This window comes from Neopelma chrysocephalum, unplaced genomic scaffold (genome assembly GCF_003984885.1).
Source record: "Neopelma chrysocephalum unplaced genomic scaffold, ASM398488v2 Primary Assembly neopelma1_80b, whole genome shotgun sequence".
In the NCBI taxonomy this organism is placed as follows: Eukaryota; Metazoa; Chordata; class Aves; order Passeriformes; family Pipridae; genus Neopelma; species Neopelma chrysocephalum.
The window spans coordinates 7893615-8037793 of NW_020897742.1; the positions used below are offsets into that span (position 1 = coordinate 7893615).

Sequence of the window (144179 nt, forward strand, 5' to 3'; positions counted from 1 at the left end):
AACTCATAAAAGGAAATATAATGAGCTTTCACTAAGCTCTGTGGATGTAAGTTACCACAGAAATGTAAAGTGCTGTTATTAAAAAGAAAAACAGTGATTACAGGTCGTGAGCCAAAACGAGACAGGATATGGAAAGAGCCTGATCCAAAGCCCTCTGGAGTCAATCACAGTCTTTCCATTGCTTACTGTGGAACTTTATTCAAATTGCAAATTTCTCATAGTGACAGCTGTGCGTCCTTCATTGATGGATGTGGTGAAACTGCTGGAGACGATCACAGATAGATGCCATTGCTGCAAAATGACAATTTCCTGGCTTTGTGTAGCATTTCTTCAGTTTTGTCATGCCATTCTTTGGATGTCATCATTCATCTGTTTCCCATGGCTCTTTTCTGTTTCCTACTTTGATTTTTCTCATTTTTTTTCTTTTTTTCTTTCACAAGATATAGTAATAATATACACAATCAGACACAGAAAATTATTCTGGAATATGACCAGTCAGACAATATATCTTCTGGTTTACTCTATAGCATTTTTTTCTCTGCAAGTATTGAGATTGCTTTTTTCCTTTCATACAATACAATATAATACAATACAATGCAGGTAAGGAGGATGGAAATGAAGTACAGTATTGCATTTGTGACAACCTGAGGAATCACACCGTCACTTCTTTCCCCTGTGAGATGAAATTACGATTCACATGTTTTCATGTCCCTTTTCCATATGTAATTTCTGATGTTATCTTATATTAGAAATATGCAGGAAAAAAGAAATACAGTTGTTTCCTTGCTTTTCACCTTATAGGAAAATATATTGATATGATTTCATTCCACTGCTTTGAGAGCAGAGGAGAGTTTAGGGCCAGCTGGGGTCTACCAAACCTGGACAATGTTGTTTGAGTTCAACCTGTGCAAGGCTTGCGTGAGCACTAATGAGCCAGACTACTACAGTGCATGTATTTTTCTTCAGTATAATTGTCCACCTCATAGCTAGCCCAAAGGGACTAAGGAAGTGCATAATACACACCTGGAAAACAGTAAGTTGCCGGTATGTGGGAATGTTATCTCCATTTTGATCTACACAAAATGGGAAAAGGAACAACTTGTTTTCATGCACTGGGGATGTGTAGGTTTAGAAAAGATCTCTAGATTCCAGAAACACCATGACATGGCAGGCTTTTAAAGGTGATTTCACTCCACTAAAACTATAAGAAGAAAAAGAGAGTAGAGATTTAGTCTATTGTCTTCCCAAGTAAGTCTGACTTGGTAAACATCACTGCCTGCTGTTTCTTTCCCTTCATAGAAAGATTTCTTTATGCACTGCAGCTGATATCTGCAAAGACAGCAAGTCCTGTCTCCAACCAGAGAAGTATTCCATTCTATTTTAAATCTAGTCAACCTGTCAGAGCTGGTGTGCCAAACTGTCCCATTGTTTGGTTACCAAAAAGAAAATAAGGTTATTGAATGTGTCTACATCAGATCTAAGCATTGGTACCTCATTGATTATGTCTTGGTGCGACGGAGAGATGTCCGCAATGTCCACCATACCCGCGTGATGCCCAGCGCAGAATGCCAAACAGACCATCGGCTTGTGCGCTGTAAACTCAACTTCAATCTCAAATTCAAACCTAAAAGGGGCAGTATCCCAAAGAGAAGACCCCAAGTTAACAATCTTCAATCAGTCACAGTAAGAGACAGATTCCAAGCAAACCTTCAAACTAAGCTAGAAAACCATTCCACAGATTCTGCAGATTCTTCTCCTGAAACAATTTGGCACCATATTAAAACCAGCATCCTGCAATCCTCTTTAGAATCCTTAGAGTTCTCTCTCAAGAAGAACAAGGACTGGTTTGATGAAAACAATCAAGAAATCCAGGATTTGTTGAGGAAGAACAGAACCACCCACCAAGCACACCTTGCACTGCCATCATGTCATGCAAGAAAAACAGCCTTTCGTCTTGCATGCAGCAAGCTCCAACAGAAACTCCGTGACATCCAGAACAAGTGGTGGATCGATCTAGCTGAAAAAACTCAATTGTGCGCAGATACAGGTGATCACAAAGAATTCTATGAGGCCCTGAAAACAGGATACAGGCCTACATACCAGACCTTTGTGATCATCACTTTGTATAAGAAAAAAGGTACTAAATCAGACTGCTCAAATTACCGTGGTATTACTCTGCTCTCCATTGCTGGCAAAATCCTGGCAAGAATACTCTTGAACAGACTGATACCTGCCATAGCAGAAGGAATTCTACCTGAAAGTCAGTGTGGTTTCAGAGCCAACAGGAGCACCACAGACACAGTATTTGTTCTCAGACAACTGCAAGAGAAGTGTAGGGAACAGAACAAAGGTCTCTATGTAATCTTTGTCGACCTCACCGAGGCTTTCGATACTGTGAGCAGAAAAGGTCTGTGGCAGATTTTGGAACGTTTAGGTTGTCCCCCCAAGTTCCTTAAAATGATCATCTCACTCCATGAGGACCAGCATGGCCAAGTCAGATATGGCAATGCACTTTCTGAGCCCTTTCTAATAACTAATGGTGTGCAACAAGGCTGCGTTCTCGCACCAACCCTATTCACAATCTTTTTCAGCATGATGCTTCAAAGGGCCATGGCAGACCTCGATGATCAAGATGGTATCTACATCCGATATCGTACTGACAGAAGCCTATTCAACCTAAGGCGACTGAAGGCCCACACCAAGACCTTAAACCATCTCGTCCGGGAGCTGCTTTTTGCTGATGATGCCGCCCTTGTTGCACACACAGAAGCAGCTCTGCAGCGTTTAACATCCTGCTTTGCAGATGCTGCTGAGCTCTTTGGGTTGGAAGTCAGCTTAAAGAAGACAGAAGTTCTCCATCAACCTGCACCTCAGGAAGTCTTCCTTCGTCCCCACATCACCATTGGCAAATCAGAGCTCAAATCAGTTCAGCCGTTTAATTACCTAGGTAGCCTCATCTCCTCAGATGGTAAGATTGATGGAGAGATAGACAACAGGTTAGCAAAGGCATATAGTGCTTTCAGAAAGCTTCATAAAAGAGTTTGGCGAAACAAACACCTGAAGAAAAGTACAAAGATCAGTGTTTACAGAGCCATTGTGCTGTCTACTCTCTTATATGAATCTGAATCGTGGGTCATCTACCACCACCACCTGCGTCTCCTAGAACGCTTCCATCAACGCTGCCTCTGTACAATCCTAAACATCCACTGGTCAGATTATGTGACCAATACCTCTGTCCTAGAACAAGCAGCAGTCACAAGTATTGAGGCCATGTTGCTGAGAACGCAGCTGCGTTGGGCAGGGCACGTCTCTAGGATGAAGGACCACCGTTTCCCTAAGATCCTGCTTTATGGTGAACTTGCCACCGGCTGCCGCAAGAGAGGAGCCCCGAAGAAAAGATACAAGGACTCCCTGAAACAATATCTCAGCCTTGGGCATATTGATCATCATAACTGGTCTACTCTGGCCTCCAATCGGGAGGCCTGGAGGCACACCATCTATAACGCTGCTGATGCTTTTGAGAAAGCATGCAGGATCACTCTTGAGGAGAAAAGACAATGCAGAAAGAATCATGCCTTGCAGAATACACCATCTAAGGAGTCTTTCTGCTGTGCCTTTTGCAACTGGACATGCCTATCTCATATTGGCCTTTTTAGCCACCAACATGCTTGCAACAAACGTGGGTAGAGCCCTTCCCAAATCTTCGTTCACGAAGCCTAGCCATGATGAATCAGACCATACTTTCTGGACAAGTAAACTTTTCTTCCGCTGCAGGTTTGGCATGGGCTTTTGAAACAAGGCTTTCCCTTACCAAAGTTTTTTCCTAAATACCCTTTTCTCTGTGTCCTTTTGTTTCTTAAGCTCTCTTTACTCCCAAGCTTATGTTGAAACTATTTCAAAGTCAGATATTTTGCCCTCTTACTGTCTTTTCTCAAAGTCTCTGTAAAACTGAACCTATTGCACAGGGTGGTCTCTCCCTTCATTTTCACTGCCTTTATTGTAGGCTGCTGGAAGGGCAAGGAAAAGCCTCTTCCATTTGTTAAGGAAAACTCCACCTCTTTCATTCACAAATGGCCACTAAATAGTGATATGGATACCTACATCCTGGTAATCATGTGAAGCAGCAGCTGGGAGAAACTCAGGCTGCTTCCTCCATATGCTCTCTTGAGTATCTGTGGCCAGGGAGTGAGATTTTAGTAGCCTTCCTATGTTATAAAATACCATAGTGGCCATAATGACTTGCCCAAATGTCTGAACACAGGTCTGAACTTTCCTGAAGTTTTGGAGTAGGTTCTACTTGAATTGTTATTGATAACACAAGGTCTCATCATGGATTTAAATTCATTGGACAGCAGAGTTCAGAGGTGTTTCAGGAGGTCCCAATCTACCACCAGAACAACCCTCCTATGAAATATTTGTCCAATCTGTTATTAAAACCTCTAACATGAAGAAACCTCAAAATCATTAGCCTGTTCTGGGGCTTCACTGACTTAGTCATTAGTAAACCTTTCACTTCATTGCCTTTTTTTTTTGCAGGCTAAAGCCACTGTTTACCCTTCCACTACAGACAGAATTATTCATTAAATAATATTGTTGGTCACAGCCTTCAAATTTAGGAGATTATGCTTTCAAACAAGAGTGAATCTAAGATGCAAGTGTGAGACGTGAATTTAACCAAAATACAGTGGAGAGGTAAGATTTGGCAAATATATGATAATGGCAACAGTAGGAGAATTTAGTTTAATCTGCATTTTTTGAACTTCACTTTCATTATAAAATATCATTTTGGAATATCAAACTGCTCAAAAACACATAAATACTTGTGTTAAGCAAGTCTTCATACACCATATGAAGAATTATTATTTAGTACATTTTTGAATAAGAAAAGATCAAAGCATGCATTCTTCATGGGGATTTTTGAATGTAACACACCCATCTATTTTTAAACTGATGAATTGCTCTAAAAACAAAGATCAGTCAGAAACAATAAACCAGACGGGACTATAGACTACATATAAATATTCAAAGTGAAGACATATGGCTTCTGGCACCAGTGTTCTGCAGTTATGCTGGAATAGTGAAGAGAATGGAAAGAAGGAATATTACCTCAAATTACATTGATTTAAACTGTGAATGTCCTGATATGGACCTTTTTATATACGGGCTACATCTGGATATATGAAATTGTGAACTGTTAGCTGGAAAAAGCATACCTGCATACCTGATGAGTATAAACAACTATAAACAGAAGAGTCACAAAGATGGTCCCATGTGTTTCAGGTGAATTTAGGCAAGTCTGCTGCACAAAAAGCTCAGCTGACTGTTTCTAATCAGAGTTCAGAACAGGGGACACAAAAGTTTAACTATTTGCCGTTTTTACTCAATCAAATTCACTTTGAGTTTCCCATGTATGGCTGTATCAAGTTCATTGTCTTAATTTCTCCAGTGTCAGGCACATCCCTCAAGAATTCAACTGCTGAAATACAGAGCATGTGCAACACTCTGCTTGCATTTCCCAAAAGAATTTTTAGACTTTCTTTCCTGCACTCCCCCAATCCCACAGAAATAACACTTGAAAACAGCAAGTCTAGCCTGTCTGCTCAGAAATCAAAATGAGAACCGACCTCTGTAGTAGGCATCAGGAACATAATCCTTTTCCACAAAAGCAAACACACAAAATCCCTCAGAAATAATTTTACCTCAGGAAATTTAAGCAACCAAAATTTATTAATCTCAGACTGTAATTTTACTGTGACTATGGTGATACTTCTGATGGGCTGCTAAATAAACATGTGGAAAAGTATCCCACAAGCTCCAGTGTTGGTTTTGGGAAGAGAATCTTCTGTCAGCCTTGCTTGGGTTATGGCAAACCAACTCCATGCTTCTTCAACATCTGTGGTCTGAAAGAGGGAGCAGTTAATCTCATCTCACCCCTCTCAGACACCAAACCTGGAGATGATGCCAGCAGCTGATGCTAAAGAAAAAACTCAGGAGCAGTTAACTGAGGGTGAGATAAGGAAAGGGTTTAATTTGTGCCAAGGCATAGATGTTACAGGACGCGCGTGCCAGCTGTGCCTGAGATGTTACATTTTATAATATTATCTGTCCAATCCCAAGTGTTTCCACCGTGTTACTTTTGCCCTGATCCACCCCCTGGCCCACCCCCTGGGAATTGGGTCTGGGGGCCTTTGGGACCACTTCTTCATCATCTTCACCATCTTCAGAGCACAAAGGGTACACGGTCACCCAGTTCTTGACTGTGTTCTGTTGTTCAGGCCAAGATATGAGTGTTCTCTAAACAGCATAGGCCTTGCCAAGAGACTAAACATTTCTACTGAATTCAGGGGTAGAATTGATATGGGCAGCATGGAATGGGGTAAGAGGGTTGAGGAATGTGTAAACCACTATGTTACAGGGTAAGGGAATAAGGGCTGTTTCTAAAATCTACTTCTACTACTTAATTACTTATAAAATTAGAAAAATCAAAAAACCTAGATGGACCTTATGGCATCAGAGACAAGTCTAAATTTTGTATAACCTGCGAGATAAGCCTCCTCCGGAAGTTACTTTCTTTCTGTTGAATGTAATGGGAGGCTTTGCTGTCTAGATATCTAATTTGTAGACATACAGTTTGGGTGAGATAAAAACCCATGAGAATCAGTGTGAGAAACTCAGTTTTGGGCTCCTCATTACAGCTCTGTGAAAGGAAAGAATGAAAAATTTTGTAGAGCAATAGAAATTAAGCACATCAAATGTAAATACTGGAAATCTGCATGTATGCATGTCAGAAGAAGAGAAAGATTTTGAAAAAATAAGACTGCATTGAAAATCTCTTTTTCTTTTAGGTACATTTTCACCATTGCTATTTATATCCCAGTTCCCACACTGAAGTGGGATGAAAACTTGCTGTTTTACTGCAAGGTTTTGTGGCATGTTGTGTGACCACTACTAGAGCCAACACTGCTGTTTGGTGCAGCTTCCTTTATTGTTTTTTAAAATCAGGAGTTTCTCCAAGATATTTAAAGATTTGCTTGTTTGACAAAACAAAAGTAAGAGCTAGAGACGATGCTGAATAATATAAAACAAGTGACTTCTGTGGTTGGTTTTTTGGTTCCTCTCTGGACTGGTCTTAGCATTTGCTTCTAACAATACAACAAGATGTTCTTAAAGGATGGGAAAATTAGCGTCAGAAACTTTGCAAAGGTGGTATACAGCTATATTTCTTTGGAAAGATATCAGGTTCCATGAGTAAGGCCAGCATAGACTGCCATCTAAAAGTCTAGTGTCCTGCAAAGGAAGCAGTTCCCAGCTCTGTCTCCTAAGGGGTTTGGACCTTTCATCAATGGCACATTGTCTGGCTGAGAATGGAGTCTCTGGCTCCAGTCAACTTCCTACCAGTATGCTTAACCTCTAACCTGGGCAGGGAAAATACTGACTGGAACAACAACTTTGAAAGGGTGCCAGTCCATGATTTCAGTCTACCTTCTGCCAAGCTCAAAGTCTTCTCAATTTCCAAACTCTTTTCATTCAGTATTATTTCTTGTGGCTGAGAAGACTTTCCCATGCACACCTTCGCAACTGCTTTATCATCCTTTATACTGGTCTAAGTCTTATTAAATGTTAAGCTATGAGATGCTAAAATTACAGTATTACGAGATTTGGCTCTTGAACTTGCCCAGTATGAAGATGCAAAGTGCCCCTCTTTGGTGACCCTGGCTGGAGTTCTGAATGAAGGCAAGTCTGTTTGTGCTCAGTCGGGTGGCAGTGCTGCTGTCATGGAGGGAAGTGTGCTGCCAGCAGTCCTGGCTTGAGTAGATTTGCATAGCATATGCAAAGTAACCCTGATATGCACTTTTCTACACAGACAGTTTATTAAACACAGTAGAAATAGTATTTTATCCAGGTATTCTATGAAATAGTATGTATATTTTTTCACATAAACATTTTACACCTGATCGATTTGCATTTGGTGGTTTTTCTCCTTTCACTTGTATTTGTATGGTGGGTTTATGTGGTGGTTTGATTTGGTTTACTTTAGAATTACACTGCTGTGTGTTTCCATCTTTTTATTAAGTACAGTGTTCTCTTGTACTCTACTGGACAACTCTCCTCTAACTCTTTAGGTTTTGTCCTTGGCCCCACTATGAATCTGCTCTGCCAGGTTTTCAGCCGACATAACATTTTCATATCCAGGAAGTTACTTAGCTCCTTCTGCTTTCCCGCTTCTGTTTAACTATGGATTAAACATACAGATTCTCTTCAGCTGCCTGCAAGGTCTCACCGTTTTGCTAACTGGGAACACAGTTTTCAGAAGTGACAAGTTGGGAGCACATTCCTGGGAGAAAGGGGTTACCGGTACATATCAGTGCCCTTGATCGCTGCTCGCTTGCCAGTTTATATGGAGAAAACCCGGGTCTCACTATCTCCATGCATAAAAGAAACAGAGTAATTTAAAGCAATATAAGAAATAAATGGCAATAACAATTTATGGAACTATCTAAAAACATGCTAGAGCAATTCAGGTGATATAAATCCTCCAGTATAATCTGTGACTATAAACACTGCTGGCTGCAGGCTGTACAGATTCAAAGCACTGAAAGAGAGCCACAGTTAGAGAGCCACAGTGAAAATACTACTAGTCAGAATAACTGCAAACTACTAAATCTGGCTGTTTCCTTGTCTCTTATCCATTCTCCTTTAGCCTCACATGTTTTTTCAGAAAGCTGATGCTAAAGTGGTATCACATTCCAGAATATCTTCATCCGCCATGTTGGGGAAGTATCTACAACCCCAAATATTTCTGTTGAACTGAGTAACTTACTGTCTTCAAAAAATACAGCTAGCAGAATTCATGTCTTTGATACTCCATATGTGGAGACAAGAGGAATCAGGAAAGGTGCTTCTCTCATACATCTGTAAGTGGATCAATACACCAACACTCTGCACGAAGGACTTATCAACGTGTTGTTTGGTTGCTATTTTTTCCACGTGTTCTTCCTCAGTTGTTGCAATGAGTAGAAGTTTTATTCTGACATAGAAATTAGTCACAATATTCAGAGGTTATTTATGCAGTACCACTGATCCCTGATGCCAAAGTCTGGGAGGGCATTAGCTTCTGGAACTTCCTCTATCATCAGCACTTATTGTGCAATAACTCCTAGAAATTGTTTTGAGACCACAGAGGTAAATAAATTTGGAGAGACTTAGGTTCAAAGTGCCCTCCAAGTTGCTCTCAGTACATGTAAAGGTTTGGACAACAGTGATATTCAAAAGCTTCAGGACTGCCTAGTGCCTGACTTCTGGGGAATTATCAGCTTCGTAAGAGATCTCTTCAATTCTTCACTTAGTCAAGAACTAAATGCACAGTAATATCTGAATATAGGTTGTAGGTTGTTGTTTTTTTCCAGACGGATATAGCTTTCCATTCCAATAAAAAAATAGCATTTCTCCTATTTAAAACAAGAAAGAGAATATCCTGTTTAGTCAACAGTAGGCTGTTTGTGACTACCTGATACCTGGAACATGCAATTCAAGGCTAACTTGGCATAAAGGAAATAAGATGTATGCAAGATATCTTGTAAAAAACAAGCAATAAAATGCAATGCCTTGTATTTATTATTTATTCAGAAATCCGATTTTTGGAGCTTGTGCTGTAGCTTGGTTTTGGCTTGTTTGTTCTGGGATTTTCATAATGAGTGAAAACTTGCATGCTTATTGTTCAAAAGCCAATGGGTGGACATAGAGAATCCAGAACTTCCTTTTTCTTTATGATGAATGCCTTTACACCTCTCATGATTTTCCAGGAGCTGCCTCATAAATGGGTCACTCACACATCACACGGGGGTTATTTCTGTGTAACGCAGAACAGGTTGCAGTAATCTGCTGCAGGGCAATCTCAGACTGCACTGTGGTCCCTTCACAGGATGCACAGTATGTCTGCAGGTGGAACTGCAAAACAGACTTGCTGGTACAGATCTGCAGAGCTGGCTTTCCAGGTATAAGAATGCTATCTAATAGTTAAAAACTTGAATTTGGTCCTGTCTATATGAAAATACATACAATATATTACTCTTTAGCAATGCAGAGCAGAAGAGAAAAATGAAGAATCTGGGACTTTGTATTTGAATGAACAAGTGAAACATGTTAGGCTGGAAAGCCTAATTGAATTTTCATTGAGTTCCCTTTGTGTACCATCAAGGTGTCTTTAAGGTTAAGGCATCATCATATCGAGGCAGGTACTGAACATTTCTCAGATGAAGTACATTCTCATATCTGATTACTAAGTCATAAATCAAATCTTTTTAGGCAACTTGTTAACAGCAATTTTCATTGAGCTGTTCCCACTAAAAGGAACATTTTTTACTTTGTTTTACTCACAGGATTTACTCAGGTTAAACAAGATCTGTTTCTCTTAATCACTTACCACCTTTTTCTGCTTTTCCCTTTGAATCTTCTATTGTCTCATATCTTTGTATTAATTCAAAGTAATAATTTTCATTGGCAGCTTGCTACATGGTCAAATTAGTGACCAAAAGATTTCTTTACCAGGGAAAGAAAAATCCCTAGTAGCAAGGAGCACCTTTGTTATTGCTTTGTCAAAAATAAAATCAGGAGGCCAGGCTAAACCCAGCATAATATAAGTAGAGGCCATCTTGCCTGGATTATAATTAATTTTGAATTCCTCCTGTTGCCATGACACCATGCGTGAAAAGAAATAAGCCAGGCATTGTGCAGCACTCAAGAGCTTGTTGGAATTTTGGGGTTTGATTCTTATGTTTAAAATAGCAAGAAAATTCCAATTCAGCGAAACAAAAGCCAGCACTAATACCACAGAGGTTTTCCTCTCTGTAGACTGGTAGAGGGGTACATGCAAGATATCTTTTGAAATTTTGCTTGTTGAAGGAAATAATAATGAATTGGAGCTGTTTGCTTAAATTGCCTAATTCCACTCCTGACAAATCAAGTGATTATCACCTTTTCTAATCTTTGTGGAATACTCTCATTTAATATTCCTCTGTGACCACCCCCTCCCAGCTGCTTCAGGGGCAGCAATTAGCCAGAGCACAGCACACAACCCACACACCCATCACACAAACCTTATGTTGAGTCTTCAGTACCTCTTCAGAGAGCTAAGAGAGAATGATTTCTTCAGGGTGGAAAAACCTATCTCACACATACAGGACACTACAGAGAGGAAAGAAAATTTTTCTGAACCTCATGTTCTGACTGCTTTTATGGCCTTTGAAGTGGTTATAATACTTTCCTATAAACAGAAAATGTTTTCTTCTCCTACTGACATATTGAGTGCTCCTTGTATCCAGGGGCTTTGTTTGTAGTGTTTCACATGTGGTTGTTGAATACTCCGAAACATAAAGGTCTATAAAATCCTTCCACTGGGGTATCCTTAGGTGTTTTATTGGCAAATCCCACCCAACACAGACTTCTGACTGAGACCAATAACTGTCAATTGAAGAAACACTGCAGTCTCTGTGGGGCTACTGTCCACACCTGTTTGGAGAGGGTCATCTCTGAGCCCAGACAATCATAAGCACTGCTACTGAATGCTCCAGAGTGCTGTGAGCTGTAGGAAAAGGGCAGGAAGGCAGCTCTCAGCTGCTTTACTGGTACTGGATAGCAGCTAGAGCTCCTCTACAATCCCCATATTTTAACTGGAGTAAGGAAAGTCATAGTCCATCCAGCCAAGAGTGGTGTTATAACCCTACTGACCTGTGCTGACAGGCTGCACATTTGAGGTTGCCATCAAAAACTTTAAAGACTTTAAGTATTCAGTGTCCTGAAGAGTCATTAAGGTATCTTGTGATTTAAAGCAGATGTTGCTGAAACATCAGGCATTTCTCAGTTTCCTTTTCCTCACAGGCACAGCTTTTCCCCACAGCTTCTGGCCAGACCCTGTGGCTCAGAAGGCATTTTCTCAGGCTTAATGTTAAAAGCTATCAAAGGGAGATGGTTGCACCCCCCCTACAGAACTCTTTAGGTTTCAAAGGAGCCCTGGGATGTCTCTAGAAGGACCAAGGATGTTGCTAGCAGCTACTGTATCTTATCGCATTTAGTTTATTCCCATAGACAAACAGCAGAGAAAATATCTGGGCCTCATTTTTAGGGCAAGGGAGAAGCTGAGTCAGGGGGCCAGTTCTCATGTAAGGCACTCACATTTTAACTCAGTCACAACCCCCCTCTGCCTTCCCTGAGTCTTAGTTGTAAGGAAACGCCAGTAATTGACTGCAGAACCTGCAATGCAGCACATCCTGAGATCACAAGTGAAAGGATAAAAATTGCTGGTAAGGATGATGGCACTGAGCACCAACGTACATTTCAGTCACAGCATAGGTAGAGGTGACAGAGAGAAGGGTGTTATTCTCAGTGCCTCTGCCTTCTGCTGTTCTGGATATCTCTGCTTTCTGCCTCAAGTTGTGGGAAGCAGTGAGATGGCCCCTCTAGATTTGCATCTTCCAAGGGCCATTCTTCAATACTCTGCACTTAGAAACACTACCCTGCTGTGGGGAAGCCAGGAAATGCTGCGAGGAACACTGAAAGGCTGGAGGTATCCTGAACTGTGAACGTTCTTAGTCTGTAACCCCTGATCGATGCTGAAGGCTGGGAAAATCTGCTGAACAAAATGAACAAAATGCAGGGATATGGTGGGAGTAAAGTGTTAATGGTCTGGCAAGATACACTGTGCTACCCCAATCCTCTAATTGCACCATTTTGTGTAAGAAAATTTCAAGGTTCTTAAAAGGAAAAATGGATCCAGCTCAAAAAACATGCTCCAAACACATCCCTAATAGGCTGTAATTGTCATGAACTAGAAGTTTCCTGGGAGTCCCTGGAAGTTTATCAGGGAGATGGTGGCAGCCAGGACTGTGCATTATATTTTTTTTTTTAAAGTTCAAGCTTGTGTTAGTGTTGGCAGGATCCTCTAGGCCACAAAAAATACAAGAAACCAACTTTTCACTTTGCTTTACTCAGATATACTTGGGGGCTGGGCAGGGGAAGGAAGACACATTGACTTTGGAACATATATAAATAGAGTGAGGTAAAGGCAGAAGAACTCACAGCAACCCTCCGTTGCAGCTTGTCTCCCCTGCCAAACATGTTGACTGCTGAATGGGTGGTTAGAGTTATTGTTTGGACAGTTGCATTGTTTCTGCTGAACATCTGTATTAAGGAACACAGATACAACAGCAGGCATGGGTAGAAAGGGAGAAAAGAATAATTTGGCTCAGCTACAACATCCGTCAATTATAAAACATAGAGAAGATGTAATGTTATTAGTCAATAGTTACTGTTTGTAACTGATTTAGTGTTCCCCCTTCTCCCAGTGTGATTACTCAGTGCTCTTTGAACGTGGCATTTTGAAAGAGACCTCTGGTATGCACCTCTCATTTACATTTGTATACTGGAACATCAGCTTTTGAAAGTTCAAACACTTCAGCTTTTCCTTTTCAGAAAAGGTTTATACACTCTCGGAGAACAGGAGCAACAACATGTTAATATCAGAGACTAGAACACCCCCAGTAGAGTGTGCAGGCCCATCATAACATTGTTATTTTTAGCTGTATCTTTACAATTAGTTCTGTGGAGGCTTTGAAACGCAGACTTTACAAGCTCGAGGTAGAAATCTGGTTCACAGGGATTTCTCTGGGAAGCCTACCCGTGCTGAGCCGTGGCGATCGGCGGCTGCTCCCTGCTGGCTCATGGCAGCACCGCTCGCACGGCTGCCTGAAACACCCTTTCAGGGGGGCTTTGCTAAGGCAGTGGGAAAAGTTTATCCCTATTCCATCTCAGGAATCCCTCACTCCACCTGTACCCCCTCATTACATGAGACTTCAACAAAATAAGTCCACTAATAATTACTAAGGCATGAAAACAAAGAAACACTGCACTTTGCTCAGCTGCTGAGGCAGTTTTAAATACAATTTTACACAAGCTCATGCATTTCTCCCATCCCAAAAAATGACAGTGGTGTTCTCAAAATACAGTAAGACCTCAGGATTTTGAGGCAGCCCGAGCATTTCTTCCACCCACCAAAACACCATCTTGAGGGAGCATAGAGAAAAAATTGTTTGTAATTGTTCTTAATAACACACAGCAGTGGGATCTGAGGAATGGCTGAGCCTGCATCTTTAATTTAGACTCGTATGAGCAGGTCAGGCCTACAGAACCTTCTAAATTATTAATGATATATAACTTTTTTCTCTTACAGTCCACAGTGAAATCAGTCTCATACTGTGTCACACAAAAAAGATCATGACAATTGAAGAAACTCACTGGCAGAGAAAATCCTATCAGAAAAACACAGTTCTGTTGCTGGTGCTCTCTTACACAGCAAGATGAGCTCTCTGCTCACCTAAAATGAAAATCCAAACTCACTAAAAGATAACGGAAAGGCTAATCTGTTTTAATGGGCTCTCAGCATCCAATTCACAGCAAGGATGGACAGAGTCCACCTCACCCAAGCTTACAGGCAGTTGGCTTTACTCTTCCAGCTACTTGGTGAAAAAAGGCAGTGTTTGGAAGAAGGAAGTGATTCAATTCTATTCCTAATACACTTTCTTCCACGTAAGCTACAAAAAAATATCGCAGAACCTTCACCAGTCTATTTAATATGGACAATCTGCATTGCACCAGGATCAGATTTCTTGCTCTAAAAAATTACACAAGAATTTCTTCTTCCTGTAATCGTATATATAATAAGTACACTGACTAGAAGCCACATTTGACATTTAAGGAGATGCTGCACATAAAATACATATGAGATAGACACATACGTAGATCCAGATTTTAGAAAATTGCACTGAGTGAGAACACCTAGAATTTATTCCCAGGAGCTCTCTTCATTGGGATCTAGGTTCAAGTTTAGCATTTATATACCGATTATAGTGTTAATTTCATTTTTGGCTTTAAAAACCAAGAGAACAAGGAATATTGGACTAAATTCCCAGTTATCACATACAACTTGACAATGTTCTCTCCTGTCACACATCACAAAAGAACTGGACTCTACAGTCCTTTAAGTGCACTTCCATTGCTTGCATGTCTGAGTTGGTTTGCATGATATACAGCTTCTAAACGTTTTGTATATGTGCCACATGTGTTAAGTTATAGTCACCACACATATACTCTCATCTGGAAACACTGTATGGGAGCAGAGTAACCTGGTTCTAATCTGCACCACCAAGTTCTGCCCTGGTATCTGAAAGCAGTCCTTGCCATGAGGCACTCTATGAATGTTTCCCTCTGTTTTAGTCATGTAAAAGTTATATGCCTGGATAAAGACAGTTGTCTGGACTTCCTCTGCCAAAGTGTGTGGGGAAAAACCCACACCTAAGTAGCAGCTTGTAAGGCTAAAAAAAGAGGTTAAAGTTTGTTTATACAACTACTTTAGTAAGAACCATAGAACACGAAGCGAAATCTCTCAGGAGATGTGTCTTTGCACTGACTACCATAAGTTAAAGCCAGACACATGAATGCCAAGACAAATCTCATACTCAAGTGGTGTCAGATACTAGGCTGAATCGTAAATTCCAGAGTGCAGAATCTGGGTAGCAAAGGCTTCCTTGTATCAAACAGCCTTACCTATAATTATCAAAATCAACAAAAGTTTTCATCAGTTTCACTATATCCTGCATAAAATAACTCTTGGTATAGATGCAGGGCTAACAGGCAAGTTAGCACAAAACAGCACAAAAATCTCTTATCAGAAGCTGAAGTTGATTTCCAATTAAAAAAGAAAAAGAAGAAAGGTGCTTTGAAGATGTGGATGCACTGTGCTTGTAGGTTGATAGTGTCAATTCCTAGCACTACCCCATACATGTGTGCGTACACAATACAAATGTGGGTAGGGCCCTTCCCAAATCTTTGTTCGCGAAGCCTAGCCATGATGACCTGACACAATACAATTTCTACAGTCACATCTCCATTAGTACCACTATGACTAGCAGAATGCTAGAACTATCACAAAGTTTTTGTGTTGTGCAATTCTATTGCCTAAATCTTTCAGATTTTACAGGACAGTTACTGCCATGATTTTGACCTGAACTCTCCCATTCAACGCCTCGGTACACTTCAGGAGTTATTCTGGGCCTTGGGCCCCTCCTAGCAGAACTTACTACTACAGATGTGGGTCACATACAGCAACTGAATGATCCTGGACACTATTAACTAGAACATACATGGGCTATAAGCTTGCCACTTAAGAATTCAACTTAAATGTTCTAATTTTAGACAATCGACTGTTACTTAAGAGTTTCTGCAGTGCTTGATTTTCGGATGACAGACAGTTGTGCGGAAACCCAGTCACACAGCTAAAGGTATGGGTGAGAAAATCCTTCTACACCAAGATAAGTTGAACCTGTCAGAGAGACTGAGAAAGTGCCCAGGAGCTAAATGTTACTAAACTACATGATTACTGCATGTGACTAAGAAATAATCCTACTCTCTAAGAGAAAACTACAATGCAAAAACATGGTCTAACTGGAAGCAACAGACTGGGGGAGAAGCAAGCAGAAAGATGACTTTGTTACCAATACCTGCTCCTAGAATACATCAAAACACCTTGTAGCTTTTATAGACTATTTTCTGCCCAATTAATTGAACAAAACATCTAAATTGATCTTACCCTTATGGAGAAAGATCATTATGCTCCAAGAAAATGAAAGAAGGAATGACTGAGTAGCAGCTATTATGTGACCCTAATTTCTCTAAAATTGTCAAGTATAAAGCACATAGATGCATATTATTTATGCACTGCATTTTCTTGAAGAAATTGTGCTTGTGCTTATTCATGGGTAGAGACAAATTGTGAGAAGAACAAAGGCAAAAAGTGAGAAAGAAACTATGGGGACTGAAGGAAAGCCTGCATCCTCAACTGCAATTTAGGCAAAATACAAAGTGCCTGTTGGTGGAGTCAAGAACACTGGAGCCCATTACCACTGTCAGAGTTAACTATGCTCTGTTGTTCAGGAGATTGAGCTTTGCTTTTAACAGTTTCACTTCCTCATGACCAAACTGAGGGGAATACAAGCTTTTCACAGCCACCTCCACCAGATCTAAACCTGTGGTGCAAGAATATACACACTCCTCAGAGCGATCCTTGGGGTAGCACATTCACCTGCCTAGAGCGTCCATCAGTGGATTGCAACAGGAGCTGGACCAAAAACCCAGCTGTGGGTAAAATTAGTTCTAGAGATACGCAGGTTTCCTCTTTAGCTAAACTGGGAGACGGTGAGTCAGAAACCACAATTATGCCCAGAAGTGCCGCAGGAGGTCTCCAGGCTGTGTTTGCTCCAAAAGACTGAGAGGCAGAGAAGCCCAGAGAATCCTATAAAAGTACTTTTCTTTAGCGGATGTACAGAGCTGAAAAGTCACTATGAAGAATCACAGGAGACACACTCATTTAAAATATCTATTGAAATTACAAATTAAACTCTTCGGTATGATTCAAAGTACAAAACACCACATTAAAAGGCATTCAACAGCTCTTTTATACATCACAGTGTTAGTGGCACAAAATGTACTTACATTTCAAATACATCAACAGAACTATTTTTACACTCATCAAATACATTATTTATACATATGCATGACTCCTTCATGCTTATCCCTATACAAGTTTAAAATACATCATGATAAAATGATCAAGAAAGGTTCAGTTATGGACCACGTACCTGTACCTAATGTTCCTGAAATTCTTATAAGAGATACACAAATCAAAGCAATAATGAAGACCACAGGGCTCTAAACACAAACAGCATGCCTTACTTAGTATAAGTGCATTAGCAATTAAGCGCTGATACAGGCTTTTCTTATGTCCTTAATATCACTCTTATTAACAACCGCATTCTACTTGTTTTCCTCAGGCTTTCAGATTATGTATGTGAAATGTACAAACTTTGGTTTTTGAAAAAAGCAAACCTGCACAAAGCTTTATGCATGCTGCACCTCACTGGGATAACGGCCTGCATTAAATACATTTATTCTTATACAGTAAAAGGCCTACAGATGAAATGCACAGAACTTCATTTTTATCTTCCTGCCCATAATATTTAAAAAAAAAAAAAAGCACTTCATACTTTTCTGACCTATGAATGTTTTATCCTGTCAGCTCCATAAATGAGGGCTTTTCACTGATTTTGATTGTTTCCTGCATGTCAGGAGATCAGATGTAAGCTGAGATTTGATCCAGTCAGCTGTTATTTGGGATTCTGCCTAATTCATAAACCAGAGTATTTGAGGAAAGACCATGCTATTTGGTATGTGAGGGAAAGCATCCCAAATTCTTGACATGCTAAAGTCAGTAGGAGGAGGCTTCAGGATGACTGCCAACGTGAATAAAACTGAAATAATAACATAAAACAACAGTAAGCTTTTATATATAATCGTTCATCACAAACTCTTGAAGAGCTTCAAAACCAATTAATTTGCCCTCACAGCCATCTTATGAAGTAGACAAACATTGGTTCATCCATTAAAAGGACGGTTAAATTGAGATAAAAGGAGATAAGTGACTTGTCCAATGTGGGGGAAAACCCAAAGCTACCATCATTGAAGTTAATGTGAGCTGTGCTCCTGATCTCTCTCAGGACTGACTTCAGCCTAACTAACGAATAGCAAGCCTAGGGAAATCCAAAGCCTCTGGAGTTGGGACTCAACACTCACTAGACATGACATCACTTCACCCAGGACATGCAAATGAAGTACTGTTACAAACTCCATTAAAAACAGTATTTAGGAATGGGCCATTCACTTAAGAGTTGGACTCGATGATTGTTGTGGGTCCCTTCCACCCCAGAATATTCTGTGATTCTGTGTGAATGCAAAACCCCTAAATGATAGCATAACCATAAAAATGCAACAGAAATCATATTGTGATACCTATTTTTCTGGTGAAAAATCTGAAAAGCCATAGCTGTTGTAATTTCATTTGAAAAGCAGCAGAAACAAACATTAACTTTTCCATGGCAGGGCATTTAAATGTCAGAGTTTAAAATAATGTATTTACAATTCAATTTCAGGGTATTTAATGTCACAGTATCAACATAAGCCATAACATTAAAACACTCTGAATAATAATACCTTACCACCAAAAGTTGCTACTTTGGAACCAAATTAGCATTACAAAAGATAAAACAATGGCAACAAACAAAAAAATACAGATGGAATGACATTTAGCAAACCTGAAAAGACTAGGTATTTGTTAAATATATGTAGGCATATAGTTTATCCCAACAGCCAGGATGTGAAACAAGAGCTGTGTCATAAAATTCTCCAGTAGCAATTCAAGTGCGTTGAGATCAGAGATATACTAACATAGTTTTCCCATTATATATAATGTTACCTGTGAGCATCAATTATAAATTCTTATTTAAAAAATATCTGTATTTGGAAAGGACATTTTTCTTTCCTTTTTGTTTTAAATTTGGAAATGCATTAATTTTGACATTGATTATTAACTGGCCACACAATACTCTGGGAAACTCAAGTTTTGCTGTATTGACACATAAAGGCTAAGAAAGGCAGAGAAAACAAACCTTATCATACCAGGACACTCTAATACTGTTCACAGGGCACTGAACCTCTGCTGTTTACTATGACCCCAGTAGTATACATATGTGGTCATCAGAGTCACAGCCACAATACAGCAGCATCTCTTAGTGCCCCCAATTAGAAAATTAATAACCCATGAAGTCTTTACATGCTGTTGTCCAGGTTTTTCCTCTTCTCCAGTTAAAGAGAATTACAGGGCCATGGAGGAAAGGCTACAGTTCAAGCTTACCTGCTGGAAGCTGTCCTTCTCAGAATCCTTCACAGAAGGTTTTCTGCACAGTGAAGCTATGACTCAGGACAACTCAGGTGCTTGGCTTGGGATACCTCTGGGAGATGGACTGCGCTGATGCCAGAGCCAGAGGGAGATAAGCACTTCACTGCCTGCTGAACTCAGCAGTGCTTCAGACACCCTTAGGGGCTGGCAAACAGTGATCAAATGCACTACCCAGTCTTCACTACAGATATTTTTTAAGAACAAGGCAATTTTTAATAACAAATTCTAGACTACTAAAAATACTCAGGTAACAAAAGAACTGTGCATTGCCATAAACAATCTGAAGATATCACAAGGAGTTCATATTTGCTGGAAACCAGCTATCCTTTGTCTTCACATTTTAGTGGCTGAACTCATTAAAATCAAGCCAAATAAGTGAACTACAGATAACCTACAGCTCCTAGAGCTAAAATCTGTGGTTAGACCCAGTTTGAATTTGAATAGTATTAAACCTGGAAGATGGGGGAGGAGAATAGTTTATAAAAAGACAGTGGCCCTTTTCAAAACTGTGCCCTACAGTATCTTTATTAACAGATAGACTGTAAAACAAAAGCTAAAGAGTAATTTTTTATGCTTGAGCTATGAAAACACATTCCTAGTCTGTGACAGCAGACAGAAGTAGTTGCATTTAAGGGTCTTAAGACATTTTCAGTGTAAAGTTATTCTGGCTTCAAGATATCCATTCGCCTCAGTACATTGCTGATGCACAGAACTAAATGATGATGACAAAAATGCAGTCAGACTTCAGTCCACAAGCCAGTCAAAACAATGTTTTCCTTCATTCTTTCCTTCATACACATTGTTTCAGGTGCTTCATATTTCATAGCAAGAAGTTATCAGTCAAATTCTTGCAGGCTTTAAAATCAAAGCAAAATGGTTTTCAACAAAATATTTCTAAAGAGAAACCACAATGATGTAGCATGTTGGCTAGCACACTTTACTACCCTGAAAACACAGCACTGAATACTGCAAAACTATCAAGTGATTATTTTCCAAATAAAACCTTATTTTGTTACAGTGTTGTTATTAACACAATACACCACATCTCATACAATACGAACTCTGAAATGGGCTAAGTAGTTTAAATGTAAAGTAGAACTTTTAAATATATCCCAGGCATTTTATTATTAACTACAGGGATAATCATGATGTATTTTTATATTTAAAAGGGAAGATTCATTGATAACCCAAGAGTCTGCTAAATATTAAAGTTAGTCCTGTATTTTTTAATAATTGCCCTAAAGACAGAAGCAATATATCCTGAACTTCCAAAATATTTCAATAGCACAGCTATTTACACATTTGGTTTAAATAGGATTATATATATATATATCTATCTCTCTATGTATCTATAAAAAGATTAAGATACCTGGATTAGAAGTTATGTAGCCCTATTAAGTGTAGCAGAACCCTAAACAACAGCAAAAAATAACAATTCAGAAAAACACTAGTGGTCCAGTGGTAATCAATACCATCAACGCATTTTTAAAAGAACCTTGATTAGATAGCAGGTTTGTGTCACCACTCAACTTACAGCTTCATCAATTAATTTTAAAATATAGCTTTTAATCAAACAAATTTCTTATAAGACTTGACAAAATTTGTGGAAGGCAGCAGGATGAACTTTGTCCCTCTAACCCTCCCCAAATTTCAAGAAAGGCATAGGATGGCCTATATGCACCTTACTAATTTTGTTATACTTGGAAGAATAGGTACTAGAAAGGACATTTTGATGGCTTTAACAAAAACAATGTGTAATAAACATAATAAAGTCACACTAAGTTGACTATCTGATTTAAATGATAGGCAACTTAAATATATACAGGAATAAGACACCAAATCTGGAAGGGAACAGATATGCAGAAGTTTATATTTGTATGCTTTTTCAGCTTGTTTTGCTGATGTCGTTCAGTACAGTTCCCAGTCCACTAGCAGGGCAGCACCAACTTTTTGCATTATTTTTAGCAGTATTACCTCTTGATTTCAGATAGCTACCCAGGTCCGTGGTCTCCCTTTAGCACCAAACTTGCCTTCTGTTATCCTCCTTGTCTATTATCAAGTGATCTATATAACAGTAGTAACAACAGTTTCTGGAACCAAGACAGTGTGTCAACAAAAAGCAGAATGGGGCAAGTAAGGCTACAGCAATGTAAGTGCAAGAGGGAAACATAACAGCACAATAAAATAAAAACACATGTGATGAGTCCAATCTTTTCCCAGTCTAGGTAGGTAGAGGGTCATCATCTCCTTTATTACATTTGCACTTGCAGCACAAAACAAATGGTGTAGCAAGTAGAAGGAAAGGGGAGGCCACCAAAAGCAGAAGACCAAATCCTGCAAAAATTCCTACCACCTGCAAGAAAAAGGGATAACATTGTGTCAGGGATAGCATTACCTAGATTCTCTGCCTGCTGACACCAGTGCATCATCAGTGTCAAAAAGACCTCAGCAAATGCCATTGACCTTACCAGAGCCAGGACTCGCTCTAGGTGTACACTGCAGTCAGCTCCTGTGACCAGTAAATGTGAGGGAAAGCGGAATGTTCGTGTTTCATGGCTCCAGTCAGAACCATGCCACACAACTCGGTTCCATCGCAAAACGTGATGCAGATGGCTATTTGCCTTTTTGAGTTTTCCTATATCTCAAACAAACTAATGAAGCAAATGACTACTCAAAAGCTTAGGAATTTCAGTCACAGATTAAAACCACTACAGATTATAGGAGGACTTTGCATATGCAATGGCTTTTGCAGTCAGACCTAAGATCATCCTGCTGCTTCAGGGGACAAGATCTAACTCTTTCTAAAAGCATTTTTTCATTGACATTTATTAATTGCCCTCCTCCCAGCATGGGAAGAGGACCACAGACTTACCCATCCTGTCATTGTGCCAAACTAATAATTTCTACAAAGTTGAAATTTGGAAAATTACTTAAAAAAACATTCAAGTTGAGGTTCATTGCCTGAGAAAGTTCCTCATTTGCCATAGGCAGCTGTAAGAGTGATGCTGCAACAATATGCCCACAAATTATTTGAGGAAATAATTTAGATTTATTCACATAAGAGTGCCTGTGAATAATTTTGAATAATGAAGGCAGGAGTGGAATGCTAATTTGCTAGCAAAACCTCACTACAGAAGGCAAAATGAAATTAAGAGTGTAGCATTCATTAAGAATTCTTCTAAGTCAGGGATAGATACACCACTCCAATTAGCTGGCAAATATTTAATTGGCCACGGTATAGATGTGACGATCCACTAGCACTTTTGCTGGCCACGGGCAATTTCGCATTTTGATTACCTTGCACATCGTTTTGCCATCACTCCACTCCGGGAATTCCGGCAGGGTGAGAGGGCCGGGTGGCTGCGGGAGATGGCGCTGTGGGACAGCGCTCACCATCCCTGGCTCCGGCACTCTTGGATTCTGGCTGTCCAGGGATATGCAGCTCAAACCTCATTGCCCTAACAATTTTATTTCTTCCCAAGAGCAATTTCTTTTTCAGCTTCAGAGGTGGGCACGTTTCATAACGCTTTTTTTTTTTTTGGTGGCGCTGATAATTGGCTGCAACTTCCATTTACTAATCTTTGCATTATTTCTCACAGATATAAACCAAAGCTAAATTCTCATCTTTAAAAAAACACGAGCTGCAACTATTACTATGTTGCTTTTTGGAGTCAGCAGGCCCTTGTTTAGCTCTTTGCAGTGCAGGCTGAGTGCAGTGGTCAGACAGAGTCAAGCTAGATGTTATCAATTCAATGGACCAGACTGACTACTGGTAATTAAAATTAAAATATCTATTTACACCTTCTTCTCGGCCTCAATATGCCATCAAAAAAATCATCAAGTTTCATTTTGTTTGTTGTATTGGTTTTCTTTTTGTTTGGTTGGGGTTTTGTGGGGTTTTTTTTTGGGGGGGGGGGTGGTTTTCATTTGTTTATTTTTAAATAAAACTGACTGCTGAGTATTACTTATTTATTTTCTACTTGGTTGTTCGCCTTCTGAAGAAATTGCTGCCTTATTCAGCATTAAGCCATTTCCTCTGGCCAAAACCAATATTTTTTTAAACCCACAAAAAACAAATCAAAGGCTCACCTCAATTTACTTTGGGTAAATCTAAGAATAAACAACTTAGTCAAAGAAACTTAACATAAGGAAACAATTGCAGTGTTGATTTGGCTTTAGTGGGTTCAGCAGAATTATATCCTGATTGCTAGAGAATGATCACTTCCTTTCTCAACAATGACTTGATCAAACATACCATGTATTAAATATATTTGCACAAACTGCGGTGGCTTAGAACAGATTCCAACTATCAGATTAATTGCCTCATATTACAGGTGTATCAAGTAAGCTTAATGTACCCATACACTTCCTAAGATACCAATGGCTAAGCCAAGCAAAACCCACTCCATAGCTCAGGTACTCAGTGGTGCATGTGAAAGGAGAGGGGTGAGACCCTTCTCCTTTTATTTCAGTTTAGCTGTTTGTCCAGACTTGAGGGTTATTCTGTAGACTTGGGGCTTATGCTCAAATGGAAAGAAATCTGTACTTCAAGAAAAGTACTTCATCTCAAGCTACAGTAGCTTTTTACAGGCACACAGTTTAGGAAGAGATGACTCAGATACACAGATGTCCCCGTATCTCTGAAGTGACTGTAAAGGCAGTAGATTGGACCAAATCACACATTAGCATTTATACTGCATTCATCCTGGGTCCAGCCACACTGAATCTAGACTACAAGAGCTATTCTCACACTCTTTGCAACTGTCAATTTGAATCTCTATTTGAAACTACTGATAAGCTTTCAGGGTTACTTTCTATTCAACCTACACGAATGAGTCAAATGGAGTCCATAGCAAGATATGGACTGTATTCAAGCTAATTCCTTTCCAGTTCTGGATCTGGACCTAAAGATCCCTTGCAAGAAGAGTTTTTCTGTTAATAATATGGATGGTGGCAACCTAGTTTGTCCTCCAGGTTCGGTGAGGACATATCGGGGCTGGCACTAAAGTGGTTCTGCAAACGTACCTTTTCTTGTTCTCAGTGACTTTTTGTCAAGGAGTGTCCTCTCTTGAAGAACTAATTGTTCCTCTCCAAGCTACTGCCCTCTTTAAATCTGCCATGAAAATCAGTTACCATGTAGCACAGAATTTTACCCTAAGGTGTAAAATGAGTAAAGCAAACAAAGAGACTATGACAGCAGTAGACCTATACAGAGCTTTTAAAGATCTGAGCTTTACCTGTGTCCTGTGCCAGATAACAGATGCCCTGGAGTGACCCAGCTTGTTTCGACAAGGTCCTTTGTCATAATGTATAAGGAGAAAATCATCCTACAAAATATTAAATGAGAAGGTAGGCAATAAACAGAAATTCTTCAAGTTACAAAATACCATATCCTAGGAACCTAAAACCAGGAATTGTATAGGAAGATAAAAGCAGATGGATATGGTCAGGTCTAACCTTTCCAAAGTACTTTTTTTAGTTATAGATATATAGTGAATTCTCCCAAAGGCTCTCAAGCTGCATATTTAAGTGCTAGCATGGAGTTTAGCAAGAAGATCCAAGAAGATAACCTGACTATTGCATATATTTTACACACACAGAGAAAGAACAAGGGAAAATAAATACTTCTACTGCAAAATTCCCAAAGTTGATTCCTTTCACTAGTTGAAGAATAGAAGAAAGACAATACAGACTTTTGAGATATTATGTCCCTATCAGTCCTGCCATCCTCACACAAACCAGCCAAGACAGCAGGCCTAGTACCAAGGGAATGCTGCTTTTTATTTGAGAATGTGAGAAGCCTGTAACTTGAAGACTGTTATTAAAGTATTCAAATGGGACAACCACAGGATTTGAGTCGTCAGAGTAGCTTTCAGGAACCTAACTTCCTTTGCTATTGTTAACAATGCTGTAAAGTAAAACTGATAACATGGAAACAGATGTTGTATATACTCTGATCCTTGGGCATGATAACAGGCTGATTTAAAAAAAATATAAACAAATGACAGCAACAGCTTATAGACTGATAAATTCCTGGTGTTGGGAGAGTATTGTATTATTTTTCCTATGTCAGATCTATTTCTTGCCCCATAGAATACAATGAATGGTAAACAAATCTGACTGTTAGTGACACACCAAATCTAGTTTATCTGTTAAAACTTCCTCAGACTAATAGCATTGCGACATTCATCCCTGTATCTCCTTCAAGAAGGGCACCATTGAAAAATAAGTACTGAAAAAAAAGCAACGCCCCTCCTCTATGTTAGTTGCCATATAAAGATTGTAAACAGATTATTCTTATAAAATTTTACTTTTTAATAATTATTTACTGACACACACAGAGCAAATGCTAAGATCACACACGTCAGACAAGTAAAACAGAGCATATAAATCCTATCAAATTTTCAGCAATGGCTCTGGTGGGTTGTGGCCAAAAGCTAGTGAGCTATTATTTAATTCACTGTAGAGACAGCCGCATGGCAAAGCAATGAACTTCTAGGCTTCTGAGAGCCAGAGTGCATGGCATATACTCACATCAAGAGATTCCAGACAGTACCAGCAAAAGGCATGTTTGCAATTCTTACACATCATTTGGGCACAGCCTTCATCTCTTTCAATGTAAACTTTACACTTTGGACAGCGTTTGATTGGAGCGTTGTCATCTTCCACTTTAAAAACTGAACTGTGGGAGAGAGTGAGAAATCAGTAAGATGTGTGGCCATGTCAGTTTAGAGAAGACCGTCTAAGAACTGTGCTACAAAAGCAGGCCTGCTTTCTTGTTAAAAAAACAACAACTGAGAACTTACTAGAGATTCAGGTATTAAACTGAATTTTATTATTCAGATATTTTGGCTATACACTATTTTTCAAACATATCTCTGGAAAAGATGTTTAATGACTGCAGTGTCTACATAAAAGTTAGGATATTTTCTTTACCACATATTTTACCAACTGTTTTTGTTATCTAGTGATACTAATTGATATGAAACTGTTTTCTCCTGGAATGTAGCAGATGAGCAGCTAGTTCACACCTAAATGTTTTGCACCTCTAGGTCATTTTCCTTTTTTCTCCCTTCTTTCTGAGAAAAGGGAACAATCCCTTGATTGCACAATAAGCCCAGACCATATTCCTTTGGATTGGGCACCAGGGAGAGATTACTTATCTCTTCCCTCCTTGAGGATCCTCCCTAGGAATTTCCCTCCAAATAAAGAACCATAAGGTTTTGGGGGCATGTCATCCTTCCAGAGTTGATCTCTGTCCCTGTTGACACAGTCCTAACAAGTCACTGTTCATGAGTTAGGATCAGCACAGACTCTTCTTGTCTTGCACAACTGTGCAAAACCACTATATGAGGTGTCCCCTCATATAGTGAGCACAACACAGAGGAATGTTGAAACACTGGAAGAACATTTATTTCCCTTGGGGAGCTTTCTACTGTATGCAGGTTTTATGCACACTAATAACTAAAATGTACCTTAAGAAATGAAAATTCCTGCACCAACTGCCAGTGGAGATACAAGAATAACTGATGGGGAATCAACAGTTTGCTGGAAAACAAGACTGACACTTGATTGATTGGTTTACCCAATAGCAGGATAAAAGGACACACACTAATTACTTAGGAGCAACTGTATTACAGAAAACTGCTTTGTATCCATAAAATGCACATGAAACTCCAAATGCATTGTAGGACAAGTTGCTACTGGCCCATTATGCTCCAAAATAATGAAAAAAATCAACTTTTACTCAGTGGAGTGAAAAATAAAGCATGAAATAATTAACTAAGAGCAACAAAAAGACTAAGCAAAAATAGATGACATTTTTTACCTTGCCATGAAATTTAGGAAGCTTCAGTTCTTGTCAAGCACACACAAAAGCATGTGCAAAAGTTATATTTGATCAGGAACTCGTCATGACAGCATCCTAGCTAGTCATCTGTTACAGTAAAGCTTGTAAGAAGACAAGTTAGGAGTAACTATGTCCAAGGCTGGGCAGGGCTTTATTGATGCCTTGACCTGCGATACAAACTTTGAAAAAGCCCAAACATGAAGTGGAACACATGCACAACAGCCTTTCTTATTCAGTGGCTGCAGTATGCCATGGGAAACTGCTTGAAACAAAACTTAAGATCATGGGCCAAATGTGGAGCAGTGAGGATGATTGACAGGGCATCCTAAAAATCACTGTCTGGCATGATGTTACTAACCCACACATGGTCCAGGAGAGTAGCAGTAACAAGATCTTCTTTCAAGGAAGCTCATGAGCTGCCTGGATGTCATATTTTCCCACTGGGGCAAAAGGTCAAAGGCCCAAGCAGCTCCTTTGTGCTTTGCTGGGAATGGCGGTAAAGAGCAAGGCTGCCAAGAGCTATTCAGTTTTGGAATATGGCATTAAAAGAACAGGAACGACTAAGAAAAGGAAACAGCTTTAAAACAAAACATCAGGAAAATGCCTCTTTACTATTCATAATCCGATTTGTTCAATAATTGAGTGTTTAGTTTCTAAATACTTGATCTTTTGCAATACTTTACCTTGTTTCTCCTGGAAGAAAAGAGATTGGCATGTTCTCTTGACAGCCTTGACCTGGATGCCAATTAGATTTGCAAGCAGAGCAGAACTCAATGTCGCACGCTTTGCACTGGACCAGCTGGGGGTCCTGTGGGCTTGATTCCTGGAGCTGGCAAACTGCCTGGCAAGTAGAGGATGGACACCAAGTCCGGCATGGATCCAAAAGCACTTCTGCAAAGGGACATAAAAGAACAAAATTCAAAGGCGGATACAAGACTGGCCTTCCATAACAATGCATTCCAGCTGATGTTGGCTGGCAGGGCTTTTGAAGACACAAGTTTTCAAAAGGAGCCTTTTAATTTATGCTACCCTCTTAGACATAAACCTGGCCTGTTTTCCAAACTAAAGACACCAAACTAAAGTGAGCTTCACAAGTCCGAATTAATTGCCCACTTCCATTCACTGAAGTAAACTTGTTCTGAGAATAAGATTTTTTTCTTTTCAGCTGTACTTCAAATTAAGCACAGCATATACTAAGCAGGTAAAACCCATTAGAAAGTGTTTTTACAGTGCCTTGCCCATTAGGACTCTTATTTCAAGTTGGCCTCTGTCCTAATGTGACCACAGGATTAACAATGGCATAAGACTCTTATAAGAGTTTCATCCCTTTCTTAGAGGTTCCTTACAGGTAAGTTATTTCAAGTTTCAAAGCCCACTGAAAACAAAATAACTAACGAACTACATAAAAAATTAAATTACTTCAGTGGTTTCTAGGCTGGATCCTGCCCTCAGCAAAACCTTAAGTTCTCTATGACCACACCATTCCACATCCCAATAGGCATGCAGTCAGCTTAACACAAACCTTGTTAATGCTTATATTGTTACACACTACACATAGAACTGCTTGGTAATTCTGCACCAGATGCAATTCCAGGAGATAATGCTGACTCTGTGAAAGAGGTCAGTCTACCTCTCCAGCCCCTACAGTACCAGTAGTCAACTTAAACAGCAAAGCTCAAAATAGAAGTCACTCCTTCCCTTAGTTATATAGCAATATAATACATAGCAATTTTCTTTCCTTCATTTATTGCCAGAGTGCTGTAGTTCTGGGAATCACACAGGCAAGAACAGAAACAACTACTTTTTGGGTGTTGGTTTTGATTTTTTCTTTTTTTGTGATGACCAAACAATTAATGCACAATGTTACTGCATGAACATGTGCAGAGACAGATTCTGATTTATAGGATTTTTCTGGAATGATACCATTCTCACAGCATTCAATGGGTAATGTTACATGTGTTACCTCTTTCAAACTGTAGCTTCTTATATCTTTGCATGATTTCTGATGCAACCATGCACTCAATCTGTTGAAGGAAGTAAAACAAAGACAAATTTCCAATTAGGAGCAGCAATAATCTAACTAATTTTAAACAAACAGAGATAAAATATTTGACCTTTGATAATTATTAAAACAATGTCTTGTCAACAATGGAAGTTATAACATGAAGAGCAAGACACATTTAAACATCCTGTAAAGAAAAGAAAACACCCTGTTTGCAGTAACACTGTACCTACCTCATTTTCTTGCAGATGACCTCGCTTTGGGCAGGCAGCATCAGGGCAGCTGATTGCTGTTTCTAGACCTTCTTTGATCAACAGTTCCACATACTGTTTTAGGCACTGTAAGAGAGCCAAAGACTGAGTTCACTATCCCACCAAGAAAAAATCACTCAGTATTTTAACAGCTTTCCTCTGAAAATTGGAAGAACTCAAACTTTGCATGCAAAAACAGGTACTACGGTGTCCCTTTTACAGCCATGGGCCATACTCACAGCTTTTGCCAGTTATACCTTTAAGCAGAAAACAGTAAAGTTCATTTCCTCATCAAATCATAGAATCACTTAAGTTGGAAAAGACCCCTAAGATCACTGAGTCCAACTGTTAACCAAATAAATCTTCATCAAACTTAAATATGCCAAAAACTAAAAAAAATAACAATAATGGGGAAAAGGACAAATCAAACAGGGAGCAAAGAGGAAGAGAAAAAAATAATAAAACATCATCATGATAAAATTAGACACTCCAAAAATCCTTGTGACTGGAAGCCACAACACAGCTTAGTAAGCAGTAACTCCCAGTAACTACCCAAAGACAAACATCTGTCATCTTGCCTTCTTTTTTCTAGAAAATAATCATTTGAACTTCACGGTTAAAGAGATATCTTTTCTATAGGAAGGAAAAATGTGAGAATTAGGACTCCCCAAAGAACTACAGTTTCCATGGGGACTGAATAATAAATATTGGTAATACTAATACTTTTCTCCCCTAGCAACCACAGTGTTTTACCTAAGTCATAACTGAAAATGTAGCCTCTTAACACAGCAGTGCACAGTGCGGCTGTCAACAAAACAGTTAAGAAAAGAGGGTATTTTTGACCAAGGGCAAATTAAGACCAAACCTTGCTATTCTTGAAGAGCAACAATCCCCTTCCACCTCCACCCTTCCCACATGAAGACAAGAGCTAATGCACAGGTGTCTGCTGGGAAGGCAAGGGAATGATAGAGACAGAGACCCTTCTCTCTACAACTTTCACTAGTCCAACATTACACAGAAAGAGCAAATCAGGGTCTACTTCCTAGTGGATGGGTCACCCTGTGGTGCTCTCACCCTGCTTGTGAGCTCAGTTGGCAGTGGCAAACCAGAGACAACTACAGAAGGAGTCCCCTAACTCCCTGTTACCAGATGTTTGAATAAAGAGTGAGGCTAGACCAACAGCAGAGTGAAATGAAGATATGCAACAAGCTCAGCATCCAGCTGTGTGGGAGGCAAGAACAATTACACACTCTGCAGCAAACTGACAAAACAAGGACTTCAGTTACCATTTCCACATAACACTTGCAAAAGGTATGCAGCTGCTGACTCACCACCAGCCTAGGAAGGAAAAGGGCTGCACTAACCTTGCCAAGGCTGGCGTGCCTAACTGCACATCAGAGCACAAAACTGTTTCTTCCTTCCAACCATGCCATCAATGAGCACCTTTTAGCCTAACTCTCAAGCATGTTGCTTGTAGCTGTTAAGGTCCAGACTTTGAGTCTGTTTTTCTCTTCTGCCTCTTGATTTGACTATTCAGCTCCTTTCAGAGACCTGTATTAACACAATATTTTAGGTTTTAGACCTCACAGCTTGATTGCAGCAAAAACTTCACTTTCTGCCCATGCAGTCTTTGCTGCTCTGGTCCACAGCTTTTCTGATAGCAACATGCCACCACTTTGATAGCACAACAAATAATTTCTGTTAGAGTCCCCTTTCCCTGTGTCTCCCACTCAGTAGAGAAAACAGGTCTATTTTTTGAAAAAGAAAGGAGATAAAAATTTTTAAGGTGTCAGTTTTCTAATTGTGCAGAGAAATCCATATGTGACAGACTATAGTTTATGTCTTTCTCTTCATCAATAGGGACTTAACAAGGACAACTGTTCACTTAGTAAATGTTTGATTTGCAGGTTTCCAAGCCTTCACTTTAAGCTCTTCAAGGCAGCTGGTGGAGCAGTTGAAGAGAACCACGAGCAGCAACCACCACAGGCTGAGCTCTGCAAGACCCAGATCCTAGGTTGTGTGCCTTGACAAACTGTAATTTCAGCTGTAGTGAGGTATTAGTGCTGCTATAATGGCACTGCTGGCTCTTTCCTCTCCATTTGCAGATACAAAGTGTGGATTAAAATGAAAATGCATACATTTTTAATGCCAGTACTTAGCACTTAAAGAAAGTACTTTTCAAGCTGAATGAGCTTTGCAATCTTTAATAATTAATGTGGCTAATTCTCCTCCTCAACCTGTTTGGGATCATTGCCAAAGCCTATTCAATTTGCTTCCCTTTCCTCACTTACATCTTCCAAGAAATGACAGTTCATCCCTGCCATGAGCAGTGTCCATGGCCTTCCCCTTCCCCTGATGTGTCACCGGCCCCTGCCTCCTCAACATCAGCACAGCCAAGTGCACTTCTCATGCTTCACCCTCTGGGAACTGTGTTAAGGCTGCAAAATCTTGCTGTAAAATAGGCAGAGGATAAAACACCCTGTCCACTCAAGACTTCCTCGCTCCAGAGATTTCTTAAGTGTAGAAAGAGTAGCCCACAGCAGTTGAAAGAGAAGCAGATGCAACACGTGCCACTTTACCAGAAATGCTGAAACAACACTACGATTAGTACTCGATTATATACTATGAAAAGTTAATTGCAAAACAATTACAAAAGGATGACAAGTAAATTGTTGCTCATTTTCCTTGTAACTTGTAGTTGATTCCATGCTGGAAGAAAGTATCTTTGTAGCCTTTCCAGTAATAAAGTAATGTACAGCATGAAGAAAAATGTGGGAGTGTAAGTCACCCCAAACAATGTTCAAAATGAACTGTATTACATAATTTTTCTCAGGGAAAACAGGAGATGAAATTAGATACCTAAGGGCTGACATTGGACTAAAGTCACAAGATACTTCTTGTTGTACACCAACCCCTACAAAACAAATATGCTGAGGAGCATCTTTATTCTTTACTTAGTAGACATGCATCAATTGAAACTTGCTTTTATTTGAAGAAGTACTTTTACCAAATTCCACTTATTTTTTTCTTTTAAAAAAACCCCATCTCATTTCAGTAATTAATTAACTAAATATTATTTAAGTAAATCACACTTGAAGGTACTCTAAACCTTTCAAAAACTGTTTTTTTTTTTTTATTCGCATTTCTGCTTTATGCATAACAATCTCTAGCCAGGTTATTCTGGTTTATGCTGCAGTTGTAACAAGCAAAGAGGTAATTGGAGTAGCTTAGATTTCTATCCAGCATGCATTCTCTCAGCATATCAAACAACTCAGGAGAGGAAAACAGTCATTATATGGTGGCACCCCAGGACACTTCTAATGTTGTTTGGGTTCCTTAAGGATACAGATCTATTTCTATCTATTTATTATCTATATTTTTTATTTATTATCTTATTATCTATTTATTATCTATAACATTTCATTTTACAATGTCATGAACATTAGACAGGCAATGAAAACTGTCATTTAACTCTGGTAATTTCCCATAGAAAAAGGAAAGCAAAGCACTGCACAACATGTGTTACATATAAACTATATACAAGCTACATACACCATATATATATATAATATATATATAAACTATAAATAAAACTTTATATAAAAATTATGTAAAGTACAGGTCAAGATGCATCCAGATGCTGCTAAGATGAGTCAGAAGAGACTGGTTAGCTCCCCTGAGCATCACCCCTGTGATTTTTCCCTGTGCATCCCTGCTCTGCCCTCCATCCATCACTGTTGCCCTTTCTGGTGTGTGGATAACTTTCACTTGATAATTCAAGAATTCTACTGTCACTTGCTGTTCCCACGCCAAAGGGCAGGAGCATAACCACTTTGAGGAGTTTTGGCCCAGATCCATTCTTACCTCAAAGGCAAACTGAGAGCTCAACTCAGCAGCAGTTTTACTATAAGCTGCCTATATAAGTTGGGAATACTTTTGCTTTTGCCTCAGAGACAGATGGCTAGTAAAGGAATGATTTCCTTTCTGAAGCTGCCAAACACAGCTTAGTATTTAAAGCTCTGCAAGATGTGCTGTACTTCTAACCTTTATAGATCAAGGATTGCATCACACAGAAAGGTATGTTCAGTGACCACTACATGCTGCTGCTTTAGAGCTGCATATCTTTTTGTCTAATGCTATGAAGATTAAAATACCCTATGAGAATCAAAATGGTTATTTTTTGCCTAATTTCCAAACCATAACACAATCTTGCTCTGTTGCACTTAGCTCTAACAAACCTGCACAGGCTACAGCAAAATTTATATACATAAAGAATTAAAATTTCTGGCTTTTAATTTTTTTTCAGAAGAATTCCAGGAACAATCATGCTTACTTCTGATGATGGTGCTTTGACTTATTTCTCCTGACATCAAAATTCAAATAAACCCCATCCTAATTCCTAAGAAGGAATCTGGCTTTCATTGTTTCCATGTGGGGCAACACTTATCGATCATCTACTTTGACACACAAAAAAAAAACCCAACATATTCACTTGGTGCCTAAAGGTCATTTTACAATACAAAATGAGCATAATTAAAAACACTTGAAGATGTTTTTGGAAAGTCATAACAAATTTACTTTTAAGAACACGTTATTGCTACTATTGCAGCAAATGAGAAATGGTTTTTCAAGATGTCATCTTTAATTTGCAAGTTAGGTGGGCAAAAATATTATCCTGTATTATTTTCTTAACAGCTGCTAGGTGGATTTGGTCAGAATGTAGACTTCTGACTACATTAATGCTGTAGATTCAAGTGCCAAGTCATATGGGAAATTTTATAAATAAGTCAATGGATTTGGAAAAGCCAAAAAAGCATGACAGGATTGCAGAGCCAAGTATATCATCATATCATTTGATTTATTTCTTAAAACTTCAAATGTATTTTAGTGCTGGCACTAGGCCACAGTCATCCCCAAATAAAATGTGCACTACATGCGGAATCATCACATGCTGGTGTTGATAAAACATTTTTAAAAAGCCACACACACAGAGATAAAATTGAAAGGAGAAAAAATGAAGAAATAAAAAGAAGAAATGTGGCTTTTACCAAGTTCTAAAAAGAAAAGGAAAATAGTTTTTTTACAATGCATTTGGTAATGGTAAATATTGAAGATAAGCAAAGGGAGTTGCTACTGTACACAAAGATTAACCAGGTAAACAACCCTGCACTTTGGGTAGACAATCACTAAGAGTTTGCACTGCACTTCAGGAACACAAGGAAGGGCTGACATGCATTTTTAACATGGGAGATTTCTTTAAAGTTCAAACTGATCAAGAAAACATTTTCAAATAGGATGATTATTAGTATTAGACTAAGTTGCTTGTCTAAAATTCTGTATCAAACCAGTATGAAGCAAACTTCTAAAAATATACATACATATATACACACATATATGTGTGTATATATTCAACCACGTGAAGAATCAGAAAACGCCAGTTGGTATTTTTATGATTTATATTACAAGTGACACCAGACTAGGTGAATGTAAAGATTCCTAGAATGTGAGGCCCAAAGGTAAGAATATGAAGAATATGAAAGGATATTGAGTGAGTAGCACTTACTTAGTAGTGTCTTCTAGCTACAAATCTACAGTTTGGTTCTATGGGTCATTTTTGAGCTAATAGGACACTAAGCCAAAGCTCAAAAATTCATGTGATAAGGGTACATAGATGAACAAAATTACTGCAACAACTACTTTTGATAGTATTTTGTAATATTTTTATGCTCTGCATACGGGGAGTTTTTCTTTACATTACTTTAAAATGACTACCCAGAAGGTGATATCTTCTCTTGCCATAAGGCAATGCAATACCAGTTATTCCACTGCTCTGAGCTAATTCCACTAAGCCAATTCTGCAGTCTGGTGAATAGGTGTTTATACTGGCAGATATATTGCCTGTAAAGGTTTCAGATCATGAGATGTAATGTCCTATTTTAGCTTCAGATTAGGATAGTACATAGTGATGCAGTCTGTAATACTCAATGGGGCTGGGGGTGAGAGCGTGTAAGAGTGAGTGAATTTCTGTAACTACACAAAAAAAAAAAAAATCAGATCAATTTGGGTGTCCCTGTCTCAGGTGAAGACTAATACTCTTGGAATAATAGCTTCCCTCCCTTTTGTCCAAACAGCAAACTCACTCTGATAGAGAGCTTTTACTTGAATAAAACATCATCTTCTAGAAATATTTTCCATTTTGACAAAGCTGAACAATTCCAAGAAGAAAAACTCCCCTAAATTAAGCAGCCTACATCTGGTGTGTTCTCTGAAGAGAGAAGTAAGGCTTGACCTTCCCTATTCCTGAAAAAGAGATTCTTGTAGCCACATATAACTTTCAAATGCTTCTTAAAGCAACAGCTCATCTGGCAACAGGACAAATCATAGAATGGCTCAGGATGGGACAGACCTTAGAGATCACCTAGCTCCAAAACCCCTGTCATAGGCAGGGACACTTTCTACTAGACCAGGTTGCTCAGAGCTCCATCCAAACTGGCCTTGAACACTTCCAGGGATGGGACATCCACAACTTCTCTGGGTAACCTGTTCCAGTGCCTCACCACCCTCACAGAATTCTTTACTGTCTTAGTATCTAAACCTACCCTCTTACAGTCTGAAGCTATTTCCCCTTGTCCAATCACTACATGCCCTTGTAAAAAGTCCCTCCAACTTTCTTGTAAGGCCTCCTGGTCAGGCTCCCTGTAGCAGGACCCCATTATAAAGTTACCTGTCCCAGCTCTCCCTGTAATTCTGACCCATAAGCTCTGGGTTGGCTCCTCGTTCATCCTCAAGCAGAACTCCATAGCTGGTTACTGACATACAGGGTAACTGACACCCCCACCTCATCTCCTCTGCCTGTCCTTCCTAAAGAGCCTGTATGCTTCCATTCCAGCACTCCAGTCATAGGAATCATCTTATTTTAAGCTTAATGTTTCATAGAAAAAGAAAACTACTTTCTGACAGATTTCCATGGAAGAAAACATGTGAAAGAAAAGAAAAGGCAGATCTCTTTGAAAGAAGCTTAAAAGCTCTCCAACTTACTACATGGCCTCTTTGTGTTAAGTACTTACAATCCTGCCTCAAATCTATTGTTGTTTAATAACAGGCTCAACTTGGAATCACTCCTGCGTTTCTGCTCCAGTGTGCGCAATTCCCTACATCAGATCTCCAATCTAGCTTTTTAATATTACCCTAATCCCACTTAGTTGACAAGTGATTTACCAGAAAATATCTACACACACAATCAGTGATCTGTTGGAGGCATATGCATGACTGTGGGAGTGATTTTTTTTCCTCTATTAGATAATCTGTCAACTATACTGACCAAATCCACATGCACAAGCTTTATCCAACTCCACAAACCACCTAGACCAGAGACAGATGTACATTAGAGATGTTTAATGTTTGCAGTAATACTTTGAACTTAAAGAATTTCCTTTTCTACAGACATCTTCTCAGAGACAATACTCTACTATCAAAGAAATCTTCACTATTAAAATTCCAATTTTTATTAACCCTGCAGCTGATTCATCACCCTTAAGAATAAATCACAGGAAGAAACAGTCACTTATCTTGACATGCAGTACTTCAAATCTACCAATCTGAAAGCAGTAACAGAGAACAGTGTAACATGTTTATTCTTTATATCCTTTGTTTTCTTACAGAGACAAAAGTTCTGCTACACAAGCATACCAAACCTTGACTCCCAGAAAAGCACCTGCAAGGTGATCCAGAGCTCTGCAACAGGAAAATATTTAGTGCCCTGTGCTTCGAACAAGAATGTACACACCGAGAGACCTTGGCCAGGACCAGATATAGGTAACATCACAGCTGATAAATGTTTTACCTCAAGTGGCAAACAATTTGAAAAACCTGTTTGACAGGCTTCTTGCCTCTGCCTGCCCAATACTTAACCTTTTTTTAAAAGATACCTTTTTGTTCAAAACTGCCAAGGGTAAATGCCTCTTTCTCCCATCACGGTGTCAATTTTTAAAGACTGCACCAGCTGTTCTGTAGCTCTGTTACAGACTATATTGTTAGTCTAAATGCAATCACATCATCTTCCCTGTGGATGATGGCCAAACAGGATGATGGCTGGGAAAGATAAACAACCTATGTGCTTCCATGTCTGAGGACAAACCATCTGAACATCCTTTCCTGAGCTGTAAAAATTTTCTTGTTCAGAAGTCCCTGTGCTCCCATCAGCGGTGCAATCTCAGGATGGGAACTGGCCAGCATCCTGGCAGGAGCAGGGACTCAGCCACTGTACGTGTCACTATGGTTAGCGCAACGATGGCTGTTGATTCATCCCATAGACAGCAGAGCAATTTTGTTGCTTTGGTTCTATCTCTGTCCAAAGGTTTTGAAAGTACACCCAAATACCACAGCAGTCCCTGGTACACACTGCTTAACTGATGCAAACAATAACTCAGACAAAATATTTATAATAGGGATGAGGTGCATCACCCCTCTGACTGAATCCAGCCTCCAACCCCTCCGGGTAAGACTAATTGCCAGTTTGAGCACAGGGAAGTGGCAGCATCAGTCTATGGAGTCAACAAATTATGAAAGGAAGGTAAGAAGAAATGTATGTTTCAAGAAAGCAGCAAGAAGAGCCCTGATGACTACTTCAGCTCGAGAAATATTAGGATATGACAAACATCCTGTGAGACACAGCAATCAATGGCTGCACAAATCACAAGCAGGACCAAGTATCCAGAAACAAATGCACTGGAAAACAAGTGCCTTTTCCCAGTTGAATATCTTAAAGGCAAGGCAACCCAGACTTACAGCAGCCTAGTCTTTGAAGTGGTGGGGCTGTTTTTATATACATTTATATACATTTATTTATGACTGTGTACTGTAAAATATACAGAAGATGAACAGTTTTTCTTCAGAGAAATCAATCATAGTAGACAGCGGAAAACGGTCAAGTGAGACGAGGATAATGTCTTGTAATTTGTGCATATCTTCATCTTAGAATAGGTAGTTCAAGTGGATGTACATGTAAACTTCTTTCATGTTGGATTTTTACCCCTCCATTTCCCTGCATAAGCTGCTTGTTCTCACCTATTCAGGGCTGAAATTCATAAAATCACAGAGTAAACTTTACAAAAATAAACTTGTTTTCAAAATGCCAACATATGTTGGATGAAACTTAAATATTCAGGAGGCAAAAACATCGACAAACAATTCAGTCTTTCCTTATGTTTGAGAAAAGTTTATTCTATTTCAGAACAAAATTATTAGTTCTAGCGGGAGGACAATACACCTGCAGCAAACAAAGGACCTCCCCTTTTCACATGCAAAACAATATGCAAACAGAAGTGAACTAGTTTCCCCAACACGCTTATGAAGGACAGATAACGGTAATCTCATTTAGTAGTCACACAGGAGAGGAAAGCTGAAGGCTCTGGATCAAGTTTAGTTTTCACTCAGGGTTCTGCAGTTCACAACTGCACATTATTCTGTAAACAGGTAAGTTTATTATTTAAGCAGGAAGTTCTGTCATCACAGCACCTAAAGACAAGTCAGAACTCAGCCAGCCATGTGAATTGCTATGCAAACACAAAGTAACCTCTAACCACAAAGCCTCTACTGACACATCACACGTCAAGATTAGTATCAGTTCTCTGCTAAGGCTGGGGTAAGCGAGAAAAAGCAGCAAGCTGTAAGCTTTGCCAGCAGCTAGTAGGAAATAGGGAAACATTACAGCTACTAAGAAGGACTCGGAATTCTGTAAAACCTCACGAGCCATTAGGTTTTCCACCCTCCTGTTTCCAAGCACGTAGGGCATCTCCTTTGGTAGAGGCAAGGCCTGGTCCCACTACAGTGCTGCCCTGCTGAGGCAGGTTTCCCTTGGCAAGCAGACACAAATCATCCAGGATCAGGAAGGCAGCCAAGCCCACCTGTTCCCATCCACACCGCTCTCTGTTTGCCCTGCCCCAGGGGAAAGAGAAGCTGATACTGCCTCTGCCTCATTTGGAGTGAGGGATAACACTAACTAAATCATGCCTTTTCCTGTCATTTAACTCAGAGAAGCTCTATGCGCTTCCAGTCAAGCATGACAAGAAGGAAAAAAAAAAAAAAAGAATTCCTGATGCCAATTACAGGCAGGATAATATTTGCCTTGCTGATCTTCAGTCTATGAGGAAGCTCAAAGATAGGAATGATTAGAATTAAGCAGATATGTATGAATAGCCATGATTAGGCAAATTCAGTAATCCTGTTCAAAAAGGACTAGTGAAAGCAGGAGTTTGTCACTGTCCTGCTGCCATGCTACTTGAGACAGAATACACCAAACTCCACAGGACACCTAAAGGTCCAGGTAAAATTAACCAGCTGCCTCAAGGGCTTAAGGTGGAGTCTAGGAGCAAGAATCAAAGTATGAGTATCTACTAAGCAGTGCTAGTTTCAAACACCACAAAGTTGATCCACATGTGCACATCTGGTCAACAAGAAAACACAAACAAGCAGCAGAAGGTAGGTCTTAACATTAGTTTTGTTATTTTCTTTCTGATTGTAGGCCCTCTCACACATCCGAACAGCAGCTTCTCCTTCCATCAGTAACAAGGTGGACTGCAAATGAGTAATCAAAATAAACTTTTCTGTTAAAGACAAGTTTTCTGTTAGGCTTCATATTTCTTCTAGATATTTTCTTGCCTAGACTACCTACTTGACTGATTTTCTTTTTAAATTTGAGAAAAGTAAGCAACGAACCAGAATGATCAACACTGCATAATATCTTGAAGGGAATTGAGCAATCTAATGTGAGGTCAAAAGGAGCTTAGCAGGTCTTGAGTAATAATGGCATCACGGTACTTGCAACACATTGACAGATCTATGTGTATGCTTCTATATATATATATAATATAGCATTTATGTACACAGATGTACATGTAAATCCTGAATTGGAACACAGTCAAGCAACTAACTGCTTAAATGAAAGAATATCAACTAGAACAAAAACCTGTTGTAACTTTAGCACACATACAATTGATAACACATCAAGAAAACATCCTGTCCTTTAAGACACATGAGAATTTCATCATAGATTACAAAACAATCAGAATTTCAGACATCAAGTCAACTAAAATTGCTCCCTCCTTATCTCCTGCTAACCCTTCAAAAAAGAAAAGGCTAAGTCATTACTGAAAAAATTTAGTGCAGTAACTAAGAAAAAAAAAGAAAAAAAAGTAGTGTTCTCTGCTTTACTCTCCTTCTATAAGTGTTATAAGGAAAGCTTTCCGAAGAAAACATGTACAACCAATTGCTTCTGCTGGGGCAAGCAACTGTTAAGTAACTATCTTAAAATTTAAGTTACTAGCTACGTACTATGTGCTATTTAGGTGGGAAATGATTTAATAAAAAGCAAGCTATTTAAGTGTTGTGGTCCAGAATTAGATGAGCACACTTAACATTAGTCCTATTGTTGACGTGATTCCAGAAGAGAGATAGTAGTCTGCCTCTCGATAATACTCAGAAAAACTAAAAGCCATCAGCAGATAGCTTGTTTTCTTTCTACTCTCTAGACTTTTGTTCCTCTGGTACCTTGAGCAATCCAACAAGGATTTGCTTGAGGTGCCAGAGCAAATACATTCTTGTAACATTCCTAATGGATGAGATACACAAAACTTCAGAGCTCACAGCACTGTGTGCACATTAATGATCATAACGATAAAAACCATACTGGAGTATTAAATGGAGTAATTTGTACTAAATAGCCACAACTGGCAAAGTAATACTATGGGAAATTGTAGTGCCTATGCCTTATCAGCAGAGGAGTGGCAGTCTGCTCTATTCAATCCACGCACAGCTCTGCCAGAAAGCAAAAGGAAACAGTGTCCCCATTCTATTTTTCTGAATAGCAAAGTTGAGCTACTGTATAAGTGTCAGGAAGAGACAATTCTTCACAAGATCTTTACTACAGCACTTCTATGATTATAAAGAGTATTATAATATACAAATATTATAGGATTGAGAGACCTGTACATTGATACAAATTCTGCCTACATACCACTAGCACTTAATTTCAAAGATCTTTGTAATACATACTGATGCTGTCTCAGCTTGCTGTGATTTAGACAGAAAGACTAGAGCTGGTGACAAAAGCTGCAGCAAAAGTAGCTCTCACACCTGTGACATCCTTTTTTCTCATTTGCTCATATCCCTGGAGAGGCCATCAGTTACCTCTGTTCATTTACATAAAAGCAAGCAGCCAGAAAAAAAATTATATACTGGTCAATCAAAAACAAAATAGATGTAGTGGATGTACTGTAAATAGACTCCATGCAAAATTTTGAATCAAAAGGCTTGGGTTTTTTTCCTGTTGGTTTTAGACAATTTTAGTTTGCCTATTTATAAAGCACAGTTCATACTAAAGACTGCAATATCCTTGGTGTTTCTGGAAATAGTCACTGGAGGAGCACGAGAGGAGGAATCTGTGAACAGCTCTCACACTTTTCCTTAACAATTGCCAACAGGCTAAACAATCTTGCCTGACTTAGGGGAATATTTTCTTCAGCAATTTATTTACCTTTGGGACAGCCTGCAGGTTGAAATTAAGGCCTTGGATTTCAGATGAAAGTTGGAGCTGTAACAGGTTTACAGCTATTGCCTCTTGCATTTATTTGACTGATTCTTAATTCTTCCTTCACCATCACCAATGAAAGCAAAAGTAATATTTCCTATTAATTTACGGCAACACTTTAGGATAAATAATTTTTTCAGGGCACTCAAACATCACTGTAGTGAAGCAAGTGGCAAACAAGAGGCAGACAAACTACACCAATTTCCTTTAACAGGACAAAGCTGAATGAACTATTTAAAGAGTCAAATACAAGTGAGTTGGTGATTCCACCTGAATAGAGTTCAAAACAAAAACCCCGTGTCACCACAGCCAGGTTACTTATGTCAGCTGCTAAGTACAGGTTATTGGCAAAGGTTACATATTTAATGTCTCTAACTGGTTATATCTTTCAAATGAGCAGCAGGAGTCAGCTACTATACTCTACCAAGAAACAGATCAGTGACTGTAGCAAACATCAGAAGGAACCAGGTGAAGATGAAAAGATGTATCTGGTAACCCAGTCTTTCAGCTACCATTGAAATGTTACTGAAAACTGAAATTTAAGTATTTTCCACACCCAAGCAAAAGGGAGAAACAGAACACTCAGCTGTAATTACTAGAACAGTGGAGAACAGTTTTCACAAAGCCTATTATTTTACATACTTTTGCATGTTTAAGCAAACACTCCTTTCAAACTGGAATTGTCTGTTATATTGGTTGTTCTTTTTTCCATCAGGGAAAAACAATCTATTATTAAAAGACAGTATTTTCATGAAGAAAAATAAAATTAAAAAGTAATGAAAATCCTTGATCTTAAGAACACACATGCAAAAACTTTGTTGAAAAGGACTTTCAGATTTAACAAAAAAAAAAAAGTCAATACCATTTCTGAATCTGTAACATCATGTCAAAACTCTAGGGAAATTAAAACGTGAGCATCATGTACCCCAGAAATTATATTCTTACTGATAATACTCCAACTCTTCCTCTGTTGAATCACTGTAACAAAGATTTTGGTGTACCTGTACCCACTGCAAAATTTAAGCATCTAAAATTTTAATTTCAAATCATTATTAGGTATGAAAAATTAGTACTAGTTTTCATTCTCTATTCATAAGCCATCAATATCCATTAACTGTGATGATGATGATCTTTGTTACATACTACACTTATGTTTGCCAGTGTTTTGTACTTAACTGACAATATGCTTGTTATTCCAGGCAAGCATTTGTACAATACAGTAATGGAAACCTGTTATGTGACTAACTATATGATACAGTGAAATTCAAGTCTATAATACATTAAATACTTTTGTAATTATGAGTGTGTGGCAATACTGGGTACTATTGAAAGGCATTTGAAGAATAACGCAATCATCAGGCACAGTCAATATGGGTTCACAAAGGGCAAGTCTGTTTTAACTAATTTGATACCCTTCTACAACAAGGTCAGCTGCCTAGTGAATGAAGGAAAGGCAGTAGATGTATTTTTTCTGGATTTTAGTAAGGCTTTTGATACCGTCCTTCACAGTAGCCTTCTGCACAAGATGTCCAGCTGTGAGATGAGCAGGTATACACATGGTGCTCTGGGTGAAGAACTGGGCTCCAAGGGTTGTAGTGAATGGGGCTACATATATATGGCAACCGGTCACCAGCACTTTCTCTGAGCTCAATTCTAGTGTCAGTTCTGTTCAATATGGTTATCAACTGTTTGGATGCAGGAGTTGAATGCACCATTAGCAAGACTGATGATGATACAAAACTGGGAAGTGTTGTTGATTCTCTTGACGGACAAGGTGCCTTGCAGAGGGATCTAGAGAAACTGGAACAATGGGCTATGATTAATGGCATGAAATTTAACAAGTTGAAGCGTCAGGTTCTCCACCTCATATTGAGTAACACCAGACACAAGTATAAATTAGGAGAGGAGTGCCTGGAGAACAGTACTGCAGAAAGGGATCTGGAGGTGCTGGGTGACAACAGGCTCCACACAAGTCAGCAGTGAGCCCTGGCAACTAGGAGGGCAAACCCCACTCCAGGGTGCATTAAACAGCCTCACCAGCTGGTCAAAAGAGGTGATTTTTCTCCTGTATTCAGCATTGGTGCAGCCTGGGGTGCTGTGTGCAGTTCTGGGCCCCATAATTTAAGGAGAATGTGAAGGAACCTGAATGCATCCAGAGAAGGACAAAAAAGCTGATGAAAGGGTTGGAAGGCACATTCATGTGAGAGGCGAGCAGGTGAGAACCTTAGGTTTGTCTAGTTTGGAGAGGATGGGGCTGAGGGATTGAACTCATTGCTCTCTAAAGCTTCCTGAGAAGGGGAAGTAGAGAGGGAGGTACTGACCTCTTCTCCCTAGTATCCACTGAGAGGATATGCAGTAATGGTTCAAAGCTGCACCAGGGAAGGTTCAGACTGGACATTAGGAAGCACTTCTTTACAAAGAGGGTGACCAAACACTGGAACGGGCTTCACAGATAGGCTTGGGGCAGCAGCCTCCTGTCAGTGTTTAAGAGGCATTTGGACAATGCCTTTCACACCATGCTTTAATTTTGATGAGCCCTAAAGCAATCAGGTAGTTGGACTGATGAACATTGCAGAACAATCCCTTCCAACTGAAAGATTCTATTCTCTTCTAAAGTTAAAAAAAAAAACAACAAAAAAACAAAAACCAAACAAAAAACCCCCATCAATGCACCCAACAAAAATCCAGCCAATCAGAAAGCCACCCTCAAATCCAAGCCACTGAGAGATGAAAAGGAAAGTATGAATAACCTTGCTAAGGAGGTAACTATACAGTATGTTCAAGTGCCAAGTAAAAAACTTGTTTTTTTTTGAACAGGAAAACAAAAGTTCACCTGCTAGCACTTGTGTCAAGTACACAAAAACAGTATTTATTTCCACTGCAACATCAATACTTCAGTGTGAAACCCACACAGCAGAAACATACAAGTTATGTAGTTAAAATTATGTTTTGGTTTTTATGCCTAATATAGAACACAAACTCACCAGGGTACAGAAGATGCATTGGCATTGTGCTATTGTTGTCATCTGCTCCACAGGATATTCACCAAGGCAGAGCTTGCAGGACACTAATGGGTCAAGTACCAAGTCCCAGGTAGGTCTGTATCTTGCTGTAGTCATTGCAGAGCAGTCTGAAAAACAGCACAAAAAGGAAAGATACTCCATTATTTCCTTAAATTGATACTCCACATTTCTGCCATTGGAAATCACATTGTCAGCTGCTGCCTGTTGGGTTTGTTTTTTTCTAATGACTTTGCTGTAAACAGCAATAGCTAACTTCTTGCTGCACTTGCAGTAGGCTATACATCCCCTGTCTGATGGAACTTCATGTAGAAAGCAGAAAGCAAAAAACCCACACTGACAAAACACAAGAGCAAGCAGTAAATACCTTTCGGTCACAGGCTTTCATCAAACATTACACATGCAAAAATTTCGTTTCCAATTCCTGTCATTTTCACCACTAGTTACAAGTTTTCTCTCACCAGCATCAAAATTTACTTATGACATTCCTTAATCTCAGCTACCCAGGCAAGATTCAAAAGGTCTTTCATAAGCCAGGCATTTATTATGCCCCTTTTCCAGTCTGATGATATTGCAACTCACAGAGCTAGATATTTTTGTTCCCAAGAGCATGACAAATCAATCAGTTTGCTGTTAATTTTAGAAAGAACAATAAATATTTTGAGTACACTATGAGTTTCATCCTGCATTTTTCTTCCAACACTTTCAATGTGCTGAGACCACAACTTTGTCATTGCAACAACCCGTTGAGGCAGATAAGAGCACAAAGTGAGCTAAGAGGCTATAATACCTATATATCACTCTGAAGACAGCAATAGGATAGGACCATGCAGAGCATCTTTATCCTAGGCTTCAGAGCCCAGATGGAGAGTTGTCAACTGACTAACCAGAAAGAAAATAATCTCACACACAAACAAATGTATTCCCAAAAAGAGGAAAGCTAATTTACAAAGTTTTACAGGAAGAAAAACAAAACAAAAACCAACACAGCTCCCCCAAACATCTAGAGTAATTTATAGAGTACATCAAATATTAACAACATATTTACTAGTAATATTTTGTCACTGTGACATTGACCTTCCAAGTGTAGAAAATTCACATCCCAAGCTGCTGAGGGGTTCACATTATCTCACCTCTGTCCTTCAATAATTAAGTGGTTCCTTACCTTCTCCACACCAGCAGTTATGCTACTCCAATCATATTTACATGATTTCAATTCTGGTTTTCTTTTTTCCCCCTGCCTTCATCAGCCCTTGCAGGAACTGCTTATATCTAGGTCATATCTGCAAACTTCGCAAGACCTCCAGAACTGTAAAAAATTACTTTAATGCTTACTAGACTAGATTTAGGTATAATAATATAATAATGGCCCGTCTTTGCGAACGAAGATTTGGGGAAAGGTCTTTTACCTTTCCAGCCTGCGCAATGGATTTTTTAGGTGAGACACAGCCTGCGCTGAACTGAGCCCACCCTTTAATCCTAAGGTTCATCTGCCGGGGCCAAGCAAGCTTGGACAATGGCAGTGAGGTCCTCAGGACGTAGGTTTGTTTAGAGTGTCCTTCTCATAGATGGATGGCCACACAGGGCTAACGACCTCCATCAGGCCAGGAGACCGGGATTTGAACCCGTGGTCGCAGCAGTGAAAGTCCTGCATGCTAACCACTAGGCCACCAGGGGTCTCAGATTTAGGTATATGTTCAAGCAAAATGTGCTTTTTGTCCCTGAAGAAATCACGTGCAGACTTCACAAACACTTCTTTGAAATCCAAGGCTTTGATATTCAATTAATCGCGGGCATGACTCCACCAAGGTCTCTAAAATTCCTGAAACAAAGTGAAGATTTTGTCAGCCCCCCCATTCAGTCTAACTCATTAGAACATGCTTTTTATAAGGTACATAAAGGACACCAAAAAACTTTTTTCTAGTGCAGCCATCAGGGAGGAAGGGAGAGAAGAAACATTAAGTAACCCCATTTCCAGGGTTGCTCTGGATCATTTCTTCTGAAAGCCCCCACAAACTCCACACTGTTTCAAAGGAAACAGATGAAAGAGCCCTGCAGAACAGCAAATGAATAATGGCTCCATGTCACAAAATACAACTTGTGCTGTGCACTGTATTCTGAGACCTTAACATCAAGGTCTGACACAATGATATTAATGAAACCCCAAGACTTTTAAGGTTATTAGGCTGCTTCTTTACTGTCAATCACCACTACTTCTTCATTTAACACAAATTATCAGCAAAACACATTTTCTTTTTCCAAGCTTTGGTTTAGCTGACATTTACAGACAGTTTCATAAGGTATTTGAGAAGAAGTGACCAAACACACCTGAACTGTCTGCTATTGATTGGAGTGTCCTTTGCTTGTCCTGACCAGTTAATTGCATATCTGATACTTATGGTGGCAAGTGGATGAAACTAACAAATGAACAATCAAGAGGGACAGATTTAAGCTAAGGATGCACTTGCATACATCAGGCAGACCAAAATCCTAGTGAATTTTATGGTGAAGATGTGAAATCTGATACAATGCAAACTAAGCTTCACTAAATAGATGATACAACCCAATTCAGACAAAAAAAGAAATTTAAATATATATATATTCCATGTGGGTCAATAAGTGAAGATAAAGGGGAAAATATCAACATTTCAGTCCCAATGCTTACCATTGTTCCCTAGGACATTCAGAGGCTTACTGGTATCCCTGTGGTAATTCTCCTTGCAGCACAACTATATTGCAGTAACACCTCACTGGGAAATATTTCTCCTCTTCATCTGCTGCAAAGTAAGAGTGAATCAAAGCAAAATGTCTTTCAAGCTGGCTCCCAACAGGCCAGCAGAAACTGGCTGCCCTGTACAGCTGGCATGTAATTCATGCTGAATTCAGCCATTGTGATAACCAAGCAAAACCTGAATTCAGCTTCAAATGGTAGCAGACCTATTCCTGCTCATCCCTCCTTGCCAAACACCTTTTAATAATTAAACCTTACATTTATGATGGGACAGGATCAAGAAATTTGCCACCTGGCCTTGAAAAATATATACAAAAAATCTCCACATCCCAGTGGATCATCTCTACTGGGTATCTTTTTAAAGGTACAGAGAATAAAACTTTCCCAAGCACAGACTAGATCTTGTTTCATGATCATCTGGCACACTGCTGCAACTAAATAATAAGCTTCTGCGCTTACATCATGATGCTTAAAAAAGCTTTTTTACAAAAAAACCCAAACCAACAAACAAAACAACAACAACCCAGCACAAAAATCAAACAACAAACTCACAAGAGAAAAGCAGAGAAACAAACATCTTCTGTCATAAACAGATTAAGACTCCCACTGTTCCGCAGTTGTGGCCTCTTATGGCTTCAGATTGTGTTCTCATGCATTCTAGTGATGAGCAATGTTTCAGGGAGAATGCTATGTAATTGCAAGAAAAAAGACAAGGTAACTAAAAGGAGTTCTAGAGAAACAAGATATTACAAAACGCCTTGGTTTGTCATTGTATTCAAGGTCACCAATTACACAAACAGCCAGTAGAAAATTTTGCCTCTTCATTTGGCTACCTGCTATGAGGTCTCAAGAAATACAGCTAGTGAAGGTACAGAACTACAGACCAATATACCCAACTGAATAGACCTTAGCACACTAAATATTTAGTCCATTGGAGATTTATTGTTGCTTACCAAACTCAGTCCAAACACCAGTACTGAAAACGGACACAACAAATCAGACTTAGAGGCACAGAAAACCAGAAGGGAAGCTGGTTGTCAGTTCAGACTCCAAACTCTACTGCAATCAAGGTCAGTCTTGTTTTTGTATTTTTGCTGACTGGGGTCCATATCTGATAATAGTGAATTTGTAAAAAATATGGTCACACAGCACATAATTTTCTAGGACAGCATCCCAAAGCAAGCTGAAAGTAAGAAGCGTAAGAAATAGCTTCACTAAGAGTTTGTTCAGACAGTGTTGTCATAAATAATCAACAACCTGACTAATAACTGTTCAATTCTCCAATCATGTGCATGTCCACACTAAAAGGAAACCACTGCATAAAGAGACAGAAGTGACTGAAGTCCTGTTGCTGTAACAACATGCCAATATATTTAGAATGTGATTGTTAGGCATTCCAGGAAATGGGTATGGAGGGAAAAGGAATCTTCCATTTTTTCACTTCTGCAGAACAATTAATGAATTAAGTGAACACAAACTGTATTTCTGAACAGTAATCCCTCAGTTTTTGGTCCACCTACACAGACTACATTTTCCAGTGAGAAACAGCTGACTTGACCTCTAGTAAGTCAAGAATAGAACAATTCTTTCCAGGTCGCAAAAAGTTGCAGAAAACAGTGAAACAGAAATTCTATGAAAGCAGGAAATAATGGAATTTTTTTCCATACAAGTCATTCAAGAAGTCATAAAACAGGATGATTTTTCTTACTGCTTGCTAATCAAGTATTTCATGGCATTATACAATCAAGCTGCATTTGCATCTCCAACACTTCAGATACATGACCACCGATGTGAGAAAAGTGTGACTAGGAAATAGGTTGAATAACAGTCATATGAGCACACTAACTGGTGGGTCTTTTTCACCAAGCAAGACTCAAAATAGAGATTTCAGCAGAATCTAAATTTCAGCTTTAAATCAAGGATGGGCTTAATTTCTAAATTAAGAGCTTCAGTCTCCTCTCCTACCAGACACAGGTAATCAGGTACACTTAAGTCATCTGCCTTAAGGAATTATCTTAATCTGAATTTACTGACACAATGAAAAGCAGCTCTTTTAGAAGTCAAGGGAAGGGATTTAAACAGGATTTAAAATTTGTTCTCATTCCTCTCATCTCTCTTTGTCAAAATAACTTTAGTTAAAATCATACAGGCTACTAGATGAAATTAAACACATCTGCTACAGTACAGTTTTAGTATTGTGTATATATATTTATAGATAAGTATATATGTAATTCAGACTACATTTCCCCCTACATAAAGTGAAACACATGTCACACTGTTTTTATTTAATATATGACGTATGTTTACATACCATTTATACAATTTTTATAAATACATAAAAATATAAACCTATAAAAAAAAAATCTCCATTTTTTTACTAACATGGAAAATACCACACATTTCTGAAGTGGAGTCATCTGCAGAAAGGCTACTACATTGCACTGTGGAACAGGCACTGCCTGCCACATCTATTAAGTGAATATTTTTGACTCTGACCTAAACAATTCTGAGCCTTCCTATGCAGCCACAGCTGTGGCTCACTGCACACAATTCAACAGCTTTCTGCCATACCCCCAAGGCAGCAGGGACCTGTTTACATGATCAAGGTTGGTGGCTAAGGGTGTTCAGCAACAGTCTTGTAGCTTGCATTATTCGTTACCCCTCTGTCAGAGTTTGAACTTGATGCCCTTTTTCTTTGTTCCTAGGCTCTTAAAAAGATCCTCAGGAGGATTACGTGAAAGGAGCCTACATGATATAATTGACCACTTAGCAACTATTTTTTTGGCATCCATAGTTGTTATTATGCAACTATACCACAGATAAGGTCATTTAAAAGTCACTTTATAAAACAAATTGATTAATAAATCCACCCACTAGGTAGATTTTATGGTAACACAAGTTGGCAGGCAGACTTAATATCTCTCATTTATCCATCAGTTAGTTACTGGCATCTATCTAAATGACTGTCTCTGGTTCTTCATCCTCACAGAACTGCTTGGGAAGTAAAGCAGAATCATTCTTTGATAGATATCAGGCAAACTAACACATGACAGTTTGGATTTACATGGATCTTCAGAGATTTCTAACTTCAGAGTTTTGATGCCTGCCTTCTTAGGTTCTTAAATTCTGTCAAATGCCTACTTAACTCTAAAGGCCCACCCACAAATCTGATCTAAAAATCAACTACATGATCTCCAGCATAAGTCCAGCAGGTAGATAGCATCCTTTGAATTCCAGACAACTCCAACCCATAAAGCCATGTTCTGTCTTCCAGCAGTATAACAGGCTGCTGTTTTCAGGCATAACTCACTTCAACATGTAAGAAACTTCAGCTTGTGCAGAATACTGCAGAAAGTCATGTCAACACATTGTCTATTCTGAACTCTACAGACCCGGCCTTTAAGTCCTTACACAGATTAACCATCAATTCCAACCTCACTATGTTTTATCTCCAAGCTATTCCAGTGCCCAAGCCCAGAAGGGATAGAAGATCATGTATAGGCTTAGAGCACCATCAGCAACTTCAGTCTCTTGGACAATACAGCTCATGGGAAACAGGCTCTTACCCTAAGTTGAAACAATTACTCCAGGGACTTCAGTCCACTCATGAACAGCCACTGTGTTCCTTTGCTTTACCTTCCTGACTGATATAAGATATGCCTATATGAGTAACATATACAGAGAATATAAAAATATATACATGTATAAAGATTACATCGAGACATTCCAATGCCGAGGGAAAAAAAAGAGAAAGAACATCTCGTTTTTCACTAGTGAAAGGTACTTGAATAATACTATTATGAGTACAAAACAAAAGAAATCTACTGTACTGCTTTGAGGACAAGTCATTGTTAGAGAAAGTTAAAAAAAAAAAAAAAAACAAAAACAACAACAATTTCTTTGCTAAATACCTGGCTAAAAACTTCTCGTTTCTTTTCCAGAGAAATTAGAGCATCATATAAAGCAAAAAAACCCAAACCTTAGACAACATGTCTTGATTACTGACCATGAAAGGTTTCAAATATTAGAAATTAGTGGTCAGTTTCTAGATCTATGGATGTATATGACAAGACTGCCTATCAAATTCATGGGTGGGTAGAGAGAAAAAGATACTATGGAGACAAAGGCAGAAAACAACAGATTTTTAAAACTCCAAAAGAAATGCCATAAACTCATCATCTATCCATGCAGAAGTGCCTCAGAGAGCTAGATCCCTGCACATATTCCAAAAAATACAGCTGCTGAATAATGTGACAGAGCCAAAGACTTTCCTGACCTTGCATTTTCCTGTGTTTGTCACCAGCTCTGGTGCCACTGTGGCTTCTTGAAGCACTGCCAAACAGCAGCAACCTGAAATAAACTGGGTGAGGCTGTTATTCAGACCCTGTAGGCAGGGCTGAAAACATTTCAAAGAGAAAACAAAAAATCACTTCACTCCATCTGAAAAACTGTAGATGGGAAAGGCAAATGGTCAGGCAGAAGGGAAAGAACTAGAAGATTCAAAAGGTGTGGAGAAAAAGACATTTAATAAAAAGATAAAAAGGAGTAAGAAGACAGACAATAGAGAACAGGAAAGACAGGAGAGAAATGAGGAGAAAATAGAAAAAAAAAGATCATCTTCCTGGTTGTTCTTGGAATTAGTGTATTTTGTTGTACAGAGTAAAATAACAATTGAAGTGGAATTCCACTGCACTATGCCCCAAATATTCAATATCCCCAAAGTATGGCATAAATAAAATAACAGGTGTGGAAATACTAAGGAACAGTGCCCAGAATTCATGTGTCTAATCAATGTTTGCTATCCAAGAGATTACAAAAGTATCAGAGCACCTCAGGGAAAAGCTGGGAAATCTTTGCACCATTCCATTTCCCAGCACTGGAGTCCCAGGCCCTAGCACATCTCAGAGCACTCTCAGCAGCCAGAGACACAAGGTCTTATGATAATTTGAAACAGGTAGGTCAAGAGGATATGCAGTTTAAAAGTATCTTCATCCATGATGAATGGGAAAACTCCATCCCTATCACACAGGAGGAAAAGCCTGGATGCTGTAGCACTGGCGTATCAACTGGATCTGAAACTGCCACGAGTGCAATACATTTTGGTCTGGAAAGAATGAGCCTGCCCATCTCACTTGCTTTTATGAGTCATGAACCTACTAAAATTCTCATTAAAAATTCCCATAATTTTTTTTTTTACTTTATTGCAGTGAACCACTGCCTTTGAATACTGGGGCCAATACCAAGGCACCATCTATGTATTATTATGGCAACCACTAAACCCATACAAAAGTGTGGAAGGCCATAGGTTAAATCATTAACAGTCAACATGTTTAAGCTCTGAGTATTTTAGAGACAGGAAGATGAACTGCACACAGAAGAGGTCTGAAAGCGAGGCAAGATGAAACCAACCTAAAAGAGACTGATTGTAAAGCCAATTGTAACCAAAGCATGCGACCCAACTGCAAAAACCCCCGAACACTAAATGTCAGAAGTCACTTGAGATTGGATAATGTTATAGCGTGTGAAGGCCACAGTAATAAGAAGAGCACAGACAATTCCACTGCTCTCTAGGGTAACATTTTATTTAATGTTTTCCAGAAATTCCTAAGGCACCCAGTCAAAAACAACGGCTTTGCTATGTCTTTCCTCCCACCCCTTACATTTCCCCATGTTTTTTTTCTCTTCCCTAACTCTTTTCCCCTCCACCCCTTTCCTTGTTTCCTCCTATTCTTTCCCTCCTCTCTGCTTACAAGAACTGATGAATTAGTACACTCTGGGCTGTCCCCACAACAGCAGTAAATCAGTAAGGAGCAGTTTCAAACTTTAACATACCACAAGCTTTTTCATTCTTCATAGTTGACTCAGAAAAGTATGTTTACACAAAGCCCAACTAACACCAAGCTTGAGCTCTGTGAGAGTTTTCTTCATCTGGGGGAAAGAGAAAAGTCATGGAAGCTTAGATCTAGAAACCACATTTAAAGCTATGCAAAGTTACTGAGAAACTGCAAATATGAGCAAGGGGAGTGGAGCCCCAGTTCTGACTGAGACACTTGGCCTACCAGTCAAAAAGAAATCAAAACTGTCCCTTTACTTGCAACTACGACAAAATGTATGCTTAGGACATGCTGTACTTCCACTGTGCTTTACAAGTCTCAGATCAGGAACAGAGTATACGGGACTGAAAAACTCACTGTAAACCCACTCGGGGTCTGTCACTTGCATACCAACAGTGGAGGTCGGGTTTGAACAACAGCTCCCATGTTAGTTGTAAGACAACACATATGCAAGTACCATCCCTTCATATGCTACACTGGAAATCCAAAGCAGATATGTTGGTAGCTGAAAACAGCATTCAGAGTGGGGTACATTCTGGTTAACTTACACATAGCTCCTTGTTCCTGTGACTCAGTAACAACCAAATTATTCCAAGGAGATATTTGTAAGAGACAACATCTTTCACAGCTCCCAATGTGGACAAGTTCCCAGTCTCATGTCCCAGATCTACTCTGCAGAGATTAGAGTGAAGGTTTCCCTTGATCTGAAGGGTTATCTTCCACAAACAATATTAAGAGGAAGTAGAACCAAAAAAGCACATATCAATACGGCAAGAAAGAATATATTGCTGAGATGCAAGAAAAGAGAAAGACTCTTCACAGAAACAGTAAAACTTCATAGAGGTGTTTTGTGCAGTCATTACGGTCATATGGAAAGTTACTTTTACTTTTTTCAAAACCATGCCTAAAACCAGCAGCTCTAGCTAGAAGTTGGACAGCTTGTCTGCAGAAGCAACAGCCTCTATTATGCCATTTTCCCCTGTGAATTAGATGTAATGGTATACACAGTCATTTGCCATGCTAGTGTGATGCACCAGACTGAGCATAAGGAAAAACTTAAGATGGGATTTAGATTACCCAAGATGGTTGGTGCCTGAAGAAGCAGATTTTAAGATAATTGCCCATGCTACTTATTCAGTGAGAGGAAGAAAAGCGATTTCAAATGCCTTCAGGGGAAGACTGTATGTCTAATATCTGGCACCTTAGCCAAAGGAAAAACACCCAAAAAGAAAAAAAAAACAAAACCACAAAACAAACAAACAAAAAAACCAACCCAAACCCAACAAAAACAAAGCCCTACCACATCTTTCTGTCAGAATTGTCTCCTGATAATAAAAGAAGAAAATATTTGAGAAATCCCGCATCTCTCAAAAACTAATCAACTATTCATATAATCTGATGCTTTACATGATAAAAATTACACCTATCAACTAGGACATTTTACAACAAACCTCTGGCCCGACAAACTTGATAACTCTGGATACAAATATCTCTTTCTGCACTGTTCAAATCCCATCGATTATCCCCCTGCATTCTCCTAGAAGTTTTGTTTTGTCTTTCTATCTCCTTTCCTATACAAAATACTGTTGCTCTAATTTCCTCCTGCTTGAAGTAGCCTGCCCTCTTCCCATCATATCATCTGTATGACAATTCCGTTCTTCACTCTCACCTCTACTGCACAGTATCCAAGGGAGTACAGCCCAGGTCAGCCAAACAAAAAGAGTTCAGGGTGTCCTACTAGTCAACTGGCTTTAAACAAGTTTTCCCCTTCTCTCTGGGAGAGAGAAGCAGTTTGCCTTTAAGCATAATGTTACAAAATTTAGTTATATTTTGGTCTATGTTAATACCTCAGCCATGCTAGCTTGGTGAATGAAGTGGTGTTTGTTTCCAAGATTCTTCTCACACATCCCAGATTACATGTTTCAACTACATTTCTTCTATGTGCTGGTGTGACAGCCAGCACATGCCTGTGCAAGGACAGGTCATTCACATGGGTTAGGAAACTTAAAAGACAGATTCTTATTATAGAACAACACTAATTTGGGGCAGATGCTTAATTTGGTCTGGTTTCTTTCACTTAGAATGTGATGGTCTAGTCAAGTCATTTAGCACTTGTCTTGCAAGACCTTCAACAAACACAATCAAGAGAAAGTAAGAACGTCAGTGTGAACCACTAAGACTGCATGCACCAAAAAAATGACAGTCTGTGATTAGAATATCACCTGAATCATAAAAAACTACTGATAACCTCTTCTGCCTCAAACTGACTGCATAGCTGAGCAGCTCACACAGCTTAGTCATGCCTCAGTCAGACACATCAGCTGGTGCCTACCACAACACATAGGCTGAGCAGGGGATGGATGGATGAGCAGTGCATTAGCTGTCTAAGTACATGTTTTCCTTTACTTCTCCCTCTGCAGAGAATCAGCACTTACAGTAGTTTCAGAGGTGTAATGTATTACGTTACATCAAGCCCCAGCTCTAATTCTTCACAGTAACATTACTGTTGCATAGTAATGCTTCCTGTTTCATTGTTGTTTTTCCCTCCCTCCCCACATTTCACAACATTAGCAATACAACACATATATAACACTTGTTTACTGCAGAAAGCAGCAGCATTCTAGCACCCCATCTGCACGTGGCAGAGACTGTGCCTAATGCCTCTGCAACCACACAGGCATAGATACCAAAACCAAAGGCTGAAGCACTAAGGGCATGTAGAGACAGCTGAAAGCATCACGGGGAAGAAATGAAAGAGCACAGGATCACCACTGTGGAAACACTCCCTTCAGGGCTCCCCTTGTCTAGGTAACAAGAAGTTACAGGCCTTTGATTTTGGGAACACACACAGAGAAATACTATTGGGATTTTCCCTGTACCACTCTGTATGCTTGAACACAGCTCAAAAAATCAATAGGTATTGGTCCTTGGCCTATTACTTCTAGTTTCCATTTAGTTTTCTCCTTTAACTCACCGATTAATTGTACTAAATTAAGATGCTTTTGGATGTGTGAACTATAGTTTTTCTTTCCTCATTTATAACAAAACCTTAAGAACAAACTACTGGTAATTATACAGTGGAAAAGGGCTTTCCCTGCCAATTAATCCATTTAATAAGGATAAGAGGTAACAGGCAGAAATCAATGCACAGGAAGTTCCACCTGAATGAGGTGGAACTTCTTTACTGTGCAGTGACCACACAAAGGAACAGGTTGCCCAGAGAGGTTGTAGAATCTCCCTCACTGGCAATATTCAAGAATGCCACGACACAATCCTCTGCAATGTGCTCTAGATAACCCTGCTTGAGCAGGGAGCTTGGACCACATGACACCCTGTTGTCCCTTCCAACACTGACCATTCTGTGATTCTATGATTAAGACCTTCTGGACTTTTAACCTTTTATTATTATGGAAGAGACTTGGTTTTTGAGTTACCCAAACACAAGAGATGTCAAAAATTGCTGCAGGAATATACCAACTCAGTATAGAATAAGCTATCAAAAAGTCATTTAAATAAAGTTTTTCTAACACATCAGCAAAATAGATTTGAATTGCAAGAAAAATAAATAAAAAAGCATGTTGCCTTACATGTCATTGTATTGTTATAAAGAGAAAACTGAAGGTACTTAGTCAGTCCATTACACCTTCTACATACTCATATAGTTCATCCTGCTAAAGAGGGAACACCTCAGGTACCAATGAAGCAATGCATAAATATCCAGTGTGATCAGAGTATTTAGCTTTGCTGTAGATTCAGTATGCAGTAAAAAGCGACAGCCTACTCAAGATAGGAATTGCCTGCTAACATTTTGCATTGTCTCTTAGCACTCCCAGACCATATTAACTCCCTTCCCAAATTAACAAAGACATGGCAACAGGTAGTCAGTCCTGGAGTTTTGGATATACCCCATGCTGTCAGAGCAGTGTTGGTTTCTATCTCTGTTCAAACTGCCTGCACACTGCTCTATCTGTAAATCCTACCTCCTTGTAAATGGGGGAAGGAAGGATGCTGAAACACAGCCCTCGCTATGCATCTTGTGGGTCACAGTGCTGACCTGCTTACTAGCAGAGAGCACACTGGGCACAGGGACAGAAAACACATACTTACTCTTCAGTTTCCCAGCAGAGAGACCTGGCTTGATGCATAAAGCAAGAGAAATTTGCATAGACTTATTCTGGCAAGGCAAAAAAACATTTTTGGGGCAGTTTAAGCTTGTGGTCATCAGTCTAGGGGTTTATAAAGAAAAGGAATAAAAACAAAACAGTCAAATAAAGAGCTTTTTTCAGTGAGTCTCTGTGGTTTTTAAAGGAAGTTAATGGAATCATAATTTAGTTGTTTTATTTCCTAAAGAAGGAAACAAATAAAGCAGGGATACTTACATATAAAGCACTGACACAAAAAAGCCTCTTCATAAAATAAGCTCCTTCCAGAGGTCCAAGTGACCAGTCCATTACCTAAAAAGGTGACTAAAGTTTGTCCTACAAAAACAAGATCCAGTAGAATAAGTCCTTTGAAGACATGCTTCTCCCTCTGCAAAACATCTACGTCAAGCCTTTCACCTTGGGCATGAGTTATGTCTGAAAAAACCTTTTCAGGAGGTTTTCAGGTATCTTGACAGATACTCATATGGGTGCTCTGCACAGTCCCAACCAGTTTATTAATACAAATCAACTGCAAATTCCTCTGTGGGAAAAAGATTTTAATTTTTATGTTTGCACAGTGTACACTGCAGTGGACCAGAGGTTACAGAAGTTAACATCAATACAAACAAGTTATAAAGAAAATTCAACTAATGATCATAGCCTTGGTACTAAATTCTCTGCCTCAGAAAACAGCTGAGCAGCTGAATGTAGGGGGCAATCATTTTATCCAGACTCCTGAAACACTCTTTGAGCAGTTCTGACTCCTGTAGCTTCCACCCTTTTGTACACAGCCTAAAAAAGCAGAAGCTATCAAGGTCAATCACTTAACATTCAAACAATGTTAAATAAAGAAAAAAAAGCCTTTTTACTTGAAAAAGTTACGATTCAAAAGGCTGAATTAAAAATGGTAGGCAGAGATATTCTATGCTTTCCAGAGGTCAAGTGTTGAACATTTTAGATAGAAGGAAACTCTCCAAGTTCAACTCACGCTTTCCCAAACCAAACAAGATATAAACCACAGAAGCCTGCCCTCTTTTCCAGCTTCTGGGAAGATCACAGATGAGGTCGTTCATTATGGTCCCAGCAAAGTAACACAATACACACACACCACCCACCTCTTGAAACATACCCCTCTATTTAAAGGGAATCCACTGTACAAAATTTATTTTTTTTTTGTGGGGTAAGTTCTGTAATTGTTACTTTTTCCTATTTACTTTAATGGTCACCACAGTGTTTTATGTTAAGGACACTGTTAAAAAGCAGCCACAGAGGTCTAACCCACCAGTTTAAAATAGATATTTGGAAAGGAATTGCTGCAGGGGTTCTAAACCAAACAGCACAGATTACAACCCACTGTTTAAAATTAGCTTTTGTGGTTTGTTTTTAGATATTCCTAGTAACAAACTCAATCTGATTGCCCCTTCTTGGTTTATTTTATTGTACCTAGCAATCTGGGAGGCCAAAATTAGAAATTTAATTTCAAATATGGCTATTAATTTTCCTAAATACAGCCTACTACAGGAGTAAGCTGTGTCACAGGTCTGAAGGTTTTGTTGGGTTTGGGGTTTTTTTTGGTCCAAGGACAATAAATGCTTGACTAGGAGTTAAGAGCTGTACGTGCTTTTAGGATTAAGTAGTTTGTCAATAATAAAATTACACAGGAAAAAAAAGAAATCCAGAAGGAAGGAACTGAACCTGGAACATCTTTGAATTCCTATTCCATATTTAATGACAAGAACCCATCACCAAAGAAGTGCTTAACCATCAAAGCTATCCCACATTTCTTTTCTGAAATCCTTGGTTAACCTACATTGCCTACCAATAGAGTATTTTGTCCCAGTTAATTGGCAAAAGCAGCTCTTTAGTTTCTTTCCAGGAGGAAACCAATTAAATAAGATTCAAGAGCAAAGTAGTGCTACGTTAAAAACAAACAAGAGGGAAGAGCACAGTAGCTGGCTGCTGCTCCTCCAAAAGAGTTGGAACAAGCCATTTGTTCAAAAACTGGAGACACAAAGCAGTTCATCTCCTTTACAGTGGTCAGCAAAGATGGGAGCAAGAACATCACAGCTTGAACGAAGGTGCTTGGTGGGCTTCAGAACTCGCTTAGGTGGGAAAGGCTAGAGCAGAGCAGTGTAGGAAGACTCCACAATGCAACAGAATATGGGAAATTCAGAGTTTCTTTCATCCACATCAAACTCTGTTCTAGATAGAGAATATGGAGGTTTTAGCATCAGACATACTGCACCAGCTGTAAGTCACAATTTGCCACAAACTTTAAGCCTCTGATGTCACACAGTTGAGTTTATGGGGAGTTTGGGAATATAACTGACAACACCACTAGGTCAGTAACTACCTGCACATTCATAGTCTTTCCATACTTTCAGAAAACAAAAAAACCCAAACCCTACTAATGAAGGCCTACAGGAGATTGTGAAAATGAGGAGGACATGCAGACCAGGAAACGCCTAAATACTAGATTTAAAAACAAAGCACAAGATTCCTACGTGGGGCTTCCGTGATTGTTAGAAATTAATAAAAGTAATCATCCATTTGTAAAAATGGCTAATAAAGATAAGAAAGTATAAAAATAATGAAAGCAACACAGAAGGACCCAATTATGGACACAAAAATGGCTCTAGAGGAAGAATTCAGGTTGCTGGGCAGAGACCTCTTCCCCTGGGTGCTGGACAGCAATACAGGCTCTTGCACTTCGGTACAACACTTCAATACTGAGTGACAAACTGAGCTTAACTTCTAGCATAGATTTCAATCACCTGAGCCTGTCTGAGGAGCATGCACCAATACCTGCTAGTGACCTGAAATAACCAGGTTATTTCTGCAATGCTAGCAGTGGTCAGAGACTTGGATGGAAAAAGCAGGCAGAGTGGCATGTACTGCATAAAGCAGTATAATCATCCAGTTTACAGATTGTTTGTACTCTCTCCTGCCTTTTCTACTAATACTCAAAATGAAATGTTTTCTTCTGTGCAAATTGGTTTTGTTTTTGGTTAAAGAAAGTGTGGTTGAAAAGTGGCTGTTGTGCTTGGAACAGCAAGCAGCGAGGTTTGAGAGGGCTCTGAGTTCCTGCAGAAGTTCTTTCCATAGTCCCTGAGAAAACTACTTTGCTTATGCAGCTCAGCTTATGCCTGTGACAGACCAGTCACCAACCTGTTTTCTCCCCAGGCCTGGGCTCAAGGCTTTACAGAAATGGGAACCAGCACCCCAAGATCTGACAAAGACATTAAAAGGAGAGCTGATTAATACAACAAGCTGTAAATCAGCCTTTTACCACAATAGAAAAGGAAAGGGATAAAATGGACAGTTCCTTTCTGAGATGCAGAGCTCTTCAGCAGCTTCATTCCTACTAGCAGTTCTTATTCTGAAGTGTTGTTTCAAGCCAACCTGCAAATTTTATAGGAAAGTGAAACTGGATTGAGACACGCAAAAAGCAAGCCAGAAGAAAAAAAGGAAGAACCTAATTTCTAACTACTGGGGATAGGAGGAAGATTGCTGAGATGACAGCAAACATGGAGAGAGCTATCAATTCCTGCTGGGATCAGTACACCAACAGGAGAACAAAAAACTGCAGTGGGGCTTCTAATTTTCTCTGATCAATGTCTGAATCCAGAGTCAGAAAAATTTCTCAGTTACTGCTATGATGAATTTGTGTACACTGCATTCAAAAGAAGTAGAAAAAGTGGAAGACAGCTTGTGAAAGCTCAGGAACTTTGTTATGCAGCAACAAGACCCTTTTGCACAAGACAGATGATTGCTTAAAGGACTAGTAGGCAATGGTTGCCTAACTTTATGAAGGTCATAATACACAACAGCAGACAACTGCCTTGACTTGTGCCTCTTTCCCTACTTCCATACATTGCCAGTACATTCCAACACATTTAAGTACTGGAACCCTACTGCTTTTCCCTATTGCTCTGTGCACCTGCAGTACTCAGTGTCCCCTACTCCCTTCTCGCTTTGCTGAACTAGAGGAAAAGAACTATCCCCAATTCCACTGACTCTTGCAATCATCACAGAAAGGTGACCAGTTATACAGAACTTGGAACAACCTATACAAAAAGCCAATTTCACATATACGTGAAGTCTGTAAAAAAGTGAACGTTTGCAGCCAGATTTTGTTCTACAGACTGAAAGAGAGAAATAACTCCCCTTCAGGTTTTGATATGATAGAACCCCAAAACATCTTTTCAATCTGAACTTATTAGAAGCTAATACTGTGTTTAAAAAAAACCAACAATCCAGCAACACCAAAACTAAAAAAATGAAGGAAAAAACCTCCAGTATTTGAAACAAAGCCTCAGAAATGTAACCAACAGCTATTTATTTCAATAGGATGCCAAGTTCTTCTGCAGCAATAATGAGACATTCAAAACTAAGAATTAGAAAGCATGAAGACCAAGCCAGCCTTACCTGGTCAGAACCACTTCCATGTTGCTCTGCACAAGTCAGATCCAAATATACAAACAACCAGGTAGATAAAGGAATGCAGATGGCTTGAGAATGAGCTAATTTACTTCTTAAAATTTTCCTTACTGAAAAAAAGTATTTCCAACCTTCAAACTCTTCTTGGCTATTGGGGGAGATTTTTTATGACTGAAGCTAATAAGTAAGTTTAGTTTTACATCCTGTAACTAAAACCAAATTTTACTTTGTGGCCAACACTACAGAATGAGTTTGTCACCTCCACAATGTAGTTCTGTCCTCTAGTCACAGGCTAAAAAAGCAATACTTGACTTTTGTAGGCAGACTGTATTTACATTTTTATTAAATTTCATTAGCTATCCATTTTCTAAGTTGGACTGAGCCAAGCTGTGCCTTTGGCTACTGCTATGAGACATAATTTCATTACACCATAATTATTAGTGTATCACTGGAGCTTGATCACCCACACTGCACACTTGTCACTAAATTATGGTACACTGACTCAGTTATAGAGGTCTCAGCCACCACTAGGGTTACAGACAGTTACTTAGAAAATATCTTTATCTAAGGCAAAGCCAAAATATTTTGATTGCTTCCTTCCACAGTGAAATAAAACATTATAACTGTTTTAAGGTTATAAACAATGAGATAAAATTAACAACTCTATTAGAAAATCCCACTATTTCAAGCCAACACTCAATCATTAGAGAAGAATTTCACATTTTACTGGCAAGCACTGACTTTGCCCATCTGCTCGCTTCTCTCCCTACTAATGAGCAGGAGCAAGCTACATCTATGAAAGCATCTCTAAAGATGACAAGAGCACGAGCTTTTCTCTAGATGCTTAGGAAGGTTCAATTAGTTGTGGCACTATGCCCACTATCACACTGATAGGAGTGGCAGGCTCTTGCCTGCCAGACAAGGAAAATCAGAGGGCAACACTCCTCTGCTTTGTATTAATCGTCTCAGCTATGTATGGTATGTTCTTGTTCGTTACACAAATACCTCATGATCATCCATATGCCACAAATATTTTCCAATACAGACCTCTGCCAGGACATGCTCCATTCCAGTAATCCTTCAGAGCCATTTCAGTGAAACAGGGCTGGCAGGCAGCAGAAAGACTGAAAAGCTCAAGGCACATTTCAGCTATGTATGTGCACAACATGTCAGAGCTGCTCTCACACTGATCATCCAAGTCCATAAAATATCACAGAAGTTCTGGCAAATGTGAAACAAGAGCAAACATCCACACAACTGAGGTTTCTGTTTCGTTCAGGAAAAAAGACAGACCAGCCATGCATATCTTTCCAAGAGACTGGACACAGGTCCAGAGAATACTTCACACATATTTTTCCCCTTGTGTTTCAGAAAGTGGGATATGGTGCCTAGGGAGGTTTGAGGATCTTCAGAAACACCCCAACAGAAAATTACACAACCAGTGAGAACCAGCTGCACTGCTGATAAGAACGTGGTGGAGAATGGTACAGAGGCAGACCCCTACGCCCAAAGGCATGGTACTCCATAGGAGAGGAGTGAAGAGCTGAACCCAGGGAAAGAGGCTGGGAGACCTTGGTTTATTTGCTTCACACATGGAGATCAAGAAAAGATATAGTCACTCCTTGAATACACATGATGTAGGGTAATGCAAATCACGCAATGAGAGAGGAATTATTTAAGATAAAAAGAAATCATTGACCAAAGGACAGATGTGTATAAACTTGCCATTTTCCATCTGTTATAGAGATTTTCTTTACGTTTCTAAGTATCAGAGATGAATTACATGCTTCTATTATAGCTTTTCAAAAGTGAGCAAAGTACTGACTACTTGTAAGCTGAAAGTTTATAAAAGCAATTAACTAGCTATAGACCAAACTGTGAGGGACTTAAAAAAAATTCACTTCTCTGTATTTATATTTTAACTCAATTAGTTAAATTAAAGAAGAAAACAACGAAATTCTACAATTTTTTTGAACCTCAATTTGCTTTTTAAGCAAGGGATATGGAAAATAGTATCAGATATTTTGGTTTTAAATGAAATTTACGTCTCTTTTCTTCATCCCCTCCCGTTTTGTTTTTCTGCTAGTAAAAAAGATGTGGCAATACAGATTTTTCCACTTGGTAGTAAAAAAGGGAACAAAAAAATCCAAATGAAAAATATTTCAACTAGCTATACAATTAGAGAAGTACTTCTTTACATTAAGATATGTTACTCAAGCTGAGCACACAGCTTGTTACATTAAAAACCTCAAATACAAGCCAATGAGGCCATGATTATGTTTTCACAAGAGGTTTTTCCTGTGATCAGAAAGAGTCAAGCAAAAACACCATTACATTTCAATAATTAAGCCAAGAATATGAGTTCCAAAGAAAAGGAGGAAAAAAAATTACAATCTGCGAGCCTGAAAGTATGACTTTTCAGTACTACTTCCAGAAGAGGCATGCACACAAAGGTGGCATTGCTGGGGAAAACAAAGCTACCAACAGCAATTCACGAGGAAATGAGGAATCTAAAAATAACATTATTTCTGCATATAGCCATGTTAGTAACCACAGCAGTGTTGGATCAAGAGTTGGACTTGATGATCTCAGAGGTCTTTTCCAACCCAGTTGGTTCTATAATTCTATGATTACAGCAAGCATAATGCAGTACTTGCAGATCTAGTGATATTTGCAGGATGATCTTTTCCAAACCACAGAGAAACAGAACGGCTTAAAATTATTTAAATAGAGTTTTTACTGCCTTCTAAAAGACAAGAAGATAAATACATACTCTTTTTTTACTGACTGGAAACACATTGATCAAATATATCAATAATTTGCTATGCAGTATGGATAGAACTGTAGCCACCACAAAAAGAAAATCACTCTTATTATCCCACTTCCTTATTTGGAGTATGGAGTACATGGGAAATTGAACTATTAAATCAAGAACCATATATGAAAGCAAAACAGGCTCCGTTACAGAGATATAAAGAGACGTTTTATATATATATATATATATATATATATATGTCTATATATATGCTGAGATTTAAAAATAAAAGCCTAGTGAACCCATTTTAGGTAATACCATAAAATTGCACTTTTCAGACAGTTGTCAAACTACAGCAAAACAAGTCTCTCTGTGACTTGGATTTTGCTAGGAAGATAACTAAAATGTAGTTTGTTGTTTTCCTACATTTCTTTGGTAAATGAACCCTTTTCATTCTGGAGATCCATAATTAAAATCAAATTTCGACAAATTCCCTCCTCTATAGCACCTCAGGCTATGTGGCTTCTACTTTTATGGAGAACCAAACAGCTGTTCCAAAGACTATAACACCCATCTCTCAGGCTCTTTTTCTCCCCTCTCTCAGCTTCTGTTGGTGTAAGAGTCCTATGAAAGAGTGGCTGCACTGGAAACTGCATCTGCCTGTGCCCTGGCCAAGTGTTGTCAAGACAGTCAAGGCAAATGCCTACCACAACAATCTCTCCTTTGTCAGTCACAGGGATTCCATAAGAAAGCACCAACCAGTCTAGGAATTTGGCTCAAGGTAGTGTTAGACAAGCCTGAAAGAAAAAAAAAAAATAAGGGTCAGACTTTATTTAGACTGATTGCATGAACCCAGAACTATCAGCTCCATTTTGCCAATGAGCTTTTAAAATTGTGTGGTAGCACAAGCAGTCTCAGCAAGACAGACTTAATTCACCTCCTAACCCATTCTACTCTCTGCACTTACTGGATCAGCTTGCACTTAGCATCTTGGACAGATTAATCCCATTACACAAGAGAATTTTACTATTATTATTTTTGTCTTTATCATTGAATTTCCAAGCCTAAAAATTCACATTTTACTATCACCCTATATAGCTGCAGCCCCCATGACGCAGAACTTTAGGAAAACATCACCAATTGTATCCAGGGCTAGGTTCAGGGACTTCTTACATATAAAACCAGCAGTGAACTACAACAGCTTTTCTCACATTTAGCAAAGCCTCTGCAGAAACTGTACTAGGAAAACATACATACAAAACAACATACAAAGCCCACTACTCTGAGGAAAAAAAATTTAAAAAAAATCAGTCTGTAGGCAGAGCATTTTAAAAACTGTGATGAGATGCCAGGGAAGAGAAGGAAACAAAGAGGAAGAGCTGGAAGCTACTGTGCAGCAGGAAAGCTATGATAATTGCCATCACAGAGACATGATGGGATGACCCACAGAACTGAAGTGCTTCAATGGATGGCTGTAAAACCTTTGGAAGGGAAAGACAAGGAAGGAGAGGTGGTAGGGTAGCCCTGGAGGTCAGGGAGTGTTTTGACTGCATAGAGCTTGATGATAGGTGAAGTGTTTATAAGTAAGAATCAGGGGTAATAAGGCCAATAAGGCAGGTATCCTAGTGGTAGTCTGTAACAGACTGTCCAACCAGGATGAAGAAGCAGACAAAATACACTATAAGCAGTTGTTAGAAGTACCATGATCACTAGTCCTGTTCTTTTGGGGGATTTCAACTTACCAGATACCCGCTGGAAACACAATAAAACAGAGAGGAAACAGCCTAGGACGTTCCTGGCTGTGTGGGAGAACTTCCTGAAACAGCTGGCGAGTGACTCAACCAGCAGGTGCCCCACTGGACCCAATTTTCACAAATACAGGACTTGTGGGCAATATGATAGTTGGAGGCTGTCTTGGGCATAGCAATTATAAAAGGAAAATTTTTGATTCCTGAAGTAAGAAGAGAGGTCAAAGAAGGAGACATTATGACCTTAGCAACTTGCAGAAGGACTACAAGAATGTCGTGAGGTTATGCAAGGAGAAAATGAGAAGGGTCAAAGCCCAACTAGAACTAATTCTGGCTACTGTCATAAAAGACCTTAAAAAGTTTCTATAAATACATCAGCAACAAGAAGGGTTAAAGAAAATCTCCATCTTTTATTGAATGTGGGGGAATATAGTGGCAAAGGCTGAGGAAAAGGCTGATGTACTCTTGTCTTCCTTGTCTCAGTTTTTAACATAAGACCAATTGTTCTCAGGGTTACCCAGCCCTCTAAGCTGGAAGGCAGGGAGCAGAATGAAGCCCTCATAATGCAAGGTGAAATGGTCAGCAACCTGCTACACCACTTTGATGCACACAAGACTATGAGGCTGGATGGGATCTACACTCAAGTGAGGGAGCTGGTGGACATGCTTACCAAGCCACCATCAATCATTTACCAGCAGTCCTAGCTAACTGGGGAGGTCCCAGGTGACTGCAAGTTAAATGTAACACCTATCTATAAAAAGGGGCAGAATGAGGATGTGGAGAACTACACACCTATCAGCCTGGTATCAGTGCCAGGGAGGATCATGGAGCAGATCATCCCGAGTGCCTTCATGTAGCATGTACAGGACAACCAGGGGATCAGACGCAGACAGCATAAAAGGCAGATTCTGCTTGATCGACCTGATCTCCTGTAACAAGGTGACCCACTTAGTGGATAAGGGAAAGGCTGTGGATGTTGCCTACCGCGACTTTACTAAAGCCTTTAATACCCTTTCCCACAGCATTCTCATGGAGAAACTGGCTGCTCATTGCTTGGACAGGTGTACTGTTCACTGGGTAAAAAACTGGCTGAACAGACAGGCCCAGTGAGTAGTAGTGAATGGAGTTGCTCCAGCTGGTGGCTGGTCACAAGTGGTGATCCCCAGGGATCAGTCTTGGGGCCAGTCCTATTTAATATCTTTATCAATCATCCAGATGAGGGGATCAAGTGCCCCAGTCAGTTCCAGATGACACCACATTGGACAGAAGCACTGAGGGTAGGAATGCTCTGCAGAGGGATCTGGAAAGGCTGGATTGATGGGCCAAGGCCAATGGTATGAGGTTCAAAGAAGCCAAGTGCCCAGTCCTGCCCTTGGGTCACAACAACCCATTCAGTGCTACAGGCTTGGGGAAGAGTGGATGAAAAGCTCCTGGTGGAAAAGGACCTAGGGGTGCTGGTCAACAGCCAGATGAACACAAGCCAGCAGTGTGCACAGGCAGCCAGGAAGGCCAAGGGCATCCTGGCTTGTATCAGCAACAGTGTGGCCAGTAGGACCAGAGTAGTGATCACTTCCCCATACTTGGCACTGGTAAAGCCATACCTTGAATTCTGTGTCCAGTTTTGGGCCTCTCACTTCAAAAAAGACATTAAGGTGCTGGAACGAGTCCAGAGAAGGGCAGTGGAGCTGGTGAAGGGTCTGGAGCACAGGTCTGATGAGGAGCAGCTGAGGGAGCTGGGATTGTTTAGCCTGGAGAAAAGGAGGCTATGAGGGGGGAACCTCATCGCTCTCTACAATTACCTGAAATGAGCTTGTAGCCAGGTAACAAACAATAAGCCAAGAGGAAATGGCTCAAATTGCACCAGAGGAAGTACAGATTAGATATTAGGAAAATCTTCACTGAAAAGGCTGTCAAGCATTGCAATAGACTCCCCATAAAAATGGTGGAATCACCACCCCTGGAAGTATTTGAAAGATGTGTAGATGTGGTACTTGGGGACATGGTTTAATAGTGGACTTGGCAGTACTGGGTTAACAGTTGGACTAGATCACCTTAAAGGTCTTCAACTAAACAATTTTATCATTCTATAAATTCAGAACACAGCAATTGGCAGTAGTCTTACTTTCACTGCAAGCTATTTCCCATTTTCAGATTTATCAAATAGTGTTGTTTCTCAGAGATAAATCATCAGCTCAGTTCCTTTCCAACAAATATTCAGAAAACTTATATCCCCAAAGTGAGTATGTAAATTTTTAACATAAAACCTGTCCTTTGCTACCAAATCTAAAAAAAAATGCAGCTTGGAACTAGTTTATAACCAAATACACAAGATTCCAGTCTTACTTATTCATCCTAAATTTTAGACAACATGCTATTTAAAAATATTTGTAATTATAGAAGTTCCAAATGGTAAAGAATGCTTCAAGAAATATGCATTTAATTCCTGAAACATTCTCATCCTCCACTCTGATTTCCATTTAGAGGGAGATGTGATATGGGAAAAATATGTACCATACTTTTAGGAAAAACAAACAAACTGTAGTTACTGTTACTCAGGCAACCAATACTTGAAAAATGCTTATATATATATATATATATATATATATATATATATATATATATATATATATGCACTGTAAGATTCTAGGCTACTGATCAGTTATTCAGCCAGCAGCTGTGTCACCAAAAAGAGGTTCCCCACTCACTTCAACCTTCCCCTGCTACTTCTTTACAACAAATCTTGCTTGAAAATTAGGAAATCTGACAAAATATGTTACTGCCCTCTTCCTAAATTCTCTTGACATTTCAAGAGGAAAAACCAACTAGATTTTCATTATGGTGTAACAGTTTGTAAAACAAGAAAACTGCTTCCTTAGGGTCAGAAGGGCTATTGGATTGTTAACCTGAACCTCACAAATTATTACATATTCCCAAGTACCCTGATAAGTACAATTAACTTGTACATGGATAACAAATACTGCCTGGGCACATGACCTGCCTTGGGCTGGAAACCTCAGGATATTCACTACTTTCTCTAATGGTGGGAAGTGCAATTTACTGGTTTAAAGAGCTACAGCCATTCACTTTTTCATTTAGGTGTAACTAGAAACACTGGTTGAAGACCTATCACTCTGTAAATGAGAGAAGGAAGAAAATAAATTAAAAAAGGAGAGTAACAGGAAGTCAGTACAACATACTTTCTTGTCAAGGCAGTCTCTTCTCATACTGTCAGGGTATGGTTAGTGCTTAAGCTGCTTAAGAACTCCATTCCGAAAATCTCTACCACAGACATTTTTCAGCTCTTCTGCCAGCCCTTCTTCTTTCTTAGCACAAAACTTGTCCCATCCAGTACTCTCAGTCACTGCATCAGCTTCATCCAACTTACGCATCTCCTGACCTCTTTCTTCCTCTTAAAACCTTGCCCTTGCCAGCACTTCACTCAGTAGTTCACTAATTGCTCTACCAGCACTGCCTTCCTGGGGCCCTCTCTCCCACTTCTATCTTTTAAAGGCTGGAGGAATCTTGAGGAAACAAACAGATTTTACCAGCAGCATTTGTCTCTCCTGTTTGCTCCTGGGCAACCTCTTCCAGCCACAAAAACTTAGTTATCCTCTCTACAGAGGGATCTCACAGAATTACCTCCTATTTGAAGCCTCTCTTCTTATCAAAACTGGAAATTTCAACCCTTCTCTCTGACATTTCCTTGGAGTTATCCAGCTCCTAGGTTAAGCTCTACACAGAAACAGACAAACCTCTTATCTCCCCCTCCCATACAAGACTTTCCCAAGAGGCTCTTCCTTGATTAGCCAGCATCCTGCCAGTCCCCCAGCCTGCAGGATGATTATTATATTCAATAAGAAACTGTATGTCTAAATCCTGTAGAAAGGACAAGCATAATATACAGAAAATGCAGTCTTCCTACTGATCTCTCAAACAACTAAAATACTTATCCTGGCCCTCAAGGTGTTCCACCTTTTCTTGGGCTTCAACCAAGTGAATCCAATTTTGAGAAGTTTTTCTGATGAGTCATCTCACCCACGTGTCGCTGGGCTATTTTAACCCTTTTATTGATTTATTATTCAATTAATGTAAAAAAACCCTCAAACTCCTTTCCCATAATTTTAATAACCTTCTCAGCCTGTTTTCTCTTGATCATTTTTTACCAGTGTTTTGTCCTCCATCCCCAGCAGGGAAATATCTCACAAAGATGGACCTGACAGATCAATCCATTTGACAGTTATCAAACATTTGTCTTTGGATGATACGAAGTCTGTCCTAAAATTATCTGGACAGAGATCCAAATAACTACAAATAAAAACACAGGGGGAAAAAACAAAAGCTGCTCACACCTCACCCTTTCCACATTCACTTCCAGGAATTTTTTCACCACTGATAATTATTGTGGCTCTTTCTATACCTTCTGCAGATTTTTAAAAGACCTTTTAATGATCCTAGTGAAAACTAGGATCAGATACAGAATTTAAGTATTACTGCCATTCATGCATTGCAAGGAGAAATATGTTTATTTTATAAATCCCATTAACCAAGTATTAAATTAGACCTCTCTTCTCTCCCTATAACAGTGCACTGGTCCCTTAAAAGTTCTGCATCCAGCCTGATCCCTAAACCTTTTGCTGAGCTGCTGTTTTTCAGGATGCAGTCCTCCATGCCCCATGTCCAGAAAACTTTTCACCAAGAAATCTGACTGAATTCGGCCCCATCCTGCACACATACCTTTGGTTTTACTCATCAAAAACAAATAAATGATTTGTGATTACTTACTGATTATTAAAATCTAGTAATGACAGACTGGTAAACAACATAATCAGATGCCTTTATTTTTTAAAGCTTCTGTCTTAGAAATTAAACTGTTAAATGGTGTCTTGTCCAGGTCCAGTCCTGAAGCATCTTGATTTTCAGTTTATTTTTCACAGACATCTACTTGCTTATATTTTACAGGCAGCTGCTGCTCCATTCACCTGGAATGCTTTTGCTGATGTGCTGTAATGGTTTTCCTAACAAGAAAGCTCTATTGTACAGAGCCACAAGCTGACAGGCAGAATTAGGAAACCTGTGTCAGTCTCAGCACAGGACCAGCAGCAGATGTGAAAAGAAAGGCTGTGGGATCTGCTCTATATTTCTGTGACAGCCCATGGTTCATCTGTTTTTTGTGTCAGCCAAGAGTAGCTAGGAGGCACAAATGGCCATGAACTCATCTCTCTCCACTCCATCCTGTCAGAGCTGATGATACAGCTCACAGTCTGGCAGCCACAGGGTCCCAAGGACAAATGTTAAAGGACACACAGGAAAGAAGATGAGGTTTGGCAGGTTATATGCGCACAAAGGAATTTCAGCTTTGGATTCTCACCTTTACTTATGGTGGTGACAATGTGTGATTATGCAAAATGGGATGTCCTCACCAGCCTCCTTATCCTTGTCAGGAGACAGCATTTCATACAGTCCTACACTGTCACCCTTACCCACAGAGGGAAGAGACGCAGGGTGAAAGATGAGATCCCTCAGATCCCTCAGCAGCAACGTTCCCACAGCAGCCAGGGACGCGACACTCGTCAAAGGGAAATTCTGCTGTGCAAAGTATTTACATGCCACAAGCAAATTGAAACCCTGTGGTCCCTGTGCCACGGAGGTCGCACAGAGTTACATCCTGGAATATTTAAGCAAAACTTAAGCATACAGCTCAGTGAAGGAAGCACATATGAGCTCTGGGTAAAGCTCCTTGCTGTGCAGAGCCAGTCTAAGCATGCTGGCCCTCAAGCCAGGAGATGGAATTCCCATGGACTCCCTGACGGAGGAGGAAGCTATCCACCTGCCACAGTCCTTCCCCTCCTTCCCTCTAGTTTACATATCCCACACCATTTTCTCATAGCAAGTGCTATTCAGGTTACCACAGCTGAACAGCTATTCAACTGGCTGGTTCACAACAATAAGATGCTTTTTATCAGATCAGATGTGGGAAGCTCTTTAAAGGCTTTTTACAGAAAGCAGCTACATGATTTCACAAAGACAGAAAAGCTCAAAGCATAGTGATAAAAGGTATTTTAATAGATCCATTCACACTAATACAGGAGATACTGTGTGCTGAAAACAGGGAAATAATACATTTCTAATATGATAGGCCAGAAGATTTAATTACTAGCTTTGCTTTGAACCTGACAGCTATTACTGCTCTACTAACTCTTGGATGTACTTCCAAAGAAGCCTTGTCATTTCAGACTTTTAAGAAGAAGTGGTTGGATTTAACTGCCAGGTTTACTAAAATGTGTAATAGAAAAGCACAAGAATTAAGCCTTCATGAGAAGACAACTCCCCCCCACATACACACCTGCTCATTAAAAAGTTGGAATGGAAAATGCCTTCCCTATATTTTTCTTCTCCAGTAAAGAACAAAAAAATCAAAACCTACTGTTAACATAATGAAATCAGCACTTCATATTTATCTCACTGGACAAGCTTTCCTAAGCCTTCCAGATGAACTCTAAATGCAGTAAAGTTGACAAAATATTCTATGGATTTCTATAAAAAGGGAGGGGTAGGCATATCATACCACTTGGAACAATATTAAAACTGTGTAGGAAAAAAATGCTTTTTCCACATGGCTAGTCTAGTTTCTTAAGAAAAAATATTAAAATATTTTTACTATGATTGAGATGGAAGGGTGAAGGGGTATAAAAACAAGTCTAAATTTTGCAACTTTTCTATCCATCCCTCAGAAGTGTACAAGAACATAAATCCATTTTTTAATTCCCCCATTTACAAATATTTTTTAAAGTTATTTTTACTTTAAGCACTAGAGAGAAATTAAGCTAAACAATAGTCTAAGGTTCAGTCTGACCTAGAATTTGACACAGATTTAACCTGACCTCATTTTGACAGTCAATCAGAAAGGGACCAAAGAATTTGCTGATCATCTCAGATACACTGAAACACACAAAGTATTTGGTTGAAAGAAAAAAAGGAAAAAAGAACATTTTCATTTTAAATACCCTACATTCACATTCCTACAGTCCTGAAACATCTACATTCCCTCTTGAAACCTGAGCCCAGAGGAGACAGATTGGGTAAAGAGAAACATATGGGGCAACTCCTTTCAGGCTATGAAGTGGCTGCATAACACAGGACAGAGGCACAGAGGTGAACAGAGGTACAACTGCACTTTGCATAGTCTAAGCCAGATGGACTATTTGGCAATGGTTTGATCACTGTGACTGGCAGTTGAGTTGCACAGCCAAAACAAAGGCAAAACAGGAAGCAAGAAGAAATTGATACAATGGCATTATCCCAAAGCATATGCTCCCTGTATACCTAGAACTTTGGGGGATACCCTCCCTATGTCTGTTGGATCAGAGTTGTACAGTGACTGTCAATACATATATCTTGTGTTGTATCAGCACATTTACCAAAGGCACTCTGTCAGTTAAGAGAGGACTATGGTTCTTGGATGGAAAAGGGAGTTAGACCCACAATTTATCTTCGGTTTTCTGCCTCAAGTTTCCTATGTAGCCTCAAAATCAACTCAACCAACCAACAACCCCCCCACACACATAGAAGAACACAGGGACAGCGTGTGAAAGAAGATCGGAAAGATGCAAATAGGAATTGTCATGAAGGAAAATACAGCTCTGTATACAGGGCACACAGCCCCTTCTCTGTGTACTCCTTGACAGCATAGCATGCAATGCTACAATTCATATCACCACAGTTGCCAAAGGCCCATTCAGCCTGGCTGCCTCCATGGCTAACACCAGACAACCCTCTGAGAGGGTTCTGGAATAACTCATATCTTCTCTGTCATACAGCACTGCTCATTCATTTACAGGCACACCAAGCCTTCACATATTAAGAGTTCAAACAGTTTTAAGATGTACCATCACCTGTTCATTTTGGGACAGACTACCCCAAAGCCACACTCTTTGCACGTGCATCCTTTGCATACGTGGTACTTCCCCAGAACAGATGACATCTGCCAAAGTATACTGCATCAAGAGGAAAGCCACTGTATTTACATTTTTCTTTTCTGAGTAGCTCATATATTTTCTTTCTTTTGACAGTTTCATTATATTCCTTAACATCCATAGGAAATGTCAAAATCTAAAACTGGCAAGTATTTTTGGAAATAATTCAGGCAGAGTAGCCCCATTTCAAAATATCCTCATTTCCTTGTTTCCATGTAATGAATGGTTGCTGAGTAGGAAGAAAAAAAAATTAAACTGGAGGAGGCTTTTTGTATTATTGTCATGAAATGCAACTTGTTTTAGAGGAATACGAAAAGAGTATATTCAGAAAAAAAATTCTCCACTAAATGAGGGAATCTTTTCTGATCCCTGTAGACTTTCCATCACTGTAGATATTTAATAGTTTTAAATGCCAGAAGCCACCTCAATTAAAGAGAAAGTGAACTTGGCACTTAGACTCCCTAAGCACATAATGATGCAATCACAGAAGACCCTCTCAAGCATTTAATAAATGCATCAAAACATGATGTGCTTTACCTGATGCATATATTGAAAAATAAGATGTCCATATAAAATAGAAACATAAGTCTTTTAAATTATTTATTATCTGGTTACAGAGTTTACCATTTTCAGGTAATATGATTCTGCATATTTTCACTGAATGAAAATAATCAAAGCTCTGATGAATGTCTGGGTGAGATATAGTTGAGTAACCTCTGATTTTCTCCCACACAAGCACTGTAACAGCTGGACAACTGACTTTAGGTAACATGAAATACCAAAACCGAGATCTACAGCTCCTATGAAGAGCATTTCCCACACACTTCTAGGAAGACCTATTTGTTGATGGTCAGATACAAATCTCCTGCAGTCTTTCAGCAATTACAAGAGCTCAGATACATACAATCTTTCATTTAAGCCTACTTGTTTTAAGTTTCTTTCTAGAGATTTTTTTTTTTGAGGAGAGCAATTTCCTCTCTTTATGTAAAACTCCAGATACTGTGAATTCTTCATACCCAATAGGGCTGGATAAGTCCCATGTTAAGGGAATCATATGAAAGCTCTCTTGGTATTGAGAAAAGTGGATTTTCACATTAATTGAGGTGACTTTGATAGGACATCCTGACCTGCACATATTTTTTTTACCCTGGTACTCTCCAGGTTATAATTTTAGTAACACTGCCTAGGATAGCACAAAAACTGTTTTGTTTTGCAGAAGGTTTTGTGGTGTTTTTTTTCCCCTCCAAAAATAGCACCATCTTTTACCCTTCTTCCACAGTTCAATATCAGAATTGGTTGGTACCACAGTAAAAATATACTGCTATTTCAATGAAAAGAATGGTTCAGTCTCATGGGGTGAGAAATGAATGTGCATGACAAAAGATATTAAGGTGAGTGGGGAAAAGCAGAGATCCTGACTGACCCTGCTGCCCCTCTAGTGATCCCTCCTGAAGCTGCCACTGGCAGTAGCATTGCCCGCCAGCAAAGTGGTACATCACTATTATTAGCACAGTGAGGGGGCACAATAGTTTGACTGTTCTTTATATTGGCAGCTGTGTTGAATCATCCCATCCAAAACCAATTCCTATTAATGAAAGTTACAAGGACAGGCCTATGTTGGTCTGGAGACCACTACAGTAGAATCATGGACTACAGGAAATAAAACCAAACCAAAGAAACCCCCCAAAAAACCCATGCAGACCTTTCAGACAAGAGAGCAAAACAGTGAACTTTGCAAGAAAGAGCAGCCCCTGAAAATACATTTACCTGTAACTGTAAAAAAAGCTTCATAACAGTAATCTAAATCGAAAAGCAAGGGAACACAGCCATAAATATTGGATTTCATTCAGACCTGTGAGCTTCAGCTTTTTGAGGAGCTAATGGAAATGTTAACTGACTGATGCAAATATTTAGCACGAACTGACAGTTTGCTAAAAAGACTATCACACTCTTTGGATTTATGAGTCGTCTATGAATTTCTCGCACTTCAATTTTAGACTAAATATGTAACACGAACTGAAGCCAGAATTACCCTGTTACTCCCTCTGAAGTGAGATTATTTTTTTTTAAAGACAATGACAACCTGGAACAAAAGAACAGAAGACAGAGAAGTGGGTTATTACCCTCCTAATGAAGGGGATAGACAGTAAAACAACCAAGAACTATTATGTTTCATGCTCAACAACAGTCAAGGGTAAAACATTTGAGAATGTTTTTCAGACATAAATCCATGCAAAGTAAGCGGCCAGTGCTGCTGCCCTAGTGGGACACCACATCATGGAAGAAAGGAGATAACAGGAGGTTACATATTCTGAACACAGCCATAGCTGATGCCCACTGACAGCAGCAGTGTCTGCTCCAACAAGCAGTGGATGTGAGAAACTACAGTAGAGAGAAGGATAAACTCACACTGTAGAGAATAGCTCCCTCAGAGCCAAAAGGATCCAAAGTACAGGGCACAATCAATGCAGGGAGCCAACAACAGCATGGAGAGGTGCCAGGGTCAGCAGCACTGCTTAGTGCAAGCTCCACATGGCACAAATATTCCTAGAGTAACCTTTCCCAAGGCCAGGGGCTGCCACATCACAAGATAAAGACAAACAAACAAGCTTGTAGCCTTGAGATAAACTTACACCCTGCAGGTGAGTAAGAATAGATGAACATCCACAAACCTAAAAGGTTTTTAACTGCTTATAATCAGAGGTGTAGATAAGATAATAGATACTGCAACCTTAGGAAGTGGTTGGTTTCAATTCATGTAGCAACTACAAGGTTCACCACCACAATGTGCTTAACAGCCTGTACACAGTTCATTTCTCAGTCATTAACAGGAAGAGCTGACTGGTCTGTTTTACCTGCTACTTCTGAGGCACAAAGCTAATGACCTCAGCTTGGTCTTAGGTGCAAGCAAGAGCCCAGCAGGTTCCAAATCTGGTCCTAAGGATCAGCTGAGACCAAACTTGCGATGGGCACCAATGGCTCACCTGAGCTAGCAAGAGCATCCTGCTGTTGTGACCGTGGTTATCCTACCTCTCCCAGCTTTCCAGCTACAGCTAGTGAGGCCTAGTGAATGTTGTCACTACATCTTTGCTAGACAGCAAGACACACATACACAACTAGGAAAGAGTAATAGACACAAGCATAACCTAGTAATTTAAAGTAGAGAGAAATGTCACCTACAAACCTTTCAAAAATCTAAGATGTCAACAAATATCAGAAAGACAATGAAAAAATTGAAAAGCTTTACTAAAAGGTATGGTTTGGGGTTTTTTTAAATTTAAATATGGTCTGCCTTTACACAAATCTAAGACACCTTCCACATCCTCATCATGTACCTTTGGTCAGCACTTTTTCCACAAAAGTAAGGACAGTACACATCAAAGGTAAAAGTAATGCATAATAAATCTAAAGAAAGTAGGCGTAGGTGTTTTCTCCTCTAAGTTCCAACTGCATGACAAGAAATACATTATTCATGAAGGAAGATGATGGTCCAACATTAATCAGGTCACCATGACAAGACAAAAGACCATAAGATGTATTCAACAGATACTAGAGTGCAAAAGTTATCAGCTAACTGAAAGGGTCACACAGGGTCCGTTTACACAAAACAAATACCGAGGAGAAATACAGAAATAAGACTAAACTGTTTCAGTTTGTGTCCTATCAAGTTATGTTCCACCGGGGGAACAATCTTCATACAATACAACATAAGAATCCTAAAAGTTTCTGGGTGCCTAAAAAATTGCTACTACAAGGCAAAATTAATAAAAGATAAGAGTTAAAATAATCATTTCAAAATAAGAATTCGCATAAGTAGAACATGTATGAAGAACAGTAATAAAATGTTTTAAAAAAAACAAAGAACCTTTCCTTTCTTATCATGAACTTTTTGCCACATTATAAAGCTACTTGGGGCTAAAGACTAAACACTTGCAATTCTTCCATATTCAGAACTGTTGCAAAAATAACCAAAAAGGAAGTAACAGTCTAATTTGAGACAATGTAAAAAATAGGAGCACAATGTAAGATGATTTGTAAGCAACTGAGCCAGTAAAATCCAGTTTCCTAGGAATGTGTGTCAAATTTGTAGAAAGAGCTCAGACTTCAATCTCTCCTTCAGCAGGCATCTTTCCATCTGCTGAGGCTACCTACTGCCAGAAAACTAGGTTTATTGGAGATAAGCTTCTACTCTCTCAAAAATGCAACTGGAATAGTTCAAAAGATTCAGAAGACAAGAACAAGAGGGAAAGTCAGACATTCACGGGAAGAGTTGCATGCAATCTCTATTTTCTCAGAAAACCAGGCTAAAAATATACATACACTGACTGCACATAGCTTAGTCTTGAATTTGCAGACTGTGCTGGAGACATAAGCCTGACTGCACAAGTCACAGAGCATCGCTCTCATTCTGTCTGGATGGATGTATTTCTTAATACGGGTATAGAGAGATGAAGGGGAAAACTGTTCCCTTAAGCAGCAATAGAAGGAAAACCAGAGTTAAATGACATTCATGTTCCTCCTAAGAGGACAAACGTTGTCCAAAGCATCAGGCCCAGAAAAATACAGTTGCTTTAAGCAATATAGCAAGACCCTTTCTGTCACCCCAGGGAGGCAGCATTTGGGCAAGGAATAGGCTCTGCTCACCCACACCACCACAGCTACCCTTTATGGTCACTGCAGGGAGATAGCCCTGACTGAAAACTGTGTGAAATCCTCCTGGGAGGGCCTGTAACACTCCGTAGGAACTGGCAACATCCGGGCACTTCCCAGAAGTCCTTCAAGCAAGAGCATCTGGCTGTACTACAGGCCCAGGGACACAGCAGATCCACCATCCCGAGTTACTCCAGGGATCATGCTGCATGTGTAGCTTCAGCAGCCAACTACCAGCATACCTATGGTAAGAACAGAAAGACTGATCCATCAGAAAGATCCTCTTAAATACCACAAAACTGAAATAGTCTCAGGTTCCTCACAGAATGGTTTGAGTTAGAAGGGGACATTTAAAGATCATCTAGTCCAACCCCCCACCATTGGAAGTATTCAGGGTGAGTGGGACAGAATGCAATCACTTTTTACAATTCTGCCAGATCTGTCCCCTATTAGATGCTGTTTAGAGAAGTTTAAGAGTAAGAAATATTTGTTTTTATATATATATATAAAACATTACATAACAAAATAACACATATAGCATGTTTTATGTATACATATACATAGCTATATATACAAAAGGAAATAAATATCTGTGAGATTATGAAATCTGCATAGAGTCTTACCAGCAATCAAACACGAAGTAAATCAACTGTTAAACAGCAATAGCAGAAATAATAAGAATAGGAAGAAGCTGATCACGTACCAGATTATGGTGGGCTAATACTGAATTTTGGCCTTAATGTACTTTCCTAATTTCATCTTCATATTCCTCACTAGCTAAGAGACCTCCACTAGCTAAGAGTCCTCCACAAGGGCTGAATGTGTACAGCAGTTGCCAGGTATTATACAATTCTTATGATGTATATGACCTATTTATTAGAGACTGGAGTTGAGATGAAGGCAGTTCAGCTGAAACTGTCTCCAAGAACCACAGCAATAGCTTTCATAGCTTGTAGTTTGTAGTGGAGTTTTATAACAGGAAATAACCCAATACTACAGCAAAAACAGAACAGTCAGTAAAATTTCCAAGTAAAACTCAAGAATAAACATAAAGACTCCAAAACTATTGAATCTGGCTGCTCACAAGCAAAGCAGCGCTCAGTGCGAACAAAGCTAAACGTTTTTATGTAGTGAAAAAAATTGTGCCTGAACCTGGTGAGTTAGAATCTTATTTTTCAGACAACCTGAAAGACCCATCTTCATTCCCAAGTATTTCAGACAATCCTTTGGATATCATACAGAAGGAAAAGGTTATATTAAGTAAGTTTTAGTGCATTTCTTCAATCATAAGTCACTTCCATTCAATATAAACAGGAAGTAGTTGTATTAAACTGTCATAGTGATACTTGTAGGATAACAGCAAGGTACTTTAATGCAAAAAGCTACCACTCACTTGTTATTCTTTGAATGAAAAGTTGAAATGATCCTAGAAGAAGGCAGCAACATTGTCATGCCAAGCCTAGAACCATCTGGTGGGAATTTTTTTCATCACAGTAAATGAAGTTATCAGACATATTGGTTCACTTACTCTGTTCCTCATTTTCTTCAGACTTTTTGAGAAAGGACACTTACGGTGTCACCACTATAAATGCCCCATCAAACAATCGAGCTATTTAAAAACCCACTTTGTATTAGCACTGTCAGCTCCAGAATTTGCTGACTGCATATGCAGAAAAACTGTAAGCGTTTCTGACACCATTTGATTAGGAAGTATAAAAAACATTCCTATCACTTTGCAGCAGACAGCCAGAGGAGCAAGTATATTTTCAACAGCTCCTCCCAGCCATCAGAACTGGAAAACAGACGTTATCATTATGATCTTTTTGTCTGATCTCCTTCAAAAGGTCAGGGAAAGATTAATTTTATGAGCTCATTTCTGCAAAGCAAAACAGAAAAGGATCCTGCCTTATAATAAGAACAGCTGACTGCAGCCTAAGACTTGGCAGAATCACTAAACCATTGAAACAGAGTGGTGGATTCGTTTGTAATTGTTTTCAGTTTCCTTTTTGTAACTCAGGATATAAAAAGGTTTCTAATCGAACCATAGACCGCTAACTCAAGGTGTAACTATTGATACCACTCCACAGGAAGCACGGCAATCAACGTAACAGGTTCCAACTCCCCTGCTGCATCAGGTCTCCAGGAGAGAAAGGGTCTACATTTGCAGACCAAGCTGTGGGATGATCAGAGCTATTATTTTTCCCTGAATCAGCACTGGGAGGGCAAACAAGAGTTTTCTGCCAGCCTATGAGAGCACACTTGTAAATACAGCAGATACACTGAAGCCATTCATACCCACTCTATGACACTGCAGCCAAAACTCATTTTTAAGACAGCAGCCTTGTCCTCTGGCTTCACTAAAAGAAAAGCTGTAAGAAGTTATTAAAAAACCTCACATGAAACGTGACAGACTTGGAATGTAAAACGGGGGTAAAAAAACAAGAGCAACACATTAGAAGCAAGAGGAGTTAAGCAAATATAGTCTTTTTCTCCTCAACAAATTACTGCCTTAAAATACTAAAATAAGCAAAATTCAGACAGTAAGTGAAGATAACATAATACTGTGATTCAAGGGCAAAAATCTTCAATAACTGCAGATAATAAACACATGATTTTATCTAGCAGGTCCTACAATATGAATTAAGGAGATTTAGAAGTTAACTCTGCTTTACATAAAGGATGGCTCATTCAAAGTAGTTTTATCAAACAAACACCCATCATTGTACTAGTATTTCAATCACAGTTTCCCCCCCTCATAATACACAGATTGCTCAAGAGGATAATGAGACATGATAGCCAGGGAAAGGGGGAGGGGAGTAAAGAAATAAAACTTCTTCCCGAGGGCGGGGGTGGGGGAAATCCTGTCTTTTTCAAGCAACTCCTAAACAAAAGGAATTATTTCTCTCTCCCATCACCATTCTTCTCACTTGATCTTGTTTCTTTTGGGCATTTAACAAACTTCAAGTCAGGTCACTTTGACTGATGCCCCACTACCAGGAAAAAGCAATTTAAGTTCTCCCACACTGTGAAGTCCCTTCCAAGTATAAACAAAGCATTTTCTTTAAATGCACAAGTCTGCCCCTCAGGACACCCCTCCCCCCCACCCCAAACCACCCCTTCACTACATCTGATGCTTGTAAGAGAAGCACACACTAGGTCAGGCCACCAGAAGTTTAAACTACTGATGTAATCTCTCCGGTAGCACTCTGCCCAAGAACATGCAGCTTCAGCTGTAGCCACTCCTGGGTCAGCACTGATAAGCTAATGTGAAATGAAGCAAGCCATTTCACAATGTAAACAGTTGTTTGGCTACACGGGGAACAATATAAACAAACGGATCTATTTATAAATCATCATTTATGTCTGTTGCAGAACAGGGAATATTATGTTCCAGTGCAGAAGCGACAGTATTTCCAAGAATACAGCAAAAATACAAACAGCTTGTATCTTCTTCCATCAGCCTGCCCCGTTGACACTCCCTGTTCCAGTTCTATAGAAGCCATAAACACATGATGCAGGGCCTGATCTTTTCAGGAACAATATACCCTTGATTCAAAAGGACATTGGCAATCCAGGGCGTGGGAGGCAACCTCATTATCGTACCTATGGTTACTTCCAACACCTCAAAAAAGTCAACGGTAACATCACAGCTCAGCGAGAGAAGGAAAAAGCGAGACTTACTCCTACTTTTTCCACCCCTGAAACCCAAACGAACCGATTTCTCCCCACGCCGCACACCTCGCTTGTATCCGAGAACACCGGCAGGGCATGGCACTTCACACACCCCTATACTTAATTTCCTGCTCCCCGCAAGAGCGGCCACCGCGGTCCAGGGCGCGGAGCTCTTCCGAGACGCTTCACCTCCTTTACGGAAACCACCGGGAAGAGCACACGGGGCTCCGCGGAGCCGCTGTCACTGCGAACCCTCCGCAGCGCTCCGCCAGCAGCCCGCGCCCCGCCATGCCCTGCCCGCGGCCAGGCGCCGCTCCCCACACACCGCCCAGGGGCTCCGAGAGCGGGATAACGCCGCCGCTGCCTGCGGCACCCCCGCCGCGGGGAGCGCCCAGCACAGCCCTTTACGTAAGGGGCCGGGGGTGCCCTGCGCGGTCCGGCACCGCCTCCAGCCGCCCCGCCGGGGAGAACGACAGCACCCCCACCGCCCCGGGAGGTGCCCCTGCTGCCCCGGGAGGCTCTCCCACCCCAGCCGGGCGCCCCACTCCCGCCGCGCCGGCTCCCCCGCCCGCCCTTACCGTGCCGCTGCCGGCGCGGGTCGGCCCGCGGGCGGTGCGCGGCGCTGTCCCGCGCTATCCCGCGGAGCCGCAGCAGGGCGCCGCCGCCCCACCCATGGTCTCCACCCCCCGCGGAGCCGGAGTGTGCGCGGCGGGTGCCGCTCCCGGGCTTTTCTGCGGCGGGGGCGGAGGAGGAGGGCGGGCGAGGGCGGGCGCGCCCGCGGCGGGGCGGGCGCCATTAAACCACCGCCTCCCGCCACCGCCCGCTTTGAAGCGGCCGCGCTACGCCAGTCACAGCGGCGCCCCCTGGCGGCGGCGGCGGGCGCGGGGATCCAGGGATTTCCTGCTTGGCAGCGCCAGGCGGGCTGAGGGCGCCGTGCCGAGCCCCGCCGTGCCGAGCCCTGCCAGAGGTTTTACTGTGGGGTTTTTAGTCTGCTGTAAGGAATATTACCTCGGGTTGCCCGAGCGTGACGGCCCCGGCCCAGCAGGTCCTTCGGCGGCCGGAGAGAGCAACGGCGGCTTGTGGTGCAGAAGGGGCGGGGGGTTTGTCCCACCTGCCGGAGAAGGAAGGAGGGAAAAGCATGGGAACTATGACGGGGCAGGGGTGTGCTGCGAGCGCTGTCCATCCTTCCCTGTTTTTGGTGCATGAATGGACCAAGGGCCGGTGCTCCTCCGACAGGCACGGTAGGAGCCGCACAGAGCTGGGAGGCGAACGGGAGATGCCTGGTGGATTCACCGCGGCGCGGCTCAGCCCTCGCCCGGGTCGCGGCGGGGGTGACAGAGCCCGGCAACAACCCCGGGGATCACACACGCACAGCACAGCGGCCTCGGGGGTGACACACACAAAACACAGCAGCCCCAGGTAAGACACACACATACAGAGCACAGCAGCCCCGGGGGTGACACACACAGCATCTCGCTGCGGTGTTGCTCCTGGGCACCCTCGCCCCACCTCATTGTGCAGAGAACAAAAAAAAAAAAGGCAAAGTGAGGGGTAAAAGACTAAGCCTCCCTTCAAACCCAGCCAAAATACTGTGAAAAGCTCGATTTCGCGTTGTCTGGTACCAGAGTTTGCACTGAGCCTCGGGAGGGGAGATGAGCTTGAGAAGCTGCTTCTTTTCGGTCTTCTAAATAGACTGGCTTTTCTCTCTTATTTACCATGACAGAAGATAATCTTTTTTTGTCCTCAGATATTTATGGGTGGCTGTGTCTTTCGTAGCGGCTGTCATCCAAACAGCACAAGGTATTTGAACTGTCTTCTTCCCAGCACAGCTCAGTCCACTCAGGCTTGTAACAAACGCCTTTCATCACAGGGCAAATCACCACTATTGTCCTCCATTTCAGCCTAGATGCTGTCCTTGGCACTGTGCAAGCGGCCCCCTGCTAAATACGGCCTGCATCCTGAATTACAGATCTCTTGTGAATGCAGACATACATTCTGCGAGTATGGGTTACATTACAAAAAAAAAAAAACAAACAAACAAAAAAAAAAAACAAACCAGAAAAACCCCAAAACAACCGAACTTAAGAAAATAGAAACTTTTATTGAAATGTGCAACATACTCATGTGAAATACTTAGTGCTAAATATTTGACAGCATTATTACAAAATTCATCTTTTGTAACATTCAAAGATAACAGCATCCTTCTCACTGAAAAAGAGGGCATCCTAAAGTGCATGTTAAGTGACAGTTTTACTCATTACCCAAGGTAAAGTCATAACTTTATCAGAAGTTAGTTCCCCAAACATTCTCTACAAATTTTTTACAAATAGGAACAGCTCTGTAATGCTAGTACACTACTACACTACAGTGTCAGTTCCTTCCCAATTCAGCATCTTAAGCAAGTCCTTAGCTGCAATACCATGAGATTGCACATGAAAATACAATTGAGCATGTCTGTGTTTACAAGACTCAAAAGATTTAAATCCTGACTCTTCAGGGTCAAGATGTACCTGTAATTGCTAAGCCTGGGAGTAGCCCTACTGAATTCAGTTTTGTTTTTCTAGTCCTGTGCTGAAATTTAGGCCTAACTACATAATGAAAGCCTAAAGTCTATTTTTGGTCCAGTATGAACTGTGTTTATAAACTAAATCCCCCCCAAAAAAACTAGATTAATCAAGCTGTAGGAAAAAAACCAATGTTTTACACAACAATGAATTTTGCGTATAAAAATACCGAGTTATTCATCAACTTAAATGACTTTTCATTGAATTGTATAATGTCAGATTCTTCATTTCCAATGTACACAACTGGTATTTCCTTTGAAAAAGAGTATCACACAGAGCAGAAACCTTTTTCTTAATTATATGTGGTAGCAAGAGGTGATGTAAAATCCTTAACCCTTTTAAGAAGATAAGAACTTAGAACCTTCTGATAAAAGCCATCTTCAATGTCTTTACGTGATTTACTGGATTTTGACATTTTCAGCTCCATTTTGTTTCTCCTGCATCTTCCTCTGTAGGCACAGAGGAAGCAAAGGAATAACCATTTACAGGGTAAGATGCAAAGCAAAGAATGGCAGAATTTTTGGGTCCGAAGGGGAGTTTGTGTACCTCACGTCTGCGTGCTGTGCTCAGCTGGCATTTCCTACAGAAGCTGCAAGCTGGTAGATTTACTGGTACATTGATGCACTAAATCTTTCCCCATGCTGGGACTGAGCCAGCAGCAAAGGAAAATGCTCCTTTTCTATCATGCAGCGTAGGTGCTGAGGAAGAGGCTGGATTTAACATTTGAGCAGTGGGAACGCAGAGGAAGTCAAACCCCAGTTACATAAATTTGCACTGTCCGTAGTTGCTACTCAGGCAGAACTCCAACTGAGGTCAGTGAAACAGCTGCCAAAAGACTGTGGGGTTAATGTGTGTGGGTCACATTTTAAATGCCACTTAGTATTAGTACAAGGGGGAAAAAAAAGACTAAAATGTTTCTAGGAAGTGTTGTGATTGCAAAATGCAAAATACATAGAGACAAAAGAGCACCACTGAGTATACTTACAGTCAGGATAGTAAAAATAGAAACTGAAGGAATTATAAATGGAAATATTTTTACAATGTATTTGGAGGTGCACAGAAGTAGCAGCTCCTACTTAAGCGCTTTTCCCTTCAACTTTGAAGATGCAGTAGGTGAATGTAAAATATTTCTCTCAAAAACCTCTTCAAAAAAAATCACCTAACATTACCAAAAAAAAAAGGAAAGAAGGTGTCATTTTCTGTATGTGATACATTTAATGCATGCTGACTCCCAACTGCTGCAAATATTTAGAAGTGTGAGACAGTCCAGACTTTCAACAGAGAGGATGAATGAGTAGTGCCAGCTCACTTCTGCTCTCTGCAATGCTTATCCCCATTCCCTTCAAACAGGAGGAGGATGGGACTGGTTAAATGTGAAAAGCTGCAATTACAAAGCCATAAAAATTGCCAGAAACCCAAGAATGAGGGTAGTATACTTGATTATTTTGGGTTTTTTTTCATTTTTTTTGTTTATTTTATATTGATGCTGCAAGCTCTTAATCAAAGGCAGCTATCAAAAAAACCAATTAATTTAATTTAATATCTGCAGGTTTGCAACCAGCAAGATAATTAATTACTAAACCAAGCAACCTTTAAAGCAAGGTTACATGATATATGAACTTTTCTGTTTGTAATTCCATGGCTTAGCAAAATAAAAAGCCACTATGCAACAGAAGATTCATGTTAGGTTGTGCTACATAGTATTAATTGAGAAGGAATCTTCATCAGAACTGTATGCATGCAGAGAGAAAAAAAACTAAAAATAATAAATCAATATTTGCAGATAAAAGGAAAATGGAGGAATTAATAAAATGCAAACATTCTCACTGTAAATATTAGTTAGAACTAAGGCCATTGCCAATGTGAAATGAGAAGTTGTTTATCATTAGATAGAACGTGCTTCTAGGTTTTAGGATGGACAAATACAATATTCTTTCATGACTAAAAAATATGTTTTTACAGAAATTTACATCCCCCAACATTTTTGCAAATGTTGTGTGTGCATATGGAGGAGAGGGAGAATAAAACCAGATACTTTTACAGTTAAGTGTTAAAAAATGAGAATCGCCACGTTTTTCATCTTGATTTTCTTTTAAATACATTATTACAGATAATGATTCCTAGATTCTGACCCTCTATTACCCCCGAAAAAGGCAGATCGTGCTTCCAGTGGCCTGCCAGCTGGCCCTCTTGTGATCTACAGAGGAACTACAATCCACCTTTCCCTGAGAAACAGGCAGAATGCATTCACCGATAAGAGTTTTAACTTCTCCATCCTTACAGCTCTTTGTAATGAAGTAGAGATTGGGGTGGGGTTTGATTTATCTGGCATGCACACTCGTAGTATTTTAAAAACATTTACTGCATGACGTTATGTTAACAGTTTGCCCTTAAGTCCTTCATAAAATGGATTAGAAAGTTTATTTCAGACATCTGTTCATATGAAAGCTCTGAAAGTATTAAGTCATGCTCAATAAAATAAAAGTACATAATCTGCATTTAAAAAGCACATTCACATATAGAGTTATACTGAACATCAGTCTGTATAATATACCAAGTGTAGTTAAAAGCATTAGATACATGTATACACTCATCATATACACACATTTTCTTTACATAATGCACTGCCCTAACTCAGTATATTGAGTTACCAGTCTAGTTTCATGTCGGCTTTACTCCACACATACTTTCCTCCTCTTGTTAGGAACATCTTCTCATCAAATCCACTGAATTTTATAGCTGCTTCCACACCAACATCTAGGATAGACTTGGAAGGCTCTTTCCGTCCATTTCTACAGTTTAGAAAACGCATCTGGAACATCAGTAGATAAGACATTAAAAAGTCAATTTGCAAAAACTTAACTTTCCCACAGAATTAAACAAGCTGCACTGCAATCCCACAAAAGCCTATATAAGTGCATGAAGAGTTTCACTCTAGTCCTTAGAAATCTCAGAAGCTCATGGTTAGACACATGGTACACCTTAGCAGGAACAAAGCTATACCATAATTCCCGAAGACTGACTTTTCAGTTACACGTAAACTAAGTAGGCACTTTGAAACTTAACTTTCACGGCAAGTTCGGTATTTTTAAATTAAAGAAAAAAAGAGAAGATGTCCTCCCGAAATAGACATCTACACTTTAAATTTGTGATGTAATCATTATGCATGCAACCTGATTGCAAGTTCTCCTCAGCTCATACTATATTAAAGTTCTTACTGTGTCTGATGGAAAGAAATCACATCTAATCCTTGCACTATATGGTAAAATTGTTTTATAGAATGCATAGTAAATCGAATTGGTTATCATTGTTGATACATACATATATTAGCATACAAATACTAAGTATGAAACAAAGACTTACATATTCATCCAGAATGAGGTATGAATCCCTCATCTGTAATAGATCAAAAGAAAAAAAACCGAAATTAATTTACAAATTAAAATTCCATTCTAGTGAAAAATGAAAGACAAAGCAAACAACTATTCAAAGTCAGATGCAAATCTTTGAAACAGTTACTGTATCACCACTATTTCAGTGAGCTTGGACCAAATTTATAGAAATAAATGACAGAATTACTAAAATAACTTTATGTATGAATAAACTAGTAATTCTTGAAATATGACCTCTCCAGTGCCTAATTTAAATGTGGCTGCCCAACTGGATAAAGGTGGTTTAAATAATATCCAAGTTTTCTATTAATTTCTACAGCAGTAGAACTTACAGTTTTGCATGCTGGAATGATTATGCCATTTTCAAAACAAATGTGATCATTTAAGCTGGGGAATCTCTATTGGGAAACTATGCTTAGAATATAAAGTGTGTTTTTATGAACTTTGAACTTTTTCAGGATATTGTGCTGTGGTGGTTTCCACAGGATTGGGATCAATGGGTTTTTATTTTTCTGCTAATAACTTCATGGTCAATAAAAAGCCTTAAAGAACACTAAAAAACTTGGCTTCTACCATAACAAAACCGGTTGCTGATAAAGTTGTACTGTACCTCTTCTAAGCCACTACTTGTAGGGAAACTACTAATTGCCATGAAAGTTTCTAGTTCCTTTCCAATTTTCCAACGTTATTTGAAAATAAAGTTACAGAAGGACAGTTTAATTTTTACCTTCTGATTAGATTCAGGTACCAAACAGGAGACATCTTTGTGGCGATCCAGGAATCGTTCAAAGTCTTCATCACTAATAACAAATTTTTCTGCTTCTCTCAAGGCATCCTCACCACTGTTCTCCCCTTCAATGAGCAGGCACTGGAATACCTGAAAACAGAAGGCACCTAGTTAAGATTTTACATTTTCACTTGCCTTGAGGTTAAGAGTCTGTCCCCATGACAAAAAACTTTAGTTGTCTCAGTAGCAATATCTTAATTTTTCTGTCAGTGGGGCTACACTGACACAAATTGTGATAACTGAATACTATACAAAGAGCATGGTGCAGATTTATTTTTAGCAAATTAACCATTACAGAGTTCTAAATGTTCTAAATTATCATTTTCATTACTATTCTTTAGTGGGACCAAGATTTCACTTAAAGTGTTTGGTTTGGGTTTTTTTCTGAGAAATTCTGTGTGTATAACAATTTCCATGAAGCATATAATGAGAAATTATTCCACAAGTTCTCTCATATTTATGCCACATTACCTCTACCCATTTGCAAACTGATAACATGATGTATTTAATGCATTCTAATAAAAAAGATAATATATGTACATTAACTGTTAATACTCTGTAACAGAGCATTAATGTACACATATCTTGCTAACAATATATTGACTCTAATGTATCATTGTATACTGATTTTTCATTTTCTCTACACCATGACACATTTCCAAATCTTAAAGACCTTCTATATTAATTTTAATATAATAAAATACCCATATCTACATACACTGAAATAGTAATTTTCTGTACGTATCACAACAAAAAAAGATTCTTGACATACTAGGCTCCATTTAAGTGCAGAATGAGACAGAAACCATCTCAACACCATGCAACATTGACAAGAAGGTCCCTAACACCAGCCCGAGCTGGAGATCCAACTGAGGTTATTAGACATTCAGAGAACTCCAAAACCTCATTATTACTTTTCTTTGAACAAGAAACCTATGGTATACACTACTTTCTCACCTTCCAGCGCACAGGGTTGAGTGCCTTGATCTGCTCATTCATATCTTCCTCAACATTAAATCTGTTGATCACCGAATTTATTTTGAAAGCAACAGCATACTCTCGGCACCACTGTCTCAGTTTATGCAGATTTTCCACATGGTTCTTCTTTCCTTGACCACGGCCAATTAAAATGTTGACATCCTCATCAAAACTATCACATGAAATTGCCAGAATGTCTAAATATTCACCTGAGAACAAGTTTTAAAAATTGATTAATATCCAGTCCCTCAGCTAAAAGCTGTCAGAAATTACCCACTTTCACTTCCTTATCATCTGTAATGAAGTGCCATGTAGATATAGTTTTGTGGAGTCATCCCATCAACCGCAAAAGCCAGAGCAATAGCAGTGTCAAAACAGATAATTTGAGTGTGTCTGTCCCCAGCATTATGGAGACAGGCTGAGCTATTGTTTTATTACATCATTATACCAAAGAGGCCTTTGGTATAATGCCTATGTTCACAAAATATAACCAACACTGTTTCACTGGTATTTACATTTGGTTTGTAAAACCACTAAAAAAACATCTCCCACTTGCCCCCAAATCCATCTGTGGGTGAGACTGCTCCGCGAAGGCCCCCCAGCCTGGCCAGTGTTGCTGTGCCCAGCAGTTCCTTCTTACCGTACTTCTTGAACCACCGCTCTCTGATCAGGCTGCCATTGCTAACAATACTGACACTTGGGAGCTCCAACTCCTGCTTGCAAAATTGGACCAGTTTGCCTACAAATTCGCCTCTGTCCTGAAGAAACGGTTCTCCTCCCGAGAAATTTATTTTCTCCATTCCTAGAGAAGACCAAAGAAAGATGATGAACCTCTGCTGCCCGTCACCTTCTCCTTCCCCATGCAACGCCACGAAAAAGTACAGGAACATTCCCGGGATAACTTTTTCGACGGCACTTGCTCTTGCGGGGTCTCCCCTCCCCGGTTCCCGCCGGCACCCCCTCCCTGGGACTCACCCGCCTCCTTGAGCATCGCCAGCCCCCGCTTGGCCTCCTCCAGGGGCAGCACGAAAGAGGTCTTGGCAGTGTGGAAGCAGAAGCCGCACTTGTAGTTGCACTGCCGAGTGAAGTGGTAGTTGACACTGGTGGGTGTCGGGGACGCGTCGTCCCACTCCTGCTCTCGCTCCCGCCGTGGGGGTGAGTCCTGTCGCCAGCCGGGCAAGGGCAGGGACAGGGACAGGGAGAGAGGAGTCAGGCTCCAGCACAACGCGCCCAGCCGCCCCCGCAGCGCCGCCAGCACCGCCCGTCCTATGGACAGCAGCCGACCCAGCATGTCCAGGTGCATGGCTCGGCTCAACTCGGCTCGGCTTGGACCCGGCGGGATGAGCTGCGGTTCACTTGGAGTCGCCTGGGCACGCTTCGACCGGAGTTGGTTCGGTTGGGCTCGGTTCGGTTCAATCCGACCCGGCTGGGCTGGCAGTCTGCGGCGAGGTGCCCGGCGCTCCGCATTTAAGAGTGCGGTGAGAGCCTCCCCGTCCCGTCCCGCCCCGCTGTGCCGGAGCGCGGGGAACCGCTCCGTTTCGTTTTCCGTTCTCGCAAAAGCGAAACTTGGCACCGAGCCGCAGGCGCGATGTTTTCCTTCTCCCACCCCACCCCGCGTGTGTCCCCCGTGTCCCCACGCCTCAGATGCGCTTCTCGGACACCGCCACGGTGCAACCCGCCTTCTGCCAAGCGCTGGTAGCAGGTTTCAGCACCTCTGGGTTTGAGCAGGTTTAGCACCTGAAGACCACTTTTGGTGTGTGAGGTCTCAGTGGCTCTGGCTCTTCTGGTTAAAACTCGTGTGACTTGTGAAGCAGGGGGAAAGCTCAGCTTGTATAACTGCATTGCAGCCTTCTTAGTAAGTCAGGAGTGCTTGTAAGTTGAAACAGTTTTGCATTGCAAACAAACCCAAGCTAGGGAGCCTGAAGGCTTCAGATACGTGAAAGAATATACTTGTAGGTTCTTTAATTCTTAGCCTCTAACACCGGACCTCAAGCAAAGCTACTGCATCAAGCTGAGTACATGGTTAGCCCTGACAGCAGGAACAGCTGGCAGCCTGAGGTGAGACACTAGCAGAGCAGATAGCAGATAGCAGCCCACTCATGGTAACACCAGGAAAGACCAGGACCAAGTTTCCTGTTTCCATATTCCTCAATTCCTCATGGCACAACAGCTATTGTTAGAGAAGGAGCATCATAGCACCAGTTGCTATTCCTCAGTTCTTCAGTGTGTCCAAACACACCAACAAGTACACCACAACTTTTCAGCCTCACTCTGCCTTCAGTCAGCCTGACCTCATTCTTGTGTGGGCAGTTTAGTGTTGCCACTGCTGCCAAGGTGAGGAGCCATACTCAAACCTGATCACCTACCAATTGCATGTTGTCCATAGCAGGCTTCTCTCACTTTGGAGCTTCCTTCACTTCCATTTACCAGACAGAATTGCTGATGTAGCTGCACAGTCTTGCCCTCATGTTGCTACCTTTCTTTTTTTTTTCCACTTGAAAAAGGGGTATAAGAACTAGCTTCATCCTCTTTGCGAGTTTTAATGGGAAACAAAACCTGCTTGTGAATAAGAAGTGTTTCCTTTATGTTAATTAGGCCTGTCATTGGCTATCCTCAAATTCCCATCACCTTTCTTTCACTTTCCTGGAGATGATCTACTGGCTAAGTAATGTCTGGATCAGTAAATAACAGGGCTTCAGGTTTTCCCCTTTAAACAGTTTTTATTGTCTCTATCAGCTGTTTCTTGCTGGAATGGATTCATGCCAGCAGGGTGGAATGGGAGACTTCGTGCTATGACTAATCCCAGTAATACCACCTCACAATGGTATTGTTAAAGCAGGATGGGAAACATCTCTGTTCCTGATTTCCAAAATTGTCCCTGAGGTTGTCAGCAGAGACTATTCCGGCAGGAAGAGTTAACTATGTGCCCTTCCAGTTCCTTGAGGTTTATGTAAGATACAAGCTTAAAAATGAAAGTAGGATTTTCTAATAAATAAAGGGTTTGCTGATCATAATCTTGAAAATGGAATTGCAAAAGAAGAACAAGACAATGCAATTTAGACTGAAATCTGACATTGAAGTTGCTCCTTGGTTGTTTCATTGTTTCAATTATTTTGAATAAGTCTGTACAGTCTATACAACCTGTCTGCTGCATGTTAAGAACTCTTTCCAATTTCCTATCTTCTCTGATCCCAACTCAGGTTTCTCTCTCCCCTCATTCATATCTTTGTTCATGTTTAGTTGAGCTAAGGCAGATATAGGGACTACAGACTTTCTTCCTTCTTTGAGGTGGAAAATTCAATTACTAAGAATACTTGTGGTGAACACGAGATTTTAAAAACAATCACAACACTTCCAACTCTACAGCTCAAGAAATATTATGTTGTGTCTGTGTTTGTATATACATGTATATGTATGTGTGTCACCAACTACACAATCTCTAAATATAGCTTTGCACAGGGATTTTATTGCGGGTGACAAATTATAATTTAGCTCACCCTGTCTCAGAAACTTCCCTGACCTCCTGAAAGTTTGGGAATTGCAGAAGATCCACTGAAAATGGCACAGTGACCTAGACCTATTGTAGCCTCAGCCCTGATCTCATTGCCTAGTGCCTCAGCTGGATAGGAAAATTAGGTTCAAAATACTTCATTTCCAAAATCAGTAAAGAATCCTTGATAATTATCAATTTATCTCAATACAAGACTTACATCTGATACACAAACACTCCAAGAGCAGGTCAGAAAAATTTTGCTCGAAGAATCAGCAAACTAAAACATTACTATTTTGAACTGTTTTTCTTTGAAATGTCAGATCTCTGTTTCAAGGAACAAAACATGCAGAGAACCTAACACTCAAGCATATTCAAGACTTCCTGTTCTCTGCAATTCTATCAGTACTTTCTTAGAAAATGGCAATTATAAGGGTTCTATTTTTTGCCTCGACTAAGTATGTTTTCAGACAACACTCTCTGCATTACTGTAAAGCCCCACAAAGCAAACCCAGACCAGGACATGCCCCCTACAGATGTACAGATGTTGCTGTACTACCTAGCAACAAGAATGACAATCACATTTTACTTCCTGAACTGTCCTAGCTCACAGGCTGTATGGTAAGACCTACAAGAAAACACAAATGTGCTCTTTTATACACCAGCTTTGAATCTACAAGAAATGTTGCAAGCAAGAACTGTAACAAAATTTTCTGTCCTGGTGCCTTCTAAAAGAGTCTCAGAAAAACATAATGTTCTTTGAAAATGGTAGGAAGTCTGATTTCTTCCCTTTGCTTCCTATGGAAGTCATCTTACAGTGACAAAGGAGTCACAAAGGAGTCCCAGGACTCAAAAGGTTTTAGATCTGCAAATTTGCACAAAAAAAACTTTTAAGGATTAATATAATTTTCTAAAATGACTGAATAACGTTATTTATGGTGCACTCAATGTTACATAGGTACACAACTAACATGGAAGAATCCAACTGGATAAACAGGGATAATGCTCCCTAGTTGTTAGGAAAGCAAAACTTTGAAACAATTATTTATCTAAATAATGTATTTTTATTTTTAAAAAATAAAGATATTGATTTCTCCAGTGTGGCTTTTTGGCAGTTCCAGTCAAACAGTATCTTGCTAGGGAAAACAAAGTACTGACAGGAGCCAGAAACATAAATAAGGTTAAAGGAGGAGTCATTATCACTTCACCTGTGAGGACCACAAAAGGTCCAAGACCAACCAGTCAATGACAGATGTAATTTTCAGCATTTGATAAATGTATTACTTCTTGCTCTAGTCCAGCTGGAAATGACCTCCATCTCATTGCATCTGCAACACTATAAATGGGATTCTGTCAAGGACCTTGTACTTAGTGACTCATCCCTCCCTGGGATGCAGAAATCCAAGGAGAAATTACCATACAGAAAGTTAAAACTCACATGCAATTAAGTTATGAAAGACATATGAAACACAAAATATAAATATAGACACGGATTAGACACATTTGAAAGAGGTCCACCATGGGCCCTTAATATGTGATTTCCCACTCAGGAAGTATTCAAAAGATGGTTCCTAGGATATGGGACAAGATCACAGAGTTGTAGAATGATAGAATAACAGGTTGGAAGGGACCTCAAGGATCATTAGGTCCTTTCTGGGCAAAAGTATGTTGGGAGAAGGATCCTACTTCGTCCTTTCCATATCTTTCTCCAAACATCTGGCACTGGACATTGTCATGGGCAGAAGAGGGGGCTCTTTTGGCCTGAGACTATACTGACTTCTGCCTTCTTATGGTCTTATACCTAGACCTTTGTCTACTGGAAGGCCCTTTACTGATGTCCTTCAAAGTTTATTCTGCATTAAAACAGTAGTTTTATTTGTGTGTATTGTCTGTACCTACACATTTCATGGGCCTTCAACTTAAGTTTTTCTCTGTCTCATGTAGCGTTTTGAGAGGCTTGGACTCAGGGGGGGCGAAGAACTGAGACATTTTATTAAAAGGACGCAGATTTTATAGCCAACACAAACATGGAAACATTCCTTATAAAGCAGAAACTGTAACCGTAGCATCTGATTGGCTGCCTCCTGTCACCTGGGGACATGGCAGACTTTCGGAGTTGCAACTTGTCCCTGTGATGAGTTTCACAGTACTCTGCTTTGCCCAAAACTTGCTGCCAAGATCTGGTTCTTTCCAGGCCTTCATCCTGCCTATTTCCCACAGTCTCAGACAGCTGTTTACAGGACTGTGCACTTAGATATATTTTTAAGTTATAGGCTAAGCAATATTCAAGGGTTTTTTTGTCTTTTTCCATTTTGGTTGGATCAAAAAGTTTTTGAATATTCATATGGCTTTTTGTTGTGTCTGTATCTCTTCCCTATAGCTTCATGCAAGCACAATGGGCACTCAAAGATGTGAAAAGGCTCCTGAACAGTCTTTTCTGCACAATTAGCATATTTTCTCTTCAACATTGCGTCATATTATACTGAAGGCAAAATTATAAAGGTCCTTGTAAAAAGGCTGAAAGCTGCTTAAAATAAGTTAATTTCAGAACAGAGTTATACTCTACACTGATTTTAAATACAAAGACCAATCTTGGGCATAAAAGGCAGCTGTTTTTTTCCTACATTTGTACTTGAATCATGCAAGAGGGTAATTAGCCAGGAGGACAGCCCTATTATGAATGATCTCATAAGCATGGTATAAATGAAGGAAGCAACCAACCAACAGTAAAGTAACCAACTTAGCTCAGGAATGCTTGTAACAAGGCTGTATCAAGACAGCGGGAGGGGAAAAGGGAAAATGAAAGTAAGCACTCTGCATTCAACCGAGAGGGGAAAGGCAACAGTAGCATCAAGAAAAAAAGTCAAACAAACAGAAGAGCAAGGATACAGAGGTCAGTGAGGAAAATGGCCAGCTTTACAAGTGCTTTTGAAATGAAACTTGGCTGCAAGTCAATTGGGTGTCAAACAAACTAATAAACAGAAGAGATGCATATTAGTTTTGTTGTAGATAAAGGTCAGACAGTGGAGATAGGAAAGAATAATCGAAACCTTGTGTACCTGATGGTGAGCTCAGCAGTGGAACTTGCACTCAGGAAGGAGATCTCAGTCACTGTTGCTACTCTTCTATAAGCAATGGCTCCATGGGAGGCAGCAGGAAAAAAAAGAAAAAAAAAATTTAGTATCACCCAGAAAGGTATTTGGAAAAAGGCCTTTGGAATAAGGCAGCATTATTCTGCAGGTCTGTGGAACATTGGTACATGTAGCCATACCCTGACTAGTGGTCCAGTTTGGGTCTCCACATCTTAGCAGATCCTTTTGGAGCTAAAGAAGTTATCCCTGGTTCCAAGTGATCAAGGGGATGAAGCACCTGCCTTATAAGAAATGGAGGCTGTCATTTCTGACGTGAAAAAGCTGAAGGGGAAATCTGACTGACCTTGAAAAAATCATGTAGGTGATAAATAAGCTGAATGTTGAACTGTTATTCACTAAAATCAGTAATATTATTGGAAGGGGCACTTGTTGAAACAAGTAGGATATGAGTTTAAAACTTATAAAAGTTTTTATGCAACAGTTTCACTGCTGGAATTTGAGAACAGAGGGGTTTGTGGAGGTAGACTGTATCACAGAGTCAAAAAGGGATTTAGATAGATGTATGAACAAAGATCCATAATAGGTGCTAAAACGAAAAGATGAGGATGTGCTGTCTACTACTCCTAATTCAGTGACTGTGGATGCTGGAGGAGCAGGACTAGGAGAAGAGACCATGGATAAGCCAGGCATATGCACAGAATGTCATTCTGCAAGACAAAATATTGTGTGAGAATAGCCACTACTTTATCATATTATCACTTTAGCATATTATCATGGTCTTAAAATTACTGTCTATTGGCTTCCTGTATAATGAACTTGTTTTACCCTGTGTTTTCTGGTATCCATAGCCAGCCATAGTCATGTGGAATTATACAGGAGTTCTCAGGTATGGAAAAGGGCCTTAAAAAAAAAGGCAGTTTTGGTATCTGATGCTGAGACTATTGAAGAGCCTCTAAGGCTGTGTTCCCAGTTCCAGCTCTGGCCCAGCCTTCCACCGGCTTCCTCATCATGGGCCATTTCCAACTGGTGCAGCTGATCTCTGTCGAACTGATACTGCCTACCAGCTGCTTCGCTCTCCCTGTAGATACACTAAGCAAAATATTTGTGCAGCATATTTGAGCTGACCAGAGGAAGTCATCAAGTTTCTGAAGAATTCGTAGAGTACACTAGCTTGTAGAGTATATTCTTTCAGAAAATGCATCAGAAGTTTAACTTTAGATCTCTCTAGGTGGCAGGTCTTCAACTATTGAAAGGGAGGAAAAGGATTCTACAGAGGTGCAGGTTGTCCTACATTTTAAGTTACATATTTTGAAAACTCAAAATCTACATTTTGGGCAACATTACTCATAGCAGCTGTCACAAGACTAAGTGCTATAGCTATTTTCAGTGCTTCTGGTTCCTGCCCCTGAGCTGATGAAAGCTGAAATTTGGCATCGCAAGGTTACAAAAACACTGCAGGCCTGTAAAAGTTCGTTTTACTACCAAAATTATTTGTATCTGCTGTTGATCTTATTATCAAGGCACTGAGTAAACAAATAATGGGGTTAAGCTGCCAGTATGCCCAACAGCTCAGTGCTGGTTGGGCACTGCTGCTCAACAAAGCAGTTTAGGACTTGTTTGACTCTTTTGGGCCAGTCCCAAACAGTGGAGCATATTGGCACTTCTCTTAAAAAAAAAGAAAAAATTATTCTATTTTTTTTTAGGAGACCACCAGGATTCACCACGGGAGCCCATGGGAATGTCATCCTTTGGTGCTGGCGAACCCCTAGGCTAGGTCCTTACTTCCCACGTTTGTTGCTACTCACTCGCTCACAGAGCCATTCCCCGTGGGACAGAGCCCGTTCATCCCAGTACCACTGATGCGGGGCGGGGGAGGCTGAACAGGCTCCCCAAGGAGCTGCCCTTGACTCTGGACTGGTCCCCGCAGACCGGCGCTTTCCCGGCCTGCCGCTCCAGTTTCGTTTCTCGCTGGCTCCTCCTCCGCCGCCGTCCGCCCCCCTCTGAGCTGCCGCCAGCCCCGGCTCCCGGCTCCTGGCTCCTGCTCCCGGCTCCCGGCCTGGAGATGCTGCGGCGCTGCGCCCCGGGGTCGCCGGTCCCCGGGCCCCTCCGCCAAGCCCTACCACCCTCGGCCACCGCCCTTCGCCACCGCCTGCGCCAGGTCAGCACGGCGGGATCTTCTTCGGCTTCGTGGGGCGGGCGGGTGCGAAGGGGACAAGGGGTAATTGTTTTAAACGGAGGGACGGCAAATCCTGGCCAGGTGTAAGGAAGAAGTTTTTTCGATGAGGGTGGTGAAACACTGGCACGGGTTTCCCAGAGAGGTGGTGGATGCCCCATCCCTGGAAACATTCTCGGCTTGGCTGGACAGGGCTCTGAGCGACCAGATCCGGTTTAAGATGTCCCAGTGTGCTGCTTGGGGGTTGGACTAGATGACTGATCAAGGTCCCTTCCGACCCGACACGTTCTATGATCTCTCCTTGCAGTGTGCAGAGAAGATCCCAGAGGCTGAAGCAGTACTCGACCTGCTGGAGAAATGTCCGGAGCACCAAAAGAAGGGCGATTTTCCCGTCATAGTTTTTGAGGGGCTGGATGCCACTGGTAAGAGCACTGTATGGGTAAGGAACTATAGATGAGAAATTGTTGAAAAGAGCAAGTGCTCTGGCTTTCATTCAGATGTAAGTCTTAAAAATTAAAAAAAAAAATCCCAGAAACCTGCAACAGGATTGAAGAAACTGTCTGAAGCCAGTCTGTTTTCCCTGACTTGTAAAAAATAAGTCTACACTAATTTTCACTCTGTGGGTTAATTCGTTATCTAAGTAAATGAAAGAATACAAAGAGTGGAGTACTGAAAATTTAATTTCTTGTGCAGATGATGAAACATACTTTTACTGGAGAGTTTTCAAATAAATGAACTAAAATAGTGGTAGTCTGAGAGACTGGCAGCAGTTTGTATCAGAGAAATATTAGTTGCCTCTGTTTTCTGACTTTTCAGTTAAAGAGAACTGAAAATCCCCTTAAAAAGGAAGGACTGGATGACAGCAGGGCAATATCCACATGAACTGTGATCTCAAAAAATATTATAAATAAATATACAGAGAAATTACCATGCATTTAATGTATTAAAGGGAGTAAAGACTGAAAGTTGGCAAGGGGAAGGGCTGAAAGGCCCAGAGAGCAGGAAGGAGAGTAATAGTTCCAGCAACCAGACTCAGAATAATTTTCCCCTGACAACCTTATCACAAGATATTCAAGTTACATATTCAGGTGTCAGAACATTTTCTCCTAATGAACAGACAGGAGAGTTTTTCAGTTTTTAAAACTCAGGTGCATCTGGCACATAATAACACAAATATTTCCTTCTGTAAATGAAATGCAGGCAAAACCACTGTGACCGAGGCTGTTAAGGACAACCTGAATGGCATTCTGCTAAGGTCCCCACCACCTTGCATCAGCCAGTGGAGGACTGTATTTGATGATGAACCGACACCCATTAAAAGAGCATTTTATGCTGCGGGCAACTACATTCTTGCTTCAGAAATAGCGAAAGCATCCACTCAGGCACCTGTGATCATAGACAGGTTTGTATACTAAAGAAGCCCTCTTATGTCAGTGCCATCATATAGTTGTTCAGTGTTACAAGCAGAAGCGGTCAACAGTTGTCTCTGGTTTTCTTTGGAACTTTCTTTGGAGGGGGAGGAGTTGTTTTGATTTGGTTTTGTTTATGGTTTATTTTGGGGTTTTTTTTGAAGCACTACTCTGCAGAGAGTCAGATAAATATTAAATCTTCCAAAGAGTAATACTTATGATAATAGTAAATTAGGGAACTTCCATCAGTGTAATACTCATAACTAGCTTTTGGACACATGAAAATTATTACATCTTCAATTAGGAATAGTAGAGGCTCAGGCTGTGCATCCTGAGCTAAACCAGAGTTTCAAGACAAACCTGAGGAGAATGTGGGCTGCTGGTCATGGCTTTCTCTAAGATGAGATATGGGTGGATTGGAATGACTGAGTTTTAGGTAGACTCACTCTTTGTGTTTATAAAGCCAGAAACATGCTTCCCACTTTTTTGGGTTTGTTTTTGTTTTTGTTATTTCTGGTTTTCATTAATGTGTGTAGGCAGCTTACAGTATTACTCTTAATAAAGAAGGTCTAGGTGCACTTTGAACTCTCTGGCTTATTTCAGTAGGTGTACTGTAACCTCCCGCCACAACACGTACACACACACACACACACACACACACACACACAGATATACACAGACATTGTTTGTATGGACTATTTTTAACCAGTCTCAAATCCACTGAAATCCATCAAACACAGTGCCCTGTAGTGGGGAACATTAAATGCAAGTGAAACACATAGCCATTCATAATGCCTGTCTTAATTCACATGTTTGTAAAGACTGCATGTTCTCTAGCAAATCTGTTGCATGAAGGAGGATGGGAACCACAAAAAAAGGACTGAGAGGACTGGATTTTGAGATAAAATGTAACTCTTCTTTGACCTCACTCAATATATGAGAAGATTTTCTTTCCATAGCAGCATCTAGAAGTCTCTTTGCCCAATGTGTAGCTACTACCATATGTTTTAATTAATAATTCACATGAACTCTGAGTAGTGCACTGAGTATTATCACTGTTAAGAAATAATGGATGGCACAGAACTGTTCTTTGCATTTCCCCTCAAAACCACCATGTCACCTATCTCATTATTATTGACTTCTCATTATAGTGAAAACTCTCTCCTATATTATGGAAGAATTAGTGTCCTCTTTAAAATTTCTCTCTCCATCTGACAGATACTGGCACAGCACAGCTGCCTACACAATTGCCACTGAAACAAATGGGAAAGCGAAGGATCTTCCACCAGCTCATGATGAAGTGTACCAGTGGCCTGAGGATCTGCTTAAACCTGATCTTGTTCTTCTCTTAACTGTTGACCCTGAGGAACGAGTCCAGAGACTTCAGCGTTGGGGGCTGGAGAAAACAAAGGAGGAAGCCGAATTGGAAGCTAACAGTTTGTTTCGCCAAAGGTACCCTTTAATGAGGAATAAGAGGCTGGATGCAATCTTGGCTTCTGTGGGATCGGTGGCAAATATACCACTCACATTACTGGGACAAGGATTTCCTATGTCTAAGCTCTTGGTTTGAGGTTTTTTGGAAAGGATTAATGGTTGACAGGGAGGGTAAATTGTGTCAGTTCTGATTGAAAGTGTTCAAAAGCTGCAGGTGTAGAATTTAATCATTCCGCGAAGGAGCTTTGAATTAAAATATGTGTATTTTCTACTTGCCACTTTTATTTTAGCACCTTTCTTAGCTTGGTCATGAAGGAGAGAGACCTAAAAATTTCAGAACTGCAAGGCAAGAAGTTGAAACACACACCTTCCACATGAAAGTCTGGAATTGAGCTCCAGATTAAGAACATAAAATTTAGATCTCCTCTTGTCTTAGCTGTGTCTTATAGATACTTAGCTGTGCTAAGTATCTGGGGTCCCAGTATAGTCAATACATTCAATGGAGCCTTCAAAGAGATTCATCTTACCACCCATTTGGAGCTCAGTGATCTAAGCTTAAGTATCTAAAGCCATTTGATATGAGGCTGGCAGATGTGATGCAGAACCTGTGGACAATTTCTGGACTAGCAACTGGAAGCTAAATGGGATAGTCCAGAGCACCTCAAGCAGTATTAGATACATTTTTTTAAGTAACTGCATGGGATACCATGGGTATCTGTTTTGAGGGTGTGCTGAATTGCTGTCTAGGCTCTCTCTACTCTGTTTTGAGTAGATCATCTTTGTCTAAGGTGGAAACTTAAATAGCCAGTGTTCTCACAGATACCTCAGTATAGACACCTGAATATTGGTTTCCATATCTGCAAATCTCAAGACTGAAATCTACCTCTAGAGTTTTAACATTTCTGGCGATGATACACCTTAAAAATAGTAATTGGTAACAGCCAACATGGCTTTACAAAGGGGAAATCATGCCTGACAAATTTGGTGACCTTCTATGACAGGGCTACAACATTTATGGATAGGGGCAGAGCAACTGACATCATCTACCTGGCCTCCTGCAAAGTGTTTGACACTGTCCTGCACCACATCCTTGTCTCCAAATCAGAGAGACATGGATTTGGTGGAAGGACTACTTGGTGGAAAAAGAACTGGCTGGATGGCTGCACAGAGAGTTGTGGTCAATGGCTCATTGTCTATGTGGAGACCAGTGGTGAGTGGTGTCCTTCAGGGGTCAGTACTGGGGCTGATACTGTTCGACAGCTTTGTCAGCAACGTTGACAGCGGGATCAAGGGTACCCTCAGCAAGTTCACTGACGACACCAAGATGTGTGATGCAGTTGACACACTGGAGGGAAGGGATGCCATCCAGAGGGGCCTTGACAGGCTTGAGAGGTGGGCCAGCACACAGAAAGACTTGGGGAGTGATGGTTGATGAAAAACTCAACATGAGCTGGCAGTGTGCACTTGCAGCCCAGGAAGCCAAGGAAATTCTGGGTTGCTTCAAAAGGAGTGTGGCCAGCAGGTCAAAGGAGGTGATTCGACCCCTCTACTCTGCTCTTATGAGACCCCACGTGGAGTGGTGCATCCAGTTCTGGTGTCCCCAATATAAGAACAACATGGAACCAGTGAAGCAAGTCCAGAGGAGAGCCATGAAGTAATGAGAGGACGGGAGCACTTTCCCTATGAGAAAGCTGGGACTATTCAGCCTGGAAAAGAGAAGGTTGTGTGGAGACTTGATAGCAACCTTCCAGTATCTGAAGGGGGCCTACAGGGAAGCTGGAGAGGGATTCTTCATCAGGAACTGTAGTGATAGGACAAGGAATGATGGGTATAAACTGACAGAGGGGAAATTCAGGTTTTACTGTGAGAGTGGTTAGACACTGGAACAGATTGCCCAGGGAGGCTGTGGTTGCCCCAACCCTGGCAGTGTTCAAAGCCAGATAGGAGCAACCTGGTTTGGTGGGAGGTGTCCCTGCCTCTGGCAGAGGGGGAATGGGACTAGATGATCTTTAAGGTCCATTTCAACCCCTTAACATTCTATGATTCTATGATTGCTTAATTTTGACAGAAACTCCCTGTTTATATAGTGGGAACTACAGAGAGATGAGTGAGCTAGGGAACAACATTTAAGAATCCCTTAAGTTCTACTTCTCCTACATCTTAATCCTGTCAGAAAGCCTTTGGTTATTTCTACTTATTAATTATGTTAGCCTGGGTATGAGAATATCGAGAATCTTGCTTGATTTGTCCTGTGACTTCCAGCCTGAATGCCAATTATGGGAACATAGGAAATGATATTGACATCCTCATTCACATCCTCATAGGCTAAATGTGGAAGAGCTCTGCATTATGCTTACAGTCTAAGTGAGGATGTTTTCATCCTGTATTTCATCCTGTTATTCATCTGGATAGTTGATCAGAGGAAGAGTTTGAACAATGTGTCAACTCTCTAATCTAGTCAGTCAAAGGTGAGATCAGTCACTAAGCACAGCTACACAGTGCAATGTCATACAGTTCAGAGACACCTTAGCAGAATCTGAAGTTAATTCCGGTGTTAGAAGCAGACTGTCCACTGCACTGCTGTACCAGACTGTATCCAGTGCTAAGCTGTAAAGAAAGAAATACTTTATGCCATGCCATGTGTAAATATGGCTAGAGCTCTGGGAATCAATGTCTGGGAAACTATGTGCTTTCAGATTTACGTTGTAATAGTAGTTACTAATGGTTTATTTCTTTTTGCAGTAGATTTTATTCTTAGCTTCATATTAGATTTTGTATCCTTTGTCTCTGCAGTGTGAACACTTTCTTCTGAGACCGATGACTAATGCCGTTTCATATCCCTGCATTTTGAAATTTAATTTCCCTTGTTTTGTTTTAAAATAGAGTTGAAGAGTCATACAGAAGGATGGTGAGTCCTGCATGCCAAGTGGTTGATGCCAGCCCCTCCAAGGAAGAGGTTCTCAAGACAGTGCTGCAATTAATTAACAAACACTTTGCTTTGTGAAAACAACTTCTGTGTAACGGCACTAAAAAGAGACTTTTTATTGCCCCACTGCTTTAGGTACCTGAAAATGCACAGCGATGTGTTTTTTCTCACAGAAATACTGAATACTGCTTTATTCTGAATACCGGTTTTTTCTGTCAAGAGTAATCTATGCAGGTTGTCTGTTTTGTGGTTGCTACTGTACCTTTCTGTATAAGGCAAAACACTACTCACATGTCATTCAGCATTCTTAGTAAAGACACAAACATACTACAGTCATGTATGAAGTACCTCAGAGTGGTCTTTGACACTATGACATTTTAAGACAGTATTGTGTTGCATCTTCATCACTAGGAGAACCTGTTCAGACAATCCAGTGGCTCAGCGTTGTTTGCTGGAATAGAGGATGAACAGCTGCTTCTGTGATGGGCATCCTGGAAAAAAAAGTGTCATAAGTGAGCACCAGTGAACATCCAGGCCTCTCAGTAATAACATCCAAGCCTGTCTACATATGCAACTGAAATATCAATTAATTTCAGGGGGAAACCAGGGAATGCTGGCAAATTAGAAACAGACCTGAGAAGAACCTGAAATTGAAAACATTTTATAAATGCTAAAATATTTTTTACAAAACTTTTTCTGTATTCTACTAATATTTGTCATGTGAACCTGTGCTCTTTTGAGAGAATGCAAAATGGAAAACTGCAGAGAATCTGAGCAATGGGGATGATTGAACCTTTTCACTTCACTTTTTCTTTCTTGTATGGGTGTTTGCACTTGTTGAATGTGAAAGCAGGCTACCATCAAGACTTCAGCTCTGCAAAGGCTTGTTTTTTATGTACATTAGTTACACTATTATTACTCCTAAGTGTAAAACTAAGAATATGGATAAGCCTTTGTGGGGTCAGAAATGAATGCAGTTCCAGAAAAAAACATAACTAAATTGTAAATTTGATTTAAAATTATTTTTACTTAATTTCCTGTGTTAAGCAAGTGCAGTTATCAATGAATCTGTCTTCTAAATAAAAATGTACTCAGTTCCTATATCCAATCTGCATATGCAAGGTAATAGAAAGAAAAGCTTCTAAAAATACATTTTTTCATACACTGCTTAATGTTTTTGAGTATATGTTATTAATATAATACATTTATACTTACTAGTAATAGATGCTGTTGTGTTTGGTGTATTATTCGTATAACAGTAGCCTCAGGATTTACCATATATGTAGACTGAAAATACATACTTGTAGGTGCTCCACTCTTTTGAGAAATTATAAAGCATTCATGTATTCAGCTCTGGATAGAAGAAATTCTCATATAGAAGTCATCACTGTGCATGGATGATTAGGGTGCAAATACCTGCCTGCCCTAAATGTTGTGTAGCCTTAGCTTGTCCAGGTAAAAGGTCACTTGGCATAAGAAATGCCACTAAACTCCTTTTCTCCTTATGCAAACTTGCATGTGAAGCCAGTCTGCCTGGCTTTTGATGCTGAGTTCTTAGAAGTGTAGGTTCGTGAGTGCTGATAATATGTATGCAAAAAGTGACATCAGACACTATGGATTACACAAATACAGAATATATTTGTAGTCCATATTTTTCTTTAACACAAAGCTACTGATGCAGACTAGGAGACCAGCAAAGCAAGGTAGATCAAACCAACATTCCCTCTCTCATGTCTTTGTTAGAATTGAAAGCCTGCAAGAAGTTGTGTGCCACATGCAGGATGTGCTAATGTGCATAATCACTCCCATACTTCCCATTTCTGTGGCATTTCTGCTGCATTTTTGTCCATAGTATTAAAAAGATTGCACTTCATTTACATTTAGAACAAATCATGGAATCACAGAAAGGCTGGAAGGGTTGGAAAGGCCCCTAAGGATCACCTAGTTCCAAACCCCCTGCCATGGGCAGAGATACACCCACTAGATCAGGTTTTTTTGGGGCCCTATTCAATCTGGTCTTGAACACTTCCAGGGATGAGGTATCCACGACTTGTCTGGGCAAACTGTTTCAGTGCCTCAATACCCTCACAGTAAAGAATTTCTTCCTGATATCTAATCTAAATCTCCCTCTTTTAGTTTAAAACTACTTGCCCTTGTTCTGTCACTATCAGTGTGTGTAAGAAGTCACTCTCCATCTTCTTTGTAAGACCCTTTTAGGTACTGGAATGCTGCTCTAAAGTCCACCCAGAGTAATCTCCAGGATGAACAGCCTCAACTGTCTCAGCCTGTCTTCGTAAAAGAGGTGCTCCAACCCTCTTATCAAATTTGTGGCCTCCTCTGGGATCACAAAAACGTTCAAACGCGAGGTTTGTCAATGAGTGCTGGAATGCAGGCAGGCCTGGGAGAGGAGCAGCAGGAATACACAAATGCCAGCCATCGCACACCCAGCAAGAGCATCACCCGGATTAGAAACTGACAGAAACTTTTGCTGGGCAGTTTGACGGCCACAAGAGGTCAGAATTTTTGTTTAAGTGCTTAAAAAGACCTGTAAGCTCCAAGTATTTCCATGCAGATTCAGAAACTTAGGCTGTTTCTTGGTACGTAAAGCTGGTTTTCTGCATCTTTGGAGTGTGATCGTTGTGTCAGACTGGGAGGTTAACTGTGGCACAGTGCTGGCCCGTGGCCACCAGCCTCTGCCATGTAGCCCCAAGTGTGGTCAGTCCAGGGAGCACCCTGCTTACCTGTAGCCAGCCCATGCTGGACACCAGGGATTGCTAGCACGACTGAGGGCTGCTCTCTGTCAGTCATCCTCAGGACAGGTGACATGCCAAAGCCTGTTTCTTTCATTACTACCCCAGGAAATTTAGGAATTTGATAATTTACTGATTTACTAGCTTTAGGACATGGTCCTGCAAAGATTCTGATACTACAGTCCTCAGAGCATCTGGGCATTAGACCAGCACAGAAGCTTATTTTCAAGCTTCTCAATAGTTTTGTTAAAGTCAGTGAATTCAGCCCTTACTAAAGAATAACTGCTATTTGTAATTGAGGGATTTCTTGGAGGACAAAGCAATACTCTCGTTGTCCCAGATTTGTGTACTTTTTAGTAAAAAAAAAAATTAATCTCTAAGAGTTTTAGATGAGAGAATTTTACAAGAAATGTTATTTTTATTTCATTTTTGCTATTTTTTGTTTGTTTATTTTTTTCATAGAACTCACCGTAGTATTTCAAGCACCTCCTTTCTCATTTTCTCATATTTAATTTCATTTGCTTTCTTTTTTTGGTCTAGAGGGGAATAGATGCTAAAATAAAATGGTATTCAGTTGCCTAAACATAGACATCCCCAGCAGTTAGTCTCCTTAAGGTATCTGAGATGTCTGCGTGGGGCTGCAAGATATGACACAAGACATTTGGTTGAGCTGCAGAGTGGCAGCTGGAAGCCTGCAGGGATACCATATGGTGCCTAAAATGGCACTATTCACCCATTTAAGCAGTGAGAGTGTTAGAAAGCAGCAGTACAGCCTCTTTGGGCTGTGTCTACATTAGCAGGTGGCCTGGAACAAGTAGGGACAATCTGTAGCACAGAGAAGCTGGCACCGAGGACCCAGTGTGTGCCCTCCATGACAGCATTTCAGAGATTTATTTGAGACCAGCTCTAATCTGGTCACATTGACTGATCTCATTCTAGCAGCTGTAGTGCAGTAAGTGTGCTCCTACACCAGATCTTTTTGTTTGGATGGAGTCCAGTTGACAGATGTCAGGAAGCATGGCATGAAGCAAAGTGTGGTAAGGACAGGAGGTCAGGACGAAAGCTTCAAAAGTGTGCTCCTTATCCAAGCTGAAAAACTAATGTGGATGTATTACGTGGATATAATGTAGAGGCAACACGGATCTCTTGGAAAGGTTTCCTTGGAGCCAAAACAGACTTTGGGTTGTTTCCTCATTGTCCTGATTGAGGGCTGAGCTGGAACTTGCTACAGCTCCTTTTGGTCCATGTTTCCAAGTTGCTTGCCAGGGATAGCCACAGGACAGCAGTAGAGAAGAGTAGACTTTGGTGCATGCTTGGTACCGTACTCCTGTAGCATGCGGTGCAGCCATGGGCCTCACCCAGTGTTGGGAGTAGTGAGTGCTGCTGTCAATCTGGAAGGTGAGGAACCTACTTGCAAGAAAATACTAAACTTCAGCAGTGAAATGTAAGGCTGGTTTTCAGCCATTCCCCTCCTAAAGATAAAAGTTGTCACGACAAAGTCCCCCAAGTCAGATGCTAGGAGATGACATGCAGGCTCTTTCAGAAGACATGAAATATCTATCCCCATTACAGATACAGTTTTAAAGTCGTGATTTTAACCATTATTTTCTGTAGAGATAACAAGCAGTTTTATATATAAACTGATACTTTATCAAGTAGGAGTTCACTGTGCTGAGTGCCTGGAACTAGAAGATGGTGGCTAGAGAGGCCAATTCTTCACTAGGTTTTCTTCACACTGCTGTATTTTGAGTCTTTTCCCCATAGCTTTACCAGCTTCTAGAAATTTGTCTAAAAACGTACATGCTGCTTTTGTTATCATGCAATTCATGACATTTTCAGATGCAGGAGAGTCAGGACACTTGATGGGACTTTAATGGAAGGAAAAATGTCTTTCTTCAAGTTCAGGATAAATAAAGATCCCAAGGAGTTTTTATTTTCCTTTTTCTGCTTTTACAGTCTCAGTTCTCCTGTTTTCTTAATTTGAATAGTTGAAGAAACTTTTGAATTGTTGCTGCAGGGGGCTGCACTGACTTTGATCTTTTAAATGGAAAGCTATATTCAATAAAATTAAAACAGCTCTTTTGTAAAGACAAAGATCATCACCCTCTGGCTTAACTTAGCTAAACAGATGTAGGGTTTATGTAAATATGCAGTCAGTGCAATGTGAAACAAAAGCTAGAATACCTTGCCATTAGTGTAAAAATGCATTCTGTGTTACCAGCTGGCCAGTCATGACCTTTTGTTCAGCCCTGAAGACAGTGCATGCCATGTAGTCCAAAGCAGGGGAAATATGATGAAAAATGCGGTGTCTGCAGTCTCATTGCTTCTGAAAAGAGAAAAATGACAGAAAAGCAACATTTTAAGCATTTGACAAGTACAGAATGAGTTGCAGTGGGGCAATTTACTTTTTCTGCTGCTCTGCCCCTCCTGGGGTCAGCTGCACCAAGTGAGAGCTTAGTGCAGGCTGAAGAATTACTTGGGTTTTGGTTTTATTTCATGAAAATATTGTAACCAAACAGGTACAGCTTTTTTGAGAGGACAGCAGACAGAACTTTTGTAGAGGTTCCAGAACACGTCCCACAGCTGTAATTCTCCTGGGCCAGCAACTGGAGCTTTTGTTGGTGATACAAATGCCACACCTCAAGTACTATGTTCAGTTTTGGGCCCCTCACTACAAGACACTGAGGTGCCAGAACATATCCAAAGAAGAGCAATGAAGCTAGTGAAGGGTCCAGACCACAAGTTCTGTGAGGGGTGGCTGAGGGAGCTGGGGTTGTTTAGCCTGGAGAAAAGGAGGCTCAGTGAAGATTTTCTCATGCTCTACAACCACCTGAAAAGAGGTTGTAGCCAGGTGGGGGTCGGTGTTTTCTCACAAATAGTGAGCAATAAGACAAGAGAAAATGGCTTGGAATTGTGCCAGAAAAGGCTTAGATTTAGTAATTTAAAAAAACCTTCTCATAAAGATTTGTCCAGCATTGGAACAGACTGCCCAGGGAAGTGGTGGAGTCACCATACCCAGAGGTATTTATATGACGTGCAGATGTATCACTTGGGGACATGGTTTAGTGGTGTCCTTGGCAGTGCTGGGTTAAAAGTTGGACTCAAGGATCTTAGAGGTCTTTTCCAACCTATATAATTCAATGATTTTGTGATTCTATGACCATTTCCAACTAAGTCTTCTTTGAGTCTGGTATCAGTCAGACTTGCAGCAAGTTGGAGTGGTAAGAGCAATGCTATGCTAATGAGTGTCATCTACTGATGGAAGCAGCTTTCGTTGTGTTGACATACAGACAATATTGTGCTGCTGCTGTTTCTGAAGCCTGGTCTGTATGTAGCTGCATGTATTCCTGACTGCAGCTCCCAGAATCTTGCCCTTCCCTCCTGCAATCTAAAGTAGTGGCAGTCCAAGCTTCAGACACCCCTGATACCCATTTTGTCCCTCCAAAAAAGAAATCCTCAAGCATCTTAAGACTGTTTTTTGTTTTCCTCAAAAATAGGATGCAACGCTCCTATTAGGATGCATCAATTTGGCAAAAATATCACTGTGAAAGTTTTTTAACTTGAAAATTTAATTCATGCTACAATAATATTTTACTGGAGCTGATTACCTAAGTGTGACTTTTCTCAAACCAGCTATATAGATGTTCCTTAGTAATGTAGTTTATGTATCATTTTTGTATACTATATATGTGTATTGCTCAAACAATATGGGTTTTGCTCTGCTTTTCCAATTTCCACAAAAGATTTGTTTAGTAAATGGAATATAGGATATTTTAGTGAAGGGAAAGCACTTACAGTTAACTTATATTTAACAGTTCCCTGCTTCTGAACTCGCTTTAAGTTTAACTGTGATATTTAAGATCAGAAGCCTTTAACTGGGTCTGACTCTGCTTCCTCGTGGCAGCACAGCTCCTCAGCTGCCAGAAGCATTCCCATATGACTATTGTAACACAGCAAAGAGTTCAGCTCTAGAGTTCATCAACTTTACAATTACAGCTGCCTCTCTTGGAGATTGCTCTCAACAACTGCTATCAAGGTACAGTGAAAAGCTTCTCCTTTTTCTGTGTGGGAGTTTCACTGAGCAGACAGCTCAGAAATTATCTGAATGTGGGCTCTTCATAGGAGATTAGGACTTAGTTATTTGCAGCTGCAATTCAAAGGAAACACCTATATATAGCTTTACCAGCAATCACCAAAAATAGATTCACTTTCTCAAAGTGTTTGATCTTAGGAAGAATTTGCTTGGGTTTTTACAAACGTTTTCCTATAAATCCAAATCTGTTGGGACAAAACATGTTGCTCATATAAGTTTCCAGAGGCACTGGATCTACAGAGTGGATTTTCAGGATGATTTCACAATATTCTGAAGGGACAGGTGTTGCTACCCTCATTTTTCAGGGCAAAACAAAAGAGCGTCCGCGGAACTGTCACGGAGAAGGGGAGCAGAATGGTCTGCAGCCACTTGTACACACAAATTCACTAAGCTGACCACAGATCCCTGGGACACTGCCCATGACACAGAAACCAGATCAGACAAGATTGCAGGAGGCTGAAGAAAGCTCCTCGAGGAGGACAAAGGAAAAAAAAATCTTCCAACACAAGCAAAACAACCTGGGAACTGCTCTGAGTTTGCAGCCCACCAGGCAAAGGGGAGATCTGTGTTTCAAGGGAATTATCAAGGGCTGTGTTCAGCCCATGCCATTATAAAGAATGAGACAGGAAAAATTGGGAGTATTCAAACAAAAGGCAGGCTCAGAGGAGCACACATTTCCCTCCTGAAAGGCCGTGCTGCAAAAAGTATAGTAAATATTCTGTACAAAGTAGTAATGAAAAAAAAATGAAGAAAATGCAAAGGGTAGAGGCATTTTTGTTTCAAAAACTCTCCTCTGTGATAGAATCACACTGATGCAAGATTGAAAGGATGCAAAGATGAAAGGATGCTGGACTGGATGCACACCATCCTGAGCTGTGCACATGTGTACCTGTGTGTGGATATGTGTGCACACACGTGCTGAGGGAAGACACAGGGAATTACATCTGTCTCTGAATACATAGCTTAGTTATATGATGGGTATTTTGTTTCAAATGTCTCCTGTCTGAAACTTTAACGGGCATCCCTAAGGAATGGCAACTGCAGGTCAGTGGATCCCAGAAGTTTACTTGGGCTGCCTGTATAGCTCACCAGTGAGGAGAAATGATCCATACATAACCTGATCCATGCAAAGGACACTCTAGTGGGTGCACTGATCCACATATGTTGTTTTGCTTCCCTAGCCCTGAGTACCATTTGGCACACTTCTAAAACCAATGCATATGTTGTTCAGTTGCACTGTGATCTGTTAGTAGAGCCTGACTTCTCTCGATATAAAACACAATGCCGATGATTTCCTAATCTTTTCCTCACAGGGTTACAAGAGCAAAAACTCCCTTATTCCCAAAGCAATTTTAGCCTGACTCTTACCAGAGAAAAGAGACAAAGGATTGAACCTCTGGAGGCAGAGTAAGGATCTGACCTGTGGTTATGTCTTCTTAGAATGTATTGTGTCAATCTGCTGTACAAAGGAAAAGTATTTCTGTCCCTGTGCTCTCAAGTGCAGTGGGTGAGCCCTGGTCAGGCTTTTCACTGAAAGGGTACCACCAAGTTGAGGTTGTTCTCCTGGGCAGATGTGAGTGGTGTATCTGATGGGAAGGAGGATTTAATATGGACCTTCTTCTTTCTACTTTGCTACTTTTGGAGACCATTAAGCTGTGCATAATTGCTATAAGAAGCTCCTTGATCAAAGTCTACACTCTACATGTAAAATGCAGATACTTCATTCAGATTTCTGACTTCATCTTTGGCAGACAGCAGAAAAATCATGTCTTGATCAAGTTTTAGAAAACATCAGCAGTAGGAATAGGAGAGTTATTCTGGACACAATTAAAACTCTTAAAACAAAATTGCAGCCCAAGAAACTGCTCAGGAAGCTTCTGAACCTCAACTTCTTTCATATCTCTCCCTGCCTTCACCCAAGACTATAAATGCTGAAGCAGTGAGAAATCCTGCTCATGGAGAAGTCTGTATCAATAAAAACACAGCAGGCTTGAAAGCTTTGCAGGAGGCTTGTTCTCACCATTGTTTCACCTCTCTGAGGATTTGTTTTTGTTTTGTTCTCTTCCTCACAGCTGTACTTACTGAGAGAGACATGAACATATTGTAGATAGTGTTGATTCGTATCCCACAGGAAAAATTGCAGAGGTGAGTGATTTTAGTATTTTCCATTGCCAGGTTAAGAATCAGAAAATAGCTGTGGAATTGGAGTTACTGACATTAGGGGGGATGAGGAGATGACCAGTGGGAAGGAGGAGTTGAAAGATTTCTGTAATCAAGCTCTTTGTTCTCATTCCCACTCTGCAGAGAAACAGCTTGTGAGTAAATATCAAACCTTGCTTTACCTTGGTTTGCAGTATTGAGGAGAAAATAAGCAGGAACATACTAACACACCACAGGAGAAAACAAATCATGTCCTTTGCTTCCAGCCATGCCACTGGTATGGCCAGTTGTGATAGGGAAAGCCTGTAATCCAGCTTCAGTAAATCAAGCACAGCTGGGGCATCAGCAAGTCTGCGGTTTGCTTTTGTCCTCTGGGATTGGAGTTGTGTTAATGTTGCATGCAGAGCCTGCGGAGCTGGGGTAAGTCACAAATCTCTGGATTGGGGTCTGAGCTCCTTCAGAGGTCACAGATGCTTGGGCTGGGGATTTTGGGTTAGCCTCACTACAGATTATCACTCTGAGCTCTGGTATTCTTTCTCAATGTGGAGTTAATAGGATCCACATGGTGGGTTTGGAATCTAATATTCAGATATGGAGAGCCCTGGGCACTAAGTCCCAATCTTTAACAGGAATGGTGCACATGCTGAGACTTGGGCCAGCAGGTCCTGCATGTTGGTCAGCAAGAAGAAAGCTGGTCTCACTTTGTTTCAGACAGTGGAAGAGGTTGACAGTCTCAAGATACGTTAATTTTCAAATGCTTCAATAAGTAGAATCAAATATATGAAGCAACAGAGTTGTATGGAAAATGCTTAAAGGAATTTCAAAGGAGCTCCTCTCATCATAATCTGTTCTATTGTGTATCAGGGCATGGAAGGAACACCAGTTCTTTTAGACAAAAAACTCTTATTTTTTTGTCAAATGTTGACCTTTGTAAGGGCTCTCTGCCCATCCCAGACAGAAGCAGGGATCTCAGATTGCATGGGTTTTCCATCACTGGCTGTCTGCCTATATGCCTGACCTATTGATGTCCCTAGTGATCTGTGCAGAGACTTGTACAGAAAGCAGTGCTCCCTCTTGACATTAAGATCCTCTATTTTGACCTCTGGGAAAAGGTTTTTTAGAGTGAATTTTGCCTGAGGCAGACTCCTGTACCATGAAATCCTTCCCTTGCAGGACCAAAGGGGCCTAAAGGGAGATACAGAGAGCTCCACAAAGCCTGGGAGGAGTGAGGAGGGAGGGCAGAGCCCCAGCAGCCCATGGGAGTTTTGGCAGGAACCCTCAGAGATCAACAGGCCCTGGGGCTGTATCTGCAGGGTGGCCAACATCTGACAAAACAATCTGCTGGGAGTCTTGTGGAGGGAACCTCTCAGATTTTCCTGATGCCTGCCCAGATTCCCCCACACAAGGAGCAGGTCTGGCATGAACTGTGTGAGCAGTTGGATTTCCAAATGAACTGTGCCATAAATTCCATCGAAGGGGGCAACACTGTAGATCAGATGGTGAGCTCCAACACATCCATCTCACTCCACTTGTGTGCCTAAACCAGTAGGGATGCCAGTTCCTCCCTGTTAAGTTTCTTTTCTTTAACTCCTTCTATTAATCCTGTGTATCCAGTACGTTTGTGCATAAAGGGAAATCTGCAGCAGATTAGATTAATGCTGTTTCCTCTGAAGTGCTTGTCTGCAATTCTGGAAGCCATCATTTAGAGTCGGTGTGAGGAGAATACAGAGCCACGAGAGGGAGTGAGAGTACTAAATAATGCAGTTTACAATTTAAGCTTTAGAGAGATAGAAACACATAAAACATAAAGAGCTGGAAGAACAGGAGGAGTGGCTCACAAGGTATGTGATTGTATTTAAATGTGGAAATCCCAAATATATTTTAAAGCCTATTTTGATAAATGTGGTATGTGGTGGGGTTTTTTGTTTTGTTTTGGGTGGGCTTGTTTGTTTGTTTTTTGTTTTGTTTTAAATTCTTGATTTCTTTTTATAGAGAACTAAGCTACATAAGCTGCCAAATGGCATAAAGATGTCGCTATTACAAGTACATTTATACCATCCCTCTAAGAGAAAGGAAAAAGTGAAATATTAAATAAAGTGATTAATATGATCCCCAGTTGCACAGAATTTAAATACACTATCTTTACAACAGCACTACTGAACCAAAGTTTGCCTCTTCTGCCACTGCTCTGTGCGGCTGTGTGCAAATCACGTAAACCCGGATCCTCAAAGATAATTAGGTAACTAACACAGTAAACAGCAGAACTCAAGTACCTAAATAATACTGTAGTCCTATTTCCCCTATGCCCCATTTGCTCTATGTGTCTGAAATGAATGTGCTATAACTTCTTCCCCTCACAGAGAAATGGAACATGCTCATCGCACTGAAGAGTGTAAGAAGATCATATTTTTCAGGGACCTGGGACTCAGGAGCTTTGACTGTTACAACTAGCATAAAATAACTGGGCTTTTTTAACAGTGTTATTTTTTGCTCAAGTGCTTCATGGGCTTGTTTTTCATGCAGCCATGCAAAAGGCATATTGCTGGGGCCGCAAGCCAGGCATTCTGATTAAAAAGTCAGATCTCCAGAACTCTGCAGCTTAGTACACACAGCATTGATCTGCCTTCCTATTACAGACCTGTCTTTTGTGTCTGCAGAGTTTTATCAGTTTCCTTTATTGTACTGGGTTCATTCAGGCTACAATAATTAAGGGGGTGTGAGGTTTTTCCATCACACGATCTTATTTTTCAACAAGTTATAAAATTTCACTCTTGGCTGAAACCTGACATATGTAGTTGAGAACCTTCTGCTTTTAAAGCATTTTTTAATGCCTTGAAGCATTCTTTGAACCAAATTGGGCCATTAAGAAAAAGTAGACTGCACTCCATAGAACATTGGTTCTAAAGTTAGAATTCCTTCCCCTCCTTCTCCTAATATCTTTCAGGCCACACATAATGGTAGGAGTTGTATGAGTTACTGGTGTTAAATATCACAGGATCATTTAGGTTGGAAAAGACCTCTAAGATCATTTGGTTCAACCATTAATCTGAGACAGACAAGTCCACCACTAAACCATGTCCCCAAGTGTCATATCTACATGCCTTTTAAATACCTCCAGGGATGGTGACTACACCAGTTCCCTGGACAGCCTGTTCCAATGCTGGACAAACCCATTCTGTGAAGAAATTTTTTCCTAATATCCAATCTGAACCTTTCCTAGCCACAACTTGAAGCCATTCCTTATTGTCTTATTACTTGTTACCTGGGAGAAGAGGCCGACACCTCCTTTCAGGTAGTTGTAGAGAGCAACAAGGCCCACCCCTCACAGCCTCCTTTTTCTCCAGGCTAAACAACCCCAGCTTCCTCAGCCACTCCTCATAAGACTTACTCTGTAGACCCTTTACTGGCTCCGTTGCCCTTCTCTGGACTCGCTCCAGCACCTCAATGTCTTCCTTGTAGTGAGGGGCCCAGAATTACACACAGCACTTGAGGTGTGGCCTCACCAATGCCGAGTACAGGGGGACAATCACTGCCCTAGTCCTGCTGGCCACACTATTCCTGATACAGGCCAGAATATCATTGGCCTTCTTGACCATCTGGGCACACTGATGGCTCATGTTCAGCCGGCTATCAACCAGCACACCCAGGTCCTTTTCCAACAGGCAGCTTTCCAGCCACTATGTCCCCAGTCGGTAGCACTACATGGGGTTGTTCTGACACAAGTGCAGGACCCAGCACTCAGCCTTGTTGAATCTCACACCATTGGCCTTGGCCCACCAGCTCTGTACAGCCTTCCTAACTCTCCGGCAGATCAACACTCCCAGCCAGCTCAGTCATTTGCAAACTGACTGAGGGTGCACTTGATCCCCTTGTCCAAGTCATTGGACAGGACTGTCCTCAAAACTGAACCCTGGGGTACATCACTAGTGACTGGCCACCAGCTGGATGTGATTCTGTTCACCATCAATCTCTGGGCCTGGCCATCAAGCCATTTTTTTTTCATTGCGGAGATAACATGTTAACTCTATAGTTAAGGTTGTATTGTATTTTGATTTTAAATCAGGGGAAAGATTTACTGTTGAAAAATTGTGGGGCCTCAGAAATTACGTGTACTGTGTAAGTTCATGCCTCTTCTAAACCATATGAGTAGTGGTATTTATGGTGCATGCTGTCTGAAATGTGTCCTTTTAAGACACCATTTTTAGTTTCTCATAACTGCTAATTTGTCTGATTTGAAATATCCCCTGCAGTGTGCTTGCCTGAGGGTTAATGCTTTTAGAGAGGCATTAGCAAAACATCCAGGAAATACGCTGCAAAACAGTGCACTGACTTCCCAGCATGGCATGCAGGAACAGACAAGCTCTTTCACCCATTCCAGAAAGTTTCAGTCACCATTTGGTTGAAAGACTGTAACATCTTCATAGTTTGCATCACGGTTGAAACCTGAGTTATGGACCACTCATGACTGGGTGTAAGAAACATGCTGGCAGCGTTCACAAAAAAAAAAAACCCCACAACCTATCAACATCTGGCCAAGTCATAAGCCTTTACAGTGCAGTGATGAGCAAGGTTGTTAAAGAAACCTGATGCTCCTGTTGGTGAGCATGGTCTGGCAGGACTGCAGAGCTTTACCTGCAGCCTTATCACCCATATCAGGCATTGGGCATGATAGCACAGGGCTGCCTGCCCCAGCTCTCCCAGCTCCCTAGTGGGGCTGCTGGGCAGTTAGAAGAAAAGCTCTGTGGTATCAGTCTAAGGATGAAAAAATACTGGAATGAGCCAAAAGCAAGGAGCTATCTACTAGAATGTGCACAACAGAGGATCACTTTCTCTATGGAGCCAAAGGACAGATCTCATCGTTTGAGGCTTATCTGTTGGTGAATGAGACGGGACTCATCAGGTTCAGTCTGACAAAATGTTTTCTTCTATATCCTCACCTCACGTACTACAGGAGATAGATGGGATTCAGGAAATGGATGAAGATGGGCTTTATCAATGTCTTGTTAAAAGGGACCCTTGTCTCATCATAAGAAAGGAAAACAGTGAAGGGCTTGCAGCCACAGGAAGACTGTATGTGACATTAAAGCAGAGATTGATACACAGTCCTGCCCTCTGACTGTGAAGCCCTATGTCATTCTTGGGTGGGATATAACAATTTCCTTACCAGCCCCTTAAAAGAAACAGTCTAATAGCAGATCCAGTGTGGAACTGATTTTTTCAAGTATATGTCAAATTCAAAGAGATGTGCCTGGATAAGGCACAGTCTCCAGAGCTGTCCCCTGAGAAGCTGCCTCACACGACTTGTCCCCTGCCAGTCCCCTCCATCTTTCCCTTTGTACAGGCAGACAGTCCCAAGCCTGGGACAGGCCCTGTAGAGCCTTAGTGCTCTTGTTGGGTCAGGTGTCCCTGAGCAAGTGGCATAGGTCACTTTTTATTCACAGGTGGTGACTACATGTGTGTGCTCTTTGCTGTAGTGCCTACCAGGGGACATCTGGTGCCTGGTTGGCAGCAATGCTGAGCTTTCAGAGTGTCAACCTGAGTCAGTGGGAACTCTACTCAAAGTAAATAAAGCCCTCTGCCATAAATAAAGCACCATTTAACAACATGGTTTGGAAAATCTGGGGCTTAGCATTTAAAATTTAACAAAAGAGGAGGAGGTTTTGATGTGAATATTTGTGCCTTTGTCCTCATCTGTAGGAGGAGAAGGGGAAGATCTATTCATGTCATAAGGATGCTATCAGGAAAAATCCATTTGGGAAGCATTCATGTACTGTTGTGATGAAGTAATAGACAAATTTGTTTCCCATGGTTGAAGCTTTCTTCAGGGATATTCCACTGAAGTTTTATTTTGAAAAGAAGACAATAAAAGTAAAACTGTCTCAATATATTTCGGCATAAAACATACACAGTTTTTGCTACAAACTGAAAAAAATAGCAACTTTGTTTTATCCAGGTTTTTTTCCCTTAGAATTAATAAAAAATACTTTTTCCTTCAATTTGGGTGGAAATAATTTAAAATGTCAGAAGCTTTGTTTAGTTGGAAAAAAACCCAAAACACACCAAAGCAAGCAACTAAATAATTCTCTAAGAGATCTATTATTTTGAGAAAGATCTAGGTGCTCTTTTTGTCAATGGCTACCTTCAAATGACTACAGTGAGGCTAGAATTTTGTTCTTTGATCTTGCAAATGCACCCCTGTCATTAAAGTGTGTGAGGACCTTAGTAACAGCATTTCTGCTTTCAGGTTTGCATAAATCCAGGAAAAAGCATAGCATTACAGCTCAGTGTCAGAGATTAACAAGGTACCATGTTTAAGCAAAATGTGATTATTGCTGACCAAAGTGGATAAAGGAATACACGCAAATAAATCAAAGCAGTACATAAAATAGTGATAAAAATAAAAATAAATCATAATTCTGACAGTTTCTGAGGAATGAGGATCTATGATTCCGTTTGAGATGAAAATAAGGATTAAGTCAAGTAAATTAAAATGGTATGGATGACAAGAGCATCAGACTCAGGTTTTTCCAGACAGGCAAGAAGCAGCTTGTAGCAGGTTTCATTTCAGTCAGTACTTCAAAATGGTTCGAAAAATTTCAGTAAATTCTTATATGAAAAATAAATGTGAATCTAAGAAGCAAGAATGAAAACAGTTTAGAATGGACAGTAGTTTGGACAGGGTGATTTTCTTCAGCTATCTTGCTCTGACAAATATTGTTGTTTTATTGAAGAGAATACAGACTGTTTGAAATCATTTTGTTTCCTATTGAAGGCAGATCAGAAAAAATTCCTTATAAAAATATTTAATATGTTTTCTGAAGGCTTTACTATTGCCAGAATCGGCAAGGGTGCATTATCTAGAGTGCAATCAAATGTCATGCTAGAAAAATACTAAAGCCTTTTTAATCAAAAACGTCATAAAGGATTAAGTAAAATTATAACTGCTGGTTACCATAACTTTCTCAGAGGGGTACTCGTGTGTCTGTGTGTGCCTGTGCCTGTGTGAGCAGGGGTACGTGGGTGTGCTGGAGTGCAGTAGAAAATGAACCCTGTCAAACAGTAAGGCACAATGCCTGTGAGGGTTCACCTGAGCATGCAGCTGTACACAGGCTCTGGAGGAACCAAACTCTTTTATGCTGCTCAGCTTCCCATGCTGGCATGCGCAGCAATTCTGGTGAACATGATGAGCACAGGCCTTAAACAAGATATGAATTTTGCAATGAACACGTGATTTAAAAGCTCCCAAGTGGCTGTTTCCGCTGGCATAGTGCTACACATACAGTATGTCTTTGCCCCTCTTGCTGACGGAGTTGACAGAGGAAAGGGAAGAAGGGGCGCTACAAAGTCAGTAAAACTCCAGCTGTTTATGAGAGACGGAATCTGAGGCAGGATATCTGAAAATTGCTCAAGGCAGGGTCAGAGCAGGCAGTTGCCCTGAGACAGGATACTCCAGCTTGCATACTGTCCAGCTCCAGCCTCCACACAAGAGTACACAGGACGGTTACCACTTCAAGGCTTGCACTGGTACCACTCAGATAAAATTGCTGCCCAGCTCAGAAATATCAGGAAAGGAAAATATTTCCATTTATAACTTTCTGCTGCTTTTCTTTTCCGCCACAGTTTTTCCTTCAATACCCTCTTAACCTAAACTCCCTTCATTTAAACTTTTGCCCACTTAAACATCCCTGTCCCCTTTTCCACTTCCTCCCCCCAGCTCTAACACAGACTGTGCCACCACTCTGCAACCAACCGTAATGCTGAGGTTTGCCTTGAAAAACTATGTTAAGTTATAAATACCCTTCTACAATGTTCAGAATTCCCACGTAACATGTGCTTGGCCATTTTATTAACCAGCAATACCATGTAACTTCCAACAGTAACAATTGGTTAATTGGTTAATGCTGACAAACTAGGCATAATATAAGGATGGAGAACTAGTCTTTCAAGGCCGAACCGTGGCTTTTCTGTGAAACCAATGCAAAAGTCTGGATAACGACCTACTACCCCAGCAGCAGGCTGCAGCTGAGTCACCAAGCATCCTGCTTGAGTAGCTACTCACAGTAATTTTTAATGGGGTATCTGTATCCTATTTTTCCCTTCTGTGGCTCTGGAAATTGTACCACAATTTGGCCCCAAGGAAGTTTAAATATTTTGAGAAACAAATTGCTGGAGTGGCCTGTCCTTTTGTTAGAAATTCACTGAAGCAAACATGAGATGTATCAGTAGAAAACTAATCACACAGAGGCTGGTACTGTCTTGTATGTGTGCATTCTGGAAGCAGTGAGATAGAAAATGTGCACCTTGTCATCCTTCTGCTCTGGCACTTATTTGTATAACCTTTTAATTTTCTCAGCTACATAAAATCTTTCCCAGGCTTACTTCATCCAGTGCCTCATCAACATGCTTCCTCAATGCATTCTCATCTATTAAATGTTCAATATAGAAGATTTAAAATTTTTTTTAAAAAGTCTTTTCCCAGCTGTACATTTGCCACTGCTACATCACAAAAAGACCCCTGATGGCCAAAATGAGTGAATCAGACAAATTCTGCCTACTACTGTGGGGTAAATACTGTTTCTTAAGCAGTAGTATCTCCCCTTCTACAATCAACCAGTTCTTATTGTGCCACCAAAGGAATTTTAAATCATTTTGATTTGCTGAGGTGAGAGTATAATGGACATAAAAACTGCTTGGCGTTCATGTTCAGCTTCATCATCTATTACAGGTCTGCTTTTTCGCAATTCATGAATTTAGAATTATGAACTCCTTGTACTAAATGCTTGCAATGAAGCTTTTGCTTCATTTTTTCTTGTCTTATGAACATAAGCACAAGATGACACAATGCCTCAGTTCAATGCATAAATTAGCAACAGTTGAATAGTCCTTATTGGGGCAATACACCATGAATATTTTTATTCGAACTAGTAAAATTGTTTGTGCCTTGATAAGCAGGAGATTCAACAGCATTTCTCCAGGACAAACTCTGCACAAGAAAATCTGTGAGTTCCGAGCTGAGATAGCCCAGCTTGCAGAGAATGGGCACAGCTGTTGGAGGAACTGAGGCAGAGACTGCATCTGGGTATTGCAGTGATTGAAAGATCTGTCTATAGTTTGTACTATTTCAAACAAAGTCACAGTTTAGGAACCTTTGCAAAGGCCCTGAGTTAAGGATTGAAAATATCAAATACTGGTTTCTGGAGTGGTAAATGGTGTCTGCTAACAGCTGGATGGTGGGGTCTCTACAGCTTCTTAAGTCATCTGCTCTCCTCCCGGAAACAGAATTATTTTGTATTAGTCCATTAAACATTCTCTGGACTGTGCAAAGAATTTAATAGCAGCTTAGCATGCAGATGTAGCTCAGACCTGTAGCTTATTCTGGTGTAGCAGTCTTTGCTCTCCCAAGACGCACATAAAAAATATCTGAATTCAGCACTTGAGGGCACAAAGTGTGTCAGTCAAACTAAGAATGTGCTTTGGATTATCCTAAGTAATCTAAATTACCTAATTTAAAATCCAGATTTATAAATCTCACATTGCTGTCAGGTCTTTCAATTAATGAAAGGACACTTGAATTTAATAGGAAATGGAGGGAGACTAGAATTAAAATCTACAAAATTTTTACATACATGATTAAGTTGAAGCATCTATGCACTCTCTGTCATCAGAGATATCTGAGCACTTCCTACTCACTGCATCATTGAAAGCCAAACCCATTCCACAGACCAGAAGCAAATGTCTTATGTAGATCTGGTTATCTCATTTAAGAATTATTTTAAGAAATTAGCAATATTTGAAGTCTTAAATCTTAACTATCTTAATAAATGAAATAATTTCTGCTTTCTGCTCTAGTGAGACTGCTGCTCATATTGCACTGTTTGATTACAGTAAGCCATCACAGAGAGTGATCATAAATAAAACAACAAATCTTCAGCATATGGAAAATACTTTTCAGTTTGACAGGACTGAAGCAAATTCTGTGTTGCAGGTAGTTGCCCCCCAGAGACAAAGACCATTCTCAGGCTGCTCTGGCTGATGCATTCAGAAAGATGGCACCAACATTTCTAAGCATCCATGGGCTGACAGACTCCCTCACTTGCCAGCTGTCTCCTTGGAAATCTCATGACAGCAGGTTAAGTTCATGTGCTGGCTGTAGTCTAGAGATTGCCTGAGCATCTGAATGATTTCCAAAACAGTTTACCTAGGCCTTGGATTTCTGCTGACAGAGGCCAATCCGATGCAGAACTTTGTGCACGGTCTTCATGCATTTTTTTGGTGTCTTCTCTGGTGAAAGATTGGCTTTTGTAGTACAAAGGCTTTTGAGGAGTTGCATCAGCAGAACCCAACAGGAAAATTTGTTAAATTTGTGTGAAATTTGGTACCTGCTGTTGAATTGGAGGCACAAACATGTGATGAAGGGACTGTCTGATACATGGGGACATGTTGTGTGCACTATAGTGATAAATTTTTCCCTGTTATGCCTAGGAGACAGAAGTGATGCACATTTAATATACTGGTATACTGTTGCTTCTGTTTTCAATGTAGCAGAAATCTGTGAAGCTAACAACTCTTTTTATTTCATTATGCCAGTGCTGGTCAATATTAAAATGACAAAAAGAAATAATACCTTTGCTCTCCATTATCAGTGATTTTTTTGGACAGAGTCTTATTTCATATTATGACAGTGTCTCTTTGTACCAGCTTAAAACTTTCTTATTTAGAATGAGTTTCTAGGTATTATATGTAGTGAATATACATTATCTGATTAGAAACTGGTACTGCATGGAGTCTGCAGGCAAAAGATATGACCATTTTGTAAGTATCTGTAAATTTGAGGTTTACCTATGCTGAAAAAGTAAAATTCCCCTTCCATCTTACATCAAGAAGATATGAGCACTGAAGGATATGAGGTGGGTAAGACTGTATGTGGCTGCCTCTAATTTCACACCCTGAATCACAACGTAGCATTAGATTAGTCTTTAATGTGAGACTCAGCATATATTGTGTCATGATTATCTTCACCTCTGTGCCATTACAGAGCAGTAATAATATACTTTTTTATATGATAATTCAGCACAGAGCATAGATGAATTTCTGTGTAAGTAATTATATGTTTAGAAGCTGCCTCCCACTTACATGATTAGACTATAACCAGTATTGCTATTTATACTTAATCAATACCCCAGATACTGTCTGATTGTGGAACAAATACCAGCAATGCTCAGATAATGTCTAACAAAAGTAATGTCACTGCCTCCCTGCTCAGTGCTGACTCATCAACTAAGATGTATTATTAATCCTGTACCATAACTCACCTTTGAGCTTCACACTACTAATAAAAAAAGCTTTGGTTCTTCATATTCTTTCTAAATGAAATAATAATGCTTTTTTTTCCATTTCCCCTCTCCCACATTCCAGTGCAGTATCAACCAGGCAGAAATATTTAGCATATTTCTGGCACTAGGCTGTAATTTTAATTTTTGTGCTGCATGCACAGCTCTAGACAGGTGTTTTGAAATGTAAATAAAAAGCAGTGTAGTGTGGGACTTGGTACACAAACTGCCACAGAAGAGTCCAACACGATGAGAAGTATAACATCTATCTGTTTAATAGGGTAGCAGGCTTGTGTATCGAGCAGAAACTGCTCATTTAAAATCTTTATTACAGCTCCCCAACAAAAATATAATACACATTCTGAGAAGGAATAGCAGAGGTGGAATAGCAGAGCTCCAGCATAATGTGGAGGGTAGCACACAGCAGCTCAGTAAAACCCTCTCTGTGATGTATATAGGAAGGGTAAGACAGGCTCTTCAGCAAGGCAGGAGCCAGCACAGAGCAGCGGGCAGTGTCTTCTCTAACAGGCCTGATGTGAGCAGCCAAAAGGTCATGTATGTGTCTTAAACGCGTGTGCTCTGAGCAGGTTTCTAGGCAAGTTATCCATTTCCAACATTATGTGCCTGTGGTTAAAGGGATTAGCCAGTCGTAATCCAGTTTTGTAGGAGATTAACTTTCAAAAATAAAAGAAAGCTTCTGCAGTGGCCACATTTTTGGCTCTGTTGACTTGGGTGGAGCATTAGGCTGAGTGGGGGAGGGAGAAGGATGAATAATCTCCACTCTCTGTTTATCTCCCCACTAGAGGCCTCTACACAACTGTCAAAAAAAGCTTTTATTGTCAGCATATTTTTAGGATGCTTAGATGACAAAGTGCAGAAACCAGTTAGGCAGCCTTCTACAGAAGGTAAAGCCCTGTGCAAACAGAGCTCCAGACACAAAACTGCCCCTTAGGTAATGAGGATTTACACCACTGTCTAGTAGCAGTCCTAGAACTAGTAATATATTTGTATTTAAAGCTTGCTCATGTCTTCACATCAGATGGGTTTATGCGATGTGATATTACTGCCTTCAATTATGCTATTTTTGTTGATATTGGTGCAAAGGAGATGAAAAACAAGGAGAAAAGCGAGAAGGTACCATGCTAAAACAAATAACGTAAACACCACATTCAATTTCTCTGTATGTTGTTCTATCTTTTAGCTACTGTTGTCTTGAAAGCTACATCTGAGCTATGCTACATGAGCTCTTTGGCTTCCCATTAAAACAATATTTTGAATAGCTCTTACTTTTAGAAGCTGCTTTTCAGTGCTTCAGCCTTTTCAGATGAAACCAGTGCTGATGCTAATGACATTAGCATTGATGTCTATCCCACAGACCATAGCAGGTCTCTAATTCTATCAAGAGAAAGACTTGAGGAGTTGGCTAATGTCACCAGAAAACCTCAATGGAATTACAGCCACAATTGTGAGGGTCTGGAGTGTTTCACTTGCTGCACTACAGGACAGTACTATCACTTTACTGCCTCTGCTGTTCTCCAAAGCACAGTCTTGTTGAACTACTCCGAGCAGTGTGGAGAGATTAGGAGACGATACGTCTGTTACTCCTCAGGGTCATGGAGGTATCTCCTCAGGTTTTGAAAGGCCAAGCAAATTAGGGGACCTCCACCCCACCAGCCTGCAGCCTGGGCAAGAGGTTGGTTGGTTGTGAAGGACTGGGTTCCAACAACTGCAGAGAGTTGTGTTTACAGGACCTTTACTTTAGGAACAGGAGGTTAAATTAATTGCACTACCTTGGATATTGGGTTTAGTGCCCATATTTATATTATGCATATACTGAGAATATTTTTTCAGGATTTCTTGCAGCTGAGGTTGCTCTTTGTTTCAGCCTCTTGCTTACTGTGAATAAACTTACTTTTTCTCTCCCCATCTCATAACATGAACTTTCTCTGCACTCCTGTTTAGATAGCTAAAGACTCTACTGCCCTTCTACTTCTTTCTCCTTAGAGGCTAAAAAACTTATTTCACATGTATCGAGAACATATGTGTGTGTACATATGCTTTTCCATGTGACAGCTGCAGCTATACACACCTATGTAAGCCCTGCCAAAAACATAAGAAAAGAAAATGCAGAAACCCAGCAACAAAAAAAAAAGGCCCCAACAAAACAGTAAGTTAGAAAAAAAAATAGAAAAAAAGAATACAAAGGCATATGAGCTGCATCTGGGTCTGTAGATGTGACCCCACTCTCCCCACAGGAACACACAGCTTTCTCTTCCCACTGTAGGGAGAGGTCTGTAATCATATTCTGCTTGTGATTTCTGAAGGTCACCTTCATATAAAACCTGCCTTCTTCCTCCAGATTCTCAACACACATTCTCTGAAACTTTCTTAGCAGTGCTACCTTTTGAGGAGCATTAAAATATCTCTTCTTCCCTCCTACCCCTCAACACCCAGTTCCAGTTAGACTGGCAACATGCTTTCATATGTTCATTTTCATATGCTCGTTTTCCTCTTCTTTCATCGTAGGCTCTTTCAGAAATTAGTCTTCAAACAGAGTTATGCTCCCAGGCTCCTTAAAATATCACAGATTTTCAGCACAAACTGAAGCCTAATAACATTAATTAACAGAGAGCTTTTATCTTGCTTTTTTTGCCAAGTTCAAGTATTATGGCTCAAACCTTCGTAATTACCCCATCATTTTATCTGTGAGTGCTTAGCGTGGTGATTTCACGAGCTTTTCTAGGGAAGAGGTAATCTAGCCAAGGAACATTTTCAGGCTATCTGGCAGCCTTTCTTTTCAAAAGATGTATTGTTCCTATTGGAGTTTACTATTTCATCCAATTCATCTTGACATTTTGCTGCTTGCATGGTGAGCTCTTAAGGAAAAAGATGGTTTAGTCTTTGTCCTCTTTATCTCTACCCTCATCTTGTTTGTTGTTAGCCTTGAAAGCAGAGCACTGGCTATCTATATGCCAAAAGAAAAGACAACTGACTTCCTTCTAGGTTTATCTGGCCTGCTTCAAGCTAATTTAAAGAAGTAGTCCTGGCAGGCCATATACATGAGGATGTAAATGGTCATAACCTGTCTAGGGAGACTTTTAAATTCACCTAGTAGATTTAAGAGCACATATCTAATTGTGCCTAAATCATTTATGTTCTTTTATAAAATTCCTTATCTCCAGTGTTCTCCTGCAGTAAAATAGTGAGTCTGCATGGACAAAAGGAGAAAGAGGGGTCTTGGACTCTGAGGTTGTTGAATTTCTTTTAAAGGTTATGTTCAAGAGAAAGGAAAATTAAACCTTTAAAAAAAATAGTATCTCACAAAGAAAAAAAATATCTTTACTCATAAGTATGGCCTCTCCTAGGATGTCCTTTAGGTTTTATTTTTCCCTGCAGCATCTTTTTTCTTGCAAACAAAACGTAAATCTTAAGTTTAATATATCTTTTCTGAAGTGATCATGTGCACTTCTTTAACAAAATATACGGAAAGCATTATATTCCCACGAGAAGCTGCATCATTTCCCATCTGGAAAACTCTTGCAGCTAGCCTTGAGATGATAGAACTGTTTTCCCATGATATTTTCTCTCAAACCATCTTATACCAAACTAAAATGGAAATTTTGAATTTTATGACACACCGGATCTTTTATTTTTAATCATTTCCCTCGGTTTGGAAACATCAGAACATTTATTGCATTTTATTTTGAGAATGTCAGGAAGTTTCAGTTCAGTAATATTAAAGGATTTCATTTAGACCATGGCAAATCACAGTATAAAATATTAAATACTGTAGATATATTATATAGAGAATAACATTAATATTTAATCCTTAGGTCAGAGGAAAATGCATGAAAACAATAAAGCCAAATCAATTTATTTTAATACTAGTGAAGATCTTTATGTTATTTAAATGAAACAAAACTGTATTATTAATTTTGACTTCTTTTATTGAGAGTGAAAGTTTCAGCTTTGCCAAAATGCCACCTTTAATCTCGAATATTATCTGCAGTCATGTCTCTCTACCTCAAAAAGGAAATTATAGAGCTGGTAGCAACACAAAGAAGGTCCAAGAAGCTCAAAGATGTGGAATGGCTGCTACGATCAAGTACAAGTTTGGCAGCTGGAAAGGGGGATGAGGGGAAATCTGGCATCATGGTGGCCTGGAAAAAGTGTATCAGGATTGATTATTCATTTCCTCTTCCAGTGTAAGAATGAGAGCGGAGTCAAAATAGGCAAGAGAATATGTTTCCCTGCAGAAGTGCACATAACCTTGCACATGGAAGAATCAAAGATTTACTGAGCAACTGGACAAACTACACAGTGAAACTCTATGTCAGGCTGCTGGGCACGGAGGCACTGCCTCTGTTCCGGAAGCTCCTGGACTGTGAATGCCAGAGGCTTAGGGAGGTTAGCCAAGTGTCTCCTCACCTAGCCCTCCTTGGGCTGGCTGGCTGATGTTCTTAAAGGGCTTTCCAGAGTCAATCCTAAAAACATCTGTTGAAATGGCCTTAACCATAGCTTTCTAAGTGCTGCAATTGCTTGATACACCTTGTCCCCAAAAGGCAGGCTCCTCATGGAACCCAATCTCCTTACTGGGTTCTGAGGCTACAGGGAGCAATTGTTTTACAAGTAATACTGCTTAAAGGTGTGATACAGAGGGCAAGCTGGTCATGCCAGCTCATTTTCAGGCTGTCATCTCTCAAGCAATGCAGCGAGCTTGAGATGCAGACTTTGGACAGCCTGCAAGGAAGAGCAGAATGTGGTTAGCCAAGTAATCACTAGATGACACTGTTGTTCCACACAGCTACAACCGAAAGACTTCATCTGGCAGTGAAAATGTGCCTTGTAAAAGAGAAGTGCAGATGTGGTGTTTTAAGTGTTTAGTGTATTCTCTGTCTTAGTACAAGGGGCAAAATCATTGCATTTGCCTTTGTGTATGTCCTCACAATTAAATGCTGGGTTTCATTCCTTGGTGTTTAGGTTAAACAGCCTGATTCAATCTGCATTTAGCCACTACTGCCTGAGTTCTCCAGATTCATAGCAATGAAGAAAATAGTAACTTCATATGTCACACAGGGCGGCTTTACTTACAACATCACTAAGAAGATTAAAAATAAATTGAAGCATATGTCACTTCAAAGGGGGCAAGAAAAGGACATCTGCATTATTTGATGCATTAATGAGAAAGTTCTGCCAAGTCTTGATTTGAACTGTATGGGAAATGATGTGATTGGTAAACTTGCAAGTTAAATGTATTTCAAATGAAATTGTTTCTGAAATTTGTACTTAAGCTAAGTTAAGGGATGCTTGTATTTAAACTTTACCTTCTGATATCTTGTTCATAAATTGAGCTTTACTCTTTTAACTTGAGGAGTTTACAATAAAAAAAAAATCAAAGCAATTTAGCTACAAATATCTAAGGCTGCATTTCAGTAGAATAAGCAAGAACAGCTCTTGTGCCTGAGGCAAATCTTATCATCTATGACCATCTGTACAGCTACAAACTAACTACCTCCAGCACTGCATGATTCTGTAGACATTGGGCTATGGACTAGCAAGCTAATATCCATTCAACCTGATTCCCACACCCAGCTCCAAATATCCCTAATATCCTCAATTCTGTTTAAACTGAAAAGAAGCATCTTTGCTTTCCTTATGTATCAAATATCCCCAAAGATATGGAGGTCTAGATAATTTTTACCTTTTCTTTCTATACTGAGAATGAGGATAAATAAAGGTCAGTAATGTACAGCTGGATATTAGAGATGCATGGGCAGAAACCCTCATGAAAAATTCACGAGAAACAATATGAGTTTCTCCACGCCATCTTGGTGCTTCTGGCTTGTACAGCTCAGCTGAGCAAGGCTTCTTTGCTTCTGAAGGAAATACGACTTCCAGGAGGCTAATGTTCTGTTTAATGCATTAGCTTCTCCCCTTGGGACTCAGTTACAAATGCAGCTCAGGCCAAACTGATGAAATATCAGTTAATATGCGAATCTGACAGCTTGGAAAGGACACAGCTGCAGTGAGGTAGGACAGTTTTGGGGTGATAGAGAAAAATATAAATACATGAAGACCAGTATTTGCATATGTGGATCATTTTGAGGGAGACGCCAACAGCTTCTTAATGAAAGCAAGAATAATCAGTCTGTTTTTCCAGACATAATTTCTCTGGTGTTCATCCTACAGGCAAATTTGGCATGATACAAAAAACCTAGGCCTAAACCATAGCCCATTTGTTTTATTGTTAGTATGACGTTTGTGTTGTATAAAGATTTCAGATATGTCAACTTTTTCAGCATAAGTGTATCAGGATTTTGTGAAAAATTGAAGTGTGGACACTTGCCAGACCCTGAATAAAATGCCTTTCATTTGGTTTACCCTGAAGCCATAGGGATTCTTCCAGCAGAATGGAAGAAGGCCCAGTTTCAAATAATTTCCCACATAGCTATGTTCACAAACATATTTTAAACTTATGTCAAGAATCCAACAGAAATTTGTCTTTATGTGTGGAATAGCCAATGCAGGTGGCTAAATAACATATGCAATCAGATGTTAAAATGCTTCCAAACATTGCTCTTAAAAATGGATTTGGGTAAAAGCAGTGTGCCTATAATTGACTGATGTTGTGGATCTCTGTGAGATTCTAGGTTGAGTTGTCCCATCAGTTCATGCAATAGTGGCAGGAGCACAGACCAGTCCTGTGGGTTACACTGGCCCCCTTCTGCTGCGGTTTATTAGCATGGTCATGTACTATGGTCTCCGCATGATTCCCTCAGTGTTGTAGTGTGACTTGGCATTAGGAGTCCACTAGCTGTGCTTGTGCTCTGGGTTCTTGGGGAGGCAGTGACTGTGGGAACATCCTACCCATGGGAAGAACCTGATGCTGAAAGGAGCCCTGCTAAGAGTCCACTGTGTCAGGGACTGCTGTGGGAGGCTAAGTATGGATGCGTATTCCTCACTGACAACCTGGAGTGCTTGTATATGTCTCTATCAAGTTATATGTTGGCCCAGCAAACAGCTGAGGACTCTATATTTTGAGGTTACACCCTGCAGATGGAAGCATTTAACTCTTTTTAGCCTGAATACTACAGAGACTAAAAGAAGCCAGGAAGAGAAAATCCCTCAGACCTGGAAACTGCCTGTGTGTCTTTGGAGAGATGGGAAAATCAGAAACGAGATTTTTCCTGTCAGTGTTTCACAGATATTATATAACTGTATATGAATTAATTACTAAAGCATTGGAGAGAAATTGATTGCACTCAGGTTCCAGAGTTGATATTCCAAAAGTTAATTTTTTTCTGTAGAGGATGTGATAAACAGAAACAAGAATTAGTGGGAAAAGAGAGGATGGTACGAGGCTTAAACAGAGATTTTAATAAATTCCTTCTTTCAGGTAAAAGGAGAAGGCAACAAAAAGTCCACTTTTAAAATAAACTTTGTGCTTAGAAATACTTGGGTATTTTAGTTACTGAATTATGACTGAAATAACTTACACAGTTTTTAACATTTTTAGATTCCTCTTGCTTGTAATTTTCCTCTGATCTCCCCGAAGTTTACAGACACTTAGAAATGACTGGACAAGCACTGCTCTTTATAAATCATACCAAACAGCTACCAGAAATTACAAGCAAGATTGCATTGGTGAGATGATAGAAAAGAAAGTAATTACGGAACAAGTAACTTGATGAGAAGAAAATTAAAGTATGAGCTCAAACAATAGGATTTATAAGGTCAAGCTAATTGTGTTATGGCCTAAAGTTGTGTCAGGGGAGGTTTAGGTTAGATATCAGTAAAAGGTTCTTCACCCAGAGAGTAGTTGGGTGCTGGAACAGGCTCCCCAGGGAAGTGGTCACAACACCAAGCCTGACAGAGTTCAAGAAGCATTTGGATGATACTTTCAGGCACATGGTGTGATTTTTGGGGATGTCTCGTGCAGGGCTAAGAGTTGGACTGGATAATCCTTGTGGGTCCCTTCCAACTCAGCATATTCTGCGATTCTGTGATTCTGTGTTTAACTTCCCTAAACTCTATTTAGAAAAGTTAGGAATTATTGTCATTTGATGAAAAAACTTTATCCAAGTGCCTCTGACTTTCAAAAACAAATGTTTTGAAGGTAAGGTTTCCATAAAACTTCTTCAAGCAAAGGGATTTATGAGGTCAGAGCTGCTAGAAAATACAGGCCAGGTCTTCAGTCAATGTTAAAGGGCATCATTTGAAGGCAGCTGAAAGTTGCATACTTTGTACCAGCTGATGGGCTCACCTTCTTCACTCAAGGTAAAGCAAGAACAGCAAAGCTGCTCTCATTAATACAGTAACATGTTTTCTTTTCTTATCTCCAGGTATTGGTTCTTCATTTTCCTTTACAAGTTTAAGTTTCTGCCTGAAAGCTGCCAGATTATAGTATTGATAAGAAGGAAAACAGTTACTTGAGCTTTGGTGATGCTTTCAGAACAACCAGCAAGCGTGCAAGAATTTATTTTCCCTAGAATCTTGTAAAATAAATTGTGTTTTTCCATTGTACATACAGAGATACTGAAAACCACCAGGGTCAGGTGGCTTCTCCGTGCCCAGTAAACAAGTCACTGGTTCTCAGGAAACACTAGGTTTTTGCCTCTGTTGATGATTTCAAGTAAGGTTAAAGCAGAATCCTACACTCAAAAAATTACAATCGTTTTTAATCCCCTTCTGCAGAGGCATAAATAATTGCTTTAGATTATATATTCTATTCCATTTGCCTTGAAATATAAAAAATTATCTTCTGCTATTGCACACAAATCCCCATTTGATCTGCGAGTGCATATGTACAAATGATCCTTAAAGCACTTTTTCACCTGTGTCAAAAGAGACCTGCTGCCAATATTTTGAATTCTCTCCCAGTTTACCTATTTTATGTCTCCATTTTAGTCGATACTTGGAGGAGGAGACTGTGAGTTACGTTGTGCTTTTGCTAGATGGTGCCAGAGTACACTCCTGCTCTGCTCAGTTCACAGAACTGGCTGGAGCAAAAATCAAGCTGTTTATTAGAAAACCTTGCAATAAAGCATAAACTGTATGGTCCTGACAATCTACACTGATGACTGGGCATAACAAACACAAAAGCTTAGCTATGTATAGAAGAAAGACTGCTTTCTGTCAGTAAGTTAAGCAAGTAAGCAGAATTATTTTTCTGTGTTTGAAATACAAAAAAAAAATGCACTAGATATTTTTGATCCATTAGTTAACGTCATGAAACTAGGAGTCTAACTAAGAAAATAACAATGCAAGCAACGTCCACATATGTATAAATTGATAACATGGAGTGTACAACTAATGTCATTGAGCCATTTCCATCAGGGACTTGTAACTTGACAGTGTTGGTTTTCCTTCTCCTTTCTCTTCTTTTTTTTTCTCATTACATTGCTTTTTCCACAGGTCTGCAAGCAATTAACATGGGTGATGAATTGCCAGAATACAGTTTTTTCTTGATGTGCATATGTCACTGCCATAATATTACTGGAAATGTAATAATTTAAATTGTGAAACTTATTGCCTAGGAAGTGACATTGCTGAATGTGCTCTTTCATGGACAGTTCATTGTTGACACTGGCCCATTAGATATCATATTATGTCTCCTGTAGTAGCTCTACAAGAGAAACAGTATTGTTACTACTGTTCTGTATTAGGAAAAATCATCCCTTGCAGCTGTTAGTGCTGAACCTATTTCTGAAAGGTAAGCAGAGGAGATAAAATATGGATCTCAGTTACAAGGGGGTAAGTACATTGCTGTACTGACAGCCATTTGCATTGGTGGAGCAGAATGAAACATTTTTTGTTCAAATTAAAATAACTAAAGAGGAAACCCTGCTCTGAAAATACTATTCTTCTGGACTGGCATCTTTTTTTGAAGAGTGCTTGGCACAATTTGGGCACAGAGTATAAAACCCGCTTCTATGGGATTGCTTTCTTCTGTACCCTATGAAGGTCCTCCCAATATTTTCAAAGAAATTGGAGAAAGTGCCTTCTTTCTCATGGCCTTGTCAACCTTGGAGGGAGAGGGGAGAGTTGAAAGATTTAAGTTCTCCTGAACTCCATAACAAAATCCTCAAGCAGGAAGACGACCCCTACATTCTCAGATTGTCTGAGCATGGAGAAACAGATGAAAAGTGAACACAACGCACCTCGGAACTGAAGCCTGTATTAAAACAGTTAATGAACTGCACAAAGGGAATCAAATCAGGCAGGCACTGTGTACAGGGCTAATACATTCTTACTGCATTGTAAATATTTGTATTTATGAAGATTAATGGACTGAAATATTTTAGAATGAGGTCTGTTGTTTATCTGTGAGCTGCAAACATGAGAGATAGCTGCAGTGTGGGTTTCCTCACCATCCTGTTAATGACCTCAACTCTGACCCTGGAAGTCCTCTTGAGGGAAAAGAGGAAATGTAGTCCAGATCATTTATGGCCACTTCCTGTGTAAAGCCATGCAAGACACTCACCTGGTGATATTGCAATGTGAGCTATAAGCAATGGTAACAAATTTCTTAGTGCTTGAAACCTTAGATGTACTAGAAACTCCAAAGTTAAAAGCCCAGATTTTTTCAAACTAGTTGCTAATCCTTGCACCAGTACAAACACTGGATCATCCTTAATGATCTGCAAAATACACTGTGTAGCTTAACCTGAACTGAATTAACACTTGACTCTACCTGTATGCATAACTGTGCTGCAGGGATTCATTTCCTTGTCTTAAACTTTCTGTCAAGAATTCCTACTAATGTGTAGTCCAAATCAAGATGTATAGTTCAGGGACAGGAGGAGCAATGGCAGAAAGTTAGGTCTAGTCTGCTGCAGGGAGATGCCAAAGAAGGGATTTTGTTGTCAATTGTAGTTTGTGACTTGTAGTTTGATCACAGGAGAAGACTGAATACAAACAAAACCAATTAGTACTTTTCATTGCTATCTGAATATGTGCCTCCATCAGATATGAAATACATCTACTTTATCCCATTTATGGTTAATTTTTTTCAATTGTGGTAATGTAGTCAGGTGTCCTGACTTGGCCAAAAAGAAACAGTTCCATTAATTGGTGGCAATTTAATTGATTTTCCTCATTAATGCATATCACAAGACAGACTGCCATTACAGGAAGGGTTCAGGAGGTGGTTGATCCCCATTAAAATCATGTGATTATGCTTCTAGTTTCATAGTTTTGCAGCCTGACCCTAGCCACTGCTGGATTCAGTGGTGGTGAACCAGCATATGCTATACAAACAGAGAGGTAAGATGAAACGGAGGAATATTTGTGGGATTTCCCAGAGGGTGTTGGGACTAAGGAACATAAAAAATTTGGAAGAAAATCAACAAAATATAAAGATACAAACAGCTTTGTTATGGTCCTCAGTACTGTAATATTCAAGCTTACACAACCATAAATAGATTTGTACTTCCTATACACCTTTGGGGGAGGCAATAATTTTTCATGTTTTTGAAATAAGGAGCTACGACACAGAGTGGATTAACTCATGTTTCCAGTGCCTCCTTTGACTGACCCAGGAATTCAGCCTACATGTATGCAACCTGAGTAATGCACTCCAATGATGACAGATCCACGTTTTGTCCTGGATAGAACCTATCTCAGGACCAGAAATCTTGTACCTGGAGTGCTTATAATGTACACTCTATTGCTCTGTAGTGATTTTAATTTTATGATTTACAGGGTGTAAAGCACTAATGAAAGAAAACTGGGCATTTGAATGGATCATTTTAATTTAAATACTATAAAAAAATAGAACTGCAACTATCCATGAACAAATAATTGCAAATTGTTTAATAATTTTTGAGGCAATTGGATATTTAGACAGAGACAAGTTTTCAAGCAAAGGCCCATATATGACTAGGTTTTGCTCTCAAAGTTAGTGTAATTATGGAGAGAATACACACAGTCATATGCCTGGTAATGATGACTGATGTGGTCTTGGACAGAGAGGAGTGGGAGACACTGTCAGAGATACATCTATTGCAGGATTTCTATGTACTCTTCCTAACCAGAGTTATTTTTTCCTATTACTGCTACAAAGACTGGTCCTGGTACATCTTGGTTTCCTCCTTCTCACTTTTGAAGATGTGTAACAGTTACAAAGCTCATTGCACCAATAAGAGAGGGGGTTTATGTCAGGATCAATAAATGAACAAAACAAAAATATTAATCCTACAATGAGTTTTAGGGCATAATCAAATTGTAAAACAAATATTTCTTCAGCAGTCTTTTAGGCCTGAGCTTTGCTGAGTAAGATGTTGGATGCTTTGGTGGAACTACCATGAGGATTGATCAAGTCAGGTCAAAAAGATTGCAATTTTGGCATTCTTTTGAATTTCAATATTTAGGGATTATTTTTAAACTATTTCTGTCTTGATATATGAATGAAACCAACAGTAACAAAAAATGAAAAAAAAAAGGAGACTTTCCTCCTCTTGCCACAAAACATCCTTCCTGACTCTGAACAAATAACTATTTATAGAGCCACAAAAAGGAAGAGAAGGCAGAAAGGAAATGAGGGGGAAAAGGAACAAGGAATGAAAATAATCAGCGAATATTTCTTTGGACAGGTCTGGTAGTGGGGTTTAATACTTGTTTCTACCTCCTTATTTTCCTGAATAAGACAGTGAATTTATTAGATACACGCCCAAATCTCTGAAAAATATGTTTTAAGGTTAAGTTAGAACAGGTTTTCAATTCTTTAATATTTACACATGCAGTAAATAACACTGCCTCCTATTTCAGTGCCACAAAATTGTTCTGCACTGTGGATTTTACAATACCAGATTTCCTAACCTCTTCAATAAAGCATGGCCCTTCGTATAAAATGAGGAAGAATCCCATGGTATTTAAAATCTCTTTTTTCTGACCTTTCTTAAGGGTACATCCGATTTGCAGCACTGTATAATGTGTTAGCAGCAGGCAAGACTACATCTTGAAAATCCTTCAGAATTGATAACGTGTCCCTATGCACATGATCCTCATATACAATTTCCCTTTTCAAAGGAACCTGCTAGGAATTTGAGTTTGCCATTTTAAAACTGACAATAGTGAGGCTGTTTGGCTTTTTTTATTTTGTTCTGGGGCTTTTTAAAGATTTCAGTGTTCAAAATATTTATAAAATAACAAATTAAGAAGATAATACTACTGTGGGCTACACAGAACAAAGCAGGGGCCAATGCTGCCAAAGCATAAAAGATTCCCTAATCTGTATATCTGAGCCAACTGCCTCCGTGACTGTATCTGATGCGCAATATGCACTGCTTCTCCTTTTCCTTTCTTTTTAAAAGAACTTCAATACTCTCTTAAGCTTTCATATGAAAAATGCAGAAGCAGGGCATATATCAAGGATGAAAAGATATGGTAGAAGAAAGACACCTTTCCATTTTTGTTGCTAGCATTCCTTTTTTTCTTTTATAAACTTTGTCTGTCACAGGCAGTTACATGAGTATACTGGCAGTCCAGTTCTTTTCAACAGCTTTCATTTGAACTTATCCATGATAGATTTATATGGTCATAGATTCTTCATGCTGAATTTATTCTTTATATGTCTATAAATTAATACCATTGCTATCGGAGACAGCTCCTGACAATAGACTTCCCTGTTCAGGACCAGCATTTAATGTTTTGTGTGTACTAGTGAATTCCCCATAAAGGAACTCCACTCTAAACAGTATGAGAGCTCAATGCAATACTGAGTTTTCTTCTTCTTCTTAAAAAAAAAATCACTAGAAGGAACAATTGATGATAGAAAAATGACTAGCTCGACAGCACATAAGATTGTTTTATGAAAACATTTTAGCACTGATAACCACATCTTAGATGCAATCTACAGCTGATGGCAAGCCAACCTTGTATCTGTTCCCACTGCATGTAATTAGCTTCTAACACATCCACATCATGCGTTTTAAATCTTCCTTTCATCTTTCTACTGCAGTACTGATGTCTCCAACAACGGATTCTTAAGCAAGCATTTTATGACAGATGCTCTACATAGTCATTTTATATCTATGGCATCAATACAGCAATAAAACTTAATTGGTTACTTCAGCACAAAGAAGCATACCTTGAAGCTGTAGATTGACAGACAGGTTCACTGAGGAGGAAAGGAGGGAAGAGATGGTGGGTCAAAGCAGATATTGCTTTATGAATTACTTCTTAGGGTGCTGGCTTGGCTACTAGAGGAATCTTACCTCATTTAGTTTGGTAATGCTGGCATACCTGTGATGTGCCTAGCCAGACCAGCACAGCTGAGCACTGCTGTGTCAGAGATTCCAAGGTTTAGGTTCTCTCTGGCCAGTCACAGGCTTCCAGCAAAACATTTAAGCACTTCAGCACATTAAAAACCTTGTTACTATAGATGAGTCAATGGGGCTTCAATCCTAAAGTGCAGTATGCTGTGGGTGATGATAAGCAGAAGATTGTTGTAATGGTTGAACCTAAAGCCCCCAAATCCCTTGGTTCATTTTTTTTCCTTGAAGCTAAGAGCCTTCCACAGTTCTCTCAGAAAGACTCTGTGGTCGTTTGTGTAAAGATCATGTTGATACACAAGAGCAATCCTTGCTGTTCAAACAAATATGACGAAGATGGTTACATGCAAAAATAGCATTCAGTGCATGCTCTGAACTCCTCCAGATCACAGAATGCAGCATTGTTATAATTTTGCAAATATCCATAGCATGATCTCTGACTGAAACTAAATCAAAGCAACACAAACCCAGGAAATTTATATTCTGAATCATGGAAGGAAATCAGTCTTTTGATGAGTCTATATCATCTCATCCTCAACTTTTGTTCTTATGTTAATAGATTAACAGAATTTTATTATTTCCTGTTCATTTCTTGAGAAATAAGATGAAAATGTGGATACAACCAAGATGATTTAGAGATAGTAATTGGAAAGTTCAATGCACATTAACTTATGACTACAGTTTATGGCTATTTCTTGTCTCCAGTAATCTGCTAATTTAAATCACATATTATTCAGCAATGTTATTTGGTTTATGAGGGGGTTTCTACAAAAGTTAAGGTTAAAGGTAGACTTTTAATGCTAAGTTAAAACATATCCTGTTGCAGCTGAATATAGATTTATTTTTTGGCAAACTGCAGCTGGGAAAATTGCTCACATAGTCCTGAACTTCTATGACACTTACTCCATCTCTGACCTCAAGCATCACCTGCTTTCACAATGCTCTCCCGCTACTTTTGTTTATCAGTGTGTGCATTCAGTGCACTTGAGCAATGTCAGAGCGACTGAGCTCGGCAAGAAGACCTGAAAGGAAACAGCTGTCCTCTCTAGTCTAACAGAGGGGACAGCATGGGCTGGAAGTGCAGTGATTCACTTCCCTGCTGCTTGCGTGGGCCACAGGAACTATAGGGGAAGACCAAACAGGAACCCAACCATTGCTGTGGTAAACTTAATTTCTTCCTCACTCATTTCCCTCGTGTTTCTCCCTATCCCTTCCTCCCACCAGCCCAGTCTACCACTGGCTTTGCAATGGGGAGTTGGATGATAATGCAGCTCCTCAACCCTGCTGGAGCCTCTGCAAGTCTGTGGTTCTCCTGAAGGGCTCAGAAGTTCAGCAGATGTTGCCAGCACTGTGGGCTTTCTGAAGGCCCTGACTGGGAATGAATCAAGATCTTGGCTTCATGCCCATTTTTAATGGCAATGGCTTCAGAGTCTTTGCACCAGCTAACTTTTTTGTGCACACCCATGTCATGTTTAGTGGAATGACACTGATAGAATGGTGTCTATTGCTCTATAAACTTCTGAAAAGAAATACTTTTGCAAGGCTTGTTCATGGAAAAGGCACAGATGAGAAAGTATTAAAAAGCATGTAGATCTCTATGTATCTGTCAGTGAGAAATGCAGAAGCATTTTAGTCAATGGCTTCTGACACTCTGTACTCTTACCCTGCCCCACAACACTCCCAAACAAGTATTCTCTTCAGCTGTGCAGTTCTTCCAAAGCAAAACTTTTAAAATTAGAAAGCACAGGTCAGGGCTTGATTTCATTACTGTGAACAGGACCAGAGGCTGTGATGTTATTCTGCAACCATCTGAATAACTAGATAAAATTGATGGTTTCCTTATGGTTTGATTAGATTTTGTGTCAGTTCTTACAGTGACAGATTTAGAGAAAAGAAATAAAGAGACAATGCAATTTAAAAATCAATAGTGTGGTGGGAAGGCAATGCAGACTGGGAAGTTTTGCATAGTGGATAATATTGTATTGCAATGTTTAATTTCTCCTTTTATCCTTTTATATTTATTAACATTTAAACAGATTTCTAGGGATTTTTATCTTTTATAATGACTACAGTCCTTTTGCTGAGCTCATTTCCATTACACAATGTTATTTCAGCTGCTAGGCAAGGAGATAATGTGCCCTTCATTAAAAATAGCTAGGAAGAGGAGAGTAGCATACCCCCTGCCCCCCTCAACAAGCATTTCTCATCTCTTATCTTTTTTTTTTCTCTCTCTCTTTTTTTTTTTCCCTTAATATGCTACTCAGATCTTTTGTCTGTGGAGAAGTTTGATTATGCCTTAATCCAAATGGCCAGTTCAATGTATTTTAATCCAATTAAACAATTCAAACTATTCTGGGTGTCATAATCCATTTCTTAATCCAATTAGTTGTTGTCCTTCTGACTGTGGGCGAGGAATTCGCAGAGCAGAGGCTGTTGTTTGTTTTCAGTTTCAAAACGCAACATCATGTTGCAATCTAGTTTAGACTGTTTCCCTTGTAACTCAAACAAGGAATGAAAGTGAGAGATGTCAGCAGTGTTTGCATCCTTCCTGGGTTTGATCTATTTAATCTATTTATCAGTAATTAAAATTAGTAGGACTTGATTCTCATGATCAAATTGGATTTGTCTCTTTGATATTTTCTTTTCAAAAAACTGGCAGAAATGACTTGTAAATTTAGCTGCTTTAGCTTGGGGTGCTCAGCTTGAGAAGGTTCAAGGCTTCTCTGCATTTTACGAAAATCAGGCCCCTTTAAGGAAATGCAAAGTGACTCTCTCAGTTCCATAATCAGTCATGAAAATCTTGCCCTTTTTATTTTGCCTTTTCAAGCTAGTAGGCTGAGCAGTTCATCCAGGGAAATGCAAACTTGGATCTTATTGAAACATTCCAATTACTTTCCTGTCTGAATAAACCTAGAATATTTATGAACATATATTGTAATTTCAGCATTATGATAAATTCTCAGCATTGAATACTAACTTTCCAAGTAATATTTAATTTTTGCTTTTACCCAACATGGAAAAAAAGGTGAGATTTTCAGAGTTCACATATTATGGAGCTACTGACTCCGTGATCTATAGTCTAAATTATCATAGTGGATCCAGTCTTTCCTGGGCTTGCTCTGTTAAATCCTATTCAGCTTTAAGGCAGCTGCACTTTCCAGTTTGCTTTTCCTTTAGACAAGTCGTACAATCTGATCTGAAAAGAACTCGAAGTCCTTTTTTACGAAAAATCAGAGGAAGAGTTAAGTTGCTCTTGGGCTGTTAAAAGCTGTTCTCCCCATACTAAATCTATGCTGTAAATCTGTACTTGAAACATGAATCAAAAACTGTCTGAAGTGTACACCTCAGCAATACATACTTCTTTTACAAATATTTCCGTGATTCTGAAACCAAAGGATATATGTCTTTACTTTCTTACAGTGAGATTTTAAAAATAAATTTGAATCTTCTTTTTTTTTTAACCAGCATAAAAAAGCACAATATTGTCTATATAAATTATCTATATGCCAAAGTAAGAAAAAACCCACCAACAACAAAACAAAAAACCACAAAACAACAAAACACCCTTAGCAGAGAAAAAAAAGATTACTGTGAGCAGGCAAAACAAAAATTCCCTCTCAGAACTGTAACAAACAGGCTACTTTTCTATCTTATTGTCATACTTTCCATAGATATTATATTGATATTTTTTCATCATGAATCTAAGTCATGTAAAAGGGTTGGAGATGTGGAATATTTATTCTTGCAAAGCTGATCATGCAACTGGTGAATTTACCAACACAGGTGAAAACACTACATGAAATCATCAATTTACAAATAAAAATAGACTGTTTCA

At 40.0% G+C, this 144179-nt stretch overlaps 3 protein-coding genes across 8 annotated transcripts; 1 reads left to right on the top strand and 2 right to left on the bottom strand.

Moving 5' to 3' along the window:
- Positions 1–17412: 17412 nt before the first annotated feature.
- Positions 17413–84543, bottom strand: RNF144A (ring finger protein 144A). 6 transcript variants are annotated; one of them, XM_027690217.1, is made up of 10 exons: positions 84072–84136; positions 66158–66247; positions 61545–61657; positions 45513–45658; positions 29925–30029; positions 29653–29713; positions 28373–28580; positions 26375–26522; positions 25078–25167; positions 17413–22193 (listed from the first exon to the last, which is right to left on the bottom strand). In XM_027690217.1, the coding sequence occupies exons 3-10, from the start codon at positions 61612–61614 to the stop codon at positions 22062–22064; spliced, it is 960 nt and encodes a 319-aa protein (XP_027546018.1). In that variant the 5' UTR covers positions 61615–61657; positions 66158–66247; positions 84072–84136; the 3' UTR covers positions 17413–22061. The 6 variants fall into 6 exon arrangements, with proteins under 6 accessions (XP_027546018.1, XP_027546019.1, XP_027546021.1 ...); XM_027690218.1 differs by lacking the exon at positions 61545–61657; XM_027690220.1 differs by lacking the exons at positions 61545–61657; positions 66158–66247; positions 84072–84136 and adding exons at positions 46714–46857; positions 48214–48325.
- A 2708-nt stretch (positions 84544–87251) lies between these two features.
- RSAD2 (radical S-adenosyl methionine domain containing 2) lies at positions 87252–92641 on the bottom strand. Its single transcript, XM_027690361.1, has 6 exons — positions 92190–92641; positions 91855–92016; positions 91194–91423; positions 90177–90326; positions 89421–89453; positions 87252–88869 (listed from the first exon to the last, which is right to left on the bottom strand). The coding sequence occupies exons 1-6, from the start codon at positions 92515–92517 to the stop codon at positions 88705–88707; spliced, it is 1068 nt and encodes a 355-aa protein (XP_027546162.1). The 5' UTR covers positions 92518–92641; the 3' UTR covers positions 87252–88704.
- CMPK2 (cytidine/uridine monophosphate kinase 2) lies at positions 92516–106963 on the top strand. Its single transcript, XM_027690162.1, has 7 exons — positions 92516–92797; positions 98645–98682; positions 99612–99954; positions 100277–100391; positions 101170–101371; positions 102597–102830; positions 105696–106963. Exons 1-7 carry the CDS (start codon positions 92516–92518, stop codon positions 105814–105816), a joined length of 1335 nt encoding a protein of 444 aa, XP_027545963.1. The 3' UTR covers positions 105817–106963.
- The last annotated feature ends 37216 nt before the right edge of the window (positions 106964–144179 follow it).

Bases quoted from the DNA above. Each gene is read 5' to 3' on its own strand.
- RNF144A (XM_027690217.1), bottom strand. From the start codon at position 61,614: ATGAAGCTGCTGAAGAGCTCTGCATCTCAGAAAGGAACTGTCCATTTT. The intron at 45,659-61,544 runs GTAAAAGGCTGA...GCTGTTTTTCAG, and splicing joins CCCTTTCCTTTTCTATTGTG to ACTGCTCTGCAATGACTACA. The intron at 26,523-28,372 runs GTAAAGTATTGC...TCTCTCCCACAG, and splicing joins TTTCTTCCAGGAGAAACAAG to TTCAGTTTTTAAAGTGGAAG.
- CMPK2 (XM_027690162.1), top strand. From the start codon at position 92,516: ATGGCTCGGCTCAACTCGGCTCGGCTTGGACCCGGCGGGATGAGCTGC. The intron at 99,955-100,276 runs GTCAGCACGGCG...CTCTCCTTGCAG, and splicing joins TTCGCCACCGCCTGCGCCAG to TGTGCAGAGAAGATCCCAGA. The intron at 102,831-105,695 runs GTACCCTTTAAT...GTTTTAAAATAG, and splicing joins AACAGTTTGTTTCGCCAAAG to AGTTGAAGAGTCATACAGAA.
- RSAD2 (XM_027690361.1), bottom strand. From the start codon at position 92,517: ATGCACCTGGACATGCTGGGTCGGCTGCTGTCCATAGGACGGGCGGTG. The intron at 90,327-91,193 runs GTGAGAAAGTAG...TTCTGTTTTCAG, and splicing joins TCAACCCTGTGCGCTGGAAG to GTATTCCAGTGCCTGCTCAT. The intron at 89,454-90,176 runs GTAAAAATTAAA...GATCTATTACAG, and splicing joins TACCTGAATCTAATCAGAAG to ATGAGGGATTCATACCTCAT.